A 105557-nucleotide genomic window follows, 5' to 3' on the forward strand; every position below is an offset into this window, starting at 1 on the left:
GAATTTTTACTAGGATTGAATGTCAGGAATTGTGAAACTGAGTTTAAATGTATTTAGCTAAGGTGTATGTAAACTTCCGACTTCAACTGTAAATGTATTTAATGGTGTGTAGACAGTATGGACAGTATATGAATAGAAAAGTGTGTACAGCAGTAGTTACATAGGATGAGCCTTGACTAGAATACAGTATATACATATGAAGTGGGTAAAACAGTTATGTAAACATGATTAAAGTGACCCGTGTTCAATGACTATGTTCACAGGGCAGAAGTCTCTAATGGGTAGAGTACCAGGTGGTAGTCGGCTAGTAACAGTGACTAAGTTCAGCGCAGGGTACTTGACAGAGGCCGGCTAGTTGTGACTATTTAACAGTCTGATGGCCTGGAGATAGAAGCTGTCTCTCTGTCCCAGCTTTGATGCAGCTGTACTGTCTCCTTGCTCTAGATGGTAGCTGGGTGAACAGGCCGTGGCTCGGGTGGCTGAGGTCCTTGATGATCTTCTTGGCCTTCCTGTGACACCGGGTGCTGTAGATGTCCTGTAGGGCAGGCAGTGTGCTCCCAATGATGCATTGAGCTGACCGCACAACCTTCTGGAGAGCCCTGCTGTTGCGGACGGAGCAATTGTTGTACCAGGCGGTTATACAGCCCAATAGGATGCTCTCAATAGTGCATCTGTAGAAGTTTGTGAGGGTCAACCTCCTGAGGTTGAAAAGGCACTGTTGCGCCTTCTTCACCACACTGTCTTTGTGAGTGGACCATTTCAGTTTATCAGTGATGTGCATGCCGAGGAACTTGAAGCTTTTGACCTTCTCCACTGCGGACATTGTTTCAACTCTAACTATGGTGTGTTAGTATGGTGTGTGTGTGTGTGTGTGTGTGTGTGTGTGTGTGTGTGTGTGTGTGTGTGTGTGTGTGTGTGTGTGTGTGTGTGTGTGTGTGTGTGTGTGTGTGTGTGTGTGTGTGTGTGTGTGTGTGTGTGTGTGTGTGTGTGTGTGTGTGTGTGTGTGTGTGTGTGTGAGATAGTCTTCAGAGGATTAGCACATCAAGATATGGTTGGAATGTGAATATGTAAAAAATAAAAGTATATAAAAATTTAAAAAACGAACACTCTTTGTTGCTCTAATACTCGCATTTATTTTTTATTACTAGAACTGACTTTGCTGATAGCTACTTTATTTGCACTCAGGTAATGTAGATCACAGGTGTTATGTCATCTATAACTAAAACTAGACTAGAGGAAGAGGGAGAGAGAAAGAGAAGGGAAGGGAGGCTATGGGGAAAGAGTGGGATGATGAATACAAAAGGGATTGGAGACAGAGAGAAAGGGGGAGGAAGAGTGAGGATAAAAAGGGACAAAGTGAGAGGAATGGATGTAGAAACACTGCAATCAGGGTCCGGTCATCATTGAGTCAATGTTCAGATGTTTTTCTCCTTTACACAGAGTAGCCTGAGACACAGAGGGCTGGGATATACAGCTGAGTATAGCAGAGTATAGTAGAGTACCGTAGAGTGGAGTCCAGTAGAGTAGAGTAGAGTCCGGTAGAGTACAGTACAGTAGAGTACAGTAGAGTAGTGTAGAGTAGAATACATTAGAGTCGGGTAGAGTCCAGTAGAGTACAGTACAGTACAGTACAGTACAGTAGAGTAGAGTACAGTAGAGTACAGTAATGTAAAGTAGAGTGGTGTTGATCTAGTTCAGTTCAGTTGCATTAAAGTGCAACAAGTAGGAGCTTGATTAGACAGCATACTTAACAAGTTTGAGAACTACTGATTTAGCCAATAGAAGCAGGTTAGGTAATAGCTTTAGCCAATGGGAGCAGGTTAGGTTTGTGCTTTAGCCAATGGGCTGCTTTCTGAACATTTGAATTGTAGATTAGAAAACCAGGAGTACCTGTCTCTCAAGTCACTCACTCAAACACTGCATACAGGTGAGCTTAGCAGAAGTGTGTGTGTGTGTGTGCATGTGGGTGTGGGTGTGGGTATGTGTGGGTGTGTGTGTGCGTGCGTGCGTGCGTGTGTGTGTGTGTGCATGCATGTGTGTGTAGTGTGTGTAAATGTAAACAGTGTTAACAGTACAACTGCTAACTTTAAGGGTGTGTCCTCAGAGTATGGGGTGTGTGTGACATAATCTTTCTGCACCTGAGTATACAGAGCACACTAGAATTGATCCCTTGAAAGCACTCAAGTCCCACTCATAACCCTTAGTGGGACAGTGCATCCAAAATAATGATATATACATTGAAGGGTTGAACTGAAGGGTTGCCGGTTCAAATCCAGGTCTAATGGAAAAATCTAATAGCAGGACTAAGAATCAATATCTCAGATGTGTCCTAGTACTGCTGTGCTCCAGAGGCTCTGCTGACCTATATGATACTAATCCTGTGTCCGGGTTTGGGTACTACTGTGTCAACAAAGACTGTTTCTGTTGTATAAGTAAGCAATGAACAACGCCACATGAAGCGGTGGGAGCCGTTCCCTCGAGAACTATACAAATTGTTGCTTTACGTTTAGTAACTGTCCGATAATCTTCAATCCATCAGAATCAAATATTAATCCATGTCTGATTCTTTGTGTAATAGATCTATACTATTCTATTCTATGTTAATCAACAAGACCTCAGATTTGCCATTTGGTCCTTTGGTTATGTTAAATATCCATTTTAAAGAGGACCCAGAATATATTCTCCAGTCTGTAAGGAACTGTTTTCACCAAGTCATGGTGATCAATATAATCAATATACAGACTGGCCTGAGTCTGAACCAAGATATATGAAAATATAAGAGAAAATACTGTATACTTTAGAAGTAAGTCAATATGGGATGAAAATCTGTCTGTTGCACCAACAGTGCAGGGCCCTATGAGCATTTTTTAAGTTTCCTGCTCAAGGTTAAGTTCTTTTCTCTGGCCTGCTTCTCTAAATATTTAACCTTGAGGCTACTGCCGCCCAAGATACAATATATCCTGACCCCTATGAACCCACACAGTAGCAAAACACACTCCTGCAAGACAACACTCGTTATCAGTACATATGGATTACTGCACTTATCCTCACAGGGTTGTGTCTGTTGATTTGGTCAACATATCACTTTCGTTTCTAGACTACATGTGGCATATGGTTGTGTGTGTGTGTCACTTGTGTGTTTTCTGAGCAGGGGTGGGTACGCCTGTTGGCAGTTGCCTGAACAAGTCCTTTTGGTATTCAGTTTGAATTATTTATGACTAAGTGTGCTAACCATTGTACTCTCTCACATATCATACTGTATATCATATAACAATCACACACACCTATAGATGTTTGCCAAGGAAAGAGTTGGATAAGTTTGACCTTTCACCTAATTTCTCTCTCTCTCTCTCTCAGCCTCCCTCTCTAACCCTCCCTCTCTGTACTCTCTGGCCACCTGTTTGTGTCAAATGTCGAACATATGCACACAGCATACCGATTTCGCCACACACGTGTCAGTTTAGGCACAGAGATCATTTGGTGAGGGGGAGGGGTGAGTGAGGTAGTGAGAGAGGGGGAGAGATGAATATGGTGAGGGAGGGGTGAAGGGTGAGAGGGGGGGAGAGTGGGGAGTGGTGAGAGAGGGGGAGGGGAGGGGGAGACCGGGTGAGAATGATTTAACATTCTTACCAGGGTAAGGGTCAATTCCATTTCAATTTAGTTAGTTCAAGGCATCCTCATCAAAAACACACAGCGCATTCAGAAAGTATTCAGACCCCTTCCCTTTTTTGCACATTTTCTTACATTACAGCCGTATTCTAAAATGGATTAAATTGTTTTTTCCCGTCATCAATCCACACACAGTACCCCATAATGACAAAGCAAAAACAGGTTTTTAGAATTTATTTAAAAAACAACAACTGAAATATCACATTTATATAACCCTTTACTCAGTACTTCGTTGAAACACCATTGGCAGCAATTACAGCCTCAAGTCTTCTTGGGTATGATGCTACAAGCTTGGCACACCTGTATTTGGGGAGTTTCTCCCATTCTTCTCTGCAGATCCTCTCAAGCTTTGTGAGGTTGGATGGGAAGTGTCGCTGCACAGCTATTTTCAGTCTCTCCAGAGATGTTCGATCAGTCTTGGTTTCATCAGACCAGAGAATCTTGTTTCTCATGGTCTGGGCCAATTGTGTGCCGTCCTATGGGACTCCGGGTCACGACTGGTTGTGACACAGCCTGGGATCGAACCCTGGTCTCTAATGACTCCTCAAGCATTGCGGTGCAGTGCCTTAGACCGCTGCGCCAATCAGGAGGCCCAAACAAGGCATTTCTGATTTTTATTTAGCAAAAAAACTGTTTTTGCTTTGTATTCATGGGGTATTATGTGTAGATTGATGAGGAAATTATTTAATCAATTTTAGAATAAGGCTGTAACGTAACAAAATGTGAAAAAAGTCAAGGGGTCTGAATAGTTTCCGAAGGAACTGTATAGATTATTTCAATTTTAGAATTGGAATTTAAATTCAGTTCTTCAATAAAAAATAAAAAAAGGAATCTCCTGAATTGAAATGGAACTGACTGGATTGGTATGAACTTTTTGGTTTTTCAGAGCGAGCCTCTGTGAGTGTGTTCGTCTGTCCATTTGTCTGTCCCTTACAGAACCAGTGGAGTTGGTTGTCTCATTATTGGCTAAAGACAATATTTCACAAGACACATAGACAATCTGAGAGACTTGTGTGTGCGCGTGCGTGTGTAAGAAAGAGAGAAACGACAAGCCATGGTTCTACAAGAGCAAGAACAGGGACCTCTATAGCGAGGCCAAGAAAAAGCTACACTCAGGAATTAAGGCAGCATTTTACATTTACCAGACACTCTTATCAAGAGTGACTTATAGGAGCATTTAGGGTTAAGTGCCTTGGTCAAGGGCACATCAACAGATTTTTCACCTATTCATGGTTAAAACCAGCAACTTATTCTGTTACTGGCCCAACACCAGCAGTAGGGGAGAGGGGGGCAAGTTGCGGCATTTTTACAATCAGCATCACTCCGTCAAGGGAAATATAGTATTCTGTCTAACAAATATACTGTATCTACATATATTTCAGTATGTTGTGTATCCCTGGAAATAATCAAAATTCCTGTAAACATCACAGTTTCTAAAACATCCCACTTAGCACAAAATTCAAAGTCTATTTCACATTGGTTCAACGTAATTTCATTGAAAGGAAGTGGAACCAATGTTGAATCAGCCAGTGTGTGACCAGTGGGATGTTGATGTTGTGGTAAGTAAAGCCGCTACATATGTCTGTACTGAATGGGATAATACCTTTTTAGATTTCCCAAACACAATATAAACACAATCGGAATCACTTTTTTGCACAATAAACAAATTCATATAATTGAATAGTTAGCTCGCATCACAGAGCCAAAAAGTAACAAGACACTTTGTATTAAGAAAAAAGAAAGGAAGTGACTCCACTCAAACCAAAAGCCCCCTGGGTAGCAGACAACCCCTCACTGCTGAATAAACTAAACCAGTTTGACTCACAAAGGCCCATAAATCACCAGGATCTACCCCCCTTGCCACTTCCACTCTCAGCCATCTACCTCCCACCCCTCCCCATTCCTCTCCAGGCTGCTATATCCTCTACCCCTCTGCCATCCCAGGAACCCCCACCTCTCTGCATTTAGATATATTTAAACTGATACTGTACATTTGTACATCCACTGTCTATCAACTGTAATCCACTGTATATCCTTACAGAGTCATTAACATTACAGAGTTAGGGAGGTAAGTCCCGACTCCTGGTCAGTGTGTCACTCTGTTGCTGGTAACCACACACACACACCCGTGTGCACGCACACATACACACTCTTTCTCTATCGTTGTCTCTTTATCTGTTGAGTGAATAATTAGAGTGAGGTCATTGACGGTCAGATGGGGGAGAGAGAACGAGAGAGAGAAAGAGGTAGAAAACAGGAGAGAAATAGAAAGAGAGAAAATGTCCATGTCGTTCCCCCTGACCTTCACACCAAATCAATCATCAACCCCTCCCTCTCTCGCTTCCTCCCTCTTTCCCCCTCCCTCCCTGGCTTCCTCCCTCTTTCCCCCTCCCTCTCTGGCTTCCTCCCTCTTTCCCCTCCCTTTCTCGCTTCCTCACTCTTTCCACCTCCCTCTCTCACTTCCTCCCTCTTTCCCCGCTCCCTCTCTGTCTTCCTCCCTCTTTCCCCCTCCCTCTCTGGCTTCCTCCCTCTTTCCCCTTCCCTCTCTGTCTTCCTCCCTCTTTCCCCCTCCCCTCTGGCTCCCTCACTCTTTCCCCCTCCCTCTCTGGCTTCCTCCCTCTCTGGCTTCCTCCCTCTTTCCACCTCCCTCTCTGGCTTCCTCCCTCTTTCCCCCTCCCTCTCTGGCTTCCTCCCTCTTTCCACCTCCTTCTCTGGCTTCCTCCCTCTTTCCACCTCCCTCTCTGGCTTCCTCCCTCTTTCCCCCTCCCTCTCTGGCTTCCTCCCTCTTTCCCCCTCCCTCTCTGGCTTCCTCCCTCTTTCCCCCTCCCTCTCTGGCTTCCTCCCTCTTTCCCCTCTCGTTCTCTCTCTTTCTGACTGGAGCAAGATGTTCTTCTACTCTCCCCTCCCCCACTCCTCTCCCCTTTTTTTGACTGTCTTTTATTCTTCCTGCTGGACACCTTCATTTTCCCCCTGCCCCTCCTGTCTGTCTGTCTGTCTGTCTGTCTGTCTGTCTGTCTGTCTGTCTGTCTGTCTGTCTGTCTGTCTGTCTGTCTGTCTGTCTGTCTGTCTGTCTGTCTGTCTGTCTGTCTGTCTGTCTGTCTGTCTGTCTGTCTGTCTGTCTGTCTGTCTGTCTGTCTGTCTGTCTGTCTGTCTGTCTGTCTGTCTGTCTGTCTGTCTGTCTGTCTGTCTGTCTGTCTGTCTGTCTGTCTGTCTGTCTGTCTGTCTGTCTGTCTGTCTGTCTGTCTGTCTGTCTGTCTGTCTGTCTGTCTGTCTGTCTGTCTGTCTGTCTGTCTGTCTGTCTGTCTGTCTCTGTCTGTCTGTCTGTCTGTGTCTTTGTCTCCTCTCACCTTCTCTCCCTCCCCTTTCCCTCCTCTCCCCGCTCAGAGTGATGACATCACGAACAGCCGGTATAAAACCGACCAGTAGGATTGCAGCATAGCAGTCTCTCTGTCCCTCTCTCTCACTCACTCACTCTCTCATTCTGTTTCTGCTCTCTCACTCCCTCTCTCATTCCTCCACACCACTGCTAACAACATGGCTGAGGCATTCACAGGCACATGGAACCTGAAGGACAGCAAGAACTTTGACGAATACATGAAGGCTCTGGGTGAGCAGCGTGTGCGTTTGTAGTGTAACGGTAATGGTAAAGGATGGGGTGTGCCTCCCTGTGGGTGCATGTGTGCACTTGTGAGAAGGGTGTGAGTGTTCATGAGTACTTAAAGGTGTGTGCTTGTGTGCACCCACATGTGTGTTTTTGTACTGATGTGTGTTTGTGAACATGAGTGTGTGACACACATGAGCTCACAAATACACATATATGCCCAAAACTACACACACATGCAGGTGTGTGTATCTGTGTGCGCCCTCATATATGTGTGTGGCAGTGGAGGCTGCTAAGGGGAGGATGGCTCATAATAATTGCCGGAATGGTGTGGAATCAAACACATGGTTTCCACATGGGTTGATTCCATTCCATTACAGCCATTATTATGAACAGTCCTCCCCTCAGCAGCCTCCACTGGTGTGTGTGTGTGTGTGTAAGTAGCAGAGCATGCGTGTTTAAACGGATAATGCAGCCGTTAATGCTAAGCATGGGAAAACAGGGTGTGTGTTGGACACACACAAATAGAGAACGAAGAGGGACAGAAGGAGAGAGGGATATCAGGAGGGAGAGAGTGAGGGAGAGAGAGGGATATCAGGAGGGAGAGAGTGAGGGAGAGAGAGGGATATCAGGAGGGAGAGAGTGAGGGAGAGAGAGGGATATCAGGAGGGAGAGAGTGAGGGAGAGAGAGGGATATCAGGAGGGAGAGAGTGAGGGAGGTTGGATGAAAGATAGAGAAGTAGGAACAGAGCCAGAGAGGGAGATGAAGACAGTGGTTCACCACATGGAGATAGTGGTAATTATTATTATTATTATTATTTAATACTTTTTTTATTGAACCTTTATTTAACTAGGCAAGTCAGTTCTTATTTATTTACACCAGCCAAACCCGGACGACACTGGGCAAATTGTGCGTCTCCCTATGGGACTCCCAATCACGGCCGGTTGTGATACACCCCCCCACCAACCTAGTGGGTGGGGGTGGGGGGGAGGGGGGGGAGACTCAATTTAATTCAAAGGGCTTTATGGACATTGGAAACATGTTTACATTGCCAAAGCAAGTGAAATAGATAATAAACAAAAGTTAAATAAACTAAAAATGAAACAGTAAAGACTACATTTTTTTAACTAGGCAAGTCAGTTAAGAACAAATTCTTATTTTCAATGACAGCCTAGGAACAGTGGGTTAACTGCCTGTTCAGGGGCAGAACGACAGATTTGTACCTTGTCAGCTCAGGGATTTGAACTTGCAACCTTTCAGTTACTAGTCCAACGCACTAACCACTAGGCTACCCTGCCGCCCCACATTCAAAAAGGTTCCAAAGGAATAAATATTTCAAATGTCATATTATGTATATATACAGTGTTGTAACGCTGTGCAAATAGTTCAATCAAAAGGGAAAATAAATAAACATATAGGTTGTATTTACAATGGTGTTTGTTCTTCACTGGTTGCCCTTTTCTTGTGGTAACAGGTCACACACCTTGCCGCCGTCTCTCTCGCTCTCTCCGTTTGAATGGGGGAGGGGGGGAAATGCCCCTCCGTTTGAATGGGGGAGGGGGGGAAATGCCCCTACTGTGAGAAACTCGTTGTAGTCTGAGCTGTGTACACACACACACATAGGGGGTGAAATTCTCTGAAAGAGTGGTCCTTTTTGAGGCTAGGTTGTGAGGAGGGGTTCAATATTAACATAGTGTGTGTGTGTGACCCGTTCGTTGACCCCTGGGGTTATTAGCTTCGACCCCTCTGCTCTTGTCACCATAGTATTGACCCCCAACCAACTCTCCGGATCACTCAGGCAGGTGCCACAAACTAGCTGTTTGTTGTATGGATTGTGTGACTGTGTCTCTATTTGCCTTGGGAGATCAACTCAGCTGCTACAGAAACATTACTTTAGTTCAGGGGAGGAGGAAAGTACTCTAGAACAGATCACACACAGCTGGGTCTGATGACTTTTGCTGAATGTTTAAAGAACACAGGAAATAGAGATAAGAGTGGGAATTAGATTCCGTTAGATCAGTCAGTTTCCACAAACAGAACAGATCAATAAGTGTTGCAGTGCACTGTCTGGTGTAAAGACTTCCCTTAGTATGTACCTTTTTATTTTGGACCTATAGTCACAAGGAGTTTTTATGGGCTTGAAAAGTCAGTCAGTCACACATCATTAACCCCAAAAGAGCTTTCGTGCATGGGTGCATGCATGGCCTTTTTCTTCAGAAAGGAATATCTACAGTAAGGGTGGGGCTGTATTGGCAGCAGCAGCAGCAGTCTTTCTAATCAAGATGTGATATGAGATAGTAGGCTATAATGTCCTTATCTAGATGAAGTGTTAACTTGTGATGTGTTTTTGATTGACAGGTGTGGGCTTTGCAACACGCCAGGTTGGCGGTATGACCAAGCCCACCACCATCATCGAGGTAGCTGGAGACACAGTCACTCTGAAGACACAGAGCACCTTCAAGAACACCGAGATCTCCTTCAAACTAGGAGTGGAGTTCGACGAGACCACCGCCGACGACAGGAAAGTCAAGGTAAGAGGTCAGGGTTAAGAGTGCTGATATAGGATCAGTTTAGCCTTTTAGATCATAATTAGTAAGACTATATGGACAGGATGGACCTGATTCTAGATCAGGATGCTGAGACACTGATTTAAGTCATAGATGTCTAGCTGATGATCAGTCATACTTTATGGTGTGTGTTTTAACTGTATGTTTTTAATGATAACACTTTACAGTCATTTTTATGGCTAACACACTACACTTTACAGCTATAATGCATTATGATGCCGCTATAATACATTGTAAGAGTTGTCATGAGTGTGTATCCTTATAATGGGGTGAGAGGTCAGGGACTAGAGGTTATGTATGCTGGATTACAGGTAATGGTTGTATCCGCCATGACATGCAGGGTTCAGTAGAAGAGCAAATGATTTCAAACAGACAAACAGAGCCAGAGGCCTTGAAATGTTGGGTGGGTTGAGGGGTCAAAATGTAAGAGGTCAAGGATGATGAGTTGTAGCTTTGTGACCGGAGACAGCTGCTACATAAATCAGAGAGAGAGAGAGAGAGAGGCTACTAAGCATGATCTGAGTGAAAAAGAGAACAGACACACACACAATGTCTTATTGTTGAGGAATAGTTACTTTTGTTTGTGTGTGTGTGTGTGTCTAGTAACCTCAAGTCAACTCTCGATAGGTGGCCACACATGTCACAGAGTGCAGGCTAACTTTGTTGAAGTTGCAGTCATATCCATTCTTAATCTGCAATTACACACATTCACCACAGTCTCAAACTCATTTAATTAGTAGTAGATTGTATCTTCTTATCGCCTCTCTCCAGTTTTCCCCAGTCAATAGTGTGTGACGTGTGTGTTCATAACATATCTCTCGCTCTCTCTAGTCCCTAATAACGATAGACGGTGGTAAGATGGTTCACGTGCAGAAGTGGGACGGCAAGGAGACCACTCTGGTCCGTGAAGTCAGCGGCAACGCCCTCGAACTGGTCAGTACTGAGTGTGTTTTTGTGTACATTTATGGAGCGTCTGCATATACATACACACACTGTATATATGTATATAAAAAAAAACTCGATATAAATCTGTGTATATTGATATCCTCTCCTCTCTTCTCCATAGACTCTGACTCTGGGTGACGTCGTCTCCACACGCTCCTACGTCAAGGCCGAGTGACAACATTCCCCAAAAAACTGCACTACCCTTTGCCACACCTGCCCCCCAAAACAACCCGACCCCACCGCAACGACCTCTAACCCGTCTGACCGAACCCCTGACTCCCCCTGCTGTCCCGTCCTTCTCTTTGTAGTGTTTCTCTTCTGTATGAAACACTGAATAAATTCCACTTATGTTTTTTTTTCTCTAAAACCGTCCCGAGTGCTTCTCTGTCAATCACACTCACCATGACAACAGTCACAAGTATATAAACCATTGTGTATAGATAAGTCATTGGTTATAACACTGGGTACTGCACCTACACACTAGTTTCATGAAGCCACAGGAATTTTTCCACTGGCCTAGAGGAAAGTCTACTCATCTACCAACGTTGTGTGGCAACCATTTTGTGCCAAATGGCTCATCACGTCTTACAGTAGTAGGACCCATCAGGGTGCGGCACGGCAGCCATTTTGTGCCAAGCTGAGATCAGAGGCTGCTGTGTGGAAACAGCATATGGCTCCTCAGACAGATCAAGGCAGTTTGTGTGTTGCCACAACACCAAGTAAAGGCCTTTCCACTTTGACCCATTTCTGAGTAGTTATGGTCGTGTGTGTAGCTCAGGGAGGGGGAGTTGACTTCTGGTACAATTATAGCAGTTCCAAAACAGCGACAAGTTTCCATCTTAACTAGGTTTACACAGAGCATCACGAGGAGAATAATTATAGACCAACCTCAGTGTGCGCCACCATCGGCTCCTCCTAGGTGAACAGAAATTGTGATTGGTGCCTGGCTGCGTAGGTGTGTGTGTGTGTGTCCTGGGCTATGAGTGTGTGTTCTAATTTGGGCGCATTCCTGGCTTGTGTAGATTGGTATCATGTGTTGCAGACAGGGTGCCAACCAGGGACAGAGGACCTGCAGTACAGGACACCTCACAGTGACCCCTACATGCTACGACCACAACATGGAACAAACAGACTGGTGTTTGAGCAAATGAACCCTACAACGTAATGATCAACTCTAACAAAACCATTCAAATGAAGTCAAAATCAACATCACCATAAATGACCAAGCCAGACTGGAGCAAAGCTCTGCTTCATGAACACTTTGTGACCATACGGACCAGGAAATACTTGACAGTTCAAATCTTTAATAAAGACCCTCATAGTTTGCATACAGGAATATGGACCATGTTACACAAACTCCTTTGCGCACAAACACACATCTTCAAGTACTGGATGACATGGTTGCAGAGTACACGTGTTCACACACAATAAGGGGCGTGTACCAACAGGATATCGCAAGCATGAGGTTCCTGTATGTTTGACCGGGACTCCCTAAATACACAGCACTTCCATACAGCTATGACCGTGACTTTTCGTAGAAGGTTACGAGAGCATTTTTGCTAACCCTAACCTTATTCTCCTAACCTGCTACGAAAAAGTAACTTCCGGTCATAGCTGTATCGAAGTGGCGTGTTTCTGGGGAATCTCCTGTAACACATATACACTTCCTCTTTACGGCTTTACCACTTCCTGTGTGTGTTGCTTTGATGTATGTACACTATATATATATATACAAAAGTATGTGGACACCCCTTCAAATTAGTGGATTCGGCTACTTCAGCCACACCCCTTGCTGACAGGTGTGTAAAATCGAGCACACAGCCATGCAATCTCCATAGACAAAGATTGGCAGTAAAATGGCCTTACTGAAGAGCGGGACCACGGAGTGTGGAAGCGTGTAAAAATCATCTGTCCTCGGTTGCAACACTCACTATCGAGTTCCAAACTGCCTTTGGAACCAACGTCAGCACAAGAACTGTTTGTCAGGAGCTTAATGAAATGGGTTTCCATGGCTGAGCAGTCGCACACAGGCCAAAGATCACCATGCGCAATGCCAAGCGTCGGCTAGAGTGGTGGAAATCTCACCATCATTGGACTCTGGAGCAGTGGAAACGCCTTCTCTGGAGTGGAGAATCATGCATCACCATCTGGCAGTCCGACAGACAAATCTGGGGTTGGCGGATGCCAGAAGAGCGCTACCTGCCCTAATGCATAGTACCAACTGTAAAGTTTGGTGGAGGAGTATTAATGATCTGGGACAGTTTATGGTTCGGTCTAGGCCCCTTAGTTCCAGTGTAGGGAAATCTTAACGCTACAGCATACAATGACAATCAAGACAATTCTGTGCTTCCAACGTTGTGGCAACAGTTTGGGGAAGGCCCTTTCCTGTTTCAGCATGGTTTGTCGACATCATTGTAGAAGAACTTTACTAGCCTGCACAGAGTCCTGACCTCAACCCCATCAAACACCTTTGGGATGAATTGGAACGCCATCTGTGAGCCAGGTCTAATCATCTAACATCTGTACCTGACCTCACTAATGCTCTTGTGGCTGAATGGAAGTAAGTCTCTGCAATGTTCCAACATCTAGTGGAAAGTCTTCCCAGAAGGGTGGACGCTGTTATAGCAGCAAAGGGAGGACCAACTCCACATGAATGCCTATGATTTTGGAATGAGATGTTCGACAAACAGGTGTCCACATACTTTTGGTCATGTAGTGTATGTCATGCGTTTAACCTGACCAGTGAGGACAGGTGGACTGGTTCCCAGATACACGTATTACTAACACAGCACAGGCCTGCACAGATTATAACGTCTTGATATGGTTCCTGAGATGTTAACTCCAGGTGTTGTGGGATCTGAGACACCTATACTGTCATCCTGAAAACAACACTAACCTCTTCAGTGTTAAAGGTAGATCTGAGGGAACTGGATAGGTGCAATATATACTTAACTTTCCGATGGGCTCAGGGAAGCTGCCATATTGCTAACACCTATCAGGTTTCTATCGATCTGCATGTGTCAGACGGTAGGGGCAAGGGGCTATGAGGGGCTTCTGACTGTTGCGTCAACTTGTGTGTGTGTCCAACCAAGTCTACGCTGTGTATGTGCGTGTTCACAGTTTAACTGTGTGTATATGTGTTTACAGTGTCATTTGTGTGTGTTTAGTGCAATGTATGTGTGTCAGTCCGTCAGATCAGTCTCAGATGTGTTTGTGGGACTTGTGTTTCTTGTGTTTCTTCTTCTTTCTGTCCTCTCTGTCGTCATGGCGCCCTCTCTTGGCCTGACTGGGTCCACTGCTGCTGCTGTCACTTTCGGACTCCTTCCTCTCTCTCTTCCTCTTCTTCTTCTTCCCCTTCTTCTCCTGAGGAAAGGGGAGGAGAGATAAGCAATGAAAGACAAAGAAGAATCAAACTGCTAGAGTTTTATATCACCACATGAATCATCTATTTAAAATGTTGGTTATTCTGCAATGCGTCACTGATGCAACTTCTCTCAGGACAGAGAGACATGGTCACCAGGGGGTGTTACACCCAAGTGTTACATTTTACAGGAGCGATAAATACCTCACACGAGAGAGAGATAAACAGACCGCCGTAGGCAGACCTGGCTCTCAACAGAGAGCACACTGCCCACAAAATGAGGTGGAAACTGAGCTGCACTTCCTAACCTCCTGCCAAATGTATGACCATATTAGAGACAAATATTTCCCTCAGATTACACAGACCCACAAATAATTCCAAAACAAATCCAATTTTGATAAACTCCCATATTTATTGGGTGAAATACCAGTGTGCCATCACAGCAGCAATATTTGTGACCTGTTGCCACAAGAAAAGGGTAACCAGGGAAGAACAAACACCATTGTAAATACAACCCATATTTATGTTTATTTTCCCTTTTGTACTTTAACTATTTGCACATCATTATTACACTGTATATAGCCATAATGACATTTGAAATGTCTATTTAAAAAAAAAACTTGAGTAATGTTTCCTGTGATTATTTGTTTGTTTATTATCTATTTCACTTGCTTTGGCAATGTAAACAAGTTTCTCATACCAATAAAGCCCTTTGAATTGAGAGAGGGAGAAAGAGCCACTGTATACTATAGATAAATACCCCTGGCGCCAATAAATCCTTACCATGGAGACAGGAATATAAAACCTTGAGTTCTATGTCACTCTGTGGTCTTTACCTTTTTCTCTTTTTTCTCCTTTTTCTTCTTCTTGTGTGAGTCCTGTGGAGGTTGGGTTTTGCGGACTGCGAGTGGGATGAGGTTGGGGTTGATAGGCTCTTTCTGTAGCTGCTGAGGCTCATCATCGCCCTCCTCAGGTATCAGATCATACTGCAGCCCTGGGGCCGAGAAACAGTCCTTAGCGAAGTGACCTGAGAGAAAGAGAGAAACAGTCCTTAGCAAAGTGACATGAGAGAAAGAGAGAAACAGTCCTTAGCAAAGTGACATGAGAGAAAGAGAGAAACAGTCCTTAGCAAAGTGACATGGGAGAAAGAGAGAAACAGTCCTTAGCAAAGTGACATGAGAGAAAGAAACAGTCCTTAGCAAAGTGCCCTGAGAGAAAGAGAGAAACAGTCCTTAGCAAAGTGACATGAGAGAAAGAGAGAAACAGTCCTTAGCAAAGTGACATGAGAGAAAGAGAGAAACAGTCCTTAGCAAAGTGACATGAGAGTAACAGTCCTTAGCAAAGTGCCCTGAGAGAAAGAGAGAAACAGTCCTTAGCAAAGTGCCCTGAGAGAAAGAGAGAAACAGTCCTTAGCGAAGAGACCTGTGAGAAAGAGAGAAACAGTCCTTAGCAAAGTGACCTGAGAGAAAGAGAGAAACAGTCCATAGCGAAGAGACCTGTGAGAAAGAGAGAAACAGTCCTTAGCAAAGTGACCTGAGAGAAAGAGAGAAACAGTCCTTAGCAAAGTGACATGAGAGAAAGAGAGAAACAGTCCTTAGCGAAGAGACCTGTGAGAGAAAAACAATCCTTAGCAAAGAGACCAGAGAGAAAGAAAGAGAGAGAGAGATCATACGCTACATTAGGATGGAGGTAAACAACAGGGGCCGTGTGTAGAGGCTTTTGTTCCAGTCAAGTTCCAAACACACATAATTCAAGAATTGATTGAAGGTCTTCAGGATTAGTTGAATCCGTTTGTCTAGAGAATGTGTTCATTAGGGATATGAATGGTTATTTGAATGTCCGAACGGACATTACTATTTGAATACTTGTGAGTATTCATTTTTGTGATAACATTTTATTAAAGGCCTATTATAACACTGAAAAGGCTTTTTTCTCAATTAAAATACCCATGTGACATTGTTACATACAAGGACATTTCAAATAATTAATTTAATAAAACAAACTTTTCAATGAGAAGGAGAAGGCTACAACGAGAAACCAACAGGTAGGCTGTTTTATCTGAATGGGGTTTAGGAGAAAGAGCAGCATGTGGCCTCAATTAGCTTAGCTAGCTAGCGTCTCTAGGCTACTCCAGTCAAGACAGGCACTTAAATGGGATGATAAATAACATGATAAATAATATTGTAGCTGCTACAAGTTAGCAAGTCATGGCTGTAGCTGAGTTGCCTTGGCATCTCTCCCTCTTCCTCAGTCTGTTCGCTCACACCTGCAGCTATAGTGCGTGCAGGTTTTGAATATCCAAGAAATTCATGATACTATTGGAATAGTGAAAATATTTCAACCCCCCCCTGTACCTTTGCAGCCACACTTCTTGCAGGTGGTGTTGAGTACAGCCTCCAATGTGATCCTCCGTCCTGTACCATCTTTGAACTGTCTACGCCTCCGCTCATCCTGCCTAGACACACACACACACACACACACACACACACTTGAAATAAGCAGCAATAGCCAATCATCGTATCAGTGCATCCAAACAGACACAAATACATACTCTGCTATGACATTGTTGGGGTCCAGGTCTTTCCCTGTTCCTTGATTGACAGCTTTCATTGAGAAGGAGAGCTTCACCTTGTCATCACGCATCTGAGAAAGATGGAGGGAGGGAGAGGTAAGGCCATGTTCGGAACCATTTGCTCATTAGGGAGAGATGGAGTTTATTTATGTGTATGTGTCTGCGTGTTACCTCTCTCCCGATGACCTTGATCCACACCTGCTCTCCCACGTCAACGACTTCTGCAACATTCTCAACCCTACAGGCTGACAACTCACTGATATGAACCAATCCTGAGAGAGAGCGAGAATAGATAAAGTGGGAGAGATAGAGGGAAGAGGTAGAAAGTGAGGAGAAAGAGTAGTGCCTCAGAAGAAACCGTAATACTCAAAACAGACAAAAGATAATATAAATCAGAAAGAGATCATGAAGTCAAAGATATTGTAAAGTGAAAGATGCCCAAAGGTGTCCGCATCCTTCCCAGCCGAAACAATTCGGAAGAGTTTGTGCATATATCATGGCGACATTTTGTGACGTTTCTGTTCATCTTGGACTTGGGTAAGTTTTTTTTATCGAGGCCCGCCAAAGTTCGGGAGCCAAAGGTCTACACCGCTTCGTCAGTGATTAGTCAACAGTAGGAACTCTTCAATAAAGTCCTTGTTGTCATTCAATGAGAGACAACAGGTTTTCATGCACATTTTTTGGGGAAAAAATAATGCACCAACCATTAATTAGATGTAAAATTGCATGACTAAGATCTCCAAATGAATGACAGATTATTTGAGTTATATTAGATTAATTCTGACTTTTGAGGAAGTATACTGGCTACAGCGTCTCAAAATGGAGAAACAGTACTATTGCCGCGTTTTTCTCGTTTTCCAAGCAAAGGTCTTTTAAGGGAGCATGAGAGCACACTCGTTCAAGGCGCCAGCCGAACTGAAGCATGCTGATGCCTTAAGCCTACCCTGCTTCCTGTAGCCAGGAATCTTGATGAAGGCTCCGTAGGTCTGTACAGAAGCCACCTCTCCCTTCACAATACTGTACATGGCTGGCAAGCCATCTAGTCCTGCAGGCTCCTGCTGGTCATGGTCAAAGTCTGCCATGATGATGATGGCGACTCACAGTATAACTCTCTCCCTGCAGACACACAGAAGAACAACTGGGTTAGGTAAGGAGATGATCATCATGTAAAGACTAGGTGCAACACCTCAATCTAAACATTCTGTAATGTTGCACCCCACTGAATACGCCTGGTTATGTATTTTGGCACTCTGCTTTGAGACTGTGTACCCTTCGTCCTTCGTAATGCCTTGTTAAGAGGAATCACTGATCTAACTAGCTAGCACAGAATGTTCTACCAACCTTGGCGATACTTTCTCAATTCCTGACTTGGAAGACACCAAGTCTTTTAAACATCCATGTCTAGTTGCAGGGGGTTCGTTTGAATTTAGAAAATGCTCTGTTATTAAATGTAATCATTGTTTTGCTCCATGATGTAATCCAACAATGTGTACGCCGCCATCTTGTATATTTAAAATATTCTCTCATTGATCGAGACTGACGAGTGTCATCATGACGTGTAGCACTTTGGGGTGGACACCCACTTGTCTCAATCAATGAGACAAGATTTGAAAAAGAAAAAAGATGGCGAGGTAGACATTGTTTATCAGCCAGCTGGAACAGTGTCTGACTAGGCAACATGTTAAATAGCTATACATACAGTATAGAATACATGGCTGGAAGTGGGGTCAACTAGCTACTGTAAGCAACCTGAGTAACTTTGCCAACAAGCAGTATGTTGCTGAGGGTGACAAACTGATTCAAAATGTAGCCGTTTTACATTTTCCTGTTTTTAAGCACTAGATTGATGGGCTGGCTGGCTAGCTAGCTAGTCTAGCGAGTTTATATAGCCTATGGCTAGTAGCCTTGGCGTTGTTAGCTTGCCCTACCTTAGGGGCAAATATACGTATGTACGCTTCTTATAGGGAGATATGTAGCAATCAAATCTTAATCCGCACCTACACACGTTTATATAAACACTATTATATATTATAGCTACCTTGTGTGCCGAGTATTTATTTTTGTAGTCTGTTTCAGATGTTTTCTTCCGGTTCACGGGCCATGGTCAACAACAATGATAACCAATCAACGTTAACAGAGGAGCTGCGAACCAATCAATCGCCCTGAGAACCGGAAGCACCTCAGACCGCTCTTCACTTCGTACTTGTGTTGAAAGAAGTTCATTTATTCAAGTCGATTTCTGTTATACACCATCGTGTTCATTGAGATGTTAAACCATGATTGAGCCAAAGAAGAGACCGGGGGACATGGCTTTGGTTCCTGCCGGCGGAGTCAAGAGGCCCAGGACGGAGCTGATCGCCGCGACACAGTCGCAACAGCTCGTGGCCATGGTAAGAAAGGAGGGGGTCATCAAAATACAACAAGGGGGAAGTTCAATTTCGCTAGTTAGCTTCAGAGAGTTGTTAACTACCAATGTTTTCAGTCTTTCAACTAGTAACAGGAAAATAACCTCAATTGCAGCTTTGATACGCTGTGACTGAGATATGCACTTGTTTACTAGTTATGGCTATCCAATGCATATACTGCTAGCAGAAAACTTATTTTGATCGCTAGATAGCAAGTAGAATTGTTTTACTTTATCAGCTAGTTTAATCAATACCAGGATTGTTAGTGGGCCATGCACATACAGTAACGCTCTGAGAATAGTGTGTGCGTCTACCTGCCTGCCTGTCTGTGACGGTGTGATATGATAATCTAACATGTCCCCTCTCCAGGGCCCCCCCCGCAGCTCCAGCCTGCAGGCTCCCATCATGCTGATGTGTGGCCATGAGGGAGAGGTCTACTGCTGCAAGTTCCATCCCAATGGAGCCACCTTGGCCTCCTCTGGCTATGACAGGCTCATCTGTGAGTGATATATATATATATATATATATGTGTGTGTGTGTGTGTGTGTGTGTGTGTGTGTGTGTGTGTGTGTACATACAGTACCAGTCAAGAGTTTGGACACACCTACTCATTCAAGGGTTTTGTTTTATTTTTTTACATTGTAGAATAATAGTGAAGACATCAAAACTATGACATAAGACAAGGAATAATGTAGTAACCAAAAAAGTGTTAAACAAATCCAAATATATTTCAGATTATTCAAAGTAGCCACCCTTTGCATTGATGACAGCTTTGCACATTCTTGGCATTCTATCAACCAGCTTCATGAGGAATGCTTTTCCAACAGTCTTGAAGGAGTTCACACATACTGAGCACTTGTTGGCTGCTTTTCCTTCACTCTGCAAATGAGAGTCCCACTAAGCGCAAACCAGATGGGATGGCGTATCGCTGCAGAATGCTGTGGTAGCCATGCTGGTTAAGTGTGCCTTGAATTCAAAATAAAGCACCCCCACAGCATCACTCCTCTTCCTCCATACTTCACGGTGGGAACTACACATGCGGAGATCATCCATTCACCTACTCTGCGTCTCACTAAGACGCAGCAGTTGGAACCAAAAATCTCAAATTTAGACTCATCAGACCAAAGGACAGGTTTCCACCGGTCTAATGTCCATTGCTCTTGTTTCTTGGCCCAAGCAAGTCTTCTAATTATTGGTGTCCTTTAGTCGTGGTTTATTTGCAGCAGTTTGGACATGAATGCCTGATTTACACAGTCTGCTCTGAACAGTTTATGTTGAGATGTGTTTGTTACTTGAACTCTGTGAAGCATTTATTTTGGCTGCAATTTTTGAGGCTGGTAACTCTAATGAACTTATCCTCTGCAGCAGGGGTAACTCTGGGTCTTCCTTTCCTGTGGCGGTCCTCATGAGAGCCAGTTTCTTCATGGCGCTTGATGGTTTTTGCGACTGCACTTGAGGAAGCTTTCAAAGTTCTTGACATTTTCCGGATTGACTGACCTTCGTGTCTTAAAGTGATGATGGACTGTCGTTTCTCTTTGCATATTTGAGCTGTTCTTGCCATAATATGGACTTGGTCTTTTACCAAATAGGGCTATCTTCTGTATACCATCCTACCTTGTCACAGCACAACTGATTGGCTCAAATGTATTAAGAAGGGAAGAAATTCCACAAATGAACTTTTAACAAGGCTGACCTGTAAATTGAAATGCATTCTAGGTGACTACCTCACGAAGCTGGTTGAGAGAATGTCAAGAGAGTGGGCAAAGGGTGGCGATTTGAAGTATTTCAAATATAAAATATATTTTGATTTGTTTAGCACTTTTTTGGGGTTACAACATGATTCAACCCGGGCCCAGGTGTGTCCCATTTCTGACGACCCTCCCGGATCCGCCCACCAACATCCCGTTAAGGAAAACGAGAGCAAAGAGAGAGAATACGGCACACGGAGTGAGAGGGTCGTCACAAATGGGAGAAACTCTCCAAATACAGGTGTGCCAAGCTTGTAGCGTCATACACAAGAAGACTGGAGTCTGCAATTACTGTCGAAGGTGTAAAGGGTCTGAATGTTGATGTAAATGTTTTATTTTTAATACATTTGGCTAAAATGTTGTTTTTAAAAAAACTGGTTTTGCGTTGTCATTATGTGGTATTGTGTGTAGATTTATAAAAAATCTATATTTTTTAGAAAAGACTAACGTAACAATGTGGAAAAAGTCAAGGGGTCTGAATAGAAGGCACTGTACGCGTGTGTGCGTACACACACAATACTCTCGCTCACTTGACCTAACTGGTGACACTCATCCATCTCCCTCTCTCTACAGTGATGTGGAATGTGTATGGGGATTGTGATAACTTTGCCACCCTGAAGGGACACAGTGGAGCTGTGATGGACCTTCACTACAACACAGACGGCAGGTAGGATATATATTCACACACACGAACTCGCTCAGGTCCGGCAAAAACGTGATGTAGTTGTTGGGTCAATATCACGTGTGTTTTAATGACCCTTTCCCCACCTGTGTGTGTGTGCAGCCTGCTGTTCAGTGCCAGTATAGATAAGACAGTGGGAGTGTGGGACAGTGAGACGGGTGAGAGAATCAAGCGTCTAAAAGGCCACACCTCCTTCATTAACTCCTGCTACCCTGCTCGACGCGGACCCCAGCTCGTCTGTACCGGCAGTGACGATGGAACTGTCAGGGTAACCATGCCTACCACAGACTGCTTTAATTAAGCCAGTGTTCTTCAAACCTTGTTCTAGACAACTACTGTGTGTGCAGGCTTTAGGTCCATTCCAGCATTACTAACATGCCTGATTACCTGATCAAGTTCTCTTACGAGCAGTGTATTTATTGAATCAGGTGTGTTAACACTGAGCTGGAACTAAAACCTACCCTGCACAATCTTTCTGAGTGTTGTTTGACTGTTGTAAGTGGAGGACAGCCGTAATTAGGATATTGTTGTGTTTGTTAACAGTGTGTGTGTGTTGTAGCTGTGGGACATCCGTAAGAAGGGGGCGGTCCATACGTTCCAAAACACCTACCAGGTGTTGGCTGTCACATTCAACGACACCAGCGACCAGATCCTGTCTGGGGGCATCGACAATGACATCAAGGTACGTGTGTGGGTTTTGCTAGTGTGAAAGAAAGACCTGGGCCCATGTCCACAAAGAATCTCAGAGTAGGAGTGTTGATCTAAGGTTAGTTTAGCCTTTTAGGTCATAATGAAAAATATTATATGAACAGATCCTAAATCAGCACTCCAACTCTGAGATGCTTTGTGGCTACGGGCCTGGATACTACCAGGAGGCAAGGCTACTGTGCCATACAGTGATCAACTCCTTGTGTAGGTGTGGGACCTGAGGCAGAATAAGCTGGTCTACAGTATGCATGGTCATGGTGATTCTCTGACTGGACTCAGCCTGAGCTCAGAGGGGTCCTACCTCCTCTCCAACTCCATGGACAACACAGGTCAGTGTGTGTGGGTGTGTCATATTTAAAGACATGTGTTTGTGTGAGATACATTGTCACATACACATGTTTAGCAGTTATGCCGGGTGTAGTGAAACGCTTGTGTTTCTATCGCCAACTGTGTGTGTTTACAGTACTTGATTATGTGTACAAATGTGTGTTGTCCTGCAGTGCGTATTTGGGACGTCCGTCCGTTCGCTCCCAAGGAGAGGTGTGTGAAGATATTCCAGGGGAGCATTCACAACTTTGAGAAGGTAAATAAAATACCTTTGACCAGAGAGTGTTTTGATTTTGGAACTGGACAAAGACTTTCAGTGTGAGTGTCAATATTTGTGCTCATATCATGTTTGATAAGCCTAGTGGCCTGCTATAGCATGGTTATGGCATATTAATACACTCTGTATAGGTTTAGTTTATAATACATTGCTGTGTCTGCAGAACCTTCTGAGGTGTTCCTGGTCCGCTGACGGCAGCAAGATTGCAGCAGGCTCAGCCGACAGGTGAGCACACTCTCCGCAGTACCAAACCTCAACATAAATGCACCAATCCCCTCTTTTATGATCCTTTATAAGCTGTGTGTGTGTCCAGGTTTGTATATGTGTGGGACACCACATCTCGTAGGATCCTGTACAAGCTGCCAGGCCATGCTGGGTCAGTCAATGAGGTCGCCTTCCACCCTGAGGAGCCTATTGGTGAGATGGCTTTATATCTGTCTGGCTATTCACACTCTCCCTCTTTCTATTGCTTTAAAAAAAAAAGAGTGCTTAGTCACTCTATATATATATATTTATTTATTTTTCCATTGAGTGCTTAGTCTCTCTCTCTCATATTTATTTTTATTTTGTTACTTTCCCACAGTCCTCTCTGGTGCCAGTGACAAGAGACTCTACATGGGAGAGATTCAGTAGGACTGTTGTTTGTGTGTGTGTGTGTGTGTGTGAGAGAGAGAGAAGGGTAATTGTGTGTACATCTGAGTGTGTATGTTCTGCTCCGTTGTGTGAATGATCAGTACTCTGTACTTTTTTATGCTTCTGTTTATTTAATAATGAGACAGTATTTTGAGTTTATAATTTCCAGTCACAACAACCAACACCTGTAATTTTTATTTTATTTCTCTTAATAAACTACTTCTGGAAGAATGTTGTTGTTCTTCCGTTTCCTGTTCTTGTTGAAGCTGAATATTTGTATTGTCTTTACTCTGAAACTATTAGTATGTAAGCCTGTCCTTTTGTTAAACTCTCACACTCTTAATAAACACAGCCATACAACCAAATAGGGGTTTAAATGGCCATAAGGTTAAATTGAGTTTTAGAATATCAAATCAATATTGAGCAATCTAACCGAAGTAATAGATTATTTAGATTTTGTTTATGCAAATGTATTTGACTTATTTAACCACTAGCTGCCTACCATGACAGAGCATGGTCCTAGATATTGTATTATTCTCACTCTTATTTCTGCCCGGTAATTCCATTATTTTATTTGTATTCGCTGCTAGTCCTGTTTCTTTTGTCTCTGCTGAATGTCTCGTGCTCCACGGTTTCACTACCCACAGGGCCGGTCCTATATGTTCTGCCCCACCTGGACAACAGTTGTGATCCTCCAATCAATATTGTCCATTTTACTTTGACCTGTCCTGTTTTTAGGATATGTTTGTTACTTGATTGGGCGACATTTAGGTTAGGCTGTTTGATCGGAGAAACCTGCATGATGTAAAATGTGTCTGTCTCATTACATTGTCATACATTTGATCTCCAGCCTGTATGCTACTGAAAGGGCCACATACTGGTTCTACCATATTCTATATCTGCTACAAGATTTATGTTCATGTTTTTATTTGATGGAACGTTGGTGGAGCGCCGCACTGATGTGTCTCCAACAGCACACTGGAGAGGCTCGTTGGGAATGGACAAGCAAAATATTTTACGCCTCTTCCTTTGACAGAATGGGGACTATTCACATAAATAATTCCATATGCCAGTGATTGAGCTCAATTGTTTGGGGGTAGAATTATGTGAGGTGTTGTGTTGTTGGAAGTGCGTCTTGGTCAGTTTGACGAAGGCTGTATTTCTGAGTTCATCTTCACTCTGCCTAATGAGCTGACCAGCGGTGATTTCCCCATGCAGTCTGCAGAATACAGGGGCCCATTTCGACTACTTTAAAATGGCATCCTTACACCCTCTCCTTTAGTTTATAATTTATTTGACAAAGTTTGAAGTTAAAATGTATTTAGTGGGTCACTAATTTACTTTATTCAATCCCATCATGTCAAATCAGTGATCGCCATCAAAGAACACGGCCCAGTTCCTCATTTGAAATGAGAGGGGCTTGCAATGTCCCCTCCTCGACCCCCCTCGCGCCCACCCCGGCAGGCACCACCGATTGTTGACAAAGACACCGCGAGACAGAAGAGAGCCCTAGTCTTGGTTTTTAGCATTACGCCATCGGAGGCCTACGGAAAACGGGAAAGCAGCGCAAACGTCTTGAAAACCAACCGTGAGTCACTATTTACGGCTTTGTTTGTGTCGGTGCATGGCGTATTTCATTTAGCCATCCCAGACAGTTGGCCACCTCCATCCGCTCATTTCATTCTTCTCCCTCCCGGTGTTACCCATTATCATATTATGCTAATGTATACCCGCTAATCCGCGAGACCTGCTCCGTTATGACAGCCTTCCGTCTTTCTTTGTGTCTGTCTGTGTGGTTTTCGCCCCCTCCTTTCGCTACCAACCGGAAGGTGTGGCCGGCTCGAGGCGATTCGTAATCGTTACCTAGTGGTCGGACCGCAGACTTCGCCGCGTGAAGAAGAGGACACCTCCGGCGAACCACAGCCACCTTTACCTACCCACACCGACAGAATGATCACGGCGGGTCGGGCTGGGTTGGTGTCGGTGTGATTTAACGTATCTCAAGGAGTCTTCCGTACTTAGAAGAACCAAGAGGCCGGGGTCTAGGCGAGATCTGGCCGGGCATGGTGTGATCTGAGTCGGGCTGCCAGTCTGGATCTGACCGGTGACCACCCGTCCTTTCCCCGGAGCCTTTGTGGCTCCAAGCCGCGTCCAGAGCACTCCAAGATGGGGAATTGTGACGGGAGATGCACGCTGGTGGCGATATGTTCACTGCAGCTGGTGAGTGTGTTGAAATGTGATTGGGAGAATGAGAATGAGAAAAGGTGTTGTTGTTGACCATATTTTGACTATATCCATATTTCTTTCCTCTTTCACTCAACGAATCTGTGTGTGTAACTGAGAGGGAGTGCTGGTCTGACTGACTGAAAAGTGTTTCAAAACTACTAGCTGTGTGTGTCACATTATTGGTATTATTGGCAACCACACAGTGTGTGTGGTGATCACTGTATTCTGGGAGACCACGTGAAAAGGAACCCTTCAGCTTTTGAAAGTAACAGCAGGAAAACAAGGGAGCTCCCTCACGCTGTCTTCCTGCTCTATCGGTCTCTCTAAACTTTTTAATTTCCCGTTTTTAATTTCAACTTTTATTTTCTGACTTGAATAGTGTGTGTGGTGGTGTGCTATTGTTGGTGTGTGTGTGTGTTTCTTTTTTTGTGATATAGTGTGACAGTGGGCACTTGGAATACAGCATATTTTCAGTTGCTTGGGGAGTTTATTAGTGGGTGTGTGGGGGGGGTAGTCCCTCAGCTGGTGCTCCTGGCACCCTCAGCTGGTGCTCCTGGCAGTTTCCATGGAAACAACTGGCAGACTGTGTGACAGTATGTGTGAGAAAGACAGTTGTTTCCTTATCTGTGTGTTTGCATGTGAAACTGTAACAATGTAATACCATGCCAATCCTCTAGAAGTACGGGTGGACTCTTTTAGTAAAAATATACCTGTGTGTGTGTGTGTGTAGATGGCAGCACTACAGAGACAGGTGTTTGACTTCCTGGGCTACCAGTGGGCTCCTATCCTGGCCAACTTCCTCCAAATCATGGCCGTCATACTGGGGATCTTTGGAACCGTGCAGTTCAGATCCCGCTATCTCATACTGGTGAGACATACATGCATGCATACACTATATACACAAAAGTATGTGGACACCCCTTCAAATGAGTGAATTTGGCTATTTCAGCCACACCCATTGCTGACAGGTGTATAAAACCGAGCACACAGCCATGGAATCTCCATAGACAAACATTAGCAGTAGAATGGCCTTACTGAAGAGCTCAGTGACTTTCAACATACGGTGATAGGACCGTCATAGGATGACACTTTTCCAAAAAGTCAGTTTGTCAAATTTCTGCCCAGCTACAGCTGTCCCGGGTCAACTGTAAGTGCTGTTATTTTGAAGTGGAAACATCTAGGAGCAACAACGGCTCACTAGTGAAGTGGTAGACCACACATGCTCACAGAACGGGACCACCAAGTGCTGAAGCACATAGTGCGTAAGAATCGTCTGTCCTCGGTTGCAGCACTCACTACCGAGTTCCAAACTGCCTCTGGAAGCAACGTCAGCACAAGAACTGTTCGTCAGGAGCTTCATGAAATAGGTTTCCATGGCTGAGCAGCCGCACACAAACCTAAGATCACCATGCACATGCCAAGCGTCGGCTGGAGTGGTGTAAAGCTCGCCGCCATTGGACTCTGGAGCAGTGAAAACGCCTTCTCTGGAGTGGAGAATCACGCATCACCATCTGGCAGTCCGACAGACAAATCTGGGGTTGGCGGATGCCAGAAGAGCGCTACCTGCCCTAATGCATAGGACCAACTGTAAAGTTTGGTGAAGGAGTATTAATGATCTGGGACAGTTTATGGTTCGGTCTAGGCCCCTTAGTTCCAGTGAAGGGAAATGTTAACGCTACAGTATACAATGACAATCAAGACAATTCTGTGCTTCCAACTTTGTTGCAACAGTTTGGGGAAGACCCTTTCCTGTTTCAGCATGACAATGCCCTTGTTGAACACCTTTGAGATGAATTGGAACAAGCCAGGCCTAATCGCCCAACATCATTGCCCAACCTCACTAATGCTCTTGTGGATGAATGGATGAATCCCTGCAGCAATGTTCCAACATGTGGAAAACCTTCCCAGAAGAGTGGAGGCTGTTATAGCAGCAAAGGGGGGACCAACTCTATATTAATGAGCAGGTGTCCACATTCTTTTGGTCACATAGTTTTATTTAACGCACACGCACTAACCCCTTTTTGTCACTGTGTCTGTCAGTATGCAGTGTGGTTGGTGCTGTGGGTGGGATGGAACTCCTTTATCATCTGTTTCTACCTGGAGGTGGGACACTTGTCTCAGGTAAGAGATGTGTGTTTGTTTATAGCATGTTGATAATGTGTGTTATGTGTTTATAACATTTGTGTGCTTATAACATGTTTTAAAATATATGTGTGTGTGTGTGTGTGTGTAGGACAGGGACTTCCTGATGACTTTCAACACGTCGCTGCATCGGTCATGGTGGATGGAGCATGGCCCTGGTTGCCTAGTAACACCCGTGTTGGACTCCCGCATTGCCCCTGATGACCACCATGTCATCACCGTCTCCGGCTGTCTCCTTGACTACCAGTACATTGAGGTGTTGAGCTCTGCACTACAGGTCTTACTGGCTGTGAGTATCTCTCTCACACACACACACACACACACACACACACACACACACACACACACACACACACACACACACACACACACACACACACACACACACACACACACTACACACTGATACTAACCTTATCCTGTCTACCTGTCCCTCAGCTCTTTGGCATTGTGTATGCCTGCTACGTGAGCAAAGTCTTCCAGGATGACGAGGATAGCTGTGAGTGTTGCTCACCTTTCTTCCGTCGGTCTGAGTGTTCCGTCGGTCTGAGTGTTCCGTCGGTCTGAGTGTTCCGTCGGTCTGAGTGTTCCGTCGGTCTGAGTGTTCCGTCGGTCTGAGTGTTCCATCGGTCTGAGTGTTCCGTCGGTCTGAGTGTTCCATCTGCATCTGAGTGCTCTGTCAGCTTCTGATCTTTCTCCCTCTGTCAGTTGATTTCATTGGTGGCTTTGACTCCTATGGTTACCAGCCTCCTCAGAAGACCTCCCACCTCCAACTGCAGCCCCTCTACACGTAAGTAACCCCTGACCTCTAACCTTTCATCCTTAACCTCGCAGTGATCCCTAAACCCCTAACCAGTAGGGAGGGAATTGGTTCAACAAGAGATATCTACTTTTTAGTGTGACCTTTTTAGTTTTTCCTTGGAACTGTATATCATTCTCTCTTTCAGTGCTGGGTAGGTGAAGGTGGCGCACCTATCAGACAATACCTCAGCAGGGAAGCGGAGTCGCCATGGGAATAGAACATTCACTCTGTGTGTCACAGTACAAATGAACGATAGACTCACCTGTGTGTGTATGTGAAACCGTGTGTGTATGTGTTAACCAAGGGTAAACTGACTGACACCCCTGAGGTGAATGTACCAGCAGTTCTAGGGGGAAGCAGGGGGAGATGGCGGGGAGACACTGGGCGTGGTCACATCCTAATGGACACTGAGGATATTGAGAGGACACTGCACCTACCGGCTCTCCACATTCCTGCGACCCCGTGTGTGTGTGGCGCTACAGGACTAGCTGAATGACCTCTGAACTATTGTGGAAGGGGCCTCGAAGTCACATGGGGCACAGCTCTTCATGTTGTCGTTTTAGAATGTGATGTCGTAATAGAACAGTCAAATGTCGAATTCCAAGCTTGTCCCTAGTTCTGTTGTGACAGGGTGACTCTGTTTAAACACAATCACGGCAAAAATGGACTGGTTAGGGATTGGGCTTTAGTGTCTCTGGGTAAAGATATGGGGGATTCTGTGCATGTACATATCTGGCTGATGAATGGTTGTTGCTTTTGTTTGGTGGTGAGGGGGTGATCGTGTAGCCACGTCCCTTTACATTTCTCCTCTCACCTTTAGACGACCCAGGGAGAATCTCAATTGCATACTTCTTGCATACTTTCCTCGCCTCCTTCTCAAAACCAATTGGAGGAGAATGTTCAAGGGGAGTGACCTCTGGCTTTCTCATCCAATGGGTTTTGAAAAGGAGGCCAGGAGAGAGATGATGTGAGGAGTATGTAATTGAGCTTTTCCCCCAATGTCCTCCTTGACTTTGGGGGAGAATGCGTCCTTCCTCACACCCTACTATCCTTCCTTTTATTCTCTCCTTACACTTCATTCACTCCCTCTTTCCTTCCATCCATCCCTAAATATACTGTATCACTGGTCTGACCTGATGATATTGATGAAAGGAATATATGAAGGACACTGATTTATTTCACCAACATACAATAGGTCTGGTCAGGGAGCGTTTCCAGGAAGGAAGAGAGGGCAGGGAGGAGAGGATAGGAGGGCTGTATTTCTGAAGTGGTTTACTTGGATGAGACAGGTGTGTGTGTGTGTGTGTGTGTGTGTGTGGGGGGGGGGAGAAATAAAGAAACTTTCTCAATTAAATCAGTCTGGTGTTGTCTATACATAAACACACACACACACACACACACACACCTGTATAAAAGTTCCCAGAAATGTTTAATTCTCTCAAATTGTGAGCACAAATTTGTTTCCATTATTGTTACTGAGCATTTCTCTGTCATCAAAATATGCCACACCTGTCAGGAGGATGGATTATCATGAAGCTGATTAAACAGCATGATCATTACACAGGTGCACCTTATGCTAGGAAAAATTAAAGGCCACTCTAAAATGTGCAGTGTTGTTACACAACACAATGACACAGATGTCTCTAGTTTTGACAGAGTGTACATTTGGCATGCTGACTGCAGGAATGTCCACCAGAGCTGTTGCCAGAGAATTTAATGTTAATTTCTCCACCATAATTAATTTCTCCGCCTCCAATGTCATTGTGAGAACTCACAACCCGAAGACCACTTGTAACCACGCCAGACCAGGGTCTCCACATCTGGCTTTTTCACCTGCGGGCTCATCTGAGACCAGCCACCCAGACAGCTGATTGAACCGTGGTTTTGCACAACTGAAGAATTTCTGCACAAACTGTCAGAAACAGTTTTAGGGAAGCTCATCTTCATGCTCGTCGTCCTCACCAGGGTCTCGACCTGAATGCAGTCTGTTAAGACTCCAGACGTCAGTGGGCAAATGCTTACCTTTGATGGAAGTGTGCTCTTTACAGATGAATCCCAGTTTCAACTGTACCTGGCAGATGGCAGACTGTATGGCATGGTGTAGGCGAGTGGTTTGCTGATGTCAATGTTGTGAACAGAGTGCCCCATTGTGGTGGTGGGGTTATGGTACGGGCAGGCATAATGAGGCAAATGGTGGTAGTCACACCAGATACTGACAGGTTTTCTGATCCATGCCCTTACCTTTTTTTTTAAGGTATCTGTGACTAACAGATTTATATCTGTTTTCCCAGTCATTTTTCATATCCATAGATTAGGACCTAATGAATTTAAAATTAACTGATTTCTTCATATGAACTGTAAAATTGTTGAAATTGCTTTTATATTTTTGTTCAGTGTAGCATAATTTTCCATAATAGACCATGCATTATTTGTTGCATATAGTCTCCTGAGGATTAATCTCCCACAAATGAAAAAATATGTGATTTGGGATCTCAATTGAGAGTTAGAATAGTAGAATACACCAGGTGCAATTTCGAAATGTGGTTATAGATCAGCAGTTTTTCTCTTATGTCAGTCACTGACAGTCACTCAACTGGCCCATGTTAGCATTTTTAAAATGTAATTTAGTCTAGCCAGCAATCTACCCTTGTAGCAATCATGGTCTAATTACCGACCAGGGGGACCCCAATGATTTTGTTAGTCACTCTCACTCAGATATCATATTAACAACTTCAAAAATTTCTCTCCACCCTATGGCAAAATGCATAGAATTGTGTGAAATTAGCTCTAAATCTGTGCAGCAAAACATTTCAGTTGCCCCACTCTTGAGTAAAAACTCCCATTTAAAAATTCATTTTCTGCAATTTTACACATTTTGTCATGACTTATTTCATGTTAATATGATATCTGACTAAGAATGACTACCAAAATCAATAAAACCACATGTCATTTGCCTGGAACCGACCCTGACTGTGGCCCCTCATGATAAGTTCAGGGTTTTTGTGGGCCCCACACCATCAGTTGCCCATCCCTGGTTTACTTTATTCTAGTGACAGTAACACACTAGACTAGCTTCACTATTGAATTGTAATGTATTTGGTTGTTACAGGCTACGCCCTACTTTTCACTATGGCTGTTGGTTGGATTACATTCCACCAGTCTAGCAGAGCATCCAGATCAAGCCTTGTGAACACTCTCTGGGTCTTTGTGTCTCAGCACGTTACCGTGGCTGCGGCTGGACTCCATCCATTACGGTCATAGTCCGCTGAACATGCTGTACCAACCGGAATAGCAGTATGTTTATTATATGTTTATTATAAGGGAACATCAGCCCAGGGGATCTGGGACTGGGAATAAACTGTCCAGATTTACCTAACCAGTGTTTTTGATATTTAATTATTAGTATATTTATTTGTTTATTTTTAGGTTATTGTATTTTTGTCGATTGTGAGATAGAATACATCATGTCAACAAAGCCACTTAACAAAGGACTGGCAGTGGTGAAACCGTTGGCGCAATGAACCGCACGCGCTCCGCTCTCGCCATCTTCCGTTCCCATGATGCAGCGCGTCAGCCTGTCTCTGAGTCCCTCCGAGCCGCCATGTTGTTGGAGTGAAAGCTTGGAAGTCTGGAAAGAGAACCGGGGCTGAAATCTGCGACCATCTGCCCTCTCCGCCTGTAAGTAGCCCTCTCCCGTGGGCACAGAAACACTCTAGACGCATCAAACCACACATCACCCGGTTTATTGTCTTTACCGGACCGGAACGAGAGTTCTGGGTGTTATTTTAACGGCTGTGTTGCCGCCTCCCTCTCCTGCCTCCGGTTGTGTTGCTGTCTTCCGCTCTTGCCAGACAGCTCAGGCCTTTGTTAGCTAGCTTATATCCGCGTCATGGAGACAGCACTCTTCTCATGCCCCTCCTGGTACTAGTAACGGGTCACCGGTGTGTGCGAACCAGAGAGGAGGTGTTGGAGCCGGGTTTGGCCAGTGTCGGATTGGGCTGAACAGGTCTCTGGCTTGGAGGCCGTGTATTGTTGGTAAATGGGTAACGTTAACTAGCTACTGGAACCAGTTCCGTGGTTGGCATGCGACTTTAGCTAGTTAACGTTATTCGGCTAGCGAACACTTCCTTACACGGAGAACATAGTTAACTAGCTATATGTCAAAACCAGACGAACTAATTTGCTTACGTCCATTTATGCCTAAATGGCCTCATTGTTTTGTTTAGTTGGATGTTGTGCCTCAGCGACTGACAGCTAACGCTAGCTAGCTGGCACACAAAGCTACGTTCCGCTTTTGTTCTGGCACGGGTGGACAGGACAGTAGATCGCGGTGATAATCGATCCCTGGTATTAAATAATGATTAACCCAGTTAGAGCCAACAATGCCTATTTCCGGGTGGCGAACACAACGACTCGAGCGTGTTGAACAAGAGACTGTGATTTCCGGGTGTTTCCAAATAGGTAGCTAATGTTACATGTCTAACATGGCATAAACCGCTGTTGTCTGCTTGCATGGAATAACATACTTTAATGCTATTTTCATGCAATACAGACTGGGGGTATTTTTTTATATATATTTGTATTTCAAGTGGCTGTCTTGAAGCGTTGTCTGGATGGCAGGACCTAGCTTGCTGGCTAGCTAATGATACCTGCAGAGGGGGGCGTGTTCGTTACGGTATAGCTCAATGCATGGAGGCGTCTGCTCATTGTAGTGTGTCTGTGGTTGATAGGTGTGTGTACACCTCGGAGCCATGATGGTGTGTGAGAGGTAGAGAGAGGAGTTTTGCGATATCACAAATTCGGGCTGTATTTCCCAAGACTTCTCTTCCTCTCCATCTGTGTATCAGTACAAGGCCTTATGATTCAGACAGAGGTTGAGGTTCAATGATAAAAAAAACATGGAAACAGAAGCAGACCACCTGGTTGTCTAGATAGAAAATACCTTACCACTGAACACACTCCTCGCCTGTTGAGTGGGTGGAATCCACATCACCTGAGGTGTAGGCTGTTGGAAACTATCTTCTCCAAGTGGAAAAATTGAGGTATGTCCCTCGCTGTTTGGTTCTGTTTGCTTCCATTTGGTTCCTAGAGTAAACGGTTCGGTCTGTTACAAAACTTTTTGCAACAGTCTGCAACTAATGAATACACCCCTGGCTGGGCTGCGTTCAGCAGGACACAATGTTGTGGAATGTTGCAGATGTCTTAAGTACAACTGACACATGTTAGAAAAGCATGTTTGCGCTACAGAATATATTCCTATAGGAACATTGCACAACCCTGTAGTCAATGTTCCTATGGTCTACTGATCAAGACAAGTGATGCCCTTAATACAGTTGTTGAACATAAGTACGCTCACATATCCAAGCCATCTGAGTCTATAGTAGAACATGTATAATAAGAAACAGGCATGCCTCCTGAAATATGACAACGCAAGCATTTGCTGCAGAATCATGTGGAGTAAACGGTATCAGAATGGGTTTCTGTCTAGCATGTCATGTAGGCCACATAAGATGAAATACACCAGACTTCTAATTTTACCCACCTACGATGCCTATTTACCTTTAGATCAGGGGTGTCAATCTAATTATATAGAGGGCCTAGTGTCTGCTGTTTTTTCCTTTCAATTAAGACCTAGACAACCAGGTGAGGGGAGTTCCTTAGTAATCAATGACCTTAATTAATCAATCAAAAGTACAAGGGAAGAAAGATAACCTGAAGACACTTGCCCCTCCGTGGAATAAGTTTGACAAGCAGTTTAGATAATCTATTACTACTGAAAGGGGCAAGTGGTGATGACAAGTGGGGTGGCAGTGTAGCCTAGTGGTTAGAGCGTTGGACTAGTAGCCGGAAGGTTGCGAGTTCAAACCCCCGAGCTGACAAGATACAAATCTGTCGTTCTGCCCCTGAACAGGCAGTTAACCCACTGTTCCCAGGCCGTCATTGAAAATAAGAATGTGTTCTTTAACTGACTTGCCTGGTTAAATAAAGGTAAAATTAAAACATTCAGATCCATTTCAAACTCTTGTCTATCAGTTAAATTGAATGTGGAAATCCCCCACACAAGTCATGAATTGACTGAAAGTATTGTCGAGATGGAATTTGACCCCAGTTTAGCGTGTGTGTGTTATTTATTTATGACACTGTGGGTGATTTGCAAAATGCTGGGTATGAAAAATAGGTTTTCCCCAACCCCAGTTGTTGCTTACCTGATTCACCTTATCAACCAGATAATTATTAGAATCGGATGTGTTAGATTAGGTTTGGAGTGAATATCTATTGGACGGTAACTCTCCAGGAACAGGGTTGGGGAGCCCTAACTTAGAATATGTTGTAATTTATGTTCTGCAAGTTGACTCCACTGGCTGGTGGACATAAATGTTGATTAATTCCAGTCCCTGCAAATGTGTATGTGTGTTCCAGATTGTGTTGAAAGGAGTGTATTGGAGGTGTGTGTGTCACTAACGATGTGTGTGTGTGTCTCCCTCTTCTCCCCAGGCCTTGGTGGAATGAGCAGTGTGTGTGTGTTGAAGGGTAAAGCAGTGCTCTGGCAGGACTCATTCAGCCCCCACCTCAGAACTTCAACTCCCAGCATGCCCGTGGTGCTGAGCAGCGGAGGACACGCCCCCCCGGCCGGACAAACCCCACATGCCCCGTCCCCTAGCCAACAGGTAAAGGTGGAGATGGATACAACCGCATATAGTCGGTAGACACTAATACAAACATGTCTCCTATTTGTACATTACATGTCACACAGACTGACAGACGTGCAGACAAATGAATACACTGCTCAAAAAAATAAAGGGAACACTTAAACAACACAATGTAACTCCAAGTCAATCACACTCACACAAATCAAACTGTCCACTTAGGAAGCAACACCGATTGACAATACATTTGACAATACATTTCACATGCTGTTGTGGCAATTAGCAAGACACCCCCAATAAAGGTGTGGTTCTGCAGGTGGTGACCACAGACCACTTCTCAGTTCCTATGCTTCCTGGCTGATGTTTTGGTCACTTTTGAATGCTGGCGGTGCTTTCACTCTAGTGGTAGCATGAGACTGAGTCTACAACCCACACAAGTGGCTCAGGTAGTGCAGCTCATCCAGGATGGCACATCAATGCGAGATGTGGCAAGAAGGTTTGCTGTGTCTGTCAGCGTAGTGTCCAGAGCATGGAGGCGCTACCAGGAGACAGGCCAGTACATCAGGAGACATGGAGGAGGCCGTAGGAGGGCAAAAACCCAGCAGCAGGACCACTACCTCCGCCTTTGTGCAAGGAGGAGCAGGAGGAGCACTGCCAGAGCCCTGCAAAATGACCTCCAGCAGGCCACAAATGTGCATGAGTCTGCTCAAACGGTCAGAAACAGACTCCATGAGGGTGGTATGAGGGCCCGACGTCCACAGGTGGGGGTTGTGCTTACAGCCCAACACCGTGCAGGACGTTTGGCATTTGCCAGAGAACACCAAGATTGGCAAATTCGCAATTAGCGCCCTGTGCTCTTCACAGATGAAAGCAGGTTCACACTGAGCACATGTGACAGACTTGACAGAGTCTGGAGACGCCTTGGAGAACATTCTGCTGCCTGCAACATCCTCCAGCAAGACCGGTTTGGCGTGGCGTGGTGTGGGGTGGCATTTCTTTGGGGGGCCGCACAGCCCTGCATGTGCTCGCCAGAGGTAGCCTGACTGCCAATAGGTACCGAGATGAGATTCTCAGACCCCTTGTGAGACCATATGCTGCTGCGGTTGGCCCTGGGTTCCTCCTAATGCAAGACAATGCTAGACCTCATGTGGCTGGAGTGTGTCAGCAGTTCCTGCAAGAGGAAGGCATTGATGCTATGGACTGGCCCGCCCGTTCCCCAGACCTGAATCCAATTGAGCACATCTGGGACATCATGTCTCGCTCCATCCACCAACGCGACGCTGCACCACAGACTGTCCAGGAGTTGGCGGATGCTTTAGTCCAGGTCTGGGAGGAGATCCTTCAGGAGACCATCCGCCACCTTATCAGGAGCATGCCCAGAAGGGAGGTTGGGCGTTGTAGGGAGGTCATGCAGGCACATGGAGGCCACACACACTACTGAGCCTCATTTGACTTGTTTTAAGGACATTACATCAAAGTTGGATCAGCCTGTAGTGTGGTTTTCCACTTTCATTTTGAGTGTGACTCCAAATCCAGACCTCCGTGCGTTGATACATTTGATTCCATTGATAATATTTATGTGATTTTTGTTGTCAGCACATTCAACTATGTAAAGAAAAAACTATTTAATAAGAATATTTAATTCATTCAGATCTAGGATGTGTTATTTTAGTGTTCCCTTTATTTTTTTGAGCAGTGTAGTTTTTGGTGCAAAACTGGCGGGGCCAGAGGCGTTAGCTAAGTGTGCCTGTGTCGCAGGGCGTGGCGGGTGCCGGTCGGTCTCAGGATGATGCCATGGTGGATTACTTCTTCCAGCGGCAGCACGGAGAGCAGCCTGGGAAACACCGCTGGCCCATTGGGGATAACATCCACGACAGCCAGGTACTCTGTGTGTGTGTGTGTGTGTGTGTGTGTGTGTGTGTGTGTGTGTGTAAAATCAGAAAATGGTCTGGGTTAATGTGTGTGAGTGTACACCCTCAGTCTTTACCGACCATCTCTCTCTGTTGCTCTGTGTAACCTTGCCTCTCAGTAGGGGTGATTATGTGTGTGGTACTCTAACATTGTCTCTGTCTGTAGGTGTGTGTTACTCTACACTTGTCTGTGTGTGTTACTCTAAACTTGTCTCTTTCTGTAGGTGCGGTCGATGGATGAGCTGAACCATGACTTCCAGGCCCTGGCCCTAGAGGGGCGTGCCATGGGAGAGGTAAGGGGTCAGGTGTTAGAGGTCAAGTAGTTTGAGGACTGTAGACACAGCTTACCAAAGGCCATGTGGTGGTAGGAAGACTGAAACCCAGAATAGTGTCCTGTCATACAGCACATCCAGCTGCTGTAGGAATCTTCAGCATTGTAATGTTAGCTAGCAGTTATCTTGGTAGTTATATAGCGAAGACATTGAGGAAAATGTCCTTACACTTCATATTTCTCTTTCCGTTTCTCTCGCTGTCCCTTTCGATGTTTCGCTCCTGTCTCTCCTCTACAGCAGCTTCTGACAGGTAAGAAGTTTTGGGAGAGTGATGAAGCGGGGAAAGACGGACCAAAAGGGATCTTTCTGGACCAGTGGAGGGACAGCGCGTGGGGGGCTACAGGTAAGACAGAGGGTGGGCCCAGTCCCAGGATTAAAACACCAATGGGTCAACACACCAAAGTCTGTGCCCAGCCTAATGTGTGCGTGTTTGGAGACTGACGGTAGGGTGCTCTCTAATTTCCCCTCCCCAGACCACTCGGTATCTCAGCCAATCATGGTGTCCCGTCGGCCTGGCGGTGGGTTCCATAGCGGCGGGGAAGTGGGCGGGTCAGTGATGTCACCGCGGTCAGAGAGTGGGGGTTTAGGAGTCAGTATGGTAGAGTACGTCCTCTCCTCCTCTCCCGCCGAAAAACTGGACTCCTGCCTACGCAAGGGACCCTACGTAAGTAGCCTAAACCCGTTTCCACTATCATTCATTTATCACTATAACCAACTCCCTTTTATCACTGACAACCTGGACTCCTGCGCTAGGTTCTATTGTAGTCTGAACCTGGACTCCTGCGCTAGGTTCTATTGTAGTCTGAACCTGGACTCCTGCGCTAGGTTCTATTGTAGTCTGAACCTGGACTCCTGCGCTAGGTTCTATTGTAGTCTGAACCTGGACTCCTGCGCTAGGTTCTATTGTAGTCTGAACCTGGACTCCTGCGCTAGGTTCTATTGTAGTCTGAACCTGGACTCCTGCGCTAGGTTCTATTGTAGTCTGAACCTGGACTCCTACGCTAGGTTCTATTGTAGTCTGAACCTGGACTCCTGCGCTAGGTTCTATTGTAGTGTTGTTTAGCACTCCCTCCATCTTACTGGTTCATTCCTTCCTGCACTCCTCTGTCGATCACATCCTCTGGTCAGTAAAGGCACAGTGATACATCTCTCAATCACAATGTTTTCAATCTGTCCATCCATCGACTTCTACATCTCTATTGCTCGCTCTCCCTCTGACAGGGCCCAAGGGATGGAGAGGTGGAGGATGAGAAGAGGGAGAAACCTAAGGCTGCGTTTGAAGTAGAGAAACTCGAGATGACGGAGGGAGAGAATGATGTCATCAGTGATGTCATCAACCCTAATGGGCTACCTGTTCAGAATGGCCTGGACGTGGACGTCAAAGAGTACAGGTACACACACACACACACACCAGCACACACCGGCACACACACACACCGGCACAAACCCACCCACACACCGGCACAAACACCAGCATACACACATTCACTCACACCGGCGCACACACATTCACACACACCAGCGCACACACATTCACACACACCGGCACACACACACTCACTCACACCGGCACACACACACTCACTCACACCGGCACACACACACTCACTCACACCGGCACGCGCACACTCACTCACACCGGCGCGCGCACACTCACTCACTCACACCGGCGCGCGCACACTCACTCACTCACACCGGCGCGCGCACACTCACTCACACCGGCGCGCGCACACTCACTCACACCGGCGCGCGCACACTCACTCACACCGGCGCGCGCACACTCACTCACACCGGCGCGCGCACACTCACTCACACCGGCGCGCGCACACTCACTCACACCGGCGCGCGCACACTCACTCACACCGGCGCGCGCACACCACGCGCGCACACTCACTCACACCGGCGCGCGCACACTCACTCACACCGGCGCGCGCACACTCACTCACACCGGCACGCGCACACTCACTCACACCGGCGCGCGCACACTCACTCACACCGGCGCGCGCACACTCACTCACTCACACCGGCGCGCGCGCACACTCACTCACTCACACCGGCGCGCGCACACTCACTCACCCACACCGGCGCGCGCACACTCACTCACACCGGCGCGCGCACACTCACCCACACCGGCGCGCGCACACTCACCCACACCGGCGCGCGCACACTCACTCACTCACACCGGCGCGCGCACACTCACTCACTCACACCGGCGCGCGCACACTCACTCACTCACACCGGCGCGCGCACACTCACTCACTCACACCGGCGCGCGCACACTCACTCACTCACACCGGCGCGCGCACACTCACTCACACCGGCGCGCGCACACTCACTCACACCGGCGCGCACACACTCACTCACACCGGCGCGCACACACTCACTCACACCGGCGCGCACACACTCACTCACACCGGCGCGCACACATTCACTCACACCGGCACACACACACCAGCATACACACACACCTCCCCATGTTCTCTCCTGCTCTCTTTCCTCTCTTCAGTCGTCAAGGCCAGATGCAGCCTGCGGGGACAGACACTGACATGATGGGGGGTGTAGGGGGATGTGTAGGAGGGGAGGGTATGGTCCCCATGGGAGGAGGCGGGGGTCCCAAACCCCAAGAGGACTTCTCTGGTGTGGAACAGGGCGTTACCATGGATACCATGGAGTCTGTGATGGAGCCTCTGCAGTTTGATTACAACTCCCAGATGGCCATGGACTCACAGCCCACCGTGGGGCTGTTTGACTACAGCAACCAACAACAGGTGTGTGTGTGTGTGGGGTATGATGATGACCACCATGGACTCCTGGACTACTGCAGTCCACTTTGGGCTGCGGGTGTTTTTATTTGTTGGACAGAAGACTGTTAAACACCATGAAATCAGCTCCAAGTAATTTTAATGAAATCTGTTCCCATGTATTCCCACGTATAATACAGAGACACGTGATCGTATTCAAATGTCAGCAAGGTTTGCAATGATTGTTTTAGTCAAATGTTGTGTCTCTTTGGTCTTGCGGTCAATTTGCAGTCTACAAATGATTTGTAATTAAGTTTCTGCTCACAGCCACCCCCTCAAGAAAAAATAATCCCTCAGTTTAATCTAGTTGATATTCCTTGGTGTATATACTCAAATCAAATAATATTTCATTTGTTGTGCACATATTTTGTGTGTGAACAGCAGTAGTTATATAGGGCCGAGCGGGTGTGGTATATAGCTAATATACCACGGCTAAGGGCTGTTCTTAAGCATGACGCAACACGGAGTGTCTGGTTACAGCCCTTGGCCGTAGTATATTGGTCATATACCACAAACCCCCAAGGTGCCTTATTGCTATTATAACCTGGTTGCCAATGTAATTAGAGCAGTAACAAGAAATGCTTTGGTGGTATACGGTCTGATTTGACACTGCTGTCAGCCAATCAGCATTCAGGGCTCGAACCACCCAGTTTATAAACTAGAACAGCTCTTAGCTGTGGTATATTAGCCATCATGCCTTATTGCTTAAATATATCATATGAAGTGGGTAAAGCAGTATGTAAACATAATTAATATTATCCATAGTGTTCAATAACTGTAAATAGGGAAGCACTCTCTAAGGTACAAGGTTGAGTACTGGGTGTGAGCAGACTGTGTATGTATGTACACTACCGGTCAAAAGTATTAGAACTCCTACTCGTTTAAGGGTTTTACTATATTTGTGCTATTTTCTACTTTGCAGAATAATATTGAAGACCTTAAAACTATGAAATATCACCAAAAAAGTGTAAAACATCAAAATATTTTTTATATTTGAGATTCTTCAAATAGCCACCCTTTGCCTTGATGACAGCATTGCACACTCTTGTTATTCTCTCAACCAGCTTCACCTGGAATGCTTTTCCAACAGTCCTGATGGAGTTCCCACATATGCTGAGCACTTGTTGGCTGCTTTCCTTCACTCGGTGGTTCGACTCATCCCAAACTATCTCAATTTGGTAGAGGTCGGAGGATTATGGAAGCCAGGTCATCTGATGCAGCACTCCATCACTCTCCTTCTTGGTCAAATAGCTCATACACAGCCTGGAGGTGTGTTGGATCATTATCCTGTTGAAAAACAAATGATAGTCCCACTAAGCGCAAACCAGATGGGATGGCGTATCGCTGCAGAATGCGTTGGTAGCCATGCTGGTTAAGTGTGCCTTGAATTCTAAATAAATCACAGACGGTGTCAACAGCAAAGCACCATCACACCTCTTCCTCTATGCTTCATGGTGGGAAATACACATGCAGAGATCATCCGTTCACCTACTCTGCGTCTCACAGAAGACACGGCTGTTGGAACCAAAAATCTCACATTTGGATTCATCAGACCAAAGGAAAGATTTCCACTGGTGTAATGTCCTTTGCTCGTGTTTCTTGGCCCAAGCAACTCTGTTCTTCTTATTGGTGTCCTTTTAGTAGTGGTTTCTTTGCAGCAATCATCTGATACAGCACTCTGTCACTCTCCTTGGTCAATAGGCCTTACACAGCCGCAAACCAGAAGGAATGGTGTATCACTGCAGAATGCTGGGATAGCCATGCTGGTTAAGTGTGCCTTGAATTGTAAGTGAATTACAGACCGTGTCACCAGCAATGCACACCTACACCATCACACCACCTCCTCCATGCTTCACAGTGGGAACCACACACGCAGAGATCATCTGTTCTCCTACTCTGCATCTCACAAAAGACACAGCGGTAAAATTTGGACTCATCAGACCAAAGAAAAGATTTCCACTGGGCTAATGTCCATTGCTTGTGTTTCTTGGCCCAAGCAAGTCTCTTCTTATTGGTTTCCTTTAGTAGTGGTTTCTTTGCAGCAATTTATTGGTTTGCAATCTGAGGTGCAGTTAACTCTAATGAACGTATCCTCTGCAGCAGCGGTAACTCTGGGTCTTCCTTTGCTGTGGCAGTCCTCAAGAGAGCCAGTTTGATCATAGCGCTTGATGGTTTTTGCGACTGCACTTGAAGAAACTTTCAAAGTTCTTGACATTTTCCGTATTGACTGATGTGTCTTAAAGTAATGATGTATTGTTGTTTCTCTTTGCTTATTTGAGCTGTTCTTGCCATAATATGGACATGGTATGTTACCAAATAGGGCTCTCTTCTGTATACCACCCCTACCATGTCACAACTGATTGGCTCAAACGTATTAAGAAGGAAAGAAATTCCACAAATTAACTTTTAACAAGGCACACCTGTTAATTGAAATGCATTCCATGTGACTACCTCATGAAGCTGGTTGAGAGAATGTGAAGTGTGCAATGCTCTCATCAAGGCAAAGGGTGGCTATTTGAAGAATCTCAAATATAAAATATATTTTGATTGGTTTAACACTTTTTTTGGCTACTACATTTTTAAAACTTAATTAGGCAAGTCAGTTAAGAACAAAATCTTACTTACAATGATGGCCTTGTTCAGGGGCAGAACGACAGATTTCTACCTTGTCAGCTCAGGGATTCGATCTTGCAACCTTCCGGTTACTAGTCCAACGCTCTAACCACTAGGCTACCTGCCATCCTACATGATTCCATGTGTTATTTCATAGTTTTGATGTCTTCACTATTATTCTACAATGTGGAAAACAGTCCAAATAAAGAAAAATCCTCAAATGAGCAGGTGTTGTTGACCGGTAGTTTTGGAAAGAAAAGCAATTTTTTTTTGTCCATTTAAAATAACATCACATTTAATCGGAAATACAGTGTAGACATTGTTAATGTTGTAAATGACTATTGTAGCTGGAAACGGCTGATTTTTAATGGAATATCTACATCGGCATACAGAGACCCATTATCAGCAACCATCACTCCTGCGTTCCAATGGCACGTTGTTAGCTAATCCAAGTTTATAATTTTAAAGGCCTAATTGATCATTAGAAAACCCTTTTGCAATTATGATAGCACAGCTGAAAACTGTTGTTCTGATTTAAAGAAGCAATAAAACTGGCCTTCTTTAGACTAGTTGTGTATCTGGAACATCAGCATTTGTGGGTTCGAATACAGGCTCAAAATGGCCAGAAACAAAGACTTTCTTCTGAAACTCGTCAGTCTATTCTTGTTCTGAGAAATGAAGGCTATTCCATGCAAGAAATTGCTGAGAAACTGAAGAGCTCGTACTACTCTGTCACAGAACAGTGCAAACTGTCTCTAACCAGAATAGAAAGAGGAGTGGGAGGCCCAAGTGCGCAACTTAGCAGGAGGACAAGTACTCGCAAGTCCTCGACTGGAAGCTTCATTAAATAGTACCCACAAAACCCCAGTCTCACTGTTAACAGTGAAGATGCGGCTCCGGGATGCTGGCCTTCTAGGCAGAGTTCCTCTGTCTAGTGTCCTTTTGCCCATCTTAATCTTTTCTTGTGGTGTTTTTCTGCTGTTTTGCAGGTACTATTTAATGAAGTTGCCAGTTGATGTCTTGTGAGGTGTCTGTTTCTCAGACTAGACACACTGTCTACACTGTATTTCTGATCAATTTTATATTTTAAAGGACAAAAAATGTGATTTTCTTAAAAAACAAAACAAAAACAAGGACATTTCTCAATGACCCCAAACTTTTGAATGGTAGAGTGTGTGTGTGTGTGTGTGTGTGTGTGTGTGTGTGTGTGTGTGTAATAAATAACCTGTGTGTGTAGTTGTTTCAGAGACCCAGTGCTCTAGCACTGCAGCAGCTGACAGCAGCCCAACAACAACAGTACGCCTTGGCAGCAGCACAGCAATCTCACATTGGTAAGTTTTAGGTGAAAGACATGTTCAACATGATGCTCTGCTGACCCATTTCTGGGAATTTATTCAGTGACAAAGTTCTTGGACTGTGTGAGTTCCTGTCTCACTGACCTCTATCTCTGTGTGTTATCAGGTCTGGCTCCTGCGTTTGTTCCCAACCCTTACATCATCAGTACGGGTCCGCCTGGAACTGACCCCTACGCTGCTGGACTGGCAGCTGCTGCAACACTGGGTGAGAGGCAGATACACACTCACCTGCCATTTCTATTCCATGTCCAGCGGCAATGCCTCCCCAGTGGGGGAGTGAGAGGACACACCTACTCATTCCAGGGTTTTTCTTTAAAAAAAAAAACTTTTTTCTATATTGTAGATTAGTAGTGAAGACATCAAAAAGATGAAATTACACATATTTGAGATTTTTCAAGGTAGCCACCCTTTGCCTTAGATGACAGCTTTGCACACTCTTGGCATTCTCTCAACCAGCTTCATGAGGTAGTCACCTGGAATGCATTTCAATTAACAGATGTGCCTTAAGTTCATTTGTGAGATTTCTTTCCTGAATGCATTTGAGCCAATCAGTTGTGTTGTGACATATAGTAGAGGTGGTATACAGAAGATAGCCCTATTTGGTAAAAGACCAAGTCCATATGGCAAGAACAACTCAAATAAGCAAAGAGAAACGGCAGGCAATCATTACTTTAAGACACGAAGGTCAGTCAATATGGAAGATGTCATGAACTTTGAAAGTTTCTTCAAGTGCAGTCACAAAAACCACCAAGCGCTATGATGGCTCATGAGGACTGCCACAGGAAAGGAAGACCCAGAGTTGCCTCTGCTGCAGAGGATAAGTTCATTAGAGTTACCAGCCTCAGATTGCAGCCCAAATAAATGCTTCACAGTGTTCAACTAACACACATCTCAACATAAACTGTTCAGAGGAGACTGCGTGAATCAGGCCTTTTATGATGATCGAATTGCTGCAAAGAAACCACTACTAAAGGACACCAATAAGAAGAGACTTTCTTGGGCCAAGAAACACGAGCAATGGACATTAGACCAGTGGAAACCTTTCCTTTGGTCTGATGAGTCCAAATTTAACCACTGTCTTTTGAGAGATGCGGAGTAGGTAAACTGATGATCTCTGCGTGTGTGGTTCCCACTGTAAAGCATGGAGGTGATGGTGTAGGTGTCCTTTGCTGGTGACACTGTCTGTAATTCACTTACAATTCAAGGCACACTTAACCAGCATGGCAATCGAAGCATTCTGCAGTGATACACCATTCCTTCTGGTTTGCGGCTGTGTAAGGCCTATTTGACCAAGGAGAGTGGTGGAGTGCTGTATCAGATGACCTGGCCTCCACCATCATCTGATCTCAACCCAATTGAGATGGTCTGATGAGTTGGACTGGAGAGTGAAGGAAAAGCAGCCAACAAGTGCTCAGAATATGTGGGAACTCCTTCAAGACTGTTGGAAAAGCATTCCTCATGAAGCTGGTTGAGAAAATGCCAAGAATGTGGAAAGGGTGGCAACTTAGAATAATCTAAAATATATTTTGATTTTGTTAAACACTTTTTTGATTCCATGTCTCGCTTCATAGTTGTGTTGTCTTTGCTATTATTCTACAATGTAGAAAAGAGTAAAAAAAAAAACCCTTGTAGGTGTTTCCAAACTTTTGACTGGTACTGTCTGTGGGTGGGTGTGTGTGTGTAGATAAGTGTGTATATAAACTCAGCAAAAAAAGAAACGTCCCCTTTTCAGGACCCTGTCTTTCAAAGATAGTTTGTAAAAATCCAAATAACTTCACAGATCTTCATTGTAAAGGGTTTAACAAGTCCAATACAGCAAATGAATCTACCCATCGTGTCCGATTTTTAAAATGTTTTACAGCGAAAACACAACATATATTTACGTTAGATGACCACCAAATTCAAAAACACACAGAGCGATATTTCAGTCACAAAAGCATAAATATAGATAAAATGAATCACTAACCTTTGATTATCTACATCAGATGACACTCATAGGACATCATGTTATACATGTATTGTGTGTTTTGTTCGATTATGTGTGTGTATGTATATATATGTGTATATGTATATATGTATGTGTATATGTATATATGTATGTGTATATGTATATATGTATGTGCCCCCCATGAGCCCCACCTTTATAGTAGAATCATACAACCAGAATCTAAAGACGGTGACATCTTGTGGAAGCCCTAGGAAGTGCATTCTCATCCATATCTAAGGTGGACATCCAAAGGCACTGTTTTCTAAATTGAGTTCTCACTTCCTGTTTGGATTTCTTCTCAGGTTTTTGTCTGCCATATGAGTTCTGTTATACTCACAGACAGAATTCAAACAGTTTTAGAAACTTCAGAGTGTTTTCTATCCACAGATAATAATACTATGCATATATTCCCATCTGGGAAAGAGTAGGAGGCCGTTTACTCTGGGCACGCCTTTCATCCAAAAGTGAAAATACTGCCCCCTAGCCTCAACAGGTTTTAAACACTGTTCCCATGCTTGTTCAGTGAACCGTAAACAATTGATGAACATGCACCTGTGGAACGGTCGTTAAGACGCTAACAGCTTACAGACGGTAGGCAATTAAGGTCATATTTATGAAAACTTATGACACTAAAGAGGCCTTTCTACTGACTCTGAAAAACATCAAAAGAAAGATGCCCAGGGTCCCTGCTCATCTGCGTGAATGTGCCTTAGGCATGCTGTAAGGAGGCATGAGAACTGCAGATGTGGCCAGGGCAATAAATTGCAATATCTGTACTGTGAGACGCCTAAGACGGCGCTACAGGGAGACAGGATGGACAACTGATCGTCCTCACAGTGGCAGACCACGTGTAACAACAACTGCACAGGATTGGTACAGCTGAACATCACACCTGCGGAACAGGTACAGGATGGCAACAACAACTGCCAGAGTTATACCAGAAACGCACAATCCCCTCCATCAGTGCTCAGACTGTCCTCAATAGGCTGAGAGAGGCTGGACTGAGGGCTTGTAGGCCTGTTGAAAGACAGGTCCTCACCAGACATCACCAGCAACGACGTCGCCTATGGGCACAAACCCACCATCGCTGGACCAGACAGGACTGGCAAAAAGTGCTCTTCACAGACGAGTTGCGGTTTTGTCTCACCAGGAGTGATGGTCGGATTCACATTTATTGTTGAACGAATGAGTGTTACACCGAGGCCTGTACTCTGGAGCGGGATCGATTTGGAGGTGGAGGGTCTGGGGCGATGTGTCACAGCATCATCGGACTGAGCTTGATGTCATTACAGGCAATCTGCGTTACAGGAAAGACATCCTCCTCCGTCAAGTGGTGCCCTTCCTGCAGGTTCATCCTGATATGACCCTCCAGCATGACAATGCCACCAGCCGTACTGCTCGTTCTGTGCGTGATTTCCTGCAAGACAGGAATGTCAGTGTTCTGCCATGGCCAGCGAAGAGCCCGGATCTCAATCTCATTGAGCATGTCTGGGACCTGTTGGATTGGAGGGTGAGGGCTAGGACCGAAATTTCCGGGAACTTGCAGGTGCCTTGGTGGAAGAGTGGGGTAACATCTCACAGCAAGAACCGGCAAATCTGGTGCAGTCCATGAGGAGGAGATGCACTGCAGTACGAAGTGCAGCTGGTGGACACACCAGATACTGACTGTTACTTTTGATTTTGGCCCCCCCCCCTTTTTGTTCAGGGGCACATTATTCCATTTCTGTTAGTCACATGTCTGGAACTTGTTCAGTTTATGTCTCAGTTGTTGAATCTTGTTATGCTCATACAAATATTTACGCGTTAAGTTTGCTGAAAATTAACGCAGTTGACAGTGAGGGAAGGTTTTGTTTTTTTGCGGAGTTTATATATACAGTTGAAGTCAGATGTTTACATACACTTAAGTTGGAGTTTTTAAAACTTGTTTTTCAACCACTCCACAAATGTATTGTTAACAAACTATAGTTTTGGCAAGTTGGTTAGGACATCTACTATGCATGGCACCAGTAATTTTTCCAACAATTGTTTACAGACGGATTATTTCACTTTTATAATTCACTGCATCACAATTCCAGTGGGTTAAGTTTACATACACTAAGTTGACTGTGCCTTTAAACAGCTTGGAAAAATCCAGAAAATGATGTCATTGCTTTATAAGCTTCGATAGGCTAATTTACATTAGTTGAGTCAATTGGAGGTGTGGATGTATTTCAAGCCCTACCTGTCTCTTTGCTTGACATCAAAAGAAATCAGCCAAAACCTCATAAAAAAAAATTGTGGGCCGCCACAAGTCTGGTTCGTCTGTGTGAGCAATTTCCAAACACTTGGCGGTACCACGTTCATCTGTACAAACAATAGTATGCAAGTATAAACACCATGGGACCACGCAGCTGTCATACCGCTCAGGAAGGAGACGCGTTCTGTCTCCTAGAGATGAACGTACTTTGTCGCGAAAGGTGCAAATCAATCCCAGAACAGCAGCAAAGGACCTTGTGAAGATGCTGGAGGAAACAGGTACAAAAGTATCTATAGCCACAGTGAAACGAGTCCTATATCGACATTACCTGAAAGGCCACTCAGCAAGGAAGAAGCCACTGCTCCAAAACCACCATTAAAAAAGCCAGACTACGGTTTGCAACTGCACATGGGGAGAAAGATTGTATTTTTTGGAGAAATGTCCTCTGGTCTGATGAAACAAAAATAGAACTCTTTGGCCATAATGACCATTGTTATGTTTGGAGGAAAAAGAGGGATGCTTGCAAGCCGAAGAATACACCATCCCAACCGTGAAGCACGGGGGTGGCAGCATCATGTTGTGGGGTTGCTTTGCTGCAGGAGGGACTGGCGCACTTCACAAAATAGGTGGCATCATGAGGTAGGGAAATGATTTGTATATATTAACGCAACATCTCAAGACATCAGTCAGAAAGTTAAAGCTTGGTTGCAAATGGGTCTTCCAAATGGACAATGACCCCAAGCATACTTTCAAAGTTATTGCTTAAGGACAACAAATCAAGGTATTGGAGTGGCCATCACATAGCCCTGACCTCAATGCTATAGAAAATTTGTGGGCAGAACTGAAAGCGTTTGCGAGCAAGGAGGCCTACAAACCTGACTCAGTTCCTCCTGACAGCTGGTGTAACGGGCCAAAATTCACCCAACTTATTGTGGAAGGCTACCCGAAACGTTTGATCCAAATTAAACAATTTAAAGGCAATGCTACCAAATACTAATTGAGTGTATATAAACTTCTGACCCACTGGGAATGTGATGAAAGAAATAAAAGCTGAAATAAATAATTCTCTCTACTATTATTCTGATATTTCACATTCTTAAAATAAAGTGTTTATCTTAACTGACCTAAGATTGGACATTTTTACTAGGATTAAATGTCAGGAATTGTTCAACTGAGTTTTTAAATGTAGTTGGCTAAGGTGTATGTAAACTTCCGACTTCAACTGTATCATTTAGCAACTTGCAGTCATGCATGCATACTTATTACATATGCATACTCCAAGGAATTGAACCCACTATTCTGGCATTGTATGTGCCAACCAACTTATCGTGTGTGTATTCAGGCCCAGCGGTGATGCCGCCTCAGTACTACGGGGTGACTCCATGGGGAGTGTATCCAGCCAATCTGTTCCAGCAACAGGCTGCAGCTGCCAACAACTCAGCCAATCAACAGGCTCAAGGACAGAACCAGCAGAACCAACAACAGGTCAGTGGCTTCCTATTGGCTAGACCTCTCCTCAACTGCTCTCCTATTAGATGAATCTTCTGTCAGACATTTTTTGCCCGTCTTTCAATGCTAACCACTTTGTGCTTATAGATTGTTTCAACATGCATAGAGTAATTATTGATGCGATCATGCACATTATTTGCCCAGTCACGTTGTGTCCATGGCATTTTACTAAGGATAACACCAGTTTCAGACCCTCTGCCCTCTCTTTGTGTATCCTGTGTTTCCTAGGTAATGCGTGGGGGTGGTAACCAGAGACCCCTGACCCCTAGCCAAGGTCCACAGGGTCAGCAGAATGACCAGCTGATCTCCGCCGCAGCTGTCAACTCGGCGCTCGCCTTCGGACAGGGGCTGGCGGCCGGCGTGCCTGGTGAGACGCATACAGACACTCACATGCTTGTGCCTGCATACGCACAAATACACACCAGGTTTCTGTTGCCCCAGGCAACGTAACCCGGGAATATTTTAATTTACCGGCCATTTCATAAATTTACCTGAACCATATGCATTGGGTGTGTAACCCATTTGGTCGTCCACCGACAGTACTCAGAATGACAAATCACATTTAGATTAATTACCATAATCTAAACAGAATATGCAACTCCTGTAATGAAGTAGAACATTTTCCAAAATGCAATTCGTGAGAAAACACCATTCTTAACAGTGCACCTGATGAGATGAAAATCTCTACTAGAGACTTAGAGGGAGAATCTAAAGGTGCAACAACTAGGATGGTTTGCTAATATGACTAGGATTGTGCGTTTGGCTTTTCCCTACAAAGAAAGAAAGGTGATAGGAAAACCAAGAGAAATGCTGGTTTCAATGGAATATGAAAGGAAGTCTTTATAAAATAATTGCTTCCATGTTTCCATGGTCAGATTTGGTCTAGGCTACTTTTAAGCAAGGTAAGACATGCCTCATAATATGAAGTGAAATTTCAGTTTTCAAAATGCATCCTACCTGCAGCTCACATTGCAAAGCGGTGGGTGACGCTCTGATAACATGCCCATCCTTGCCTATTGCACATGAATGGGAGGCACACTAGTTGAGAAATAAAAATAGTAGCTCTTTAATTGTGGGTATCAAAACCGTTTTTAATAAGTTATTTATTTTAGAGTTGTTGCACAATGACTGGGTTTATAAAAGCACATTTCACCCCAGCAGCTCTATTGTGCTCAAAATAGGCTCTCTGTAGGCTGTGCGCATGTGATAAATACACATGCTCCAATTTAATTCCACAAAATTATGCAAATTAACCTTTAGACCCATAAGCATGACTGTCAAATGTTTTTCCGTTGACTTGTATTTCCATCAATTAATTGAAGAGCACTATCCCTGTCGCCAGCAACAATTTTATTTACCGGCCTTTAGTTTTTTTAATCTGCCAAAAGCCGGCAATTACCGGTTTACGGACATTCTGAGACACACACACAGGTCAAACACAAGTTTTCCCAAACAAGGTCCTCGGGACCCCAAGGGTGCACGTTTAGGTTTTTGCCTCAGCACTACACAGCTGATTCAAATGATCAACTAATCATCAAGCTTTGAATCAGCTGTGTAGTGTTGGGGGGGAAGAAATAAAAACGTGCACACCTTGGGGTCCCGAGGACCGAGTTTGAGAAATTCTGGTCTAACTCGTGTTACTCTCTGCAGGCTATCCCATGCTGGCTCCAGCTGCCTACTATGACCAGACGGGGGCGCTAGTGGTCAACACAGGTTCTAGGGGCGGACCTGTACGCCTCATGGCCCCCGCAGGCTCAGTTATTATCTCTCCATCCGCTGCACAAGCAGGTAACACACTCCTCCATTTACACTGTCATTCCATTTGGGGTGGCAGGTAGCCTAGTGGTTAGAGGCAGGTAGCCTAGTGGTTAGTGTTGGGTCAGTAACCAGCAGGTAGCCTAGTGGTTAGAGTGTTGGGTCAGTAACCAGCAGGTAGCCTAGTGGTTAGAGTGTTGGGTCAGTAACCAGCAGGTAGCCTAGTGGTTAGAGTGTTGGGTCAGTAACCAGCAGGTAGCCTAGTGGTTAGAGTGTTGGGTCAGTAACCAGCAGGTAGCCTAGTGGTTAGAGTGTTGGGTCAGTAACCAGCAGGTAGCCTAGTGGTTAGAGCGTTGGGTCAGTAACCAGCAGGTAGCCTAGTGGTTAGAGTGTTGGGTCAGTAACCAGCAGGTAGCCTAGTGGTTAGAGTGTTGGGTCAGTAACCAGCAGGTAGCCTAGTGGTTAGAGTGTTGGGTCAGTAACCAGCAGGTAGTCTAGTGGTTAGAGTGTTGGGTCAGTAACCAGCAGGTAGCCTAGTGGTTAGAGTGTTGGGTCAGTAACCAGCAGGTAGCCTAGTGGTTAGAGTGTTGGGTCAGTAACCAGCAGGTAGCCTAGTGGTTAGAGTGTTGGGTCAGTAACCAGCAGGTAGCCTAGTGGTTAGAGTGTTGGGTCAGTAACCAGCAGGTAGCCTAGTGGTTAGAGTGTTGGGTCAGTAACCAGCAGGTAGCCTAGTGGTTAGAGTGTTGGGTCAGTAACCAGCAGGTAGCCTAGTGGTTAGAGCGTTGGGTCAGTAACCAAAAAGGTTGCTCGATTGAATCCCTGAGCTGAAAAGGTACAAATCTGTCGTTCTGCGCCCTGAACAAGGCAGTTAACCCACTGTTCCCCAGTAGGCCGTCATTGCAAATAAGAATTTGTTCTAAACTGACCTTCTGAGTTAAATAAAGGTTAAGAACATTTTTAAAAGACTCTACCCCTCTCTCTCTCTACCCCTACCCCTCTCTCTACCCCTACCCCTCTCGCTGCCTCTACCTCTCTCGCTGCCTCTCTCACTGCTTCGCTCTACCTCTCTCGCTCTGTGTCTCGCTCTGTGTCTCGCTCTGTGTCTCGCTCTGTGTCTCGCTCTGTGTCTCGCTCTGTGTCTCGCTCTGTGTCTCGCTCTGTGTCTCGCTCTGTGTCTCGCTCTGTGTCTCGCTCTGTGTCTCGCTCTGTGTCTCGCTCTGTGTCTCGCTCTGTGTCTCGCTCTGTCTCTCGCTCTGTGTCTCGCTCTGTGTCTCGCTCTGTGTCTCGCTCTGCCGCTCGCTCTGCCGCTCGCTCTGCCGCTCGCTCGCTCTCTCGCTCTGCCGCTCGCTCTCTCGCTCTGCCGCTCGCTCGCTCTCTCCGCTCGCTCTCTCGCTCTGCCTCTCGCTCGCTCTCTCGCTCTGCCGCTCGCTCTCTCGCTCTGCCTCTCTCTCGCTCTCTCGCTCTGCCTCTCGCTCGCTCTGCCGCTCGCTCGCTCTCTCGCTCTGCCTCTCTCGCTCTGCCTCTCTCGCTCTGCCTCTCTCTCTCTCGCTCTGCCTCTCTCTCTCGCTCTGCCTCTCTCTCTCTGCTCTGCCTCTCTCTCTCTCGCTCTGCCTCTCTCTCTCTCGCTCTGCCTCTCTCTCTCTCGCTCTGCCTCTCTCTCTCTCTCTCGCTCTGCCTCTCTCTCTCTCGCTCTGCCTCTCTCTCTCTCGCTCTGCCTCTCTCTCTCTCGCTCTGCCTCTCTCTCTCTCTCGCTCTGCCTCTCTCCTCTCTCTCTCGCTCTGCCTCTCTCGCTCTGCCTCTCTCGCTCTGCCTCTCTCTCTCTCGCTCTGCCGCTCTCTCGCTCTGCCGCTCTCTCGCTCTGCCGCTCGCTCTCTCGCTCTGCCGCTCGCTCTCTCGCTCTGCCGCTCGCTCTCGCTCTGCCGCTCTGCTCTCGCTCTCTCTGCTCGCTCTGCTCTCTCGCTCTGCCTCTCGCTCTGCCTCTCGCTCTGCCTCTCGCTCTGCCTCTCGCTCTGCCTCTCGCTCTGCCTCTCGCTCTGCCTCTGCCTCTCTCGCTCTGCCTCTCGCTCTGCCTCTCGCTCTGCCTCTCTCGCTCTGCCTCTCTCGCTCTGCCTCTCTCTCTCGCTCTGCCTCTCTCTCTCTCGCTCTGCCTCTCTCTCTCTCGCTCTGCCTCTCTCTCTCTCGCTCTGCCTCTCTCTCTCTCGCTCTGCCTCTCTCTCTCTCGCTCTGCCTCTCTCTCTCTCGCTCTGCCTCTCTCTCTCTCGCTCTGCCTCTCTCTCTCTCGCTCTGCCTCTCTCTCTCGCTCTGCCTCTCTCTCTCTCTGCCTCTCTCTCGCTCTGCCTCTCTCTCTCGCTCTGCCGCTCGCTCTCTCGCTCTGCCGCTCTCTCTCGCTCTGCCGCTCGCTCTCTCGCTCTGCCGCTCGCTCTCTCGCTCTGCCGCTCGCTCTCTCGCTCTGCCGCTCGCTCTCTCGCTCTGCCGCTCGCTCTCTCGCTCTGCCTCTCGCTCTGCCTCTCGCTCTGCCTCTCGCTCTCTCTGCCTCTCGCTCTGCCTCTCGCTCTGCCTCTCGCTCTGCCTCTCGCTCTGCCTCTCGCTCTGCCTCTCGCTCTGCTCGCTCGCCCTCTCGCTCTGCCTCTCTCGCTCTGCCTCTCTCGCTCTGCCTCTCTCGCTCTGCCTCTCTCGCTCTCTCGCTCTGCCCCCCTCTCCCCCTCTCTCGCTCTGCCCCCCTCTCTCGCTCTGCCCCTCTCACTCTCCAGTGGCGGCTGCAGCAGCTGCGGGTGGCGGGGCTAACGGCGGTATGGGAGGCGGGGCCAATGGTCCGTTCCGAGGCATGCAATCCCAGCAGCCTCAGCAGCAGGGGGGAGGGGCTATGTCAGGAAACTCCTTTTATGGATCCTCCTCTCTCAGCAACTCCTCCCAGAGCTCCTCCCTCTTCTCTCAAGGTAGCCAAACAACGTACTGTGAGTGAAAACAAAACGGGTGAATTGACAGATGTTGTGTTCCAGGCGAACTACATTGCAGACATTTCAATGGATGCATGCCATTTCATCGACTTCACAATCGGGCAGTTTAGTTGATATGTCAAATATCTATCCAGAAGTTAGATCCCGCAGGGGTCTGCAATGTAGTCAGCCTGGAACGTGGCCAAAATGTGTGTGCAAATATTATTTAATTTACCATTTAAATTCCGAAACAAATGTAGATTAACGAAGGCGATATGTTGTTTTCTTTACAGGCTCCGCCCAGCCAGGCCCTGGCTCTGCCTCTCTGGGGTTTGGTCAGAGCAACTCTTCACTGGGAGCAACATTGGGAGCTACGCTGGGAGGCTTTGGGACCGCAGGTGTGTGTGTGTGTGGTGTTTTATTGTCTCATCTCGCTCCCTCTCTATCCATGTGCAACCCAAGGCTGATATTCAGTAGGCTGGATGGAGAGGCTTCTCATTGTGTTTAACTGTCTGTAGCCTGCTGTCCTCTGTGTATAACTCCCTCTACCGGCCAACTGTAGTGACAGCTGTGTGTGTGTGTTTAATGGTCTCTCTGTCTCCCTCCAGTGGCTAACTCCAGTGGTGGGAGTGGTTCTCGTCGTGACTCTCTGACTGGCAGTAGTGACCTGTACAAACGCACACAATCGAGTCTCACTCCCATTGGTCACGGGGGGTTCTACAACGGAACCCTTGGCTTTAGCTCCTCCCCCGGGCCTGTCGGAATGCCCCTGCCCAACCAAGGCCCCTCCCACTCCCTAACCCCACCCCCATCTCTGTCCAATCACAGCTCCTCATCCAACCTCAACCTGGGTGAGTGACGAAGTCTATTAAAATGCTGACATAACTTGCATTGTATTTTTAGGGTTAGTGTATTATAACATTCTATCAGTGTTTATTATTATGTTATCCAACCAGTACTAACCATCACTTCTCTCTGAACCCTCCCCACAGGAGGTCTGACCAATGGCAGCGGTCGTTTCATTTCTGCTGCTCCGGGGGCGGAGGCCAAGTATCGCAGTGCCAGTTCTGGCTCCTCCCTCTTCTCTCCCAGCAGCCAGCTCTTCCCATCGTCACGGCTACGTTACGGAATGTCGGATGTGATGCCGTCAGGGCGGAGCCGGCTCCTGGAAGACTTCCGGAACAACCGCTACCCCAACCTGCAGCTGAGAGAGATTGCTGGGCACATCATGGAGTTCAGTCAGGACCAGCACGGCAGCAGGTAGAGACACGTCATGGAGTTCAGTCAGGACCAGCACGGCAGCAGGTCGACACACACACATCATGGAGTTCAGTCAGGACCAGCACGGCAGCAGGTAGACACATCATGGAGTTCAGTCAGGACCAGCACGGCAGCAGGTAGAGACGCATCATGGAGTTCAGTCAGGACCAGCACGGCAGCAGGTAGACACATCATGGAGTTCAGTCAGGACCAGCACGGCAGCAGGTAGACACATCATGGAGTTCAGTCAGGACCAGCACGGCAGCAGGTAGACACATCATGGAGTTCAGCCAGGACCAGCACCGGAGCAGGTAGACACATCATGGAGTTCAGTCAGGACCAGCACGGCAGCAGGTAGAGACGCATCATGGAGTTCAGCCAGGACCAGCACGGCAGCAGGTAGAGACACACACATCATGGAGTTCAGCCAGGACCAGCACGGCAGGAGGTAGAGACACACACATCATGGAGTTCAGTCAGGACCAGCACGGCAGGAGGTAGAGACACACACATCATGGAGTTCAGCCAGGACCAGCACGGCAGCAGGTAGAGACACATCCGTCAGCACCAGCATGGCAGCAGGTAGAGACACATCATGGAGTTCAGCCAGGACCAGCACGGCAGGAGGTAGAGACACACACATCATGGAGTTCAGTCAGGACCAGCATGGCAGCAGGTAGAGACGCATCATGGAGTTCAGTCAGGACCAGCACGGCAGCAGGTAGACACATCATGGAGTTCAGCCAGGACCAGCACGGCAGCAGGTAGACACATCATGGAGTTCAGTCAGGACCAGCACGGCAGCAGGTAGAGACGCATCATGGAGTTCAGTCAGGACCAGCACGGCAGCAGGTAGACACATCATGGAGTTCAGCCAGGACCAGCACCGGAGCAGGTAGACACATCATGGAGTTCAGTCAGGACCAGTACGGCAGGAGGTAGAGACACACACATCATGGAGTTCAGTCAGGACCAGCACGGCAGGAGGTAGAGACACACACATCATGGAGTTCAGCCAGGACCAGCACGGCAGCAGGTAGAGACACATCCGTCAGCACCAGCATGGCAGCAGGTAGAGACACATCATGGAGTTCAGCCAGGACCAGCACGGCAGGAGGTAGAGACACACACATCATGGAGTTCAGTCAGGACCAGCATGGCAGCAGGTAGACACGTAGACCACACAAATAATCTCATCACTCCTGTCCAGTACCAAAACATAGACCTACTGCCTCATCCTCAATGACGGACACCAGATGTTGTCTGCTTGGATGCTGGGTCTACCTACATGTCTTTTACAACTGGAATGTTCTATTTAGAAACCATGGTGTCATTCCCTCTCTCTCATGTCTTTCAGCTCTCTCCTCATCCCTGTCTCTCTTTCCTCCCGTTCTCCTTATTACTCAACCCCCTCAATGCAATTCAATACACTTTATTGGTATGGAAAGTTTTGGAGCTTACATTGCCAATGCAGAAATATAGAAACATGTTGAATCTAGAGATGAAACCGTATGAAAATTTAATATTGCGATTATACTGACCAAAATTATCGCGGTTAGCTGTATCGCTGCGGTTAGCTGTATCGCTGCGGTTAGCTGTATCGCTGCGGTTAGCTGTATCGCTGCGGTTAGCTGTATCGCTGCGGTTAGCTGTATCGCTGCGGTTAGCTGTATCGCTGCGGGTTAGCTGTATCGCTGCGGGTTAGCTGTATCGCTGCGGGTTAGCTGTATCGCTGCGGTTAGCTATTATCGCGGTTAGCTGTATTATCGCGGTTAGCTGTATTATCACGGTTAGCTGTATTGTCTGTATTATCGCAGTTCTCTTATCGCGGTTATCTGTAGTATTGCGGTTATCTGTAGTATCGCGGTTATCTGTATCGGGGTATTGTTCAAATGTGCTGGAAATGTTCAGAAAGTACTGACACTGAAATCATTTCACCAAGTTTTATATTGAAAACCAACAAATACAATTAGCAGCACTATGCACTTTTTGTTTGCATAAACCATTAAAATAATAACATTAAAAAATGGCACTGTGGCCATGGGGTAAAATTTTCCCTAGTGCAGGTTTTAAGAACACAACCTTAAGTAAGCAATCCAATAAACAAACAACAAATTAAATTAACAGCATGGTAACCTTTATCAGCCTCAGAAAGCCAGGCCTCTCAACAGTTTGAAATGGCATCATGTCCTTTGCAATGTAATATGAAAGGGCTGGAGTGAGGTCTGAGCATTTTTTTTGATGTGGGTGCATAAGCAGCCTGCCTTTTTTTTAAATGCTTGCTCAGTGTCTGTCACAACTGTAGATGAGGGACCAATAGCATCACTGGGTTTGCAAGTTGCACACCCACTCTGTAATAGGGAATAGCAAATGCATTATTATTGGTGTTGTCACATTATTATTATTATTATTATTATTATTATTATTACACACACACAGTCCATCTGTGTTGCATTTGACTATATGCAATGACCCCATGCACAATTGACATAAATACAAATGAATCTTAAGAAGACAGTGATAGTAATTGCAATGAGCCCAACAATTGTCTTTGTATAGGAGTCTATAGTGTTTCTCCAGTTGGAACACTTTTACAACCAAGTTGACAACTGACAGATTTTAAATGAACAAAATGTGTTGGTTGGATAACTAAACTACATAACGTGTTATTGTGTGCAATGGGCGAATAGAGTCTGCAGACACATACAACAGCAGAACAACGTGTTGTGTTTTTACAAGAGTAGATAGCACTGAAAGCTTCAGTTTACATTATTGACAAGCTATTAGCAAGTTAGACGGACAAACCATGACATTTTTCCCCATTCCGAAGTCCTCACATCATGCATTAGGCTGAAAGTTAATTGACCTAGCATTCGCTATAAAGTAGAGGGTGGTGATCACGAAGACCACTCAAGAGATTTGAAGTGTTGCAGGTTATGCAGACAGAGTGACCATCTTCGATTAAGTTTCCCTCTGCACTCTTGTAAAACCCAAAATACAACCACTTGGTCCTCTTTGAAGGCTGAAAAATCTCCGGAGTGCTGACACTACCTTCTGCCATGTTTTCGCACAAAACAAAACCCACGTTGCATGCTGCATCTGCGTCAGACTGTTGCTAACTTTGGTTGATGCTCGACAGTATTTACCGTGAGTTTTTCAAACCACGGTAATCAAACGATTTAATAGATAATTAAAGTTAGAAACGGTAATGCTAATCTTTGGGAATTTTACTGTGGTTTCTCGTGAAACCGGTAACTGTTTTATCCCTCAAAGATGATAATGAAAATAACTATTATCCCCCTCCAGGTTTATCCAGTTGAAGTTGGAGAGGGCCAGCTCAGCAGAGCGTCAGCTAGTCTTCAGTGAGATCCTCCAGGCTGCCTATCAACTCATGGTCGACGTCTTCGGAAACTACGTCATCCAGAAGTTCTTTGAGGTTTGTGTGAACGTTATGTTGGTATCAACATAACGGGGGGGGGGGTTTGTGTGTTTTTTGCCAGGCACCTAATCCAGAAGTTCTTTGAGGTTTGTGTATTGGGGGGGGCTAATTTCTAACAGGCCTGTCTCTGTGTGTAAAGTGTGTTTTGACTGCTACAGTGCCTTCAGACAGTATTCATACATACCCTCTGACGTATTCCCCATTTGTTGTTACAGCCTGAATTCAAAATGGAAAAAACAAAAACAATTCTACACTATAATGACAATGTGAAAACAGGATTTTAGAGACTTACCCAGAAAGACTCACAGCTGTAATCACTGTTGGCTGTGGTTACAGCTGTGAGTCTTTCTGGGTTAGTCTCTCTGTAAGAGCTTTGTAAACCTGGATTGTAGAATATTTTCCCATTTTTATTCAATTTTTTAATTCTTCCATCTCTGTCAGATTGGCCATTGATAGACAGCCATTTTCAGGTCTTGCATAGATTTTCAAGCTGATTTAACTTTAACTAGGCCACTCAGGAACATTCAATGTCGTCTTGATAAACCACTCCAGTGTGTTTGGCCTTGTGTTGTAGGTTACTGTCCTGCTGAAAGGTGAATTTGTCTCCCGGTGTCTGTTGGAAAGCACACTCAATCAGGTTTTCCTCTAGGATTCTGCTTATGCTTAGCTCTATTCCGTTTCTTTTTGTCCTTTAACCATATTCCTTGCCGATTTACAAGCATACCCATAACATGGTGCAGCCGCCACCATTCTTGAAAATATGAAGAGTGGTACTCAGTGATGTGTTGGATCTGCCCCTTAGTAATGCTTTGTATTCAGGATATAAAGTGAATTTCTTTGCCACATTTTTTTGCAGTATTACTCTAGTGCGTTATTGCAAACAGGATGCATATTTTTTCTTTTTTTTTTCTTTACAGGCTTCCTTTTTCACTCTGTCAATTAGGTTAGTATTGTGGAGTAACTACAATGTTGTTGATCCATCGTCTGTTTTCTACTATCACAGCCATTAAACTCTAACTGTTGTAGTCACCATTGGCCTCACAGTAAAATCCCTGAGTGGTTTCCTTCCTCTCCGGCAACTGAGTTAGGAAGGACGCCTGTATCTTTGGGTCTATTGATACACCCAAAGTGTAATTAATAACTTCACCATGCTAAAAGCGATATTCAATGTCTACTTTTTGTATTTTTACCAATCTACCAATAGGTGCCCTTCTTTACAACGCATTGGAAATCCTCGCTGGTTTTTGTGGTTAAATCTGTGTTTGAAATTCACTGCTTACAGATAATTGCGTGTGTGGGGTACAGGTGTTAGGTAGTCATTTAAAAAAATAATGTTAATAAACACTTATTGCACACAGCCCATGCAATGGGACTTGTTAAACACATTTTTATTCCTGAACTAATTTAGGCTTGCCATAACAAAGGGGCTGAATGCTTATTGACTCTAGACATTTCAGCTTTTCATTTGTAAACATTTTTGAAAACATAATTCCACCTTGACATTATGGGGTATTGTGTGTAGGTCAGTGACACAGCTCAATTTAGTCCATTTTAAATTCAGGCTGCAACACAACAATATGGGGAAAAGTCGAGGGGTGTGAATACTTTTTTTGAAGTACATCTGTACATCATCCAGAAGTGTTTGTTAGCTGTTCTCTCTTCTCCCTCTCGGTCTTCCTCTTTGTGTAGTTTGGCAGTCTGGACCAAAAGCTTGCTCTAGCAGAGAGGATCAGGGGTCATGTCCTGTCTCTGGCCCTGCAGATGTATGGCTGTAGAGTCATCCAGAAGGCCCTGGAGTTCATCCCCTCAGACCAACAAGTTATAGTACGTATTGTACTGCCGTTTGTGTGTGCACATCGTCCATGTCTGTATGAGGAGCCTCCAAGCAAATAGCAACTATAGACTGTGTGCTTTGGTGTGTTCAGCTATCTCTAACCCCGTGTGTGTGTTGTGTTGCAGAGTGAGATGGTGCGGGAGCTGGACGGCCATGTATTGAAGTGTGTAAAGGATCAGAACGGCAACCACGTGGTGCAGAAGTGTATTGAGTGTGTTCAGCCCCACGCACTACACTTCATAATAGACGCCTTCAAGGGACAGGTGGGTGACGCGCACACACACACACACACACACACACACACACACACACACATCGCCTGCAGGGAACACATGGGTCACCATGTTAAGGGCAACAGCAGCCCAGTGGCAGCCCAGCGGCAACCATCTTCCATCCACTGGCTAAAGGTAAAAAATTACCATAAAGAGTGTGTGTTTTTAAAGAGAATAATGTGCCTGTGCTTAGCTGACTGGGAGAGTGAGCTAATGCACTAGATATTGTGGTTTATCAGCTCACATGAAGATTGTCTGTACATTAGTCACATTGGATTGGGCTCTTGGATTTTTCAATTGTACCAATTTCCACATTCCTGCGTGTTTCCATTCCCACTCACGAGATAGTTGTGTGAATGTTAGTGATTGTTTGTCTAGTTAAGTAGGTAATTGAGAATTGGCTTTCTTCAGTCTTTCACTGGTGTGGGTGTGAATGAACCATCAGTTATGTCAGGTGTGTTAAGGTCTAGGTGTGTGTGTGTCTCTCTCTGCAGGTGTTTGCCCTCTCCACCCACCCCTACGGCTGTAGAGTGATCCAGCGTATTCTAGAACACTGCCTTCCAGACCAGACCCTGCCCATTCTGGAGGAGCTGCACCAACACACTGAACAACTGGTGCAGGTAACACATTTTGCTGCAAAATTGATAAAATGTTTGTTTTGCATCTGCTGATGTCCAGATCAGGACATTGTCATCACACTGACATTATGTATTGTGTTTTGTGTTTAAGGCTGGATCTGGTTGAACAACTAGCTAAATTGTCAACTAGCTAAATGCCAAACTGTGTGTAAATCTCTCTCTCTGTCCAGGACCAGTATGGTAACTATGTGATCCAGCATGTATTAGAACACGGCAGAGCGGAGGACAAGAGTAAGATAGTAGCTGAGATCAGAGGAAACGTACTGGGGCTCAGCCAACACAAGTTTGCCAGGTACACACTCGCACATCAAGCAATCATATTGGTTTATCATTTTTTTTTGTCATTGACCAAATTTCAGGTCTGCTCAGCGCAAACTGCTTTAAGTTAGTTATAACAGTGGCCAAGTAGACTACTGTGGCTATTGGATCATAATGTAGGCCTACCAGAGTGGCCTACCATCAAAAACAATGGAGAACATGCATCCCATAACATTTTAACATGCAAATAACTGTTATATCATTCAGCCTACAGACAATGTGTGGTGTTCAATGTAGGCCTACATTCCATGAGACTTGGAAAAAAAGCATACAGGGCTTGACGTGAACCTGTTTTTCCACTTGTCCTTCAGACAAGGACGTGACTGAAAATGTTTGACACAAACCACTGTACAAAATGAAATGAATTCATATTCCCAACCATTATTACAGAAAATGTTACTCCAATGCGCTCTGCCTACAAGAAAATATCTTGTGCAATTTTGTTTTGGTATGTTGCGTTGAAAGTGGCTAATCTTGAGTTGATTCGATCACAATTCCCACATAGGTAGTGTTAACTCTTGAAACTACCGCTCCCGGATCCGGGAGAATTGTCATCAACTGACACTAATTAGCATAACGCAACGGACAAAAAATATTACTAGAAAATATTCATATTCATGAAATCACAAGTGAAATATAGTGAAACACAGCTTAGCCTTTTGTTAATCACCCTGTCATCTCAGATTTTTAAATTATGCTTTACAGCTAAAGCAAGACAAGCATTTGTGTAAGTTTATCGATAGCCTAGCATAGCATTATGTCCAGCTAGCAGTATGTAACTTGGTCACGAAAATCAGAAAAGCAATCAAATTAAATCGTTTACCTTAGATGAGCTTCGGATGTTTTCACTCACGAGACTCCCAGTTAGACAGCAAATGTTCATTTTGTTCCATAAACATCATTTTTATAGCCGAAATACCTCCGTTTGTTCTTCACGTTTGGTTGAGAAATCCACCGGAAACTGTGGTCACGACAACGCTGAAAAATATTCCAAATTAGATCCATAATATCGACAGAAACATGGCAAAGTTTTTTATAATCAATCCTCAAGGTGTTTTTCAAATATCTATTCGATAATATATCAACCGGGACAGTTGACGCAATGTTGTCGCTCACGCTCATTTTTCAAAATAAAAGCCTGAAACTATGTCTTGTGACACTAGGCACATTAGGGAAGCCATAGAAAAAGGAATCTGGTTGATATCCCTTTCACTGCTCAATAGGGACGCATAGGAACACAGAGGTTTCTAAATAAGAGTCACTTCCTGATTGGATTTTTCTCAGGCTTTCGCCTGCAATATCAGTTCTGTTATACTCACAGACAATATTTTTACAGTTCTGGAAACGTTAGTGTTTTCTATCCTAAGCTGTCAATTATATGCATATTATCGCATCTTGTCCTGACAAAATAACCCGTTTACTTTAGGAACGTTGAAACTACCGCTGTTTATTCTGCGCGACAGTCCCAGGAGAGCTGCGTGCCCATGCGTAGCTTAGAGGGAACATGGTTTATAAACCCGTTTTGTATCTGTGGTTGTCACAAAGTTACAGTTAACCTGGCCTAGAACGCAAAAGGCCAAGCAGAATCCGTGGCTAACCCAGCCTCTCTCTGCAGTAATGTGGTGGAGAAGTGTGTGAGCCATGCGTCCCGTGCAGAGCGGGCCGTGTTGATAGACGAGGTGTGTAGCCTGACGGAGGGGCCCCACAGCGCCTTGTACACCATGATGAAGGACCAGTACGCCAACTATGTGGTTCAGAAGATGATTGACGTGGCTGAACCAACACAGAGGAAGATCGTAATGCACAAGGTTGGGACCTGTGTGTGTGTGTTTGAAAGAAAGAAAGAAAGAAAGAAGAGTGTGTGTGATTTATTTTGTATAGTGGTTTTTCATTAGTGTTATCTCAAAGCTCTAGAAATATATGTATCGATGGTTATGCAATTGTGTGTGTGTGTGTGTGTGTGTGTGTGTGTACTTATTTCTCCCTCTCTCTCCCCATCAGATCCGGCCCCACATCTCCACTCTGAGGAAGTATACGTATGGCAAACACATCCTGGCTAAGCTGGAGAAATACTACATGAAGAATGGAGTGGACCTGGGCCCTCTCTGTGGCCCTCCCAATGGCATCATGTAAACTACAACCCTTACACCCTAACCCTTAAGTACAAGACGGACCAACATGTACGTCAGCCGTGTGCAGTAGATCACCTGCTGGGTGTTGGAGGAACGGTGGCCATTCAACATAAAGGCCGACTATCCTCTTTGTGTACAGCTGACGTTGTATTGGAATGCCTTGTCTTCTGTACCATAACCCCTGGCCTATACCCTACATGAAGAACGGAGTGGCCCGCCTAGTGGCATCGTGTAAACTACTATCAATATATACCCCATTATTCCCGACACCCGTAACCCTATATATACACCCCCTCCCTCCCCTTTATTCCCCTCCTAATGAGATCATGTGAACTACTATCCTACCCCCCAATTACATAATGTAGAACCCTCTTTAAATACTCCAACCGTCCCGCTCACTCTTACCCCCATGGTAGCCCATTGGGAGGGGCCTGTCTAAACAGGAAGCCTTGGTTAATTTAGCCCCTCCCCCAACCCAAGTATCCCACTCCTTCATTCATTCTCCCTTTTTTTTTTTTTTCTTTATTCGTCTTTTAAATAAATTAGAATCATTTAACTTTGTTGCTACTGCTGCGGCGCAGACACTGTCCCATCGCAAGTATGGGATGGAACAAACGTATTTAATTTGTCTGACGGCGTCACCAACTCCGACAACACACACTGTACACAAACAGACACGCACACCACACACACATGCTATACACGCACGCCATGAGCTTACCAGCACACAGATCATTTAGCATGGGAGATTCGTTTCCGGTCTTGCTTCTATATATAGCGTGTATACTTGGTGTAGACCTTTGCATATATATATATATATATAAATATATATATAAAACTTTGTAGTTTTTCTGGTTTTTGATGTTGAATCTGTATCTATAATGTATCCTAGTAGTGAACACATATTTCTGACTGTATAATTGTACATTTGTAAACCCTTGTAATGTAAAAGTGATTTACCACCCTTTTTGGTATCAGATGATATAAAAGAAAAAAACTCACACAAAAAACTAAAATCTTAGAAAAACTATTGTGCATTTCAGTGTATATTCTCACCTCCTTGGTTGTGACATATAAGTTGTTGTATATTGTAAATTGTAATATCAAATTTTTGTTTTGAAAAGCCCTTTCTATACTGCGTAGTACTTGTACAAAGCCCCCCCCACCACCACCATCTCGTTTGACCTTCCACTCACTGCTTCAATAGAATTCACTTCCCCAACCCCTGAACTACACCACCTCCCCAACCCCTAAACTACACTGCAAATGTGGCTTCTCCGTTTACTAAACATCCGTTACCCACAGTTGATGCAAATCCACTGAAATCAACGAGACAAGTCTTTTTACACTTCAAGTCTATTTAAAACGCAGAGAGAGACCTGGCTGAAGTGTAAATGACTGATAAAGTGGTTTCCCCCTTCTGGTGTAGCAGTCCAAAAACATTACGCTTACGGAACACGCAAAGCGTTTGTGCTGTAGTTTGGGGATTGTTACCACCACCACAGGACACACTGTTAGTAGTAGTAATTTCTGCTTTAACATGAAGCTGTATTTGTTTTTTAGATCTTTTATAGGAATTCTGAGGGAAGGGGGTGAGGGGCCATGAGTTTAAAGGTAGACGCCGTGATATGACATCGTACACAACGGAGCGACTTCCTGCTTGCAGACGTCCACAACAACCTATTTCAAATCTGCCAACACTACCCACTATTGGCTCATCTTGAGGCATGATATATGAAAGGTGTTAAGTCTCGAAGAAGGAAGTAGCTCTACGGTGTACTGTCATCGCTGAGTCTACCTCGAACCCCAATCTCCCCCCTCCTCTCTCAGAGGGGTAAAGTGAAACCATGGATTGTACAGAAAAGAGGAGAGTGGTGTGTTTGTTTTTTTGACCTATATTAGTCCTGTAAAAGTGATGTATCATATGTCCATGTCCCCCGGGAAAAGACCGGGCGTCGCCTGTCTTGCCCTCTGTAACCATGATTACCGCTGTGGCAGACGGCAGCGACACGGTGTACATTTGGGGCAGCGAGCCTTGTGTATATGAATAGGAGCACCACCTGTAACCATAATGTGTATAGTTATAACAGAAACCTGTGTATGTTTATTGCCTGGGCAACTATTTTTTGTAACTCCTGTTGTAGATTGTCTCTAAACAATGATGTGAGTCTTTATTTTGAAACAAAACTGAACAAAAAAACACTCAAAATTTGAAGTGTCATTTCGAGTGGTTTTTGTTTGTCTGTGTCTCTGATTTGTGTTGGGTAGCACACAGAGCAGTGTTGAGATGGGATTTGATAATCCTCACCACACCTAAGAATGGAGTGAGGGAGATGCAAAGTACATCACTTGTCTTTTCTTACTTGAGTTGATATAACTGCTGCGAGGAAGGTTTTTATCCATGACTGATGTGGTTGTCACCTAGCTACATTTAGGATGATTATTTCAAATGATTGATTGGTTTCTATTTATTCCTTGATTGGTTTCATCATTTAAGAGTACACATATGGAGCCTTCTCTCTGCAGAGTGATAAAACATTACTAGCCTTTAAGCCTATAAAATTAGTATAGTTGTATTGTCCTCCAAGAAAGGAAGAGGTGTTTTTTTTATACAGCCACCAAATAAACCAACAATCCCAGAATTTGTATAAACTTTTGTCAGGGTAAGGGAATCAGGAAAGACATATTTGTATAATTATGGTGTTTTGTAATGCCTCCTTTTTAAAATATTATTTCATTGTAAATTGTATGTAATTCAGCTTGATACCATTTTGTACAGTTTTAAATATTTAAAAACCATTACATCAGAAGACACTCCTTTAGTCAACAGAAAGTCATTTTCTTCTCCTTGCCTTCATCTGCAGAACTGTTCTTGAAAGAACAAAGGACAAGTGAGAAAATGGCAGGAGAGTGGTACTTCTCATGGGAACATGCACTCACATGCCCAATAGGCTAATGTCACCTCAGTATAATGGAATGGGAAAATAACCCAGGGTCATAGCAGTAGAGTAGCCTAGGCAACAACATAGAAACGCATCGAGATGGACTGACCTGGACTGGACTGAAGTTCAGTTAAATGTTTCAAAACGTTTTTCCCTGTACCTCTAGCCTAGGCTACTGAACGCGACCCAGTTTACTTTTACTGTAGAATCAGCGGATATGTTGGTGTGAAGGCCCTCTGACTCTGGTTGGCCTAATGGTACTTTCAAGACAACTGGGAACTCGGGGAAAAAATTGTAAAATTATGACTTCAGTGATCTTCAGGTGAGAAAGTCTGAGTTTTAGAAAGAGGCAGGAGTTCCTGACTTGAATTTCTAGTTGCATGACCGTTCAAAAAGATTTTTATCAGTCGGAGCTAGTTTTTTCCTAGTTCAAAGTAGTCTTGGAACACTCAGAAGTCAGAGATTTTCAAGTTCCCAGTTGTTTTGAACTCAGACACATCCCTGGTAATCTGGAGTTGCACCCATGCGCCCTGCAGTGTGGAATGTGCTCTACCTCTGTCCCAGTGTTTTTTCACTGGGAGGTGTGTGTTTGTATGCAGGGTTGGGTAGTAACGGATTACATGTAATGGGGATTAGGTATATAGTAGTCAGATTACAGTTACATTCTTAAAAACATCTAATTATATGTTGGATTACTTTATATGCTATCAAGAGGAACATTTGATGAAAAATTCTCAGCAATGCCATCATTTAGCGCACCATCAAGTCTCACAGGCTCTCGATTCTATTGTCTTGCTGATCGCTCGTCAAAGGTGGATGGATTCTTATAGTAGGTCACAGGACTCTTTAAAGTCATTCAGTGTGCTTTATTAAGAAGTGTAGACCTAAGTATGATTCAATAAATGTTTTAATCCATGCAAGAATGCATGATTCAAGATATTTTGATGTGCAACCTGAACCAGTAATTGTCATGAAGTTTGGGTTTGACAATTAGGCTATTGTTGCTATATGTTACTGGCTAAATAGGGCTCCTGAGTATTCAGACATTTCCCCCCCCAATAGGATAATTTGCCTACATAATGTTTTGTGCTCTCAAATCACATTGTCAAATTCTCTGTCCACCAGGCCCACTCTGGGCGCACAGGGGGAAGAGAGCGAATGTGCAGCCTAGTCTCAGACTAGAAGTAACATAGTAAACGTAAATAAGGCACACTCAAAATAATGTTACCTTTAGTATACTTACATAAGACAGGTGGCAAAAATATATAACACAAACATCTACCAACCAAAAGATTGCGTGTTTGAATTTCATCACAGACAATTTGGAATTTGTAACATCATACAAATGTAAATGTATAACTTGTACAAAATGGATGATGGACATCCACAAATGAATACATATCATACGAAACATAACATACTAATTGGGGTAAACCGAATTTACGTTTACTATGTTACGTCTACCTCTGAGTTCAGGTTGCAGCGTACACAGTAGTTCTAAATAGTCTACAAAGCAGCAAGCAAGGCAGGAGCTTTATGGAGAACAGACGACTGTGATTGACCAATGGAAAAGAGTAACATGCATATCCAATTTATCAGGTGCAGGAAAGAAGAACGTCAAGGGAAAAAGGAATGTCGGCAACTCTGGTAGACTGCTCCTATGGTGATTTAATCAGACGCACAACAAAGACAGAAATATCTAAATATCTTCGGATCAAAACGCTGTCTTTTTTGTGCGTCTGATTACATCGACATGGGAGCATAGCAGAGTTGCGGACATGAGTTTTTTCTTTGATTGACCAGTGGGCCAGGTGTGAATGTTTTGAAGCCGTGTCTAGTCATTCAACCAGTTTGAATAGGCCACCGTGACAATATTTTGGAACCTTGTGTAGCCTGTATGCTCACACATTTAGAACATGTGAATTATAGGTTATCTATGTTCTTACACTATTGTAAATAAGGTTACTAAATTAAATACATATATTTTAAACGCTGCAAATTTAAATTAGGCTATGTCGGGTCTAAAAGTAATCGGATTACATTACTCATTTTGAGTAATTCAAAAGATTACGTTACTAATTACTTTATTTCATGTAAACCTAACTGTAATCATTAAGGGAATCATTTTTTTAAGTAATCCGCCCAACCCTGTGTATGAATGCGTTTGTGTGTGTGAGAGAGAGGCGGGGAACAGCCAGTGGGTGCCTATTCGGGGCTGCAGGGGGCATCCTCGCCTCGCCCGCCAGAGGAGATCCCCCCCGCCTAACACACACACACCCCTTCTGCCAGACTCTCCCAGGCCGAGCGGCGTCGCCATAATAAGGAACATCCTGCTTTCGACAGAGAGGGGGAGGATAGAGCTGAGGTCTGGCATCTCCCGGTAGTAGGCTATATCTACCAGGTCTTGAACACTAAAGGGTCCAACAGAGGGGGACAAAATAATAGAAAGAAAAGGGCTTCCGTCGTAGGAAGAAGGAATCTCCACTCGTTTTATGCCTGGTACCATTACCGGAGAAGGACACACGCCGGTTTAGTGTTTTACCGATACGGATTAATAACACGCCAGACGGATGTTCGCGAGGAGGGGCGGTGCACTCTGAAGTTAGAGACTACTGCCTACCGAGAGAAGCGCTTGTTCCCCCGTGAAGGTTCGCGCCCCCCAGCCACAGCATGAAGCTGCCGCCGTGTCTGATGACGGTCCTCGCGGCGCTGCTCGCTCACTCCGCGCTGGTAAGGGTCTGCCGGGTCCTTTGTATTCTATTGTTCCATTTCTACCGATGTATCATGTCGCAACGTGGTCCGGGATCTAGGGTTGCATAGCATAGGCCATAGGGTATTGATAAACTATATCTTTGGTGTGTGTGCGAGCCGGCCTGTGTGTGTTGCTCGTGGATAATGAGGCAGCAGTAGCAGTGTGTGTCTGCTACTCGGTGATCGGTAGTAATTATTGGACTCGACCCACATTTGGTCGCGAGCCGCCCGTGACTCCCGTGTCTGGCTCGCGGCCCCAGACTCTGCCCGGGTCTTTGTGTCTCAGAGACGGGGGTTAATTTTTTTAGAAAGGCCTCGCGAATTAGACGCCAAAGAGCAGTTAACCGAATAAAGACCCGTAATAACCTCAATTAGAAGGGACCCACTAATTACACACACACACACACACACAGAGAGAACTCAGGAGTTGTGTGCGTAATTAGTGGGTCCGTTCTAATTTAGGTTATTACGGGTCTTTATTCGGTTAACTGCTCTGTGGCGTCTGATTCGCGAACTCACTTACACCCCCGGTAATTAAGCTCGAGTCCGTAGGCCTACAGCGGCGAGGGGACATGATGGGGTGTTCGATCTGCTGCCCGGTTGAGCTCTTTATGTGCGTGCGTCTATTTCCGAGGCGGAGGTGAGAGCTAACGAGGCCTGTCCGGAAAACGCAGGGGCTACTCTGGTAACCGGAGTGTGTGTGTGTGTGTGTGTGGTGAAGAAGGGGTGGGCTGTAGGAAACGCGATGCGGTGCGCAAGGGATGGGAATGATGTCATCGGGAATCGCGAGGCGAGCTGATTAGGAATGCGCACGTCTCCCGGAACCAACCAGTGCGTCACGCGCATTCAGCACCCCCTCACCAGCCGGTACCAATTTATCCTCCATACCGGGAGAAGTCGTTCGTTGTGCTCTTAGTATGATAACACAATTCTTCAAATAGCCTACAGCCTGTATACAGTCCATCTTGGATGCAAAAGTGCTATTGGCTTAAAATGGTAAAACACATAATGCCTAAAATATCCTCCAATTTAGTTTTTTATGTAACTTGACAAGTCAGTTAAGAACATTCTTATTTACAATGATGGCCTACCCAAACCCGGCCAAACCCTAACCCGGATTGTACACCACCATATGGGACTCCCAATCACAGCCGGTTGTGATACAGCCTTGAATCGAACCAGGGTCTGTAGTGACACCTCTAGCACTGAGATGCAGTGCCTAAGACCACTGTGCCACTTGGGAGCATTAAAAGGGGACAGTCTGTACTTTTCCTCTTATTCACTATGTGATCTTGGATTCATTTTGGTGGAGTAGAGCTCAAACTACAAGTTTGACTTCGCTGTCCAACAAGTCTTGGACGGCGCTGTATGTGATAACGTGTGAATCCCTTATATTTCCCCGGCTCTACAGTAGCCTATTTGATGGGAGTGTCTTGTTGGCCTGGTGCTCGGAGCTGAATGACCAGGCCGGTACCACTGGCTGCCATAGCCTTATGCAGGCCGCACACATACGATTAACTGAGTCAGTCAGTGCTGTTGGCGGCCTAGCTCCCTCTAATCTGACCCTGATGACACACACACACACACACACATACACACACACGGTGGCAGGTGTGTTTCTCATGCTGGCACAGGCCACATCACACATACATCAGTGATCTCAGCTATGCGCAGGATAGGGCTCTCAACTGTGATTTCACAGTCTACACAAATGGAGATATGGAGCTCCGTTTGCGTGACGTTCCAAAACGTAATCCACACAAAAATACGTAGATCCGTAGGATCTGTTGCATAGACTGTGTAGAGTCCTCAACCCAAGAAAGCCCTGCCCTGGGGACAGTCTCACACACACACACACACACACACACACACACACACACACACACACACACACACACACACACACACACACACACACACACACACACACACTCTTCAAAGGCACACAACACAGATTGGCTTACTTGCCCAGATCTTTTGCTGCCTCCAGTGAATGACTGGCCATGTGTGTGTCCTGGTTCAATCCTTAGTGGATGGTCTGCATTGGTATTTATTTCCTGTGATATGAGGCCATGATGTAATTTCCTGCCGTGTAAATTTAGATGAAGCGTGATTTTCCCACAGACATCTGCTGCATCCCACAACGACCTTGTGTGTGTGTGTGTGTCTGCCTGTCTTTTCCTGCCAGGGTTTGTGTGCTAGCTCTTTTTGTGGTGTGTATGAAATGAGAGAGAGCTTTTATGTAGTGTATGTGTATGTGTGTGTGTGTGTGTGTGTGTGTGAGAAGAGTGGTGTTTTTGAGGATCATGTTTGGTTCGTGCAATGAATCAGTTTCTTGTGCCTGAAATGGTAGACCAAGCCCCCAATAGAGACCAAAGGACGGCGGGAGGGAGAAAATAGTGTGAGAGAGAGGGGGATAGAGAGAGAATGTGGAATGTGAGAGGCAATTTGACACAGGAAGTGGGTCCTTCTCACTCCTTTAGAGGACAGACTCTACCACACACATCGATCTGTATAGAGGCACACATACACAGATGGGTATGGACACAGATAACAGCATGAACTCACATACAGTATATCATGTGTAATAATACCTATACTACACTATGTAGCCTAGGATACTTTTTTCAGGTTTGTGGCCAGTTCCACTGCAGTAGTAGGAAATGAAACCGCTCTCAGCTCATATCCAGAGCTCTGTTATACCCTACAGTAGGTCTGTACGTGTGTAGGCTTACAGTAGGTCTGTGTTGGCCTGAAGCTAAGATCACAGATGCTGAGATGCGATAGTCCCCCCCCCATTGTGACATAGCTACACGGCTCTGAGGCCACCACCTGCGAGAGGCGCACAGCCCCAACACACACCTCCCCACAATTCCCAACCAACGCGTCTCTGGTACGTGTCCTCTGTTCATTTGAATGTGTTGACTGCTGGAGAAATTCCTTAAGCTGAGCTGAGAATTCATAGTATGAATGAATGCCAACGGTCCAATATTCTAGAACACTGCTGTCCACACGCGGACATGTTTGGTACTCTGATAGACCCTTAAGTATTGAGCCTGGCATGATAACAAGCAGTGTAGTGATGATGTCTCAACCCTACCCCCTACCCCTCGGCTCCCCTTACCTCTATTGTACTAGTGTTCAGTGATGGGACACAGCCGTGAAAAGGTGGAACCAGTGTTTCCCCTCGCTCTCCTGAGGGACAACCATACAGACAAGCCACATCTTTGTTCCAGCCCTGCACTGACCTGACACGCCTGAATCAAATAACCAAAGGTTTTGTTGAGTCAGGTGTGCTAGTGCAGGGTTAAAACAAAAAGGTGGACTGTCTGGTGGTCCCCCAGGTCCAGAAGAAACACCTTTCATAATGCGTCTCTACCCGCCAACATGCTTAGTGGAGGTATGACATCACCAGGGTACCCACACCTAGCCTGTCATCTTCAGATCTCTAAATACTGACAGGGAAGGGGATAGGGTGTGGGGATAGAAGTAGTTTTCCCCCCAGGGTCAGTGTTTTCACCTGAGATAGTGACTTATTGCACAAGAGGCAAAATTGTTCCATGTAGGGGCTGCAGTGTAATGTGTGGCTGGTGTCAGATAGGGAGATTCCCATCTCTATCCATCTGCCACTATCTACACACTATCTACTGTATAAGGTGTGCATGTGTTCGTGTGTTGGTAGTGTTAATGCTTACAGATGGGCCTATGTAGCAGCTTGAGGTACAGTCAACTACAGTCTTTACTCTTTAGCTCACACACACACAGAACAAACCCTCAGTAATTGGGCAGTACTGCAGACATCCTCACACACTCATATTCTCAAGAGAAGGTAGAGGGGGATGCACAGGAAGGAAAGAAAAAGGAGGGAGGGAGACATGAATAGAAGGAGAGAATCGACAATGAAGATGAATGGATGGAACGCAAAGTGAGATGTAGAGAGCTGTAAAGAGACCAATAGAGGGAGGGATGGTGGGAGAGAGGGATGGAGGGCGAGGGGGAGGGAGGCCAGTGTAGCTCATTTCCCAGGAGACACTGCTCTACCTGCTCTCCATGGCCGTCGCTATGACAACCACACTACTGCTACTGTCACAGCTTTATCTCTATCCCTCTTTATCTCTCTCCCTCAACCTCCCTCTCTATCCATATCCCTATCTTTGTATCTCTCCCTCAACCTCCCTCTCTATTCATATCCTTATCTTTCTATCTCTCCCTCAACCTCCCTCTCTATCCATATCCCTATCTTTGTATCTCTCTCTCAACCTCCTCTCTATCCATATCCCTATCTTTGTATCTCTCCCTCAACCTCCCTGTGTTTAGTGTGCGTGAGCATTTAACCTCCCTCTCTATCCATATCCCTATCTTTGTATCTCTCCCTCAACCTCCCTCTCTATTCATATCCTTATCTTTGTATCTCTCCCTCAACCTCCCTCTCTATCCATATCCTTATCTTTCTATCTCTCCCTCAACCTCCCTCTCTATCCATATCCCTATCTTTGTATCTCTCCCTCAACCTCCCTCAACCTCCCTCTTTATCCATATCCCTATCTTTATTTCTCTCTCTCCCTCAACCTCCCTGTGTTTAGTGTGCGCGTGCATTTATGCACATGGAGAGAAACTGTGTGTGTGCATTCTATAACAGGATTGTAAATTAGAGAGCAGCAGCAGCAGCAGCATACTGTCTCCAAAACCACAAAGCATTCTGGGATCTCTGTTTTGGGGCTTCACTATAAATATAAACCAGAAACAGGGCACTCCCTCACATAAACATATAGGTTTTTATGTGTGTGTGTGTGTGTGTGTGTGATGCATCTTTCACCTCTATTGTTTCTCAGTTGTCTGCTTCTCTTCCTTGCATGTGGGTTTGGAGACGTACATGTATCCTTCCTCTCCTCTCTTTGCCTCTCTCTCCCTCCATCTCTCTCTCTATCTGTCTCACGTGTTTCCGTAGCGATCATGGTAATTAGGTTACCAAGGAGACCAGATGGGTGTGGTCAGAAATCTGATCCGCCCTGTAGGGAACTCTGAAATTCAGCTTCCCAGCAGGAGCGATAAAGGTAGACTAACATTTGAGATCCCGTTTATGCAGGGCTTCTCAAACTTTTTCAGACCCCTTTTGTGCTAGCAAATACATCAGGAACCCCCTCATAATTCAAGTGAGATAAAAATAGCATACAAGGACTTTTACCGGCAGTGCAGGGCCGGATGAACCAAGTCTCGGGCCCTGGAAAGGAACATTTTGAAGGTCCCCCTCTTGGCATCAGAGAGAAAATGTTGCTGTTTTCGAGCTAATTTCCTGCAATTCTACTCTGTTTTGGTAAAAAATCTGAGGGATGGGCCTGGAGAAATGTAACCACTCTCAAATTCATAAACAGGGCTATGGATGCAAGGAATGACCATCCATGACATCAAAATTGTCGTTTTAACCATGTTTTGAGGCTATATAGTGTTTGTTTACATTTACATTGTTCACAAACATTGGAGTAAAACAAGCTGATATTTTGGGTTCTGATGGGGTACGACAATTGAACTAAGCTCATGAGGCATTTCTAAGTTATTTTCTTCAAGAATCAATGGGTAAAAATCGATGTAGCAACTAAGGATTCTTGCTTTAAATTCCAGTGCGTTTAGGAAACTAATAGGAGGGGAATAAAAGCAGTGTTAAATGGCCACTGAACACGTTGATTGGCACGTGTGTTGTTCTCTTACTCATTAGAAAAACACCATTGCAGTCTTGGAGGTGTTTCCTGACCAACTTTATGGTAGGAATCATCCTATTTACACTGTGTAGTCAATTTTGACACTAGAATTTCTGACTCATATCAATTCCACAGGCCGTCTTCAAAGGGATTTGTTGCTTTTTAAAGACAGTCGCTCGTTAAGTTGAAGAATGGATAATTGGTGGAGCAGTGTGGATACCAAATATCCCAATGTACAGTGCCTTGCGAAAGTATTCGGCCCCCTTGAACTTTGCGACCTTTTGCCACATTTCAGGCTTCAAACATAAAGATATAAAACTGTATTTTTTTGTGAAGAATCAACAACAAGTGGGACACAATCATGAAGTGGAACGACATTTATTGGATATTTCAAACTTTTTTAACAAATCAAAAACGGAAAAATTGGGCGTGCAAAATTATTCAGCCCCCTTAAGTTAATACTTTGTAGCGCCACCTTTTGCTGCGATTACAGCTGTAAGTCGCTTGGGGTATGTCTCTATCAGTTTTGCACATCGAGAGACTGAAATTTTTTCCCATTCCTCCTTGCAAAACAGCTCGAGCCCAGTGAGGTTGGATGGAGAGCATTTGTGAACAGCAGTTTTCAGTTCTTTCCACAGATTCTCGATTGGATTCAGGTCTGGACTTTGACTTGGCCATTCGAACACCTGGATATGTTTATTTTTGATCCATTGTAGATTTTGCTTTATGTTTTGGATCATTGTCTTGTTGGAAGACAAATCTCCGTCCCAGTCTCAGGTCTTTTGCAGACTCCATCAGGTTTTCTTCCAGAATGGTCCTGTATTTGGCTCCATCCATCTTCCCATCAATTTTAACCATCTTCCCTGTCCCTGCTGAAGAAAAGCAGGCCCAAACCATGATGCTGCCACCACCATGTTTGACAGTGGGGATGGTGTGTTCAGGGTGATGTGCTTTGTTGCTTTTACGCCAAACATAACATTTTGCATTGTTGCCAAAAAGTTCAATTTTGGTTTCATCTGACCAGAGCACCTTCTTCCACATGTTTGGTGTGTCCCAGGTGGCTTGTGGCAAACTTTAAACGACACTTTATGGATATCTTTAAGAAATGGCTTTCTTCTTGCCACTCTTCCATAAAGGCCAGATTTGTGCAATATACGACTGATTGTTGTCCTATGGACAGAGTCTCCCACCTCAGCTGTAGATCTCTGCAGTTCATCCAGAGTGATCATGGGCCTCTTGGCTGCATCTCTGATCAGTCTTCTCCTTGTATGAGCTGAAAGTTTAGAGGGACGGCCAGGTCTTGGTAGATTTGCAGTGGTCTGATACTCCTTCCATTTCAATATTATCTCTTGCACAGTGCTCCTTGGGATGTTTAAAGCTTGGGAAATCTTTTTGTATCCAAATCTGGCTTTAAACTTCTTCACAACAGTATCTCGGACCTGCCTGGTGTGTTCCTTGTTCTTCACGATGCTCTCTGCGCTTTTAACGGACCTCTGAGACTATCACAGTGCAGGTGCATTTATACGGAGACTTGATTACACACAGGTGGATTGTATTTATCATCATTAGTCATTTAGGTCAACATTGGATCATTCAGAGATCCTCACTGAACTTCTGGAGAGAGTTTGCTGCACTGAAAGTAAAGGGGCTGAATAATTTTGCACGCCCAATTTTTCAGTTTTTGATTTGTTAAAAAAGTTTGAAATATCCAATAAATGTCGTTCCACTTCATGATTGTGTCCCACTTGTTGTTGATTCTTCACAAAAAAATACAGTTTTATATCTTTATGTTTGAAGCCTGAAATGTGGCAAAAGGTCGCAAAGTTCAAGGGGGCCGAATACTTTCGCAAGGCACTGTACCTCCATGTTGCCCAGCGTTACGAACATAAATGATCTATGAATAATATTACATCGTAATGTATTTTATTACACCTTCTAAACTTATTCCACAGGGCCCTTGGCCGAAATTTGTTTAATCTGTTAGAAATATTCATTTAAAAAAATGAAATGTAAATTATTATTATTTTTTTAAACTTTGAGAACCCCTGGTTTAATGGACAACGAAGATTACACGGTTGACATGTTTTGAGTGTTTCAGTTTGTGGCTCATGGGGACAACTAGCATTCTTTTAACCTCAGTAACCAATAACATGGATGGATGTGGATGGATCTGTGTGTGTGCGTTAGGCTTGGGCGGTATACCGTGTGTATGTATGTATGTATACACTACCGTTCAAAAGTTTGGTGTCACTTAGAAATGTTCTTGTTTTTGAAAGAAAAGCAAAAAAAATTTGTGCATTAAAATAACATCAAATTGTTCAGAAATACAGTGTAGACATCGTTAATGTTGTAAATGACTATTGTAGCTGGAAACGGCTGATTTTTAATGGAATATCTACATAGGCGTACAGAGGCCCTGTGTTCCAATGGCACGTTGTTAGCTAATCCAAGTTTATCATTTTAAAAGGCTAATCGATCATTAGAAAACCCTTTTGCAATTATGTTAGCACAGCTGAAAACTGTTGGTCTGATTAAAGAAGCAATAAAACTGTCCTTCTTTAGACTAGTTGAGTATCTGGAGCATCAGCATTTGTGGGTTCGATTACGGGCTCAAAATGGCCAGAAAAAATTACTTTCTTTTGAAACTCGTCAGTCTATTCTTATTCTGAGAAATGAAGGCTATTCCATGCGAGAAATTGCTGAGAAACTGAAGATCTCGTACAACGCTGTGTACTACTCCATTCACAGAACAGGGCAAACGGTCTCTAACCAGAATAGAAAGAGGAGTTGGAGGCCCCGGTGCACAACTGAGCAAGAGGACAAGTAAATAAGAGTGTCTAGTTTGAGAAACAGACGCCTTACAAGTCCTCAACTGGTAGCTTCATTAAATAGTACCCTCAAAACCCCAGTCTCAACATCAACAGTGAAGAGGCGACTCCGGGATGCTGGCCTACCGTCAATACTGTTTGAAGTTGTTTTAATATGTTTTAATATTTGTAGCTACTTTTTAAGTAAACACCTGCAGTCAACTTGTGCAATACGTTAGGAGATAAAGAAGATTGCGCTCTTCATTTCAACTGTCACATAATTCTTCATTTATGAAGCTTACCAGTAGTCCCCAGTTACGTGGTGTTTGTTTACAAGCACACATCAACGAGAAACCGGAGCCTTGTGATACACTCACTGTTGTGCAGCACGCGCCAGGTGATCTAGTTACAGTATGGAATTCACAACTAAATGTTTGCCAGCTAGATCTCTTATAACTATTAAAGCTGCAATATATATAACTTTTTGAGTTATAGATCTGTCATTCTCATTGAAAGCAAGTCTAAGAAACGGTAGATCTGTTGTGCTATTTCTATGCTTCCCGTTCTTAAGTTTTGTTTTTTGCATCTTTTACATTCTGTACTTTCTGTACATATCTACCAGTTGAAAATACAATATATTTGGTTATTGAAAATATATTTCACACCTGTATAGATGGTAAAATGATTCTCTACAATATACATGGCTTGTTTTGTCACATAAACGGAAATGAGGATTTCTGCATATTGCACCTTTTAAGTTAACTGTCTAAAATGTGCTAAATGCTCTGCAGTTGTGCTCTTGGTTTGCTAGTTTAGTAGCTAGTTAGCCATCTAGCTAAGTGGTTAGCTTCTTCCAAAATCAAGCTTTGCTTGACAATAGCAGAGGATCCCCTCCTGGTTCAAGAGCTTTGCTGTTTAATATCTGTTTTATGTGTGCAGCAAACTGTGAGTAGCATTTTTTGACTTACTTGTATAACTTTATGAGCTGGGATGTCTGTCCTGAAAATAGTTTAGGTCAGAGACTATAAAATTTTTGTAATGCGCTCGTTAATATTTAGTTAGCATTCTTTATGGGATTTTAGATTACAGAGGCTCAGTGGGGTTTGAAAATAGCACCCCTTGTGTTCAGTGCTGGTATTACTGTATATCCCAGTATGGCACAATGAAGGTATGACAATCTGGATACCACCCAAGCCGTGTGTATGTGTGGCATCCGACCGCAAGGCATTACAGAGGGTAGTGCTTACGGACCAGTACATCACTGGGGCCGGGCTCCCTGCCATCCAGGACCTTTATACCAGGCGGTGTCAGAGGAAGGACCTAAAAATGGTTAAAGAATCTAGCCACCAAAGTCATAGACTGTTCCCTCTGCTACCGCACGGCAAGCGGTACTGTCTGGAACCAACAGGACCCTGAACAGCTTCTACCCCCAAGCCATAAGACTGGTGAATAGTTAACTCTGTAACTATCTGCATTGACCCTTTTGCACTAACTCTTTTGACTCACCACATACGCTGCTGCTGCTGTTTATGATCTATCCTGTTGCCTTGACACTTTATCCCTACCCGTTAGGGAGGTTACCAGTATTGCGATACTCGTAAGTGTCGTGCCAAGAAGAAAAAAAAGCACAAAGCGGATTTATCTTCTTTAGGAAAACCGCCCGAATGTTGAAAACAAACATCATCATGTTGTCATCCAGAGATGTTTATCTTTCAGGCTGTAGAATACTATCTTACAAACAGCAGGTTTTTAAAGGACCAAAGAGTTTGGTCTGCTTTGTGTTTTCAGTTCTTACCATATTGCCATATGTACATATCTACCTCAATTACCTCGTACCCCTGCACATCAACTCGTACTGGTACTCGTGTATTTAGTCCTCGTTTTATTATTTTCCCATAATTTATTTTATTTTCTCTTGGCATTGTTGGGAAGGGCCCGTAAGTAAGCATTTCACTGTTAGTCTTGATTTGTGCATGTGTGTGTTCATATGTTGTGGGGTTATGTTGCTAGACACAGGAAGTGTGTATTTGTAGATCTGGCCTTTGAGCTTTGTCTGAGAAGAGGGGGGCTTCCTGTGTGTGTTTTTGAATAATTTAGCCGATGTCCCGACAGAGGAGTGAACGAGGTCAGAAGCTCCTGCTACAACCGTCTCTTCCCATCCCTCACTCCCCCTCTCCCATCCCTCACTCCCCCTCTCCCATCCCTCACTCCCCCTCTCCCTCCCCATCCCTCCATTTTTTACATCTCTACTCGCTATCTCAGAGATTCCCTATCTACATCTTGCTCTCAATCTCTCTCTTAGTACATCTCTCTCCACTATTTTTCCCTCTCCCTCCTTCCTTACATCTCCCATCCCTCCTTCTTCCTCCATTACTAGAGAAGGATCAGATTTCGACCACAGATGCTCATGTGGAGTTTAACCACAGATGACTGTGTGTAGATGCAAGTATTGCCCATTGTGTCGTCGATGTGACTATATGTAATGTACTGTTCTATAGTGTGTTATAGAGAGTATGTTGTGGGTCACCAGAACATTAGACTAAAGAGGCCTGATCAGGTGGAACCACTGTCTTATCCTCATGAACAACCACCAGACATTCAGCCTCCATCTGTGTCACCACAGAAACAGATTACCCTTAAACAAACAAGAAAAGGGTATTTTTTATATATAGATTTTTCAAAAATCCAAGTGCACCATATTACAATGTAATGTTGTATCTGTATGCGACTCTGACAGAGAACTAAGTGTAATGCATTAAGGAAATTCGTGGTTGATTGGTTAATGTCTTAATCTGAACTATTACTGCCTGAATGAAAAAGATCATCCTTGAATATGGACTCAATGTCTGGCATTATAGGGAATAGATTCTGTGCTTCAAAGCAAAGTAAAAACGTAGATGCTAGTGTGTGTGTGTGTGTGTGTGTGTGTGTGTGTGTGTGTGTGCTAGAACCCCTTGGGTTAACCTTTAAACCCCAGCTCTTTAGATGGTTCTTTCCAAGGCGTTTGCAGCCTGAATGAGCTACTGAAGTTAATGATCTGTGTGTGTGTGTGTGTGTGTGTGTGTGTGTGTGTGTGTGTGTGTGTGTGTGTGTGTGTGTGTGTGTGTGTGTGTGTGTGTGTGTGTGTGTGTGTGTGTCTGCATGAGGAGACAGAAATGGATGATACACACACCAGTGGAGGCTGCTGAGGGAGGACTGCTCATAATAATGGCTGGAACGGAGCAAATGAAATGACATCAAACACATGGAAACCATGTGGAAACCAAGTGGAAACCAGGGGGAAACCATGTGGAAACCATGGGGAAACCATGGGGAAACCATGTGGAAACCAAGTGGAAACCAAGGGTAAACCATGTGGAAACCAAGTGGAAACCAAGGGTAAACCATGGGGAAACCAAGTGGAAACCAGGGGGAAACCATGGGGAAACCATGTGGAAACCAAGGGTAAACCATGTGGAAACCAAGGGTAAACCATGTGGAAACCAAGTGGAAACCAAGGGTAAACCATGTGGAAACCAAGTGGAAACCAAGGGTAAACCATGCGGAAACCAAGTGGAAACCATGTGGAAACCATGGGTAAACCATGTGGAAACCATATGTTTGATGTATTTGATACCATTCCACTGATTCCGTTCCAGCCATTACCACAAGCCTGTCCTCCCCAATTAAGGTGCCACCAACCTCCTGTGACACACACACTGCAAGCATGCATGAATCCCCGAGCTGACAAGGTACAAATCTGTCGCCCCTGAACAAGGCATTTAACTCATTGTTCATAGGTCGTAATTGAAAATAAGAATTTGTTCTTAACTGACTTAACTAGTTAAATAAAGTGTGGGCTGCTCATAGTTTCAGGCTTCCCATACACACACAGACATGAGTGATACACACCCTCACCCTCTCTGTCTCACCCTCTCTGTCTCACCCTCTCTGTCTCACCCTCTCTGTCTCACCCTCTCTGTCTCACCCTTTAGCTCTCTCTCTGTCTCACCCTCTCTGTCTCACCCTCTGTCTCACCCTTTAGCTCTCTCTCTCTCTTTCTCTGTCTCACCCTCTCTGTCTCACCCTCTCTGTCTCACCTGTCTCTTTCTCTGTCTCACCATCTCTGTCTCATCCTCTCTGTCTCACCCTTTAGCTCACTCTCTGTCTCACCATCTCTGTCTCACCCTCTCTGTCTCACCCTCTCGCTCGCTCTCACCCACTCTCTCTCTCTCTCTTTCTCTTTCTCTCTCTCTCTTTCTCTCTCTCTCTCTCTCTTTCTCTCTCTGTCTCTCTCTCTCTCGCCCCCCCTCTCTCTCTCTCGCCTCCTCTCTCTCTCTCTCTCTTTCTCTCTCTGTCTCTCTCTCTCTCGCCCCCCCTCTCTCTCTCTCGCCTCCTCTCTCTCTCTCTGTCTCTCTGTGTCTCTGTCTCACCAGCAGCAGGTAATTCATTCTTAATCTTTCATCCCAACAGTTCTGGATTACCCCTAATCTCAACCAGCAGGGAGCCAGGCCACAGAGACGTGTGTGTGTGTGTGATTGATATTGTCTTGTCCCTACTGAATGGAGTTGTCATGTGATTTGATGATATACTGAGTCCAGACAGACTGACTCACATTCGCCAGACGCACTACATTAAGGAGAGAGAGGGGGGGGGGCATATAGACTCGGAGGGAGAAGTTAGTAGCAGCCAAGTAATGAGGAGGAGAGGTAGAGGGTGAGGTAGAGGGAGAGGGAGAGAGGAGGAGAGGGAGAGGGAGAGGTGGGTAAAGGGAGAAGGAGAGGGAGAAGGAGATGGGTAGAGGTAGAGAGGAGGAGCGGGAGAGGGAGAGGTGGGTAAAGGGAGAAGGAGATGTAGAGGGAGAGGTGGGTAAAGGGAGAAGGAGATGTAGAGGGAGAGGTGGGTAAAGGGAGAAGGAGATGTAGAGGGAGAGGTGGGAGAAGGAGAGGGAGGAGGAGGAGGAGGGAGGGGAGAGGTGGGTAAAGGGAGAAGGAGAGGGGGTAGAGGTAGAGAGGAGGAGCGGGAGAGGGAGAGGTGGGTAAAGGGAGAAGGAGATGTAGAGGGAGAGGTGGGTAAAGGGAGAAGGAGATGTAGAGGGAGAGGTGGGTAAAGGGAGAAGGAGATGTAGAGGGAGAGGTGGGAGAAGGAGAGAGAGAATGAGAGGTACAGTAGGAAGGGTCAGCAGTAGAAAGATAGAGTGGTGGTTAACGGATGTTTATAAAGAGCTTAGTAGAGCTGAGAGGGATTGAATGGACAGAACAACCTGGAAAGGATTAGAGGGGGAGATAAGGGTGCCATAAATGGTGTGGTATTTTATTGTTCATTATTATCTTTTGAGGTGCAGCTAATATTGAAAGTCTCATGAAGATAGACTGTTCATTCATAAATAGTACAGATAGACTGTTCATTCATAAATAGTACTTACAATGGCATGGGCTCAGACATGGGTAGCGTTCATTTGGCACTAAACAGGTAAACATTTCAAAAAGAAAATGAGCGTCTCTTATTAGACAAGTTGAGACCGTACACCTTCCCTTTCAAAACATTTTCTCATGTATTGTGCCAAATGAACACAACCCTGGTAAGAGACTACCAAGAGAAGCATGGCTAACCTAAGAGCACCATTTTAACCCAGTCATAACCTGTTACAATGGTTTTAACGTAGTACACTATGGGAATTCAACGTTAATTGACCAATTGGGATCAGTGTGAGGCACACTGGTGACTGATTGGGTGGAAATGTCTCTGAACCACCAATCAACAGGAGCAGTTAGTCTAGGCGTGTGTGTGTGTGTGTGTGTGTCTGAGTATTGGATGTGTGAGGTAGGTCACATGTATCATTTATATTACACACACACACACAGACGTTGGAGCCTCTCTCTATTACAGATTGAATTACAGAGAACTGATTATATTTTCCTTCCCTGCATCAAAGATGAAACACTTTTACCTCTCTCTCTCCTCTCTCTCTATTTCTCTACTCTCTCTATTTCTCTACTCTCTCTATTTCTCTCTCTCTCTCTCATTTCTATTTATCTCTCTATTTCTCTCTCTCTCTCTCTCTATTTCTATTTATCTCTCTATTTCTCTCTCTCTATTTCTATTTCTCTCTCTCTATTTCTCTCTATTTCTCTATTTCTCTCTCTATTTCTCTCTCTCTATTTCTCTCTCTCTCTATTTCTCTACTCTCTCTCTATTTCCCTCTCTCTCTCTATTTCTCTCTCTCTCTCTTTCTCTCTCTCTCTCTATTTCTCTCTCTATTTCTCTCTCTATTTCTCTCTCTCTATTTCTCTCTCTCTCTTCTACTCTCTCTCTCTATTTCTCTCTCTCTCTATTTCTCTCTCTCTTTCTCTCTCTATTTCTCTCTCTCTCTATTTCTCTCTCTCTCTATTTCTCTACTCTTTCTCTCTATTTCTCTACTCTCTCTCTATTTCTCTCTCTCTCTATTTCTCTCTATTTCTCTCTCTCTCTATTTCTCTACTCTCTCTCTCTATTTCTCTACTCTCTCTCTATTTCTCTCTCTCTCTATTTCTCTATTTCTCTACTCTCTATTTCTCTCTCTATTTCTCTTCTCTCTATATTTCTCTACCCCCCTCTCTCTCTCTCTCTCTCCTTACCCTATTTTATTTTTCTCCTTGTTGTCCTCCCTTCCTCTTCTATCCCTTTTCTGAATAATTTCTGTAATGAATAGATCACATGAGTCTTATAATATGTGTCTCTTGTGATTCTGATTACTCTGTCAGACAAATGATATTCCCATCAACGTGTGTGTGTTGCCGTCTGGCCAGCCAATCTATTCAAAAGTTTAAAGGTCACCATTGATTTCTTTGCTATAAGTCCTTCACCCTCCCTCCCCACAAACTCTCTCTCTCACACACACACACACACACACACACACACACACACACACACACACACACACACACACACACACACACACACACACACATTATTTTGCTCGCTCACACACACACAAAGGAAGCTTGGTCCATGGGGTTCTCTTTCACACACAAGCACATTTTTGAAGCCTTTTGAAAAGTTTCTTAGGAACACCAGAACAGTGAAGACCACAGGAGCCACGCCCTCCTACTGGCCTGGTGAAACAAGCCATTCAGCTAGGCTATAATCTTACACACACACACACTAACTGTGTCTGAGGGCATTGTTGGCAGACATAATAGTAAGACATCACACACAAACACACGGTCTGATGCATCTTTCATAAAGTCATATATAATGGAAAAGGATTCCGTCTCTGTCTCTCTGTCTCTGTCTCTGTCTCTCTGTCTCTCTCTCTGTGTGACGTGGTCTATAATCCTGTTGGATTGGTGGATTAGTGTAACAGCTGGCTCCTACATACAGATATACATCTGACTGCTGCAGCTCTTCTATTTTCTCTCACCATCCTCCTCCTCTCTCCATCCTCCTCTCTCCGTCATCCTCCTCTCTCCATCCTCCTCCTTTCTCCATCCTCCTCCTCCTCTCTCCGTCATCCTCCTCCTCTCTCCGTCATCCTCCTCCTCTCACCATCCTCCTCCTCTCTCCATCCTCCTCCTCCTCTCTCCATCCTCCTCCTCTCTCCATCCTCCTCTCTCCTTTGATGGTTTTTTTGTTGGGATATTCGTGAGCACACCATTTTTTCTTGAGGCAAGTCGAAGTTCGGTAGCCAAAGTCTACGCCCCTTCGTCTTTGATTGGTCAACAGTACCACTCCTAGTAGGAGTGGGAACATGAAGTGGTTGTTTTCATGCACATGTTTTCACTTGAGAAATACGGCACCAAACATCTTAGTTAGATGTAAAACTGCATGACTAAGACCTCGGCAGAAACGTCAATTAATGACACATTTCCTGATTCAGCTTAGATAAATTCAGACTATTTTGAGGAAGTGTTTATGTCTCTGTTATTGCTACAGTGGCTCAAGAGGGACAAAAAACAGTAATATTGGTGCTTTTTTTCTCGTTTTCCAAGTGAAGGTCTTCAGGGAGCACAGATGTCCCCCTAGCCGAGTTCTGTTAGGACAAACCCAACCTATGTATTCAGAGTTAAGCTACCATCACTGTTACAGGATTCTCTCTGTCCCCTAACTCTACCTTAGTTTACCTTGACAGGATTAAGATACTGGTCCTGCTGAAACTTGGTTTCGCTGCCAAGTGTATGTGTGTGCGTGCATGCAAAGGGTTTCTGTGTTAATCTCTGCTGAAGGTGGCAGGTGTCTAAACGAGGTCATCACCTGGTAACCCAATCGCTCTGTCACACTCCTCTCACACACACACACACACACACACACACAATACCTCCACCTCTGTCTTCCTCTCTCTCTTTCTCATTTTTACATTGTAGTCATTTAGCAGACACTCTTCTCCAGAGTGACTTATAGGAGCAATAAGTGCCTTGGGCACGTCAACAGATTTTTCACTTAGCCGGCTCGGGGATTCGAACCTTCGGCCTTTCGGTTACTGGCCCAACGAACTTAATCGCTAGGCTACCTGCCACCCATTCTTTCGCTCTCAAACTCCCTGACCAAGCCTGGCTGCCACCCAAGTCAACCAGCTGTCGAAGACAGGAGGGAGAGGAAGAGGATAGATAGATAGATTCAGAGAGGGGGTTGGACTGTGATGGACACAGGACAATATGGCTAAATGACAATTTTTCTAAATATGTTAGCCCAGTCACTGTAGCTCAGCATGGTGCAACACCAGGGTTGTGGGTTTGATTCTCGCTTGTGCCACATACAGTATGTAGTGCCTTCAGAAAGTATTCACATCCTTGGACTTTTTTCCACATTCTGTTGTGTTACAGCCTGATTTTAAAATGGATTGAATTTAGATTTTGTGTCGCTGTTCTACACACAATATCCCATAATGTCAAAGTGGAATTATGTTTTTAGAATAAAAAATATAAAAAAAAAAAAAGAAAAGCTTGAGTCTTGAGTCTTGAGTCAAGTATTCAACCCCTTTGTTATGGCAAGCCTAAATAAGTTCAGGAGTAAAAATGTACTTAACTTCTTGGCGCACTCATCCCGTTAGCGGGATCATTTTCGTCAACATCCGTTGAATTGCAGAGCGCCAAATTAAATTACCAAAAATATTTAATTTTCATGAAATCACAAGTGCAATATAGCAAAACACAGCGTAGCTTGTTGTTAAATCCACCTGGCGTGCCAGATTTCAAAAAAGCTTTACAGCAAAAGCTATCTAAGCGTTTATGTTAGGACATCTCTCTCAGCAGACTAAACATTCCAAACAGCTAGCAGCAAAGTAGACTTTTTGGTCACGAAAGTCAGAAAAGCAATAAAATGAATCGCTTATCTTTGATGATCTTCGGATGTTTGCACTCACGAGACTCCCAGTTACACAATAAATGTTTCTTTTGTTCCATAAAGATTATTTTTATATCCAAAATACCTCCATTTGGTTGGCGCATTTTGTTCAGAAATCCACAGGCTCAAGGATTCATGACGGGGCAGACGAAAATTCCAAATAGTATTCGTAAAGTCCGTAGAAACATGTCAAACTTTTTTTATAATCAATCCTCAGGTTGTTTTTACAATAAATAATCAATAATATTTCAACCGGACCGTAGCTTTTTCAATAGGATAGAGAGAAAATGTCTGCTCAAATCTGTTGCGCATGCAAAACACCCAGCCATCCACTGACGCACTGTGATCGTTCTCGCTCATTTTTCAGAATAAAAGCCTGAAACTATGTCTAAAGACTGTTCACACCATGTGGAAGCCATAGAGAAAGGCATCTGGTTGATATCCCTTTAAATGGAGGGAAGGCATGCAATGGAACAGAGAGGTTTCAGGAAAAACAGCACTTCCTGGTTGGATTTTCCTCATGTTTTTGCCTGCAATATCAGTTCTGTTATACTCACAGACAATATATGGACAGTTCTGGAAACTTTAGAGGGTTTTCTATCCTAATCCGACAATTATATGTATATTCTAGATTCTGGGCTTGAGAAATAGGCCGTTTAATTTGGGTACGTTTTTCATCCAAACATCAAAATACTGCCCCCTACACTCGAGATTAACAAGTCAGATAATAAGTTGCATAGACTAACTCTGGGGGCAATAATAGTGTTTAACATGATTTTTGAATCACTACCCATCTCTGTACCCCACACATACAATTATCTTTTAAGGTCCCTAAGTCGGGCAGTGAATTTCAAGCACAGATTCAACCACAAAGACCAGGGAGGTTTTCCCATGTCTTTCAAAGAAGGGGACCTATTGCTAGATGGGTAAAAAAAAAAAGAAGCAGACATTAAATATTCCTTTGAGCATGGTTTAGTTATTAATTACACTTTGGATGATGTATCAATACACCCAGTCACTACAAAGATACAGGCGCCCTTCCTAACTCAGTTGACGGAGAGGAAGGAAACTGCTCAGGGATTTTTAGCATGATGCCAATGGTGACTTTAAAACAGTTACAGAGTTTAATGGCTGTGATAGGAGAGAACTGAGGATGGATCAACCTTTTATTTGAGAACAAGTTCTCATTTACAACTGCAACATGGCCAAGATAAAGCAAAGCAGTTTGACAAAAACAACAACACAGAGTTACACATGGGATAAACAAACGTACAGTCAATAACACAATAGAAAAATCTATATACAGTGTGTGCAAATGTAGTAAGATTAGGGAGGAATGGCAATAAATAGGCCATAGTGACAAAATAATTATAATTTAACATTAACACTGGAGTGATAGATGTGCAGATGATGATGTGCAAGTAGGGATACTGGGGTGCAAAAGAGCAAAAATAAATAACAATATGGGGATGAGGTAGTTGGTGGGCCATTTACAGATGGGGTGTGTACAGCTGCAGAGATCGGTAAGCTGCTCTGACAGCTGATGCTTAAAGATAGTGAAGGAGATTTAAGTCTCCAACTCCAGTGATTTATGCAATTCGTTCCAGTCATTGGCAGCAGAGAACTGGAAGGAAAGGCTGCCAAAGGACATGTTATCTTTGGGGATGACCAGTGAAATATACCTGCTGGAGCACGTGCTACGGGTGGGTGTTGCTATGGTGACCAGTGACCTGAGATAAGGCAGGGCTTTACCTAGCAAAGGCTTATAGATGACCTGGTGCCAGTGGGTTTGGCGACGAAAATGTAGCGAGGGCCAACCAACGAGAGCATACAGGTCGCAGTGGTGGGTAGTATATGGGACTTTGGTGACAAAACGGATGGCACTGTGATAGACTACCTCCAATTTACTGAGTAGAGTGTTGGTGGCTATTTTGTAAATGACATCGCCAAAGTCAAGGATCGGTAGGATAGTCAGTTTTACGAGGGTATGTTTGGCAGCATAAGTGAAGGAGGCTTTGTTGCCAAATAGGAAGCCGATTCTAGATTTAATTTTGGATTGGAGATGCTTAATGTGAGTCTGGAAGGAGAGTTTACAGTCTAGCCAGACACCTAGGTATTTATAGTTGTTATTCTAAGTCAGAACCGTCCAAAGTAGTGATGCTAGTCGGGCGGGCAGCGATCGTTTGAAGAGGATGCATTTAGTTTTACTAGCATTTAAGTGCAGTTGGAGGCCACGGAAGGAGTGTTGTATGGCATTGAAGCTCGTTTGGAGGTTTGTTAACACAGTGTCCAAAGAAGGGCCAGAAGTATACAGAATGGTGTCGTCTGCGTAGAGGTACAATGATGGCTTACCCCAGCCAAACCCAGACGACTCTGGGCCAATTGTGCACCGCCCTATGGGACTCCCAATCACGGCCGGTTGTGATAGTCTGGAATCGAACCAGGGTCTGTAGTGATGCCTCTAGCACTGAGATGCAGTGCCTTAGACCGCTGCGCCACTCGGGAGCCCGTAATTGCTTGAGGCAATCATAAAGCACTAAACCAGAGCATGCAGTTATCAGGAACACAAAATAATACGCTTGAGCTGGGACTGGAAAACAGTTTTGCACGTCAACAGTTATGGAATTCACACATATGCAAAGTATTGACATAGAACCACTAGCCTCTAGTCCTCTGTAGCAGACTGTGTGTTATGAACCACTAGCCTCTAGTCCTCTGTAGCAGACTGTGTGTTATGAACCACTAGCCTCTAGTCCTCTGTAGCAGACTGTGTGTTATGAACCACTAGCCTCTAGTCCTCTGTAGCAGACTGTGTGTTATGAACCACTAGCCTCTAGTCCTCTGTAGCAGACTGTTTTATGAACCACTAGCCTCTAGTCCTGTGTAGCAGACTGTGTGTTATGAACCACTAGCCTCTAGTCCTGTGTAGCAGACTGTGTGTTATGAACCACTAGCCTCTAGTCCTGTGTAGCAGACTGTGTGTTATGAACCACTAGCCTCTAGTCCTGTGTAGCAGGATATGTATTTTGATGTGAATCACAGTTTAGCTCCCCGTCTCTGTGAGAGAGAGCAGGGAGCTGGTTGACCTAGCAGGATCAACCTGTTAGAAACCAGAAAAACACGCGCACGCACACACATACTCACACACACACACGCACACACTCTCACACACACACACTGGAAAACAGTAAAGACAGGAAAAGCCTGGACTTAAAATAACATGTCATTCATACAGCAACTTATAACAACAGTTAACTTCAAAAACAAAGGGGCTTATTCTAGACTTGAGGGTGCAACGTCATGGAACCAAATGGATAGATAAAAATGTGTTGTGTAGAATGGATATGACTCCCTGTCATGTAGTGTTTCTGCTCTATACACTACAGTTCTATCTGCTACAGTCAACACATTACAGTGCATTGAATAAGGGTGGGGTTACAGAGGGGTAGAACTGTCACAAAACAGGAGGAAAGAGTTAGCCAGCTAACTTTCCTAAACATTCTGAAAGAACACCATAAGTTTGACTTGAAACAAAGACTGACTTGTATGTAACAATGCAGGCGTTCGCTGGCACACTTGACCTTTCTGATCCTGCTTTTAACATCCACGTGTTCAAGATATTTGTTACACTTCAAGATATGTTCATAAGACATTATAAGAATGTCATACATGCTCATGACAAGTACATTCATTATAACCACATCATAATGCATTGTATGTGTGTGTCCACCTCTCAGTGTGGTGTGTTAATTATCCTGTGTTGTATAGCGTACATGTGCTTCTGTTTTTAGACGACTTTCCTGATTGTCTGTGTGCAGAGATACTGCAGCCTCGGCTGTATTCGCCACCCAAAATCACACAACTCACTCACTCTCTCACACACACACACACACACACACACACACACACACACACACACACACACACACCACAAACAAACCCTGTGATTACATACTTTTTTATACGAGCACAGACATACGTATGTACACACACCCTGTCATTATACACAGAGTAACACACTTCAGAATGAGGTCATACCATACATTTACACTTGTAATATGCACTCATGTATATTTACCCTGCGGATGGAGAGACATTACTGGAGAAGGATAAACATAGAAATAGCATAAAGGATACATACATATAGACATGCATCTCTCTGTCCTCTATCTCTCTCACATACACATCATAAACACACACAGACATAACCTACATGCTTACTCAGACTGGACACAGAGGAAAACAAAGCAGGCGTGAAACACTGTGTGTGTGTGTGTGTGTGTTTATAATCAGGGGTGGTATGTGAGAGGCTTCTTCAAGGGACAGTCTCACAGCCAGCCCGAGGAGGAGGGGTAAGATGGGAGGATGAGAGGAAGGAGGGGGTTGTTGACACAGCTCCAACAACAATCAGAGAAGGATTGGGAGAGAGGGTGTGGGAGAGAGAGATAAAGGGAGAAGGAGGGATAGATAAGGGAGAAAAACAGATGAAAGGAAAGATAAAGGGAGACTGATGAAGGGCGAGAGAGCTGGAGGAGAGAAACAGTCTGTTTTTAACTTGTTTTTGGGTTGTTTATTTGGTGTTACGTAACTCCTGCCTATTTAGTTACAGTCATGTGTGTACGTATAAGTTGTGTTTGCCTGTGTGTTCATTTAAGGTTGTGTGTGTGGTTGCCTCACTGTGGGAGATGTGAATTTCTGTGAAAGGCAGAGGTTGCTCCTAGCAACGGGCCTCATTGTAAAACAGATCCTTGCTATAGACACACACACACACACACACACACACACACACACACACACACACACTGCTGCCATGAACGGTTTGAGATGTCTTTTCAGCAATTTTCAGTGCTGACTGATTGTTGGGTTTGCTAGTAACAGTAGCCCTGCAATAAAAGAAAGGTTCAGTCTACTTTCAGACTGCCTACTTTCAAACTTCCAGACTCCCATGTGAATGTTGTTTCTCTACAGACCTGCTCAGAGAATCAAAACAACATTTAGTAATTCTCCCATTTGTAAAGAACTTTCATTTGGACCTATATCTTTTTCGATCTCTTTCGATCTCTTATAGTTCTATCTCAGAGGTAGTGTTGAGTTATTAAACAACTAATTGACCAACGTCAGTTCATTTTAGTTCTTTTTTTTGTGAGCTCAGCGCACCATTTCTCTAGAGAAATTAAATAAAGAACTACTGTATGTGGGACGCTGGGAGTTTCAAACTATAAACTAGCAAATATTCAAACTAGTTCAGCGTAGAAACGTGGTTATTAACTACAATGACCATAATCCATTGCACCCTGGCTTGGACAGAGACGGATGGTCTACACACAGACCGCATAAGAGCGGAATGTACAGATGAGGGTTAGTGACCGTGTGTGTGTGTGTAGTGACAGTCTGAATATATACTGATGGCTGGATGCTACTGTCTGATCAGAGATAACGGTAGATGGTCTAGCTGGCTGGACAGAGATAATGGTAGATGGTGGTCTAGCTGGCTAGATGCTACTGCCTGATCAGAGATAACGGTAGATGGTGGTCTAGCTGGCTGGATGCTACTGCCTGATCAGAGATAACGGTAGATGGTGGTCTAGCTGGCTGGATGTTACTGCCTGATCAGATAACGGTAGATGGTGGTCTAGCTGGCTGGATGCTACTGCCTGATCAGAGATAACGGTAGATGGTTGTCTAGCTGGCTGGATGCTACTGCCTGATCAGAGATAACGGTAGATGGTGGTCTAGCTGGCTGGATGCTACTGCCTGATCAGAGATAACGGTAGATGGTGGTCTAGCTGGCTGGATGCTACTGCCTGATCAGAGATAACGGTAGATGGTGGTCTAGCTGGCTGGATGCTACTGCCTGATCAGAGATAACGGTAGATGGTGGTATAGCTGGCTGGATGCTACTGCCTGATCAGAGATAACGGTAGATGGTTGTCTAGTGGCTGGATGCTACTGCCTGATCAGAGATAATGGTAGATGGTGGTCTAGAGATAACGGTAGATGGTGGTCTAGCTGGCTGGATGCTACTGCCTGATCAGAGATAACGGTAGATGGTTGTCTAGCTGGCTGGATGCTACTGCCTGATCAGAGATAACGGTAGATGGTGGTCTAGCTGGCTGGATGCTACTGCCTGATCAGAGATAACGGTAGATGGTTGTCTAGTTGGCTGGATGCTACTGCCTGATCACAGATAACGGTAGATGGTGTTCTAGCTGGCTGGATGCTACTGCCTGATCAGAGATAACAGTAGATGGTGGTCTAGCTGGCTGGATGCTACTGCCTGATCAGAGATAACGGTAGATGGTGGTCTAGCTGGCTGGATGCTACTGCCTGATCAGAGATAACGGTAGATGGTGGTCTAGCTGGCTGGATGCTACTGCCTGATCAGAGATAACGGTAGATGGTGGTCTAGCTGGCTGGATGCTACTGCCTGATCAGAGATGAGATAATGACTTTAAAATCGAAGAAATACATATACAAACCTGAAAAATGTCATTTTTCATAGTAATTTCCTATTTTTCTATTGATGAATACCCAATGTGGACCTGACAGAAACAATGGAATTTTTTCAATATTTTGGCATTTGAATGTTCACTATTTTTGGCTTTGGAATTTCCATTCAAAAGCTCAAATAACTTTAAAGTAATTATTTCATAATGCATTCAATGTTTTAAAAAAGTATCAAAAACTAAATAGAAAAACGTGATTATTTTTGAATAATCTAAACTCAAAAAGCACTAATCACTCAGAGAAAATCTATTCCATGTAGTGCACTACTACTATAACTAAAGCACAGCGCATCAAAAGTAGTGCACTATAAGAGGAGAAAGCACTACTTCTGACCAAAAGCTGGACACTATACAGGGATAGGGTGCCAGAAATAGTGCATTATAAAGTGAATAGCGTTCCAGTTGAAATGTGGTTCTAGTACGGTCCACAGTGAAGCAAGTAGAGCCACACTGAGGTCAGGTTTCTAGTTTCTACATTGCATGATGGTTTAATTGGCTTTCAGTGGCATCAGGTTTCCTTTGTGTTTCCTGGAGGCAGAGAGAGCAGTGGAATTACACTAGCTAACTGGCACTGTCTGTCTGTGTGTCTGTGTGTCTGTCTGTTTCTTCCTGCCTGCCAGAGGTTGACTTTAAGATATGATGACTGTTTACACAACATTTTATAATGAACAGTAGGAAGCTAGCTGATAGTACTACAGTAATTATCCAAATAAAATCTACAGTATCTACCCTGAACCTATCATATCTACCATATCTACCATAAACCACCCCACATCTTTCCAAGTCACCCCATATGTAACGTCCCTATTCCCCATAGCCGTATGAAGTGACTTGTCCTCAGCTGTAAACGACTTAACCGTTTTGGGGAAGGTCAGAGAGGGTGGAGGTGAGGACATTCAGGCCGGGGAGCTCACCCGAACCCTGTCACCTTTCTCTTGACCTGAGCTTGGGGTGGCTAGGTCATCACAACACGACCACAGGATCAGACAGTAGCATAAATCCCAGTTAAAAGTCAAACGCAGTGCACAGCTTGTTTATCTGCGTTTGTTTGAATCCCAGTTTCTTTTAAAATATAGATGAGCTGTTCTAATGTTACCTACCTGGATTATTGTGGTGCACTATGGTTGTGGTGCACTATGGTTGCGGTGCACTATGGTTGTGGTGCACTATGGTTGCGGTGTAGTATGGTTGCGGTGTAGTATGGTTGCGGTGTAGTATGGTTGCGGTGTACTATGGTTGTGGTGTAGTATGGTTGCGGTGTAGTATGGTTGCGGTGTAGTATGGTTGCGGTGTAGTATGGTTGCGGTGTAGTATGGTTTAACGGTGTAGTATGGTTGCGGTGTAGTATGGTTGCGGTGTAGTATGGTTGTGGTGCACTATGGTTGTGGTGTAGTATGGTTGCGGTGTAGTATGGTTGCGGTGTAGTATGGTTGCGGTGTAGTATGGTTTCTTTTAAAATATAGATGGTGTAGTATGGTTGTGGTGTACTATGGTTGTGGTGTAGTATGGTTGTGGTGTAGTATGGTTGTGGTGTAGTATGGTTGTGGTGTAGTATGGTTGTGGTGTAGTATGGTTGCGGTGTAGTATGGTTGCGGTGTACTATGGTTGCAGTGTAGTATGGTTGCGGTGTAGTATGGTTGCGGTGTAGTATGGTTGCGGTGTAGTATGGTTGCGGTGTAGTATGGTTGTGGTGCACTATGGTTGTGGTGTAGTATGGTTGTGGTGTAGTATGGTTGCGGTGTAGTATGGTTGCGGTGTAGTATGGTTGCGGTGTAGTATGGTTGTGGTGTAGTATGGTTGTGGTGTACTATGGTTGTGGTGTGTTTTGGTTTTATGCTGATAATGAAATGACTCTCTCATCGTTTGCTATTTTTCTGACTGTATGTAACTCTCAGGTGAAACAGTGTTTCTGGGCTGTATAAAAATATGACAGACATTGTTATGTATCCAACATCCACTTATTGAGATTACCAACAAACAGCTCTTCTCATCTCTAAGCCATTATAGGACTAAAAACAACTTTGGCCTGCCAAACTTTCAGCTTTGGTTCAGACACTACAATAGTACTTATACTCAACTCAATAGTGGTCAGTTATACAACTCAATAGAACAGTCTGACAGTCTCTCGTGTGAGAGAGAGAAACAGATGCCTTGTCTTCTCTCTCCTGTTAATGGAAGATAATGGTCCATCTCTCTCTTCTATTTTCTAGTCTCTGTCTCTTCTTCTTTTTCCCTAATGGATAGTTCCTCTCTCATCTCTTTGGCTTTATCATTCTGAAAGTAGTCTCATCTAACTAAGTTTTCTATGATGGATGAAATGGACAAAACAAACAAACAGAGAGAAGAATAACCTCTGTCTTTTCTTTCTCTCTCCAGGGTCAGACCTGGGTTCCGTCTATAGATCTAGAAGGTTCTTCTGGAGATGAGTTCTATGATGACGAAGACCTCTTCTCAGGCTCTGGATCTGGCTGTGAGTTTGTTGTTTGTGTGTGTTTGTGTGTGTACATAGGCATGTTTGAACATGTAGGGGGCCTATGTACACACACACACACACAATCTAACATAGGCATGTTTGAACATGTAGGGGGCCTATGTACACACACACACACACAATCTAACATAGGCATGTTTGAACATGTAGGGGGCCTATGTACACACACACACACACAATCTAACATAGGCATGTTTGAACGTGTAGTGGGCCTATGTTAGATTGTGTGTGTGGGAATTCTCTGCAGCCTGTTGGTTTAAGAGGTGACAGCTGCTGTGTTTAAATCTGCAGCTCTGACTCCCAACCCCAAATCTGAGGTCAAATTAAACACAGGGACTACACACGCATAAACACACACATACACATGCATAAACACACACATCCACACGCATAAACACACACATCCACACGCATAAACACATACATCCACACGCATAAACACATACATCCACACGCGTAAACACACACATACACATGCATAAACACACACATACACATGCATAAACACACACATACACACGCATAAACACACACATACACACGCATAAACACATACATACACACGCCTAAACACATACACACACACACATACACACGCATAAACACACACATACACATGCATAAACACACACATACACACGCATAAACACATACATCCACACGCGTAAACACACACATACACACGCATAAACACATACATACACACGCATAAACACATACATACACACGCCTAAACACATACACACATACACACGCATAAACACACACATGCACACGCCTAAACACATACACACACACACATACACACGCATAAACACACACATGCACACGCATAAGCACACACATACACACGCATAAACACACACATGCACACACATAAGCACACACATACACACGCATAAACACACACATCCACACGCGTAAACACACACATCCACACGCATAAACACACACATACACACACACACACATACACACGCATAAACACATACATACACACGCGTAAACACACACATACACATGCGTAAACACACATACACACGCGTAAACACACACATACACACGCATAAACACACACACACATAAACACACACATACACATGCGTACACACACATACACACGCATAAACACACACATACACACGCATAAACACACATACACATGCGTAAACACACATACACACGCGTAAACACACACATACACACACACACACATACACACGCATAAACACACACATACACACGCATAAACACACACATGCACACGCATAAACACACACATGCATAAGCACACACATACACACGCATAAGCACACACATACACACGCATAAACACACACATAAACACACACACACATCCACACGCGTAAACACACACATACACACGCGTAAACACACACATACACACGCATAAACACACACATCCACACGCATAAACACATACATCCACACGCGTAAACACACACATACACATGCATAAACACACACATACACATGCATAAACACACACATACACACGCATAAACACACACATACACACGCATAAACACACACATCCACACGCATAAACACATACATCCACACGCGTAAACACACACATACACATGCATAAACACACACATGCACACGCATAAGCACACACATACACACGCATAAACACACACATGCACACGTAAACACACACATCCACACGCATAAACACATACACACATGCACACGCATAAGCACACACATACACACGCATAAACACACACATGCACACACATAAGCACACACATACACACGCATAAACACACACATACACACGCATAAACACACACATCCACACGCATAAACACACACATACACACACGCATAAACACACGCATACACATACATGCACACGCATAAACACACACACATACACACATCCACACGCATAAACACACACATGCACACACATAAACACACACATACACACGCATAAACACACACATGCACACACATAAAGCACACACATACACACATAAACACACACATGCACACGTAAACACACACATCCACACGCATAAACACACACATACACACACACACACATACACACGCATAAACACACACATACACACGCATAAACACACACATACACACGCGTAAACACACATACATGCACACGTAAACACACACATACACACGCATAAACACACACATACACACACAAACACACACATACACACGCATAAACACACACATACACACGCGTAAACACACACATACACACGCATAAACACACACATACACACGCGTAAACACACACATACACACGCATAAACACACACATACACACACACACACACATACACACGCATAAACACACACATACACACGCATAAACACACACATGCACACGCATAAACACACACATAAACACACACACACACACATACACACGCGTAACACACACATACACACACGCGTAAACACACACATACACACGCATAAACACACACATCCACACGCATAAACACATACATCCACACGCATACACACGCGTAAACACACACATACACATGCATAAACACACACATACACATGCATAAACACACACATACACACGCATAAACACACACATACACACGCATAAACACACACATCCACACGCATAAACACATACATCCACACGCGTAAACACACACATACACATGCATAAACACACACATACACACGCATAAACACATACATCCACACGCGTAAACACACACATACACACGCATAAACACATACATACACACAAATAAACACATACATACACACGCATAAACACACATACACACGCATAAACACACACATCCACACGCATAAACACATACATACACACGCATAAACACACACATACACACATAAACACACACATACACACGCATAAACACACACATACACACGCATAAACACACACATGCACACGCATAAACACACACACATGCACACATAAACACACACATCCACACGCATAAACACACACATCACACGCATAAACACACACACACATAACACACACACACACACGCATAAACACATACACACACACGCATAAACACACACATACACATGCATAAACACACACATACACACGCATAAACACACACACACACACACGCATAAACACAACACACATAAACACACACATAAACACACACACACACACGCATAAACACACACATACACACGCATAAACACACACATGCATAAACACACACATACACACGCATAAACACACACATACACACGCATAAACACACACATAAACACGCATAAACACACACATACACACGCGTAAACACACACATACACACGCATAAACACACACATACACACGCATAAACACACACATACACACGCATAAACACACACATACACACGCATAAACACACACATACACACAACACATACATACACACGCATAAACACACACATCCACACGCATAAACACACACATGCACACGCACAACACATAAACACATAAACACACATACACACGCATAAACACACACATACACACGCATAAACACACACATACACACGCATAAACACACATACACACGCATAAACACACACATACACACGCATAAACACACACATACACACGCATAAACACACACATACACACGCATAAACACACATACACACGCATAAACACACACATACACACGCATAAACACACACACGCATAAACACACACATACACACGCATAAACACACACATACACACGCATAAACACACACATACACACGCATAAACACACACACACACGCATAAACACACACATACACACGCATAAACACACACATACACACGCATAAACACACATACACACGCATAAACACACACATACACACGCATAAACACACATAAACGCATAAACACACACATAAACACACATACGCAACACACACACACACACGCATAAACACACACATACACAAACGCACATACACACACACACACACGCATAAACACACATACACACGCATAAACACACACATACACACGCATAAACACACACATACACACGCATAAACACACACATACACACACACACACATACACACGCATAAACACACACACACGCATAAACACACATACACACGCACACATACACACGCATAAACACACACATACACACGCATAAACACACACATACACACACATAAACACACACATACACACGCATAAACACACACATACACACGCATAAACACACACATACACACGCATAAACACACACACACGCATAAACACACACATACACACGCATAAACACACACATACACACGCATAAACACACACGCATAAACACACACATACACACGCATAAACACACACATACACACGCATAAACACACACATACACACATAAACACATACATACACACAAATAAACACACACATACACACGCATAAACACACACATACACACGCATAAACACACACACGCATAAACACACACATACACACGCATAAACGTACACACACACACGCATAAACACACACACACACGCATAAACACACACACACGCATAAGCACACACATACACACGCATAAACACACACATACACACATAACACACACACACATAAACACACACACACACGCATAAACACACACATACACACGCATAAACACACACACACACACGCATAAACACACACATACACACACGCATAAACACACACATACACACGCATAAACACATACATACATCACGCATAAACACACACATACACACGCATAAACACACACATACACACGCATAAACACACACATACACACGCATAAACACACACATACACACGCATAAACACACACATACACACACATAAACACACATGCACACACATAAACACACACACATACACACACATAAACACACACACATAAAACACACACATACACACGCATAAACACACGCATAAGCACACACACACACGCATAAACGCACACATGCACACGCATAAACACACACATACACATGCATAAACACACACATACACACGCATAAACACACACATACACACACACATACACACGCATAAACACACACACGCATAAACACAGACACGCATAAACACAGACACGCATAAACACACACATACACACGCATAAACACATACATACACACAAATAAACACATACATACACACGCATAAACACACACATACACACGCATAAACACACACATACACACGCATAAACGCACACATGCACACGCATAAACACACACATACACACGCACACACACACATGCACACGCATAAACACACACACACACATACACACGCATAAACACACACACGCATAAACACACACGCATAAGCACACACATACACACGCATAAACACACACACACACACGCATAAACGCACACATGCACACGCATAAACACACACATACACATGCATAAACACACACATACACACGCATAAACACACACATACACACGCATAAACACACACACGCATAAACACATACACGCATAAACACACACATACACACGCATAAACACACACATACACACGCATAAACACACACATACACACGCATAAACACACACATACACACGCATAAACACACACATACACACGCATAAACACACACACGCATAAACATACACATACACACGCATAAACACACGCATACACACGCATAAACACACACATACATAAACGCACACATACACATGCATAAACGCACACATAAACGCATAAACGCACACATACACACGCATAAACGCACACATACACACGCATAAACACACACTTACACACGCATAAACACACACATACATAAACGCACACATACACACGCATAAACACACACATACACACGCATAAACACACACGTACACACACGTACACACACATAAACACACACATACACACGCATAAACACACACACGCATAAACACACATACACACGCATAAACGCACACATACACACGCATAAACGCACACACGCATAAACACACATGTACACACGCATAAACACACACATACACACGCATAAACGCACACATACACATGCATAAACGCACACATACACACGCATAAACCCACACATACACACGCATAAACGCACACATACACACGCATAAACACACACATACACACGCATAAACGCACACATACATAAACGCACACATACACACGCATAAACACACACATACACACGCATAAACACACACATACACACATAAACACACACATAAACACACATAAACACACACACACATAAACGCACACATACACACACGCATAAACGCACACATACACACGCATAAACGCACACACGCATAAACACACATGTAAACACACGCATAAACGCACACATACACACGCATAAACGCACACATACACACGCATAAACGCACACATACACATGCATAAACCCACACATACACACGCATAAACGCACACATACACACGCATAAACGCACACATACGCACACATACACACGCATAAACCCACACATGCACACGCATAAACGCACACATACACACGCATAAACGCACACACGCATAAACACACATGTACACACGCATAAACACACACATACACACGCATAAACGCACAGCATACACATGCATAAACGCACACATACACACGCATAAACCCACACATACACACGCATAAATGCACACATTAGTTTCACACGCATAAATTTCGCATTACATACTGTGTTTACACATTCATAAAGATTAGCGCACACATACGCATTAATGACGCATTTAGCCATACGCACACATACGCACACATAAACATTAACACACATACGCACACACACACACATACGCACACATACACACGCATAAACCCACACATGCACACGGATAAACGCACACATACACACGCATAAACGCACACATGTACACACATAAACGCACACATACGCACACATACACACGCATAAACCCACACATACACACGCATAAACACACATATACACGGCCTTGCATTAACGAAACACAGGAACTGGGCACAGAAACTGAACATTCAGACTGAATGCGTGCACACACCCTCCCAGTAGCCAGATCTCCACCCAGACTAAGTGATCTTATTTACAGTAATCTGATTACAGACAGCAGATCAGATGATCTCATGCAGACAGGCCATTGTGTGTGTTTTAGTTTGAGTATGTGTCTTCTGTGTCTAGTGTGTGTGTGTGTGTGTGTGTGTGTGTGTTTAGCCATTCTGTTTCTGTTTCTGTTTCTGATTAGTTCTATGACTGTGTTTAGAATTACCTCCATAACGCTTATTTGTAAGAGGCCTTTGTTTGTTCAGATTAGCTTCTATGACTGTGTTTAGCCATTCTATTTCTGTTTCAGATTAGCTTCTATGACTGTGTTTAGCTATTCTATTTCTGTTTCAGATTAGTTTCTATGACTGTGTTTAGCCATTCTATTTCTGTTTCAGATTAGCTTCTATGACTGTGTTTAGCCATTCTATTTCTATTTCTGTTTCTGATTAGCTTCTATGACTGTGTTTAGCCATTCTATTTCTCTCATTTCCTCTCACTCTAATATGTTTTTTTGTTCATAACTAGTTTAACAGTTAATCCCTTTAACAGTTAATCTCCTTCCCTCTTTCTTTCTCTCCATAGTTCCAGAGATGAAGGTCAACCCTACAGCGGTGGGTGTGTCTTTCAGCACTGAGGAGCCCCTTCCCCTTTCCACCACCCAGGCTACTGGCCCCGCCCCCTCAGCCCCACCTGCAGCCGAGCCCAATCCCAACCCCGACGCTCTACCCACCCCACTACCCACTGAGGGAGAGGGGGAGAGTGGGATAGAGTGGGAGAGAGGGAGGGAGAGAGAGAGGGAGAGGGAAAGAGAGAGAGTAAGGGAGATGGAGCGGGAGAGAGAAAAGGAGAGGGAGAGAGAAAGAGAGAGAGAGAGGCAACGGGAAATAGAGAGGGAACGAGAAAGAGAACGTGAAAGAGCGAGAGCCGCCCAGACCACCATCTCACCCCGTGGCCCGGCGGCTGTTCCCATGGCGACCACCAGCACAGCGACGCCTCTGGCGGAGAGTGTAGCACCCTCTAGTGGCGTGCAGGACCTGGTCACCACAGAAGAAGAGGACGAGGATGTCTACCTGTCCCCAGACCCCACCAGTATGCCTATGGAGACCACCACGGAAGAAGAAGAAGAAGAGGAAGAGGTGACCACTACAGATACAGAGACCACACCCCTCCCAAAGACAACAGCTCCACCCACTACGATTGGCCCAGCCCTAACTGAGAGGTCTAGCTCCGCCCCCTTTAGACCCAGTGTTCTGGTGACCACGCCTATTAAAGCCGCACCCACAGAGAGGAGCACACGCCCACAGCAGCCTTCTACGACAATGGTGTGTGTTTGTGTGTATCCTGTGTGTATTTATCCATCACATGTGGAGT

General features: G+C 44.6%; 6 protein-coding genes across 12 annotated transcripts in view; 5 read left to right on the forward strand and 1 right to left on the reverse strand.

Moving 5' to 3' along the window:
* Positions 1 to 7089: 7089 nt before the first annotated feature.
* On the forward strand, positions 7090 to 11150 carry fabp3 (fatty acid binding protein 3, muscle and heart). Its single transcript, XM_024441124.1, has 4 exons — positions 7090 to 7276; positions 9630 to 9802; positions 10670 to 10771; positions 10905 to 11150. The coding sequence occupies exons 1-4, from the start codon at positions 7204 to 7206 to the stop codon at positions 10956 to 10958; spliced, it is 402 nt and encodes a 133-aa protein (XP_024296892.1). The 5' UTR covers positions 7090 to 7203; the 3' UTR covers positions 10959 to 11150.
* A 2773-nt stretch (positions 11151 to 13923) lies between these two features.
* On the reverse strand, positions 13924 to 18850 carry zcchc17 (zinc finger, CCHC domain containing 17). 2 transcript variants are annotated; one of them, XM_024441121.2, is made up of 7 exons: positions 18755 to 18850; positions 17660 to 17832; positions 16888 to 16988; positions 16696 to 16787; positions 16499 to 16599; positions 14981 to 15171; positions 13924 to 14146 (listed from the first exon to the last, which is right to left on the reverse strand). In XM_024441121.2, exons 2-7 carry the CDS (start codon positions 17796 to 17798, stop codon positions 13985 to 13987), a joined length of 786 nt encoding a protein of 261 aa, XP_024296889.1. In that variant the 5' UTR covers positions 17799 to 17832; positions 18755 to 18850; the 3' UTR covers positions 13924 to 13984. The 2 variants fall into 2 exon arrangements, with proteins under 2 accessions (XP_024296889.1, XP_024296890.1); XM_024441122.2 differs by lacking the exon at positions 18755 to 18850 and adding an exon at positions 18058 to 18226.
* Positions 18851 to 18866: 16 nt separating this feature from the next.
* Positions 18867 to 29978, forward strand: snrnp40 (small nuclear ribonucleoprotein 40 (U5)). 2 transcript variants are annotated; one of them, XM_024441120.2, is made up of 11 exons: positions 18867 to 19106; positions 19491 to 19620; positions 21443 to 21536; positions 21654 to 21819; positions 22111 to 22233; positions 22468 to 22588; positions 22760 to 22842; positions 23027 to 23088; positions 23177 to 23280; positions 23447 to 23525; positions 29956 to 29978. In XM_024441120.2, exons 1-10 carry the CDS (start codon positions 18993 to 18995, stop codon positions 23494 to 23496), a joined length of 1047 nt encoding a protein of 348 aa, XP_024296888.1. In that variant the 5' UTR covers positions 18867 to 18992; the 3' UTR covers positions 23497 to 23525; positions 29956 to 29978. The 2 variants fall into 2 exon arrangements, with proteins under 2 accessions (XP_024296888.1, XP_024296887.1); XM_024441119.2 differs by lacking the exon at positions 29956 to 29978 and having other exon boundaries at positions 23447 to 23752.
* On the forward strand, positions 24914 to 29986 carry nkain1 (sodium/potassium transporting ATPase interacting 1). Its single transcript, XM_024441123.2, has 8 exons — positions 24914 to 25084; positions 25326 to 25716; positions 26453 to 26590; positions 27763 to 27843; positions 27956 to 28153; positions 28303 to 28363; positions 28573 to 28654; positions 28812 to 29986. The coding sequence occupies exons 2-8, from the start codon at positions 25663 to 25665 to the stop codon at positions 28819 to 28821; spliced, it is 624 nt and encodes a 207-aa protein (XP_024296891.1). The 5' UTR covers positions 24914 to 25084; positions 25326 to 25662; the 3' UTR covers positions 28822 to 29986.
* A 2235-nt stretch (positions 29987 to 32221) lies between these two features.
* pum1 (pumilio RNA-binding family member 1) lies at positions 32222 to 66855 on the forward strand. Of its 5 annotated transcripts, none has more exons than XM_042295414.1 (24): positions 32222 to 32344; positions 35162 to 35334; positions 37072 to 37194; positions 37448 to 37516; positions 37793 to 37898; positions 38029 to 38219; positions 38777 to 38946; positions 40062 to 40323; positions 44207 to 44300; positions 44431 to 44529; positions 49890 to 50032; positions 50285 to 50423; positions 51707 to 51844; positions 54562 to 54765; positions 55041 to 55145; positions 55356 to 55598; positions 55740 to 56007; positions 59314 to 59443; positions 61136 to 61270; positions 61406 to 61543; positions 62047 to 62172; positions 62361 to 62482; positions 64124 to 64316; positions 64510 to 66855. In XM_042295414.1, the coding sequence occupies exons 2-24, from the start codon at positions 35173 to 35175 to the stop codon at positions 64639 to 64641; spliced, it is 3492 nt and encodes a 1163-aa protein (XP_042151348.1). In that variant the 5' UTR covers positions 32222 to 32344; positions 35162 to 35172; the 3' UTR covers positions 64642 to 66855. The 5 variants fall into 5 exon arrangements, with proteins under 5 accessions (XP_042151348.1, XP_042151350.1, XP_042151349.1 ...); XM_042295416.1 differs by having other exon boundaries at positions 54562 to 54747; XM_042295415.1 differs by having other exon boundaries at positions 37796 to 37898.
* A 3042-nt stretch (positions 66856 to 69897) lies between these two features.
* Positions 69898 to 105557, forward strand: part of sdc3 (syndecan 3) — a 43868-nt gene continuing 8208 nt past the window's right edge. The window contains exons 1-3 of the mRNA XM_042295419.1: positions 69898 to 70312; positions 97019 to 97112; positions 104769 to 105508. Coding sequence (XP_042151353.1) covers positions 70253 to 70312; positions 97019 to 97112; positions 104769 to 105508 — 894 coding nt within the window. The 5' untranslated portion in view covers positions 69898 to 70252. The remainder of the gene's footprint in view (positions 70313 to 97018; positions 97113 to 104768; positions 105509 to 105557) is intronic.

Source organism: Oncorhynchus tshawytscha, linkage group LG13 (genome assembly GCF_018296145.1).
Source record: "Oncorhynchus tshawytscha isolate Ot180627B linkage group LG13, Otsh_v2.0, whole genome shotgun sequence".
Taxonomy (NCBI): Eukaryota; Metazoa; Chordata; class Actinopteri; order Salmoniformes; family Salmonidae; genus Oncorhynchus; species Oncorhynchus tshawytscha.

Bases quoted from the DNA above. Each gene is read 5' to 3' on its own strand.
- fabp3 (XM_024441124.1), top strand. From the start codon at position 7,204: ATGGCTGAGGCATTCACAGGCACATGGAACCTGAAGGACAGCAAGAAC. The intron at 7,277-9,629 runs GTGAGCAGCGTG...TTTGATTGACAG, and splicing joins CGAATACATGAAGGCTCTGG to GTGTGGGCTTTGCAACACGC. The intron at 10,772-10,904 runs GTCAGTACTGAG...TCTTCTCCATAG, and splicing joins GCGGCAACGCCCTCGAACTG to ACTCTGACTCTGGGTGACGT.
- snrnp40 (XM_024441120.2), top strand. From the start codon at position 18,993: ATGATTGAGCCAAAGAAGAGACCGGGGGACATGGCTTTGGTTCCTGCC. The intron at 19,621-21,442 runs GTGAGTGATATA...CTCTCTCTACAG, and splicing joins TGGCTATGACAGGCTCATCT to TGATGTGGAATGTGTATGGG. The intron at 23,281-23,446 runs GTGAGATGGCTT...ACTTTCCCACAG, and splicing joins CCACCCTGAGGAGCCTATTG to TCCTCTCTGGTGCCAGTGAC.
- zcchc17 (XM_024441121.2), bottom strand. From the start codon at position 17,798: ATGGCAGACTTTGACCATGACCAGCAGGAGCCTGCAGGACTAGATGGC. The intron at 16,989-17,659 runs GTAGGCTTAAGG...GCTCTCTCTCAG, and splicing joins TCCTGGCTACAGGAAGCAGG to GATTGGTTCATATCAGTGAG. The intron at 14,147-14,980 runs GTAAAGACCACA...CCCTTTCCTCAG, and splicing joins AGGAGAAAAAAGAGAAAAAG to GAGAAGAAGGGGAAGAAGAA.
- pum1 (XM_042295414.1), top strand. From the start codon at position 35,173: ATGAGCAGTGTGTGTGTGTTGAAGGGTAAAGCAGTGCTCTGGCAGGAC. The intron at 35,335-37,071 runs GTAAAGGTGGAG...CCTGTGTCGCAG, and splicing joins CCCCGTCCCCTAGCCAACAG to GGCGTGGCGGGTGCCGGTCG. The intron at 62,173-62,360 runs GTAACACATTTT...CTCTCTGTCCAG, and splicing joins ACACTGAACAACTGGTGCAG to GACCAGTATGGTAACTATGT.
- nkain1 (XM_024441123.2), top strand. From the start codon at position 25,663: ATGGGGAATTGTGACGGGAGATGCACGCTGGTGGCGATATGTTCACTG. The intron at 26,591-27,762 runs GTGAGACATACA...TGTGTCTGTCAG, and splicing joins GATCCCGCTATCTCATACTG to TATGCAGTGTGGTTGGTGCT. The intron at 28,364-28,572 runs GTGAGTGTTGCT...TCCCTCTGTCAG, and splicing joins CCAGGATGACGAGGATAGCT to TTGATTTCATTGGTGGCTTT.